The sequence below is a fragment of the Drosophila rhopaloa genome, unplaced genomic scaffold (assembly GCF_018152115.1).
Source record: "Drosophila rhopaloa isolate 14029-0021.01 unplaced genomic scaffold, ASM1815211v1 contig_2, whole genome shotgun sequence".
NCBI classification, from domain to species: domain Eukaryota; kingdom Metazoa; phylum Arthropoda; class Insecta; order Diptera; family Drosophilidae; genus Drosophila; species Drosophila rhopaloa.
In genome coordinates, this window is record NW_025335083.1 from 25656380 (window position 1) to 25767099 (window position 110720).

At 42.2% G+C, this 110720-nt stretch overlaps 4 protein-coding genes across 15 annotated transcripts; 3 read left to right on the plus strand and 1 right to left on the minus strand.

Annotated features, from left to right (window-relative positions):
* Positions 1-3871: 3871 nt before the first annotated feature.
* On the minus strand, positions 3872-5268 carry LOC108050686 (protein arginine N-methyltransferase 8). The gene is made up of 3 exons (XM_017132468.2): positions 5031-5268; positions 4736-4965; positions 3872-4586 (listed from the first exon to the last, which is right to left on the minus strand). The coding sequence occupies exons 1-3, from the start codon at positions 5256-5258 to the stop codon at positions 3950-3952; spliced, it is 1095 nt and encodes a 364-aa protein (XP_016987957.2). The 5' UTR covers positions 5259-5268; the 3' UTR covers positions 3872-3949.
* Positions 5269-9406: 4138 nt separating this feature from the next.
* Positions 9407-49325, plus strand: LOC108050694 (protein turtle). Of its 11 annotated transcripts, none has more exons than XM_017132483.2 (14): positions 9407-9494; positions 10985-11311; positions 21571-22002; positions 26300-26409; positions 26496-26504; positions 30171-30453; positions 31449-31690; positions 32041-32115; positions 33855-34125; positions 34431-35294; positions 35628-35711; positions 41334-41747; positions 45563-45677; positions 46184-49325. In XM_017132483.2, the coding sequence occupies exons 3-14, from the start codon at positions 21633-21635 to the stop codon at positions 47913-47915; spliced, it is 4569 nt and encodes a 1522-aa protein (XP_016987972.1). In that variant the 5' UTR covers positions 9407-9494; positions 10985-11311; positions 21571-21632; the 3' UTR covers positions 47916-49325. The 11 variants fall into 11 exon arrangements, 8 of the variants coding, with proteins under 8 accessions (XP_016987972.1, XP_016987975.1, XP_016987977.1 ...); XM_017132486.2 differs by lacking the exon at positions 26496-26504 and adding an exon at positions 45845-45915 and having other exon boundaries at positions 26300-26421; positions 46184-46332; XM_017132488.2 differs by lacking the exon at positions 26496-26504 and adding an exon at positions 45886-45915 and having other exon boundaries at positions 26300-26421; positions 46184-46300.
* Positions 49326-51485: 2160 nt separating this feature from the next.
* Positions 51486-59378, plus strand: LOC108043399 (protein borderless). The gene is made up of 6 exons (XM_044459705.1): positions 51486-51993; positions 56116-56623; positions 56948-57357; positions 57819-58047; positions 58329-58535; positions 58593-59378. Exons 1-6 carry the CDS (start codon positions 51775-51777, stop codon positions 59171-59173), a joined length of 2154 nt encoding a protein of 717 aa, XP_044315640.1. The 5' UTR covers positions 51486-51774; the 3' UTR covers positions 59174-59378.
* Positions 59379-65556: 6178 nt separating this feature from the next.
* On the plus strand, positions 65557-77542 carry LOC108043400 (ATP-binding cassette sub-family G member 4). Of its 2 annotated transcripts, XM_017122097.2 has the most exons (7): positions 65557-66048; positions 67814-68305; positions 73142-73456; positions 73766-75057; positions 75119-75219; positions 75569-75857; positions 75918-77542. In XM_017122097.2, the coding sequence occupies exons 2-7, from the start codon at positions 68046-68048 to the stop codon at positions 76127-76129; spliced, it is 2469 nt and encodes an 822-aa protein (XP_016977586.1). In that variant the 5' UTR covers positions 65557-66048; positions 67814-68045; the 3' UTR covers positions 76130-77542. The 2 variants fall into 2 exon arrangements, with proteins under 2 accessions (XP_016977586.1, XP_016977587.1); XM_017122098.2 differs by lacking the exons at positions 65557-66048; positions 67814-68305 and adding an exon at positions 72778-73063.
* Positions 77543-110720: the final 33178 nt, after the last annotated feature.

The following is a 110720-nucleotide window of genomic DNA, read 5'->3' on the forward strand; positions in this document are numbered from 1 at the left end:
TCCTGGGCGCTGTCGTTACTAGATGTTTTTAGCTGTTTTACGCTTTTAGGGCAATTTGGGGACAACGTGGCGTATGCGTGTCGTGTCTACGCTGCCTTTGCAGGTGTCAAGTGCCAAGTGTGTAGTTTACCGCAAAGTGCTGCCCTCTCTCGCTTCATATATGTATGCATGTTTTAGTTTTCATAACCCGGAGCGCTAAAAAAATAACAACAAAGGACATTTTCCATTCGAAAGCCACTGCGGCAGCTATAATGGCCACCGCATAACAGGCAATACACACACACACACACCCAACGACACACACATACACAGCCGAGACAGGGCCTTAAATTGTTCAATTCAAAGGCTTCTCCGGAGCATTTACGAGCGACAACAAGAACACACAACGAAAACGAATCCTGGGTTAGCACCAAAGGGAAACTCGTTAAATGCCATGGCTGCCTGCATATATTGTTTGTGGCAGCATGTAAAGATGGGCCTCCTTTCGCCGTTCGAGGCGACTTCAAAAGGGAGCGAAAGTTTTCTTTGTCATCTATTAAGGCATTTCCCTCGAATGATTTATCCATGCTTAAAGCCCGGCCACCTTTACTGGCTTCAAAGCAAGTTGTTGGAGCAGAAAACTGTATTTTTTTTTAAACCCGATTGGATGTATCCATTACTTCTGTGAAAACTGTAGTCTTGCAAGCAATGAATTACACTTGGTTAAGTAAATTAATGAAATACAAATAATTCAATTATTTCTCCTATTTATTATACAGTTTCAGAGGGTCAGAAGTTTGTAACGAAGAAAAGGAGACATTTCGGGAACTAAAAAATATATATATTTCTTGATCAGCATGTCTGTCATTTCGAACCAGTGCTTAAACTATATTTTAGAAGAAAACTTAATTAGAACATTTTCTTAAAAATATAAGTTCTATACATGCTTTAATGGAGCTCTAACATCAAGGCTGTAATCTTTACAAACATTTTCCCTCTGCCTTGTACTTTGTGTGCCCCAGCCAACAAATTAATTAGTTTTCAACACTTGAGTTAGTTTAAATGGCAACTCGTATAATTAATTTCGCACACATTGGCAAGAGAAGTGCAAAGCAAATCGAAATCAGCAGAGTGGTCGGAAGTGTTCGGTGTGCTAAGGCTGAAGTAAAAGGACCTGCTGGGCCAGGTCAGGGGTCACATTCAGAGACACATATCCAGATTTCGAACCGGAGCCATCGAGGGCCAAAGGAAGCAATTTTCCTGCCCAATGCGTGTTCACAAAGCGAAGATATTGCAGAATACACAAATGCGAGTGTGGGCATCTGGGTTGGGCATGCAGTGGTTATATTGTGGCCAGTCGACAAGGACCAGGACTCCTCCTCATCGTCCTGCTCCCTGTGCAATCACTCAAACGGCTAAGAAATCAACTGCCAAAGTCATAAATTTTGGGTTTGCAAACTGCAAATTATTTCAGCATCATCCTTCGGGAACTTCGTATCCTTTTGCTGGCAAAAGTTAAATAATGCAAGGACCGTACAACATGTGAGTTTGTGTGGGAGAGAGAGACGGCCACTTTGACTGGGGGCCAGTGAAAAATTGTGCAGAAATATTTAAACTGCAATTCCAAAGCGATTTGTTTTATGGGCCAAGCTCGAGCATTGTTTCGTTGGCACCCAGGCACCCAGCAAAGCGCTCCGGATCCGGATACGGATCTTCTTCCGGATTCCACTCCACAGCACCCGGTTGCGCGGAAAACTTAACTCGGATTTGATGTGGCCAAGCAGCTGTTAATGCTGCATGATTTATGCCCCTCCCCCGCCACCCTGCCACCCTCCTAGGCAGCTCATTATATGCCACTAAATCAGGGCTGGAAAAGCTTTGTGAGTACGTCAATGTCGCTCGGAATTTTTGGCAGAACCGAGAGAGAGAGTCCTGCGAGGAGGATGTGTGGTCAATGCACTGCCGTTTCCGGTTCCGCCGCTTTCGCTCGGCGGTCGTAAATTTCGTGCAGCCGCTTTGCATGTCCTCCAGCCTTCCAGTTTATTATTTTATCGGAGCTGAGTCTGCACTCTGCTGGAGCTGCCAATTGTCATCGCCAGCCTTCCAAGTCCGCGCTCGCATCCTGGCCTTCCTGATAGACCATTGTCTGCCTTTGTATCCTTTCAAAAATGATTTGTTTGGCTGCCTGCAACTGCAGGCTTGTTTTTTCTTGGCCAACGCGATAAATCAGGACTCGCAACAGACACACCCTCGTTTTGGTGACCTCAACCGACTGCTCTGAGCTTGCGGATTACTATGCATTAGTACGAAATTAGAACTATTATATTTATAGCGCAAATAGTTCGTACATCATTTTAGCAGCGACCAGGTAAAAGGCAAAAGGCAAAAAGGGGTGCAAAAAAAAGAGGCAAAAAGCCTAAGCTTATGCATTCGGAAAAAATAGTTTTAGAAAAATAAAAGAAACGATTTAAGTTCTTTTGGCTTTGTAAGCCAACGAATTATTGACAGTTCTTTTCAAAGTTATCTTAAGCATTAATTTTCCATGACCTTAAATATTTGATAATGCCGGATACTTAGCTTATATCTCTATCTTTTGTGAACCAAATACTTTTCTGTTTGATTTTAAATTTGCTTGCATAAGAAACACATATAAATGCTTAAATGATTTTACATTTAATGTTTGGTTTTCTCTTGGTGTATCCACAGAGCCATTAGACACGCCTAGCAGTCACTGTCTGGCGTTGGGCTGTAATAAAAACATAAAATGTTGCACATTATGCAAACAAACTCACATGCACAGTGGCCCGCACCCACACACCCTCACACACACACACACATTTCAGCTTGGGCGATGGCGCCGCATGTCTAACGGTTTCGTTCGCCATTTACAAACACACACGCACACACAAGGACGAAGGACGAGGACGAGGACGCACACAGATACGGATGGATACCTTGTGCTAAGCAAACTTTAGGCCATGCAGCCTGGGAGCAAAAGTGTGTGTGCGAAGAACATTAAATTTATTTGAAATTATTATTATGCGCATTTACCTAACATTTGCATAACCGTCAACGGTTTACAGGAGGAACTCCTCCTCTGCGGGCCAATTTGCGAGTGGAATGTGGCGAGAACTGGGGAACTGGGCCAAAGCAAAAGCCAAACAGCTTATAATTTGATTGAAAAGTCCGCGAGGAGTGATCTGATGCCATAGAATCTTTCCTGGGAAATGTAATTTCTATTTAAAGAGCATTTATCACGCCGCAGGACCTGCGCTATTTAACTGAAATATTTTGTCAACTGTTATGGCAAACAATATTATGCATTCGCTTAATGCGCTAGTTTATGGCTTCAACTGACCGGCATAAATAAACAGCGGTGAAAAAATGAAAAATGGAGAGCTGCAAAAAAATATATGAAAAATAAAAAAACATGGCGCATAAATTAAAAGCAATGCGCACTAGATTCGCCCACATCGCACACACAAAGCTGTACATACATCGGAAAATTGTTTTTAATAATTAAATGCTGCCTCTGCACTTATTTACACCATTTACCAAACTGTGTGCACTAGGTGTGCATGGAAAACAAGCTCAAGTGGCAGTGCATTATAAACTCCGGGATGCCCTCTAGGTTTTGAAATGTTATATGCATATATAATATTCGAACGAACACATATTGGTGCACTGAAAAATGCAAAGAAAATTAATGAAAACTCTTTAGGTATTTTTGATATTTTTCTAAGTCTAGAGTGAGAGTAAGTTGCTATGACCGAAGCCCATTCCCGAGTTATTCGCACATGTTTGCGACTGAATGCAAGCATAGAGATGTTTTTATGTATGCCTACACACAATAAAATTATATAAATATTGCACACTGGCAATGTGGCTCGCTTTTACTTTATTTTACTGCTCGTTCATTTTATTGTGATCCAATGATATTTTGTGTGGCATACTTGGTGGGTTCTCCTTTCTAGAGTGCGCCCAGTATAAGTGGGTTGGTCAGGACAAAGGATTGTTGGCTTGTCACCGATTTTCCGCTGCTCTGGAAATCCACATAGATGTCGAACTCCAGGTCGAAGATGCTATCCACGCTGGGTCTTATGCTAAACACGCCCTTGATTGACTCGCCTGATTTCACAGAAAGTGGAGTTTCCAGATAAAAAACCGTTTGGTTCCAATGTGTCCAGGGTGCACTGGGCGATGTACTAAAGCTGATCCTTTGCGGACTCTTGCTGAATCCCACATCGAAGTAGGCCACCAGGGCATGAACCCAGCCATTTCGGATGACCTTTAGCTCGTAAGAGGATCGAAAGTCGCTGGAATTTCGGCGCACGTTGTAAAGGTCCAGCGATTTGACCAGACACACCTTGCTCATCACCTGACCGGCGGTTACGTGCTCCACCACCGCCTTCGATTCGCATCTCCGCCGGATGGCCGACAGGTCGAAGCCATGGACATCGTGCCAGAAGCCGAGGTCCTGGTCCCGCCCCTTGATGGCCGCCAAAAAGAGCTGCGCCGAGTCCGGAAAAATGTGGCCCCCGGCGACCAACCACTTGTCCCGCGCAAAAATCAACGAGTCCAGCATATTTTCAGAAAACAGGCAATAACTGTGGCAAAATGGTCTCATGTTAAAGGTTATCCACGGAAAAATTAATCAGCGAAAAGAGGTTTTCAAATAGAATTATATATAACAAATTCAAGCATTAAATCTATATAAATATTAAACATGACCATTAGTTTTTAATGTTAAACATACCCCATCCAGTCGCACACAATGATGTCCACTTTGTGCATGTCGGCAGGCAGCTCTATGTCCTCCACCTTTCCCCGTATCACCATTATAACATCGCCATATCCATTGTCCTGCACAATCCGGTGGGCAAAGTCCGTAGTGCTGGAAGCATCCACAGCCAGGACCCTTTTGGCACCCGCTTTGGCTGCAAACAGGGAAAGGATGCCCATTCCACAACCCACGTCGAGAACAGTCTTTTTTTTGGGTTCGAGGATATCTTTGAAAAAGCTCTTTGTTTTAGAAACTCTACTCTACCCACCTTGTTTTTGAAGGACTCGTTGCAGAGTATAGCCTCGCGATACGCCTTATTTCGGGCAGGATCCTTCAGCAGCCACTCCTGTACTTCAATGCGACCATAAAGCTTGAAATATAGAGACTCCTGGTGACGGTGATCCTTGATGCGCTTCAGGGCCAAGTCAAGAGTGAGATCTGCACTGGCGTACTCCCCATCGACCTTCAATTTCTGCTTTGCTATGTCCTCGAACATTTCTGACACACAAAATATACAAAATATTCTGTACGGAAATCCCACAGGTATACAGATGTCTAAGATTTGGCCTGATTCCGGGGCTAAATGCAAAATGTCTCATTTCGCGCGGCTAGTTTTTCATAATTAATTCTTTAAATTACCGCCCGCTATCCCTCCGCACGTGCATTAACTAATTAAAAAGCTCATTAGCGTACATAAATCAGCGTTATGCAGACATAAATTTCATTATTACATCCCAGCCAGCTCCGCTGACCCACTACTCCGGCACAATGGACCACGATGAGCTGGGGTGGCAAACAATGTTTGGTGGAGAAAGGCACCGGACTAGGGATATCATTCACTCCGTCTTCGGCATCTTCGTCCTCGTCATCGCCCCAGAAAACAATGTCTTCGTCTAGTCGGGCTCGCAATTATGGCCACACTGCTTCCGGACATTCCCAATTCGATTGTGGGAATGGGACTCGGAAAGTGAAAAGTGAAAGATGCCCTTTCCTTATTTTTTTCCGCCTTCAGCGGTCCGGCAGCAGCAACAATCGCTGTATTCTTGACTTAAGCAGGGCACAACGGAGCGTGAAAACATCATAAAGATGAGAAATTATTATCTGCTTCATGTCTAGGGGAGCATTTAGCTGCTCTGTTAGCGGCCCTGAATGAAATATCACATCCTGCAGAGGAATAAAAATCAGCGTCGGTAAAAAGTACACATAAGCGAAGTAAGCAGGAAGCATCCGGAGCTCGAACAGGAAGACAAAGATATACATCCACACCCGCAAACGAACGTTAAACGCTGGCAGCGTCAAAAGACAATGTGCCCCATCATGGTCCATGGATAGGTATACAGAGAAAAAAATTGTGATAATAATTGTGAAAAGTCAAAAACCCATTGTGTATAAAACCTGGCTCTTATTTACCAGGGACCTAGCTTCATGCTCATCGAAATATGAAATACTCGGCTTGCCGAAATTGGTTTGCCTTCTTGTTTTGATATTTTTGAATTTGACTCATCAATTCTTTGAATAAAACTGATATCACCCGATTTCATTTCCAGTGTACATCTCTTTTCCGAAGCCTAAATCGGGTGAGGAATATGGAAGCTGGCAAATACAGAAAATAAGGACAGCCTCTGGTCGGCATCAAAAGTGACGAAAAATTGTAAAAATAAAATATAATGGCAACGCAGGACCGACTCGTCCTGGACTTGGGCGATAATTTTTTATTTGTATGCCTGCCGTAAGCCAAAAGAAGCATCCCGAAAAGGGGTGATGGGGTGGGTGGTGGGTTGATCACACAAACAGGAGACACACACACAGTGGCAAATACAAACACAAACACAAACACTTTGCGGCCATCGCCGTCGAGCTGCGCGTTATCCTTTGTGTAATTTCTGGTTTAATGAGGCGGCATTCGGATGGACCCGCCTCCTCCTCCGCCCCCTCCTCCCCCTCCGCCCCCTGCAAGGCCATAGGTAAGCATTTTTACACTCATACATTTTTACGACCCGAGCATTAAGTTAAAATTTGTGTTAAATATTTTATTGTTTTTATGGCCGCATGAACACCTTGCAGCGACACGAGCCGGGCAAATTATGAGATTCAAGGGGAGCCCAGCCAATGGGATGCTGGATCAGAGACAATATTTCAAGGACTTCAGTGTCCTTGGCTATCCACGGTAAGAGAAAACCCAAAAGAAAAAGGGATTGGTATAACTTTTAAAATATTATACGGTTTTACATAAGCCTAAAAGACGCCAACTATTTATTATTCCTTTAACTATACTTTTTAATCTGTTCGCTTGGACTTTTTACTATGCGCATTGTCTTTCGATGTTTAATACCCAACAACTGATAAAGCTCGCTGTCTTGAACATCATTGACCAGAATGGCTCAAAGCCATCCAAGATTGTCTTGTGTTTAATTAGTAATATAATTTTTCTACACGCAAATTTTACAGATAAGAATGGGTTTTTTTCAACTATAATTTTTAATCTGTTTGCTTGATCCTTAGACTATGCGCATGTTTAATTTGTATTTCTCAATTTTTACAGATAAGAATGGGTTGCTTATTACTTAGACAAAATTATGGAGAATCAAAGTAATAAGTCATTTTTTAAATTATTATTTTTATCCGAAATTATCTACTAAATTACTTTGTTTTTGGTGTATAAGTTTATTATTCTAGTTTATTAATTTTTCAAGGATACGTTCCGGTTACTCTCTAGAGAACCAGAACAGATTGTTTCACTAACCCGCTGGGCTCGCAAACAAATCGAGATTTCGGCAATTATGAAATGGGCAATTAGTTGACTGAGTTGTGACAGCTGCTCAGGGCTCAGGGCTCAGGTAGAATCGAGTTCGGGCCAACATATGGCAGCTCAACGCCCTCAATCCTTCAGCGAATCGCACTTGACAGCCGCAAAGCGACGACTTGTCGACGAACAAAACACTCTAGGAGGCATTCACCTGTCTGAAGTCACAAATTAGTGACTGCATTCAAGGCGCGGGCTGCCATTATTATCCATACACCTATTAACGGACCGGGTGAATTATGATTACGGGATGGCATGCATGAGTTTATGGCATGTAGGCCCCGAGTATTTGCAGATTTATTGCAGCTAAAAATCAACGCTAATATAATGCATAAATCAGAGTGCTTAAGTCAACGTATATTCGGAATATGCCAGTGCACTAGAAGGAGGTCCTGCTGAGGCCCTGCCAGCCAAGTGAAATTCAGCGAAAACGAAACATTTTGGCAAATTCGTTGGGTGGGAAAGTGGGTGTTTGAGTGGGTGGTTTGGATGTGGGGTGGCAATACAGCGAGAGAGAAGCTAGCATATTGAGGGCGTCTCTCTACTTTGCTCTCCACGAATCCCTTTTGCAGATAAGCGCAGGCGCTTTGATTTTCCACCTTCCAGTCGCGGAGTTTTCCTCTCTCGCACCGTCTGCAAAAGGGAAATATTTGGCAGTCAAACACGGGGAAACTGGGTTTTCTCGGCCACAGCAGCAGCAGATGTTGGCTAATTAAAGCATTACAACGTAGGTCAGGCTTGCGAGAACCGTGAGAACTTTATGACTGGCCAAAAGTGGCGATGCAAATGGACCATCATGATGCATTCTCTCAAATGCAGGTAGATTGTGGTTCTACCGTAGATCACAAGGCATGGTCCATCGCATTCCCAGGCATAATTAAAAAGCCATTTAAGAAGGGGGTTCGCTCGAATTATCCAATTATGTGCCCCTTGGCAGAGGTTACGGTTCTATGGCTACTCAAACACAAATGTTTTGGGTGTTTGGCACTTAACACATTTCCACATGGCTTCAGTTTTGGCTTTTTGAGCGGGCCGCGCAGGCGCTTTCCGCGTTTTCTGAGCGCCAAACGAGTTGCGTTGGGAGTTTGCTGTGAAACTGGTTTTTGGGTCACAAGCGAAGGGCCCGACAGAGCCGAGAACAGGTAAACTCGAGATAATTATTCAATGAAGCCGAGGGCTTCCCACACACAAAAAAAAAGATTGACCAATGAGCTTAGTCCTTAAACTACAAAAAAAATCAATTACTTTTGAAAAAATGTGTATTTTTGATTGTGAATTTTTTCCCATAAGTTTTTTGTTCCTTGAAAATAATTACCTTAGTGACAGTAATCTTATAGCTCTAAACAACAATATAATTTTAAAACTTCCATTTTAATTGTAATAATATTAATTTTATTTTAAATTGCCATATATTTTATATCACACATATTCAAATTAAAACATACATCAAAGGTCGCCTACAAACAAAATTACAAATTGTTTATAGTTAAAGTAAAACTATTTTTTTTTCAAATGGTAATTTTATTTTTCCCCGTAATTTGAACTATTTTTTTTGAGCTCTCCCCTGAGTTCTCGGGTTCTCTGTTGTTCGGCGGAAAGCGATGTCAAAGGGTTAGGACAGGTTCGCTGGCATTATTCCCTCGGTCCGAATCGGAATCGGAATCGGAAACCGAACCCGATTTGGCCAGCATCAGAGAAGTATAAGAGAATATGCTGCGCACATGCCCTCTCTTTCGCCCTGGAACAGCTTGTCTCTCTCACGCTCTTGCTGGTAATACTGCCTCTTTTTTCGAGTGGCAAGTGGCGCACTCCTGACGCAGATTCAGTACTCAATTGTTGTTCTACCACGGCGCACGTGAACGCGGACGCAATCCGTAAACTCCATAGGCAATCTCAAAAGTCTCATTTCAACCGCAGCGTTTAGTGGCTGTAAGTGCTGTCTCGCTCTCGCCTTTGGCTCTGTGTGTGTGTGTTTAGGAAAATTGTACAAATTATGGATACGAAATTAATGGAAAATCATGAGTGAAAAAAGAAAAACAAAAAGCGGGCGGCAATCAAGCGGAACGTCAAATCACCACCGGAAAAAGGGGTGGTGGTGGTGGGAAAACGCTCTCCCATTTCTTCGTGTGCGTGTGTTTGTGTACAAGTGGAAATTCGCTCGCGTTTTCGGCACTTTTCACGCTCCTTTGGCCAGAATCGGAAAACAGGACCACACCCGCGCGGGTGCAAAACTTGAAAATGGGGAGAAAAAAGCAGAAAAACCAAAGAAAAACAGCGCTGCAAGAAAAATTCCAGTTTCCCAAAGGATCGCAAAGAGAGGCAGCGAGTTATAAGAGTCGTTCTGTAAAGTTGAACTGGCTGGAAGTTCTCGAGGAGATGGGGTTTTTGGGGCCAGGACAGTTGCGCAAGTGAGCAGTTCCCGTTATTGGGGACTTTTGGCCAAAAAGATAACCGTTACGCATCAGCTGTTTACTTAAAAGGGCAAAAATTAAGAGGTCAATTTTAAATTAAATAAGTTCCAATAATATCTCAAAGACGCAATTTAATATAATTTATTCCAAGTATCTATCCAGAAATAAAATCTTTTTGAGAATTCTGAAATCTTTCGAAAAACAAAGAATTTGTTGTATTAAAAAAAAACCAAAAGGATATTTGATAATTCATGCGTAAGATGAAATGAAAAATCAATTATGATTTTATAGTTTTATTTAATTTTACTTAAATGCCAGCTTGGGGTTTGCAGTAAAAAATTAAAACTTTTCGACCTAAATGAGAAACTGCCAAAAAGTAAACCCCTTATTTTCCTGCTCAGCAGTTTTTCCCTGCTGCCTTGGAAAACTGGTTCTCTCTGTTTCTGTTTTTTGGCTCTGTGCAGCCGTCGCGATTTTCCAGCGAGCCGTTCGACAGACCCGTCAGTCGGAGTTTTCAAAAAACGGCAATTGGTGTGGCGGCGACGCACAGCTGAGAGCTTTAGTTTCGACCTGTGATTTTTGCCCGCACAAAGAAAAACAGCAGGAGGATGCTAATAAAGCATCAAGTGACAATTATATAATGTAGGCAGAGAAACAAAGGCGTAACCCTCATTTGATCCAACGAATATGCGTCACGTGTTTCAGAGGTGTGTGTGTGTGTGTGCTTGAGTGTACCAGTGAAATCATAAAAGCCAAAGGACCCTTTCCTTTTGTTGACCAGACGCGACAATTACCACATCAAAAAGCGAAACACCCATACAATATTCCTATTTTTATGCCGTATTGATTTTATTTGTCGTGCATAAAAGCCGCGCCTGTGTGTTTATGTTCGGTCCTCATATCGCCATTCATTTTACGCCTTATGTCTTATGTATTTTCCTTTGTTCTCCGCCTCACCCCACCATTTCCTTCAATCAAATAGAAATAACATAAAAATCCTTTGTGCAGCCCCACGTAAAAGTCAACGGTTTCAAAGTCCTCCGTCAAACGCATACGCCCAGTGTACTCGAATGCTCGCAAGTAGAAAGTGTCATAAAGTATGCGATTATCCTGTAAACAAAGTGTAAAACGCGCCCTGCAACAACAACGGCTCCAATAAACGCCGAAAAAGAAAGGCAAACAGCAAACAGCAAACAACTCCCGGATTTTACGACTTGAGCAATCAATTCCGCTGGTCACTCGGGGATTGGAGGACTCCAGGACTCTAGGACTTGCACACAGTACAGAACTATAGAATCGGATCTGGGCACGTCGTATAATGATTGCGCAAGTGAGGTGAGTCACCCATCGGGGCAAACATTGCTATTCTGAACTACTCCTCGGGGAAAAATAAAACGTAACTAAAACATAGGTACCGTACAGTATTCAACTGCAGCTGACGGGGGAAAAGCCATCACAAATTGCACACACATCGAACAAAACAATCAAATACTCCAAAGTCCGCAGGCTAGAATTTAATTAAAATTTATGAAATTTTCAATTACACTGGCAAGTGTAAATAAGTGCGAGTGCGAGCATTACGGGCCCAATTCAATTACGAAATATCTGAAAGGCCAGAAAAAACACTCTCGCCCGAAAAACAAACAACTAAACTGGGCCAGAAAACAGAAAACAAACGGCAAATGCCAGGCGGGAATTGAAGGGATCGGTTTTCGAGAGGGGATTGCAGTTCGCAGTGGAAAGGGAGCTTGATTGGTTTTGTGGCTTTGTATCCACATCTTCCTCAGACTTTCAGGCTCGAATGAGGGGACAGATGGTTAGTGCAAATCGAAATAACGAAGCAGCAAACATGTGTAACCGATGACGACAAAGACAAAGATGAAGACCAAGGGTTATTAGTGGTTTGGGGGCCAGGAAATTGCAATTCCCATAGAGGGATACGGATCCATGGCTTGCCAACTGCGTTTTGCGCTTCACTTCCTCCGCTTCTTGGCAATCATTTATTCGAATTTCCCCTCTCAACTTTTCTTTTTCTCGAAATGGTTAATATTGATAAATGAAGTCGTTGTTTGCCTTTCGCCGCTTTTCACTCCCCAGAAGAAAGGATTACTCCGCCCTACATACAAAATTCGGGCCTCTCCCCGAAATGCCAGCAATCATCTTTGGATCGATTTCCCATTACATTGCATGGGAGATATTTACATGTACGCAAAGGCCGTAAGTGGGTGCTTGCGTGACTGCCGACTAAGGTCACTCCGTAACCTATTCAAACGAGTTACGACCTCGCTTAGCGGCGATAGCGATAACGATTACTATGCTCTCTCACGAATGCAGTCAAAAACTGACGCGCATTTATTGTAAACATAAACAAGAAATTGGGGTCACAGCTTCGATGATCGAATGTCTTGGTACTCTGCTGAAGTTATTTTCTATGCCAGAAAAAGTAATTTAAAGGGTTTTAGAGGCTTCCTAAAGCCACAGTTTCCCATGAATTATCCTAATTTCATAACGAATGCTAAGGTTTTTAAAGTTCATCTAATACAAATATTGATTAATTTTATATTCCCAATAAAACATACCTTTACTTTACCACAATAAAGTAGTTTTACATAAATAATAAATAATAATTTCTTTTCAAATTCCCAATTACAATTACCCTTTTATTAACTACAATAAATTTAGTTTACTGAAATCACACAATCGTTTGCTTAAAACGAAAGTACCATTTCTTTTCGGTACCAAAGTAAGGCACCCAATTCAAATCCAAAGCAATGATGGGGGAACGGAAGCTGTGGTCAGTCAGTCAGTGAGTCTGCTTAGAGTTTTTTATAGTTCGCTGGAATTTGTTAGCTTCGGGGTCCGAGTCGGATTATCCAACAAAATGTGAGCCAACGTGAGGCCTGAGAACTTTATCAGCGACTTTTGTGTTTGGGTATACACACTCCACTCTCTCGATCGGACAACTCCAGAGTTGGCGCCCAAAAAAAACTGGCGCACATAATGAGACCGAGCGAAACTCGAGCCCAAAACATAAGTCCGAGATGAAGGCGTAGAAGTTTGGGTGGACGGGGAACTTGAGGTCTCGAGATCGGCTTACACTTGGAGTGGTACATACGGGTTATGTACATCATCGGACTTCAGGTCGTATAAGAGAGCGCTGGCCGAACTTGTTTTTCTTTTGCTGCGATAGATACACAGAATTTCCTGCAGCAGCCGTAAGGTTCCTGTATTGACGTCAGATGAAAACACAAACTGCAATTTGCAGTCGACGATCTTGGTGCAATGGCAACAACTGCAAGAGACACAGGAAGAAAAAATGGTATATCATAATTCAAGATATTTTTCAATAATATCTATTAAGCTAATAAACTTCAATGGGCGTCAGTTACTTTTGAACTTGATCATTTGTTTCTTTTAAGACAGCTTGGGAGAGAAATAAAGAACTAATCTCTATATTAAATTATACACTTACGAAAATAATAAGATGAAAAATGTAAGAGTTAAATATTAGGCTACATATTTATTTACCGTGCACGGAAACCAACTCTCAAACATTCCCACACATCACGCTCAGGGGGCGAATGGTGGTGGCACCACATGCAGGGCTTCGCCAGAAGGTGCACCACTCATCACACCTCTATGCACCACTCACCCACATCCTGGTGACGCTTTGTTCTTGGCTCTTGTTTTTGTTTTTCTGTAGGGTTTTTACACTCCATTGGCAGTGAAGCGTTAAAATTGACCCAGTTGTTGATTTATTTTTACAGCTCTTCGGGTTGGGCAGTGCGAGACGTGGCACTTCTCCTGAAATTGGATGGCCCGGCAAAAATAATTCAAATTGAAAAGGAGGAAAAAACAGAAAAAAACAGAAAAACCGAATGAAAAAACAATGCGAATTTACGTTTCCATTTAAATGCATGAAATTCGCATTTCCGAATATTCGAGCAGTCGGCATGATCTGAACTCCATCGCATCGAATCGCTTTAAGGTCTCAGGCTCCGTGCACGAATGCATTTTCAATTTGCTTGGCAAAAATGCCGGAGTCGAGATGGCTGAGAGCGACGAAGAAATAGCAAGCTTGCAGTTAAAGTTGAAAATTGTTTGCATTTTTGCGCTTGCGATAAAAAATAAGTACTGGTATATGAGAGGCCCCTTTTTCCCAGCGAAAATAAAAAAGTAAAATACTCTGGCAGAGACAACTTTGCCGTCCCTCTTTTTGTCTCGTTGTTACTTCTCTTTTAATAACTATGCGGGCTGCTTTTTGTTTTCTTACGGCCAAACTTCTGGCCCAGAAAAAGGGGGTTGTGGAATTGCCAAGCGGAAAGAAGCTGAAAGTTTAAGTGCAAAGCCGGAGAAATTAAAATATTTCCATACTGCAAATACGGGGGACTTAAAGTTTCGCATTTGAATAAAATGTAGCAAAATTTTGTGGAAGTCGCGCGGTCAGAAAATGGTTAACCAATTCGAAAGGCCCCGGAAGGCGGAACCCTAAACATTTTTCCCAGTACTGGGTGTTCATTATTTCGTAGCGAGCATTTAAGTAATTTGCCACACTTGTCGCCGGCCATTAGGTCCCATTAAAGCGCAATCAGAAATCTTGTTTCCCTTCACCCCCGCCACTCCTTGACCAGCACTCGAGTATCAATTTGAACAACGAAAAAGTTGCCAAAGTGTTGCCAATGCACGAACCCTTTTTATTAGTTTTCAGATATCGACAGGCGGCCACGAGCAGCAGGAGGGCCGCCTTTTAATAAGGACATTCGGGGCACAGCGGCAAATAGTTCAATGGACTCGTCAGAACGACCGTTTAGGTATTGGTGGGTCCTTCGCCAGCGAGTGCTCCTTTTCGTCCTTGTGTGGGGCATAAGACGCAGCTTAGCCGGGAAAATCAATATCCTGCCAAAGTCCCGAGCTCTTTTGTTGGCCTGCGCTGTCTGAAAAATGTTTGAGTTTTAAAAAATAAGTGTCCATTCACCCGCATCGCCTGCACGGTGCAAAGAAATTGAATATTTTATACAAATACCAAGGACTTATGTTACCAAAGCCAGCAAGGCAGAGACATCCAAGGACATATCATCTGGCAATTCTGAGTTAACCTAAAACATACCTGAGTGCTCTCCATTTTATTTAAATCTAAATTAAATACATAAGTTGATTTTAATCATTTTTATGGAAGACTCCATCAAGTTGTATTCTAACAAAAATAAAAAATCGACATTTGATATACTATTTTTTTATAAATACAGAAGATTGGTTAGCAATGAATTCAAAAAATTAGGTTTTCAATATGTTTTTTGTTTTATAGTTATGGTAAAATGGTTTAAAATAAATGTTCTTGGGATAGCTAAATTAAATATTTAGAATTGTTTTTTTTGGGGGCTAATAATTGTTTGTAATAAAAGAAGAAAGGTACAAGCTCTGATTTATAAACCTATTTTCTAGCTAGTGATTTTACTTAATGACTCCTATTGACTTTAGAACCCTCTTATTTCGCTCTCTGTAGGAAACAAACATCTGCATTTGGTCAGGAAAGGAGGTCCCTGGCTCTGGGGCGCCGTTGTTTACTTATTCAATTTGGCGCTGTTTGAACTGCGCTGATATGCCCATTACAAGGTGCCCTGCCTGCTTCATTCGCCATCGAGTGTACGACGTGCTCCATGGCGTATAAGTAATTACGTTTGTCGCTGCCACATCGCTCGTTGGCCCCTCCCCCCACCCCTCCGATTGCCACTTTAAAGCATGGAAATTTATTTATTGCATAATGGGAAAAGTTTTGCACTTCAGTCATGATTTGCCCCCTTGTCTCCCTGTTCATCTCCATCTTGTGCTATTCAACTCGCAGCATTTCATTTGATGCAGAGACCAAAAGACGTGCGTAAACAGGGTGGCCAGGATCCTGGAAAACTGGGATCCTGGGATCCTGCTCCTTTGGCCAAGTCGGGCGTCGAGTGCTAAACTTTTTTGCCCGAATCGCGCTTGGCTTTTTTTCTCCCCCCCAACTCGAAATCAACTTTATGCGAGGCGCAAAAGAGCCAAGCAAAGGCAGCAAAGTTTATGGTCATGTCCGCTGTTCGGGAGGTCGGAAAAGAGGAGTTTCGTGGGGTGGTCGTTCATTAGCGTTGCCATTACATTTATTTATTTTTCTTCATTCCGTTCTGTTTCGCTGTGCGCAGGATGTCTGATATACTGGCACATCAGCAAGGGGCGGGGGTTGGCAACTTCCTTTCACAGTCAGTCCGAAAAGTCTGGAGCAGAGAAGCTGACTAAAGTCCCCTTTAGTTAGTGTAAGAGCTTTAGTTTCAACAAGTTTTAAAAAAGTTAAATGAGACACACAAACTTCACGTAATAGTGAAGAGGGATTCCAGCTAGGACAGTAATCAGTGAGGAAATTCTTTTGCACGCATGTCTATTAGATCTCCTCGTCTTCAGTCAAAATGCGGTGCAAAATCTTTTTTCAAGCACTTTGCCGGACTTGTGTGAAAACAGACAGAGTGCCCCGTCAAGAAAAATGAATACAAAGCGAAGGACAGAGCAAACCAAGATGGAAAAGTTTGCTAAATTTTCACATCCGCCTCCGCTTTTCTTTTGCGCCTTTGATATTCCACTTCCATTCTCCGTCCGCCGACTGCATAAATAATAACACAAACTTTTATTATTAATTTTGCTTAATCGAAATGCCGCAATTAAGCATGAAACATAAAAGTTTTGCTCCTTTGTCCTCGTTCCCTTCTCCTTTTGGACTGACGCGCAGCTGACCCTCTTTCAAGTTTGCGGTATAATTTTGCACTTTTACTCCACCGAATATTTTCCAAGAAAAAGTTGGACGGGCGCTGCAATGGCGGCGTTTTCTTTGCCACAAAAGCAGAGCGCAAAGTTTTCTGCACTTTCAGAAATATTATTAAGAATTTAATTGCTTCAAAGCGCAAAGTTTTCTCCGCCACTAAAAAGCCACGCCCATCAAGGATAATTTCTGGAAATTGTAAAACGAATAAGCGAAAATCATTGCAGCTAAGAAATTGTCGAGTCATATGGCCAAATACAATGACCAATAAATAAGCTATGCGAGTGAAACAATCCATTACGAAATTGTTAGCCACAAAAGGCTGCTGTTGCTGTGAATGAAAATTTGTTGCGTAATGGGTGCCCCGATAAGAAAGTGAAAACTAAATGAGAAGCACAAATAAATTGTAAAAAGTATAAACGATACACAAACCAATGCTCGTCTCATTTCCTGCCCGTTTTCATCGCATCGCACACGTCTGCCGGAGTCGGGTGAAATTAAATTTCAAAGGCCCGGGACCATTAGGCGGCCCATTACTGCCCTCCTGCTTTTTTCCAGGTCCTGTCTGTCCGGTCCTGTCCTGTCCTGTCCTGTCCCGACCCGTCCCGTCCTGTTCTGACCCAGGCACCCGCCCACTTTGGGGCTGGACAGGAACCCGCAAACATCCTGTTGATGTCAGCAAATTTTATTTATTTGTGGTTCGTGTTGTATTACAGCATTTTAGAGCAATTAAAATTGTACAATGGCCGGGGCATTTTGCATGGCCCCAGCGAACAGCGGTGACTACCCAAAAACTTGGCCACAGTCTATTTGGCCGCATTTTTTAGATCATTTAGCGGCCAAAGTGCCTAATGATATATTGACTTTGCCTGCCCGCGCTGTTATGTTTCAAACTTTTATGGCTATTCTTGGTCTAATTGCCCGCGGCGGGAAGGTAAAACTCATTAGATTAAGTGATAGCATTTCTCTTTATGGCCCTATCTCGCCGGGAATTAGCTGGCTACTGAAAAGTAGACAAGGATGCTGGATGCCCGGCAAAGTGGGGAAGAAGAAAGGTCCAATAGAAGTGATTCTCCCACTCATGCAGTGGCCGTAATATCAGATCCAAATGGCCAAGGATTGTCAATGTAAAGCTGGTCGGAAATTGCAACTGGTTCCATTGTTCTGTCGCTTGGCCTAAATATTCAGACCCTCTCTGGTTTTTCTGCTTCGCTAACAAGCTTACGGACGGATGGCCTACGGGCTCATTTCCCAAATGTAAGCCAAACGGGCAGAGAATGTGGCAGGGGCTGTTCCATTTCGTAAAAGTTTCAAGGCGTACTACGCGGCGTATGAGTGATACTAAAAATTAAGAAACGGCAAAAGGAAGACTTTCTAAACACTCCTTGGTTTTGGGACTTACACAGCAAATATCCACATTAAAATGTGTAGTAGAGTTTTATGAAAAGATTTTTAGTTAGGTGAAAAAAAGGAACCTCTTAGTTTTGTGACTATTTTTTAAGACATTTTTTGTAAGAACAATTACAGTAGAAATCAAAATTGTTAGATTAGCAGTGTTTAATTGTAATCAAATCAGTTAAGATACCTTTTGTATTGGAATGTTTTTTGACAAGTTTTTTTCTCTGTTATAGTAAAAAACTCGCACATGGAATGGGATTCTCTTTGCAGTTTCCACCACACAGTGTGCAAAAGTTGTAAAATTTGTTGTTTTGCGCCAAGGGGCACACATCCAAGATACATACACAACACTCGGGCGAAAACGAAAACTCGAGGGCCTGTCGAAATGTCTTGGGGTGTGGCAGCGACAAGTCCGTGAAGAAGTCCGGAGTCCAGAGACCGGAGTCCTTCGTCGTTCGTCCGGAGTAGGCACTCGCCTTTATTGGAGTGCAATGAGCTGTAGTCCGGGTCTCGCCCTGTTCCCAAGTTGTTGCGCACAACATGCTTAATTAGTTTCTGAAACCAAAAGGGGCCCAAGGCCCGGGGGTTAGAGGTCATGCTGGCAGTCCTGGCCATGTGTGAGCCAAGTGAAAATTATTTGCGGCTTCCAGTTTCGGTTGGCCAGCGAGGGTTTTTAATTAAAAGTGCCTGTGCTACCATCCGCCATCCGCCAACCTCCATCTCCATCCATCATCAGCAATCCCCAGAACGTAATGCAAATGAGCGCCAAGTAGCCGCCGTCCATGGACGGAGAATCCGCATCGGAGATGCGGTGGCTGTGTTAACGGCGGAGTCCGGAATTCGGAATCCTGAATCCTGTGCCGTGTGTTCAGCCAACCAAAAAGCACCAGCAAACGGCGGCGGAGGCGGATGCCATAAACTGCTGCCACCGCACGGGTCGAAAATAAAATGGCCGCCGTGCGAGGAAGCAGCTTTCAGTGAGTCATGCACTTAAAGAAAATTGTAAGACCTTTCAACATGGAGAAGTATTATAGAAAATTTAAACGTTAAAATCATTTTTTCTGGGGAGTTAATATCCTTATATATTTAAAATCACTTAAAAATGTGTTATAAAAAAAAGAAAAAAATATTTTCTAATTTAGTAACAAAAATTAGGTCAGACAACAGAAGTTTTTTAAATCTAAGTTAAACATTTGTATCATCACGCTCTTGAGTTAGTGTCTTTGTATAGTTTTACAATTTATTGCTTAACTCTAGGATCCAGTGAGATTTTTAATGGTACTTTAATCATTTTTCGAGTGTATGGAAATGTGCAGCGGGCCTGATGACGAATGCTGGTCCACGGGAAAGAGCTCAAACTGGCACACACACATTTTAATGACAACGACGTGGCCGACAATTCAGTTATGGGTCTCATGGTACACCTAGCACAACTCACAAAAACAAAAGTGGGCGAGGGGCGAACCAATCAACTGATTTAGTGCATGATGGGCGATGGGCTGTCCTCATGCTCATCCACAGCGTCCTGCTCGTCCTTTTCGTCCTTTTGGTCCTGGTGTATCAGCAAATGCAATTCGTTTGCTGATTTGTCATTGTTTGGTATGCTGGCTGTCCCCACAGCTCAACTTGAGCTGATTTACAAATGAAATCATACGCCATGGCGGGCATTTCGGTAATGAAAATTCAGCCATAAGGGAAATCATTTTTCCGGCTTTTGTTCTATTTTGGTTGGGCTGGTTTGTGCCTGTGCCTGTGGCCCTGCCCGTGCATCCTTTTTGGTGAGCAGGACGAGCCAGCACCGCACACTTAATGCGATTTTTGCCGCTTGCTTGTTGCCTGAGCTTTTAGTTTTGATGTGGTTTTAAGAAGGAGGAGGAGGTGGAAAGGGAGGAGCAGGATGTGGGGCCACAGGACGAGCCCAGTAGCGTTGTGGGATTCGAGTGCGCTCTATAAATAAATTTCGTTTTAATAAACTTGTCATAATGGCGCTGGCAGCGCAAAAAGTTTTAATAACGCTCCACAAACCTTGACGTTATTAAAATTTTACATGTCATGCCAGAAAGGATTAAATTCAACGCACATGGACTCCCCGTGCGTGTGTGCTCTGTTCTCGGCTTTCACCGGATGTATTAAGTTATGCATTAAAATGGCACTAATGACGTTTATACAGCTCTGTCAGCCACGAAAAACTTTCCACACACACAAACACATCCTGAGGGAAGCTCTGCTTTGCTCGAGTTACTTAATTGCAGTGACAACATTGAATAAGGAAAAGCAAAGGCTTTTCACCATTTTCACCCTTTTCCTCCTGTCGCCCAACTGGCATCCCTCCAGGAATGAAAATCGCTACAAAAAAGCTTTGCCTGCAATTTAAAATGTCTGTGTGGGTGGCTGTGGCTTTTTGGGCGGGGGACTTTTACGGCAGCTGCTTATATTTACAATGCCATGTAATGGCAGAGAAACCGGGAAGTCGGGCCAGAGAGTTTCATTTCGTACAAATTGAGCAAATTCCGTTTAAAGCATTTCAAATAATTTAATTAAAAACACATTTCTGGCTTTGTTCTCGACTGAGAATGACAAGGTATTTCCTTGCCCCACCTTCCTTCACCTTTTCACTGCATACTTGTGGGCGTGTCATAAAATACGCTCGGATGCCATTTCAATTAACTGCAGCGGTCCCAAAAATCGGGCCCTGATCACGATCCTTAGACAAATTACCGGGCAGAAAACTATCAAGCAATGGCATGAAAATTCCCCATGTCTTTCCTCCTCTTTACTGCCTTCGACATCCAACACGAGTTTTACATTAAAACGCAAAGTTTTATTGCCAAACAGCTTGGGCGGAGGAAAAGTTTGCTCTATTTGTATAGGAGCCTTGTTCGTTTTTGGGCCTCTTTTCCTTTCCCTTTGTCGCACCCCCATCTCAATCTGCTAAGTGGTGTCCTTATCAGTGTAGCTACAACATATTAGCTGCTTAATTTCACGGACGTGTGTGTGTGTGCCCCCCAGTAGTGTGGAAATGGAAAACTTTTGTTTATTAATTTGTCAATGGTGCTAAGAACGCTGTTTGAGGTGGTCCAAGATTGTGTCTTGTCGATAAGGTTTACCTGTCTACTAAAAAACTTTTTTGTCAATATGAAAAGGTTCAAGGGGAGTCGACCTTGATTGTGGAGCAAGGTTATTTTCGGGATAGACCCGAACAATGAGTATTGCTTAGAAAGTCAGGTAATCAATGAAGGAAAAGTTTCTGGAAAGTTATTTGGGGACTTTCATCTTGGGTAATTCACACTTTATCATATCGTTCTTGGTTAAATAATAAATAAGTATCTATTTGGAGATGGGTACCACATCTACCACAATTCTCTGGCAACAATGCAATCCCTCTGACATCCTGTTTTCTTTACCCATTTTCCAGATGACGCCATTGCCGGTGAGAACGATACGTTAGGGGCGGCGTCGAACTATGGGAACAGAGGCATGGGCGTGTGCGCGGACCTTGGGTCTCATCGATGGTGTCGGGCATTGAGCACCCAGCACAACACCCAGAAATCGAAGGAGCAGCAGCAAATCCAGCCCCCAGCCAGCGAGGAGAGTCCTGCCAGGAGTCCAGGATCAGGAGCCATTGACACGACAACGACGATTCCCGCTAGTGAAACGCTGACGGCATCGCCAGCGAAGACGGCTGCTTTCACAGTGAAAACAACGAGAAGAAGACGCCGACGAAGGGCAGGCAGCTCCACCTGCCTCCCCATCTGCAGCCAAAGGTCAACGATACAGGTGCTCCACTTTCTGTTGGTCTCGTTGCTGGCTCTTCTAGCGAAAAATGCCCACGCGCACAACATTCCAGGTGAGTGCGCAAAAAGTGCTTAATTAATTTTCCGCAGCAAATCGCTCAAAAGCCTCTACTATTCGCGGCCGAATAACGTCATTTGAAAGTTTGATAATCGACTTGTTTCTTTGCTTTTTCACCCACCGAATCGGCTGAAAATATTCGTTGATTGCAGCTGAACAGTGAAAAGGGCGCATGTGTGGACTTGATTTTTATGGTGCTCGGGAAAATTTAATGGCGCACAATAAGCGGCTTACGTGCGGCCAAAGCTGATTACATTTGGCAATTAGTTGACAGTTCAGCGCAGCATCGAGCACCGACCAGTAAGCCACTGGCCAGAAAAGAGAGAGTGGTGTTTTATTTTGGGCCTTTTGCTTTTTTCATTGCCTGCTCGCGACGAGCACAAATTTTGGAAAAATGGCTTTGCAGAAAACTGACCAGAACCCTCACTTCTAAGCCCATAACTTCTGTTACAGACATCCGATTTTAAAGTGGCATGCTTCTAAACGATTGTGTTTAAATTCTCTAAAAATCTGTGTTCTTATCTTGATTTTTATTTTTGGGTCGATTTTTCATCATTTTTACAATGTAACCCCTTTGCAAATTTTCTAAAAATAGCCTTGCAGAAAACTGACCTAAAACCTGCACTTCTAAGCCCATAACTTTTGCTACAGACATCCGATTTCAAAATGCTATACTGTAAAATGATTGTGGTTTAATCTCCTAAAAATCTGTATACTCATCTTGGTTAGTAATTTTGGGTCGATTTTTGGTCACTTTTACAATGTAACCCCTTTCCAAATTTTCTAAAAATGGCCTTGCAGATAAGTGACCTAAAACCTGCACTTCTAAGCTTATAACTTTTCTTACAGACATCCGATTTCAAAATGGCATACCTTAAAATGATTGTGGTTAAGTCCCCAAAAAATCTGTGTACTCATCTTGGTTAGTAATTTTGGGTCGATTTTTGGTCACTTTTACAATGTAACCCCTTTCCAAATTTTCTAAAAATGGCCTTGCAGATAAGTGACCTAAAACCTGCACTTCTAAGCTTATAACTTTTCTTACAGACATCCGATTTCAAAATGGCATACCTTAAAATGATTGTGGTTAAGTCCCCAAAAAATCTGTGTACTCATCTTGGTTAGTAATTTTGGGTCGATTTTTGGTCACTTTTACAATGTAACCCCTTTCCAAATTTTCTAAAAATGGCCTTGCAGATAAGTGACCTAAAACCTGCACTTCTAAGCCCATAACTTTTGTTACAGACATCCGATTTCAAAATGGTATAACTTAAAATTATTGTGGTTTAATCCTCTAAAAATCTGTATTCTCATCTTGGTTTGTAATTTTGGGTCGATTTTTGATCATTTTTACAATGTAACCCCTTTCTAAATTTTCAAAAAATGGCCTTGCTGAAAAGTGACATAAAATCTCCACTTCTAAGCCCATAACTTTTGTTACAGAAATTCGATTTTAAAGTGGCATACTTCTAAATGATTGTGGTTAAATTCTCTAAATTCTTTGCGTTTTCACACGGGCTAACTGCCAATCGAAAAACCGTTGCTAACTTTGAGACTTCCATAAATTCAATGAGCTGACCTTCATTCCAATTTTCTGTCCTAGTTCTTAAAAGTTGTTCAATGTACTGTGACGTTTTTCGTTCTAAGTTCGTAGAGTGAATTAATTAAATTTAATTTAGCCGAAAATTGAAAAACCGCCTGAGATTCCTTAGCCTTGGCAGCGCCAATGGACACTTTGCAGCACGGTCGAAAGGTCAACGCCAAGTTGAAGGCTTTGGAAAGGGCGTGGCCGAATTGGGCGGTTTTGGGGGAAGGATAGAAAATGCCGAAATGAATTCTTTGAAAGCGACTTAATTTGGCTTTAATCAATGAAACAAATTTGCGATTCGCTGAATAACTCAAGCCAAAACTCGTGTCAAGTGCTTGGTGGTTGGTGAGTCATGAAGGCGGTGTGCGGGGTGAAACCGTCTGCCTTTGGCTGAAGGACATTCTAAATGGAATAATGAAACCACTTTTGCATGTTAACGCCATCAAAAGGCGCGACAGAAGCGAAACTCACGCGGGGACTTTGCCATCCTGGCTTCCTGACTTCCTGCTACCCTCACTCACTGGCCTCTTGGCACTTGGCTCTCGGCGACATGTCTGCAACATTATCAAAGGGCAATAGACGAACAAGTGTCTTGACTGGGTACACAGAGAACTTTTAATGGCTAGTTTATTAAGTAGAGAGATTGGATTAGATGAAATGCTTACCTTGCAAATACTGTCACTATTAATCAGTATGGAAAAGCCTTACATTCCACATTCCACATCGTACTTCGTATTGTGTACTACTACATTTTCGATTTGATTTATAATTTCTTCCTATTTTCTCTCAGTGTATGCTTCTCAGCATAATCACTATTCCCAGCCCCGTCGAAGTCGTTGTCGTCATTGTTTTTGTGTCGCTCCTGATGTTGTTTTCTGTATTTTTTTCGGGAGCAGTAAGCGGAGCCTGAGTAGCGATGCAAATAGTCTGCCAAAGCTGGGCCAAGTTAACATAAATTTATGCAAATGCCAAAGTCAACAAGAGAAGAGTGCATAAAGCGAGCTGGGAGAGTGAGTGAGTGAGTAGATGAGTGAGTGACTGACTGGTTGAGTGCCTAGAGTGGAGAGCGGTTAACAAAGACGTCATGTAGCTGGAGCCCAAGTCCTTGTCAAGCTTTCTTTTTCCCTCGCTTCCTTTCTCTCTGCTTTTCCTGCTTCGAAAACTGGTGGGGAATTAATGCAAAACGCATTAAGTTGATTTTTTGCCGGACAACGCCCTAATCAAGAGCGGTTTGCCCAGCCGAACAATGGCCTTCGGACATTGGTAGTTTTCCTAACCCTATTACCGACGGAGATACAGTTGGATTTGCACAGAGATACAGTGGAAGACGATGACCAGACATCGAATGTGCAGGCAGGTCAGAAGTTGTTTGTTAACAAGTTTAGGGTCATCATGCCAGGACCAGAGAATCCTATTTTGATTCGAACTCTCGGCAGCAGCTGCATCGTCATCTTCAAGTGGCATCCACCGACGTCGACCCCCCTTCCCCCTCCCCCACCATACACATGTGTGTAACAGGATATGCTCCCTTATTGGATTGCTCGCTAGTTTGCTGTTGTTGTCCTGCTGTTTCCGACAATTCATTTGCATTTCCGATGCCGCTTGCCGAGCTTTGAGCTCTGCCCCGACTGTAAACGAAATTTTCAACTTGGTTGACCATGACAACGGCTTAGAAAAGCTCCAACTGCCGGAGAAGGGTGGCAGTTTCGGGGACGTTGCATACATAATAATGCCCAGTACACTCGCACCTCGGCACAATTTGAAGCGTCCGTCAAAGCCAGCAACAAGGAGCCTAATCAGCGCCTGTCAAGTGCCCACCGCAGTCCATCCTGGCACCTGCTCCTTCGCCACAGACAGGTGACAAACGCTAATGAAATGTCACGACTCGTTGTGAAGGCAGGGACATTCGGTTGAAAGCTGGTTTTCGTCATTCAGAGAGTTCTCTCTGATTTCTCACCTTGTGTGTGCGTGTGGTCAATAACTTTTATTCAAGCGGTCAGCCACTTGCATAGAGGAAAATTAAAACAAATACTAGGTACTAACTTTCAGAAAAGTACCATAAATAAATAAATTAAATGATCAAAAGTTAGGTAAAAATTAGTCTAGCTACATTCTGTTATGGACTTTTTTAACAGCTTCAGTCATTTAAACTTCATTGTCAACTGTTACTTAATTTTTCTCAGTGTCTCATGAGTGCATTCCTCTGCATATGCTGGCAATAGTTTTAGAAGCACACACATGTACCGACTTTCAATTGGATAACTGATTTGAAAACCAAAATGGAAGCCGGGTCAGCTATTGGTCCCTTGAGAGAGGAGGGGAGGGGAGAAGAGATGGGAGGGCAAAAACATCAGTCAATGACCAGCACTTGACATGTGACCGACATAGCCATCAACAAATCCATTTAAAAGTAACCTCTGGCATGCTGGGTTTCCCATTCTTTCCGCTATCACGGACTGTCAGCGAAATGGAATGGGATGGCAGACACGGGACATTTGTCGGGCCACGTAAATCGTGCTGAATGTCACGTCTAAATAGAAAGCAATAACGAGGACGGGACTGCGGATGTGGCTACGGAATTGGCCATATTATGGGCGTATCACGTTGGGGAATCCTTGCTGAGGTGGCAATCCCCCGCCGCCGATCCTTTCACATGTGTAACAAGTAATATATCTGAATCCCGCACCCCTTTTTCTATTTGCAGAAGACGCCGTGCACATCACGGCCATTCTCGGCGAGGGCGTCATCTTCAACTGCCATGTGGAGTTCCCCAACGACCATCCCGTGCCATATGTCCTGCAGTGGGACAAGAAGGTGAGCGAAACGGTACGATATCACAGTTAACATTTCTTCTCTAAACTCTCTTTTTTACATTGTTGTTCCGATACGCAAAAACAAAGCAAGAAAAAGTAAGAAACAGTCAGTCAGAACAGACAGACCCCACGCAGTAAACAAATAATGAACTACCAGCCTGTTGAACTACCGTAATCATATTCAGTGTTTTCTCAACTTATACCTACAATACCATATAACAACTCTAATGAGCCTTGTCCCCGATCAGTTACTCAGCCTGAGTTTAATTAATTTTGAGTTTTTTTAAAGCGCTGCAGTAACCAAATTATACAAGTTGATCCGATAACCGAACTATTGCCAATGCTCGTATTGTTTGTTGATGTCCATGCGATGCAGATAAACTATAACTTATAGCTTGAGATTGATCGTACTCGTGTATGTGTTTATGTGTTTTCATATTGGTAATTTGACTTTAGTTTTCCTCAGTTCGGTTCCTGTTTGCCTTGGTTCTCATTGCCATCAACCTATATCCCCCGACCTGAAATCGGGGGACCATCCCACCCCGACCTGACCTGACCTGCCCCCAAATCACCAGCTTACACATTATTTAAGATAGGCAGGCTTTCGGCTTTTCAAGCGGCCGCTACTGATCAGTTTTATAGATCGGATTCTTTGCGCCTCCTTTAAGTTCGCCCACAAAAGACACACACACACAAAATACTTCAACACTTTGAATCGAATTATTTTTGCGGCATTTGAAAATACGAAAGATGAAATTAATCAAATTATTTGTCAATTGAAGGAACGGGCTTCACAGCACCCGGACCAAAGAGAGCGAAAGAGAAGAAAGCAGTCAAAAATTCACATTCCACCAATAAAAAAAAATGGAAAATGAAATTCCATTTGCAAATCAAATCAAATCGAAATTCGTTCGCAATCGAAGCATACACAAAAATCTAGCTTAGCTGCTCACTGCAAACCAAATGAAAACGATTTCCACTCCTGTTATTCCTCAACCATGCAAATCCCAAACAATTAGCCACAACCATTCCTAGCCGAGCAAAAATATTGAAATCAAATTAGTCACATTGCCAAGAATTTAGTTGCGAGTGTTCAAAACTCTTTCATAAAATTCTGCACCACCCAACCACTCAACCACTCCCCATAGTGGCAGTCAGAGTTTGCAGAAATATGCTAATGTTTGGCAAAGTTGAGTCGCAGATAAACAGAGCAAAGATTCGTTTGGAATTCCACAACGATAACTGCGCAAACTTTTCAACTTTGCCACTCGGACAACCGATTGATGGCAGTGGGGCATATTTTTGGCATTTTCAACTGCCACTGCACATTCCCGTAGGATAAGCAAATTTTATTCCAATCTAATAAGCAAAAGGCGCAACGAAACACCCATCACATATATAGAGCACCACCACCCAGTCACGTCTTTCTCTCCATTCATCTTTTCATTTGGCCTTTTTTGTAATTTAATCCAATTATTTTGCCAGCCCTTACTGCATGCTTAATGTGTATCAACCTATTTTACTTGCCCCCCACTTGCAAAGTTTGATGAAGCCAACTAACGTGGGCAACCTCAGCACCGACTTGAACCCAAACAGCTTACTTTCCATAATTTCGAGCACGCCTAAGCCAACACAGGCGAGCAACTTTCTTCGGGGTTTCGGCTGCAGCCTGATAGCAAAAACTAGGAAAAACCGCAAGGATAATAAAGTGGAAAATGCCAGCGAAGGCAGGATGAAAAGGACGAAGTCGTGGGCGTCAAAGTCACGACTGTCCTTCGCTAAGCGAAATGCAGTCAAAGTTGCGCGAGTATGTGTTTTGCCGGCCAGATAACGTCTCCTGTTTTTTTGTGCCAACTTAAAAGTTTTACAAGCAATTTTAATGCCAAACAAAGTTATAAGTACTGCAAAAAGTATGTTTATGTTTTGTCGCGATAAAAATACGCACACCGCATGTGGAAAAGGGACAGCGAGCAGTCGGTAAATGGCCGAATTAAAGGGATTACCATGGCTTTAGCTTTTAATTTATGCGCTCGTATTTCGCTTACTCTCGTATATCTGCCGCGTTCCCTGTAATTACGTTCATTGCTGGGCCATAAAAGCGAAGGAATTCTGGTTTTGTCAGTCGGTATTCATTAAAGGTTGTCTACTTTTGCTACCAGCTCTCCCTTTAAAGAGAAGTCCCCGAAGCACGAAAAACAGGGGGCGTGATGGTCGGGGGTTGCCTTAGTTGCCTTAGTTGCAATCTAAATTAATTGCTACTGAATAAATTAAGCGGAAAAATGTTTGCCAAGCCAACTTATGACGCTTCTGCGAGTGCGAATATTAATTTTGGCCCGAGCCAAAGGACCTCCTCTGTGTGTCCCTGAATGTCTGCCCCTTTTCCGAGCCTGTGCGCTGCCAACGCAAATTATTTCATACGTCAGGCGAGGAAATTATTAAAACGTCTATAAGTTTTAATAAGCGAAACAGACGCAGACACAGGGCCTATCTCCCAGCTCACGTCTAATTAGGGAAATAAATCGATTAGCTCGGCCTGGGACAACATGGCGTATGAGCAATTTGCTTACCAATTATTTATGTATACGCAATTATGCCGCTATCTATGCCACACACACAGCTCGGTGTTTAATGCCCTCCACTTAGACAGGGACAGGATCTGTGCTCCCCTAGTGTTAATGCCTGGCCAGGTCCTGTTGGTCATGCGAAAGAATTCAAATCGAAAATGCACTCGGTCCAATGCATATGACGGGGTCCTGTGAGTAAAACAAACAAAAGGCCAAGTTGCACATGGAAGGGATGGATAAATGGAGGGGATTTTGGGGGCGAGTGCAGGTTAACCCCAATTTTTGTTGCCTGCCTCGAAATATATTTTACATGCACATTTTTTATCTGCACAAGCTAGAATTTCAAATGTATCTCTTGGCCCTCGTTGTTTTAGTTGCTGCCACACACACACACACACAGAGACAGATGATTTATTGTTGCCAGCGTGTCCCTGGCACACTACAAAAATACTATGTGTGTGTGAGTGGGTGGGTGGGAGGATGTCTTCTCCCTTTTCCGCCCTTCCACTTTTCCTCCGGCTGTTGATGAGCATGCAAAAAGGACGATGGGGGGGGAGGGGGGAGGAGCAAGTGGTGAGCCCAGGATCTGGGGAGTTCGTGTTGACAGTGAAAATGTGTGACCATGTCTGTGTATATAGTTTGTGTATCTGCGAGAGCGCTTGTTTGTTTGCTGGCATGTTTACCATGCGGCAGCGCAATTTCTCCACGTTAACGTGATGAGTTTTTGTTTTGACTGTTTGTAGATTTTACTTTTACAGACAGAACGCAGTTATGTTACCCCGCAGCTATGTCGCAACTCAATTTATTTGCGACAGTTGTTAGTTGTTTGCGTTGTCTCAGCGGGGAAGTCGTCGGGAAAGTTTCCACAATTCCCGAAAAGCGTTAATCCCCTTTTGCACCTGCATGCCACAGCGTAGATTTAAGTGTTTAACTGTAGTGATGGCATGATCCTAGCGCATAAGCACCCTGTTCTATGTACATATTCCCTCAACTCGCGACTCATAAACCCAATCATAACCATAGGTTAAATTACCAAGTTGAAGCGTACCAGAAACCAGTCTCTCGTTTGTCGTATGTACAAATGCCATGGCACATTCCATGCTTAAAACGCATTCCAGACAGACCAAATCAAGAATCAACTCCGCTCACTGGCAGGTTAAGCCGAAGACTAATTCCCACATATATCCTCCTTCTCAAGGGCTCCGATCTGCCCATCTACATCTGGTATGAGAGCTATCCGGAGCACATTGAGGAGGGCTACAAAGGACGCGTGTCTCGCGTGTCGCAGGACTCGCCCTTCGGCTCCGCCTCGCTCAACCTGACCAACATCCGGGAAACGGACCAAGGATGGTACGAGTGCAAGGTCGTCTTCCTCAACCGGGACCCCAAGCAGCCTAAGAACGGTACATGGTTCCACCTAGACGTACATGCACCGCCGCGCTTTAGTGTTACGCCAGAGGATATTATATACGTTAATTTAGGTGAGTATTTTAAAATGGGACTCCGCGGGTAAAAAAAAAATCTCAAAATATATTTTTTAACAAACAAATTCATATCTATATTGATAACAAAACAATGTCTAGTTTAGAGAAGTTATTTATTCCAAACACTTGTAACATTTCTCTGTCCCAAGCGGTCGATTGTAGTATAGATATTTTAAAAATTTAACAAAACCACCGATAAATTATCGACACGATACCTATTTATCGAGATATTCTGTCATCGCTATCGTGACTGCAAAGCCCACCCATTTGCTCTCTAATAAATAGCAAGGCCATAAATAAGCGCATTCGGCTGGCCAACTTATTTGGGGGCTGTCATCTCACAGAATTAAGTGGAGTGCGACCCCCACACGCTTTCGACCCACTTTCGAGTGTGTCAAATGGCCGGCCATTTGTTGCAGCGCCCGAATGAGTTTGTCACCTTAAGAACTTATATTCCCAGGAGTCGTAAAAAGTGCCACCTAAACGAGTGATGGCCGCCCATTTGTCATCTTCCGATTCCAAAAGTGGTAGAGGTTCGGCGGTGGCTCACGAAAATCGATAAGCTCTTTATGCTCACAATCGTATCAAATCAAATTTCCGTAGCTTAATCAAAGTTAAAATGTGTACAAGTCCAAGTGGCGGGCGAAACAAAAGGCGGTTGCCGGAAATGCGTTGAGCGAAAATGGCGCTGCAGCGCATAAATCAGACAAACACAACGGCCGATGGAGAACAACGGGGCCAGTGAGGCGAACAGTGGGGCACTGCAACAAAGAGCCCGCTTCCATTGTCTGCCGCAAATGTTGGTGGTGTGGCAGGACGAAGGACAGTAGACAAAAGACAGCCGAGCCGGAAGGACCCGCCTCCTTGAAACCAAAAAGCGTAACAATTGCCACCACTTACCTTATTAATTCCTCGCTCTCGTTTTCTTTCCTGTAGTTGTCCTGATTCTCATTCTCATTCTCATTTTGTTCTTGCACCACATTTCCTTGCAGGTGATTCAATTATACTCAATTGCCAGGCCGATGGCACGCCCACACCGGAAATACTCTGGTACAAGGATGCCAATCCCGTCGATCCCTCGCCCACGGTGGGCATCTTCAACGACGGCACCGAGCTGCGGATCTCCACCATTCGGCACGAGGACATCGGAGAGTACACTTGCATTGCACGCAATGGTGAGGGGCAAGTCTCCCATACGGCCCGTGTTATAATCGCGGGCGGCGCTGTAATCATGGTAAAAACCTAAATACAAATCACTTAATTTTGAGATACACGGCGGGGTGTCCCAGAAATTATTTCCAACCATAGGTCAAATTTTTGATACACAGTCAAAATTTTAAAATTCTGGAGCGTTGAAGGAGTTTTCTGATGAATTTCAAACCAGCAGTCCCGAAAATCATCATCGATTTCTGGGACATCCCTGATAGAACACAAAAACCGACCGAAAAGTAGTGTTTGGGGGGGAGAGAGAGTCCTGAGAGTTAGGGTGGACACAAAAACCCCGGGGTCCATCAGGTTACTAATGCGTAGTTTCTTTACCCCCGCGTTCACACTGCCCAAATCCACTCCCCAAAAATATCGTAGGATAAGGCGGCGCCCGACAAACACACGCGCACCAAGTCCAAGTCGAATGCCGTGAATGAGAGGCTGACCATACGAGTAAGTCCCAACTGAAAATCGCTCCTTGCATTTTGCATTCGGCATCCTGGCATCCTGGCATTCCGCATACTGCATAATCTGTTCAACGCTTTCCCATTAACTAAGCCCAAAGCCGGCTACCGACGCCCATTCGCAGCAAAACCAATCGCTCTGAATGCTCCTGGCTGGAGGATTTGGAGAGCAGCCGACAACGGCTTCAGAAATCACCAGACTAAACCATGTCCAGATTCCGATTCCGGGGGCTTAAGCACCCCGAAAAACGAGGAAAAAAAACAGTAACAAGCGTGAAACTTTTTGTGCCTCCATGTGGCCTCCATCCGGCCCGTATTTACATGCCAGGAAGGCAGACCCCCTTATAAAACGGCAAAACAGAACAGAACGGAACGGAACCGAACAGAACAGAACCAGCAGAAGGAGCACAGGAGCACTCGGTACACTTGACATGGTCATTCGCCTAGTCTCAGGCAGATCCCCCTATTTACAAACTGCATACAAGCATGCTCACATGGCCCACTCACACCCACCCCGCCCACTTACTCGTTCACCGCCCATTATGGGAGACCTTCGTGCATGTGTGTGGGTGGAACATGGCCGTCGTCGTCGTCGTCTGTATAGCATACTTTTGTGCGCGCACGCTAATGCATTTGCATTTCGGTTATTTACAGTTAGCTGCAACTGCAAAAAAATGGGGGAGGGAGGTAAGCCTTCACAGTGCGAAAAAAGTAGTGCTTAAAAATGTAAAAATATTTTTTAAGGCGCCAACAAAAATCTGAAGGTACTTCTTCTTGTAACTGCCATCCCAGTTTATTATTAATACAGTCTGGTATATAAATCATAAAAACCTTTCAAGAAATTATTTAAACCAGTAAAAAACTTTTTTTTCACTGTTTCTCACAAACAGTTCTGGCTTTTTGGTCTATACAAGTATACAAGCTGGCTTAGGATTTTCCGCCCTACATGCACAATTGGTTGGCGTCTTAGAGAGCTTGAACTTTGACCTTTGGCTGGCATTTCAAGCAAGCCAAGAAAAGCATGCAGGAGCAGAGAGGGAAATGCACATACCTCGAGCTTCAATTACTGCTCAAGCTTGCAGCAATCTGCACATAAATATTTCAATAACATTTATCTGGCCACAGGCAAAGTGGACATTTATAGATGACCCAAGGGAAATCGAGGCAAACCAAAGGCAGGCAGATCAGGCCAATTCAATTTACGAGCCCATTTTAGGGCACCAGCAGTCAACCCACATCAATTTTGGCCATAACTAAAACTAATTCAAATGAAACAGTCTGCCAGCAAATTGCCCGAAAGCAAAGCGGCGGCAAATGTGCCCATTAAATAAACGAAGCCCCAGCCCCGCAGAAGGGGCAGAATGCACTCATGCAATTACCAGGACGGGAAAGGGGTCCGTAATGTTTGGCTCCTGACAGTTGACTGACAAGTTGTCAATGGCAGCGACCAGGGGGAAACGGAGCACATTTCATAGCTGTGACAGCAGAAATGTTATTTCTCAGGAGCGAGTGCACACAAAGGATATCGATGACGGCGACAGCCAAAAATTAGCTGTCAAGCTCCAGGCTCCAAAAGGGACCGGCCAGGGGCTGTTCCTTCCATGGCTCATGATTTGAATTAGTCAACAGCACAGTCAATCGTCATAAGTTTGCAGTTCGTTACTCGCTACTGAGCCACTTTTCTAAAATGTATTTTCCGCATCCCTTTCTCCACCGCCGTCGAAACAGGTGCCCCCGACCAACCAAACGAAGATCGATGGCGACAAAGCAATATTTTCCTGCGAGGCTAAGGCCATGCCCGGCAACGTCACGGTGCGTTGGTACCGCGAGGGATCCCCCGTCCGGGAAGTGGCCGCCCTGGAGACCCGCGTCACCATCCGCAAGGACGGCTCGCTCATCATCAACCCCATCAAGCCGGACGACTCGGGCCAGTACCTGTGCGAGGTGACCAACGGTATCGGAGATCCGCAGAGCGCCTCCGCCTACCTCAGCGTCGAATGTAAGTATTAACCCTTACCTGTAAGGATACCAAAAAATATACGATTATATTTGGATATCAACTATATCTTTAGTTTCAAAAGATTTAACTCTAGTTGTTAACTTTTCGATATCTGTGTCCCCATATACTTTCTCTATCGCACATATCCTAACTGTGTATGCAAAATTGGTATTGAACTACCTTATTGTAACTAAAAATCCAATCATATACCCGTTTATCCTTCTTGTAATTTAAATTATATCAACTCCGTTTGTAAAACTATTCATATGACGATCCCTATCTACCTTTTCCCACTTTCCTTGCAGATCCCGCCAAGGTCACCTTCACGCCCACGGTGCAATACCTGCCGTTCCGGCTGGCCGGTGTGGTCCAGTGCTACATCAAGTCGAGCCCCCAACTGCAGTACGTGACCTGGACGAAGGACAAGCGTCTGCTGGAGCCGTACCAAATGAAGGACATCGTGGTGATGGCCAATGGATCGCTGTTGTTCACGCGCGTGAACGAGGAGCACCAGGGTCAGTACTCCTGCACGCCGTACAATGCACAGGGAACGGCTGGAGCCTCCGGAATCATGGACGTACTCGTGCGGAAGCCGCCTGCCTTCACGGTGGAGCCGGATACGCTGTACCAGCGCAAGGTGGGCGACAGCGTGGAGATGCACTGCGATGCCATGGAGGCGGAGGGCACCGAGCGGCCCACCATCAAGTGGCAGCGGCAGGAGGGCGAACAGCTGGCCGAGTCGCAGCGCAATCGAATCAAGATCTCCGGCGGCAACATCACCATTGAGAATCTGCGGAGGGAGGACTTCGGCTACTATCAGTGTGTGGTGTCCAACGAAGTGGCCACCCTGATGGCCGTCACCCAACTGGTGATCGAGGGCACCCAGCCGCATGCCCCCTACAACATCACGGGCAAGGCCACCGAGTCCTCGATAACGCTGCAATGGCTGCCAGGATACAGCGGTGGTTCGGAGTACAAGCAGGACTACACGATCTGGTTCCGGGAGGCGGGCGTCAACGACTGGCAGACGATCTCCGTGACGCCCTCGGGCAGCACACAGGTGACCATCAATGGACTGGCCTCCGGAACCACCTACGAGTTCCAGGTGGTGGGACGCAATGTCCTGGGCGACGGGATGATGAGCAAAGTGATGACTGTGCGCACACTGGGTAAGTCCTTTCGGTCCTCTCCGCAATTCTGTCTTTCGTTCGCTTGCTCTTTACTTTTTTGGGTTCTTGCTGCAGTCGCTCCCCGGCATATCCTGCACATAGTCTCTCATGAAAAAAACCTCTGCACAAAACTGAATCTGGATTGGCTCTAACATAACGCTCTTGTTTTTCTCTCGTTTTCTTCTCTTTTCCTCACCGACCTCCATCGAAACAAAACCGCTACTCGATCTAACTTTCTCATACTAATCATGCGCGCAATCAATGCAAACTGTCAAATGCCAAACCTCGACCACGAATTTTTCCTGGGAACCACGGAAAATTCGGGTTCAATAGAAGACGCTCCGGCAGCGCCACGTAATGTCAAGGCTGCAACACAACCGCCCGACTCATTCTTTCAGCTAATGCCAGACGAAGCTGGTAAGAAAAAAAAACCCAACCGTAACTCCCTAGTATGCGTAGTTGTAAATAAGAATCGGAAGTAGAACGTCAGCCCGCAAACTAAACCGCAAACGCAGCCACCGACGTACAACGATAAAATCCATATTATTTGAACTACCAAATGATGATTTCTGCATCATTGCTATTGCGCCAGTATTCTTCGCCCTTTTATTACGTAACCTAAGACTGAGTGATATAAAGCAAATTAATCGATCTTTAAAGGGGGTCTATAATATCGATCTTTTATTGTATTCAAAAACAAAAACCAAACCAGTATAGTGCATGATTGTGTAGCTTCTGTCGTAGCCTTCTGTTTTATTTTGAAATTGAAATATTTTAAATGATAAGTGTGGAAAAATAGAACAAATCAGATAGTTAGTTCTTCCATTATCTTCAATAATGAAGAGCTAACATTAAGGACATTTAATTTTTTTTGTGAGAACTTTTTTTTTAAGATTTTTGAGGTTAGATCTAAAAGAAACCCTAAATTTTATGATGATTGGCATTTTTCTCAATTAAAAATAAAGTAGGTGGATGCATATAAGTAAGAGAAAAAACCATTCAAAAACACATGACAACCCCTTCTGGATAGTTTCTTCGCCCCATTCCCTAGTTTGCATAAGGCTTTTATGTATCCCAAACCGAAACTGTAAATATCCACATTTAATTTTCGACATTTCACCAAGTTCTTGGAAGGTCTGAGTTCTTAGCCTTCAACCCATTTTCCAGCCGACTGATGGCCCTCCTTTTACACCCTCCCCCCCTTGTGGTGAACACAGCCCAATATCCCACCCTCCCCAATGAATTCAATATTCATTTTGGCTTTTGGGGCCAGCTACAAAAAAAGCAACAATTAAATATTCAAACCAATTATACAGGGCTCCCCATTTATTGGCTGCCAAAGCACGCCCCGAATTCGCGCCATTTCCCACGGGGCATAATTTGCCACATGTGCTGGGGATTCTGGCCCTGGTCTTTTGGCCTGGATGCGAATATTACATTTCTGGCTCTCACGCACACAGCGACGACTATCTGGGATCTCGGTTCGCGTGTGTGCGTAATTAAAACAGTTTGGTCCCACATTTAATTATTTAAATTAATTGAACTGTTTTTACAACTGCTGCCGCTGCCACTGCCCCGTTGCTCTTGTTTTTTGTCCGTGTCTTGCAGGTTGTGTGCGGTCGATATGACAACGCCCACGCCGAAAAAAGCGAGCATAGGGTGGCGTAATTTAAACAACCATATTACCAAATGCCGAGGCACATTTAACAAGCACGCCCGCCACGCCCCCTTTAGATCCTACCGCCCCCTCTGCTGGGGGCGCCGTAGGTGCGGCAATTTGAATGCCTTTGTCGACGTTGCCGCGTGTTTTTCCAACCGCTTTGCGATAATAGTTAATTTTATCCTTGCTCTCTGTCTCTTTTGCTCCCCCACTCGTTGTGTAGTTTTCCCCTTGTATATATGTAAGCCCCCCCCGCCCTCCACTCTCACACACACACAAATAAATGTTTTCCCCCATTTAGCGCATTTAATTTACTTGCATTAGTCTGCGTGAATGTGTGTGTGTGTGCGTGTATCACAGTGCGTATACGTGTTGGCGCACGCGTAGGTTAAAAAATAAGGAAAAACGCTACAAAATATCAAATGGAAAAACAACAACAAGGGCGAAACAAAAAAGGCGGCAACTCTGGCGGCAAATGTGCGCCGTGTTGTGTAATGCAACCCTGGATTTCGTGTACGTGTGTACCTTTTTTTGGCGCTTGTAACGAAACACCTACCAACAACAACAACCATCCAATGCCACCGCCCATCCAACCACCCACAAAACACCATCCATCCTAAAACCACCCAACACCCAGCGCCTCATTTCATTCTCAGCAGCCCAGCAACAACAATAACAACTACAACAACAACTACAGCAACAACAACAACAGTAACTAAAACAACAGCAGCCGCTAAAGCAAACGCCTCGCAAAAAATTGTATTTCCTTTGGCTTTTATTTTTCTGCTTTTTTTTTCTTATAATATTTCCTTTTTTAAATCCTGCATAAAACATCAACGGTAAACCATTTGCCACTGCCCAACCATACACCCCCTCACCCCCTCCCCACCCCTTACCATCCACCCATCCACACGTGCGCTTGTGCATCTGTGTGTGTATGTCCGTGCCGCATTTGTTTATGTCAAGCAATTTTCATACGCCATGTAGACCCGCTGACGCTGGCATTTGCTCACACCCACCATAAAGCCACCCACCACCCACCGCCCAGCTGAGTGGGTGGTGCAAAGCGGTGCGTGCTGCTTTCCTTGCTGTTTTATCCATACGGCAGCGCTTAAAAATTAATAACAACAATGCGAGCAGCAGGCAGCGCGCTACTTCAACGTTTCAAACATTTCTGCTCTGACATTCGGTAAAATAAAGCACGTGAAGCTCAAAAGTAGGATACCCTGTAATCCGTGACGGGCTAGCTCTCAAATTATGTGTATTCTTGGCAGCCATAAAAATATTTAATCCATTTTAAACCGTTACTAGTCGAATGTTCTGGATAGTATAAAAATTTACGAATTAAAATACCCAAATATTTTAGGCATTTGGCTTTCTGATTGGCTATAAATAATCCAAGAGAATTCTTTTCTCAGTTTCAGGACAAAATTTCTTTTTATATAATTTAAGATATAAAGATTACATAAAACTAAGAGGCTTGGTTCAGACACCTTTTAATACTGATCCTAGAACCTAGTATCCACACAATAGGCATACCTACATCAGAAGAAGTGAAAACTAACCAGAGAAAATGCATGTCAAGGCTGATTATAAGCGAAAGCTCACACATGTGCACTTATGAATATTCAATGCATTTCTCTGTCATAATTACAGCACTGGTTTTGTTGCCGTGCTGGTTTTTAACTTCTTGGGGCAGCAGAATTTGCATTCGATCAAGGTAAACTAATCGAGGGCTCGATGCTCGAGTGATTAAGTTTTCCTCAGAGGAAGCGCCCTTTGACCTTTGCCAACTATGACCTCTGTAGTTAGCACAACTTTCGGTATTTGGATTGCACTTTCTTTCAATTTCCCAACACGCACCACCTCACTTTGCACACTTTATTTTAATTATTTAATCGACTTGATATGATTTGAATTTTGTGTTTTTGTGTTTACAGACCTCTTAGCCTATTTTGACATTTACTTTCACACCGACTCGCATGGCAAGCTTGTTTACTCGCCGCCCAAATTGAGAGTCAAAGGTACTCGTATCACACATCACTACATAATAAAATAGCAGAGTGTTCAGTAAAGTTTTAAATGTGTAAAGGTTGTAAAGTTGGCAAGACTTGTACTGAGGAAGTAAAAATTTAGTTATTTATGTTTATTTTATTAAAATCGCAAAAATGAATGATACAGTATAAGTTTTTACACATTAAAGCATTTGCAACTTAACTGAACAACCTATATAAGACCGGCCTTGCATTATTTTTTCGCTATTTTTTTCACTTACAAGTGGCGCTTAAGTATTGTCTCTGTCTTGTGAAACAGCTAGTAATTCCTGCAAGCCAACTGCAGATTTACTGCGGGTCACCCCGAACCCTCCCCCGGAATCCCACTGCTGCAGTCATAAATAACATTTAACCGTGCGACGAAGACTCGTGCCTTTTTATACCCCAGTCTACCCTTGACATTTTTACAGTCCGTCCGTCTGTGTCTACCCATCTCATTTAGGCCTTTTTCCCAGCCGCTTTTCCCGGGCCATTTTGCTTTTTATGTTTGTCACTTGTCTCGTTTATGTTATGTCAAATCTGCGCACATTTTTTATGCGGGCCGAGAATTAAAGGGTTGCCTGCTCATTTGTGCCCCATTCGCATAATCAACTTTTGATATATGCGACAAGTATGCGCTTTCAAATCCCACGAGGGCTCTTTAAAAGCATTTTTAATTAACATACATACATATATAATGAGCGTGGCATTTTTCGTTAGCGCCATCGTCATAATAAATGGCATGCACTTATCGCCGCATGTGGGGAATCCCCCGAAAATCCCCTCCCCCCCAATATCCTCGCATTCGCACCGTCAGCTCATCTAAACTCTAAACACACTTCAGATACACACACTCGCCAGCCATCCACACATCGCATATATCGTTTAATGCTGTTCTAAATTTCATAAGCGCCTTTGGGAGCTACGAATTGGGCGCCATTTACATGACATATTGTGTATTTCTCCAAGCAGTTTTAATTTGCATTTGCATGTGCGACAAGCTGAATCCAAAATACAGAATACATAGCCCTGAAATCCCAAGGAGACCGGCAGTTAATTGCATCGGGCACGAGTTCTCCAATCAGGAGGTCCTGACAAGCGTACCGAGAATTCAGGTTATCTATGCCTATAATTCGTTTGCATACACTCAGGAGTATCCTTCTCAGCCTTGTGTTTGCCAGTCCTGTCGTATTTTTTGTATCACTCTTTCCATTTGCGAACACGAAAGGAAGTCGGGGCCCACAAGAATTCAAATGCGAAATACAAAAATGGAAAGTTTTATGTGTGTATGCTAATTAAAATGTGTTTTTGTCAATCCCCTCACAACCAGGGCTCGTAGTCATGAATAAATGCATGGTGCAAAAAAGAAAAAGGTTGCAAAGAGTTGCAAAAAGCCAAATGGAATTTTCATAAAGCTTTTAAGCGTAGCGAAAAAACGAAATAAATAAAATCACCTAAAACAAAGAAGGGCGAAGCTTACACTGGGAAACACATATAGGTACTTATCGGAAATAACTTAATATTTGTTTTTATTTAATTTGTTGTTTAACAGCATTTTAGTTGAACCTATTGGTAAACAAATTCAAATGAAATTAAATTAAAAGAGAATGAAAGAAGGTTAATGACAAAAGGTAATAAAAGGGCAGTGGAAAATCCCTCGCGCAAATAAACAAAGCGTAAAATGAAATGCAAATAAATCAAAATAATAAAAAGATTACACTCAAAAACAAAAATGCTTTGAAATTGGAACAAAAATTACTTAAAATCTGGAGGTTAATTCTTGTATCCAATAATGTTGAATAAAACAGTGACATTCTTATATGGAATTTAATGATCTATGAAAATTTAATAATGTTGTATTGTCTCTTATTCAAATACTTGCCTCAATTGTTTTAAATGTATACATATTTGGATGTCGGATTTAACCTTTGTACGTTGTTGGCAATTGAAATTGGCTTGCGACGAGTTTAAATTGCTGACTGGAAAACAAGGCAGGACAAACAGGCCTGTAAAAAAAGGGCCCCAAAAAAAAGGGATGTTTATGCCAGAAAAAAATCTACCAAAATATCGCGTTAAATATAAAGTTATACATCATAAATATTGAACTATTAAAGACCAAGAAATTGATTAAAAGTCTAACTAAAAATGTTGAAAAGCGAGATATCAAAAGTAATTAATTAGCTGTATTAACATCGAATGACGATTTAAGTGTCAAAACAATATCTATAAAGAGTATTATGGCCATCTTTAAGATAAATAAGATTTACCGGACCCTATAGCAATTTCATGTGCATACTAACGATTCGTTTTTTCCTCCATTTCCCTTTCGCACACCCTTTAAACCAGGTCCCAAGCCCGGACCTCCCAGAAATGTCTCCGTGACGGAGGTGTCGAACGGATTCCTCATCACGTGGCAATCTCCGCTGGAGCGGGCGCACATCGTCAAGTTCTACACCATCAAGTACCGGACAGATGCGCAGTGGAAGACTTTGAACCGGGGACAAATCCGGCCGGAGGAGACGCAGTATCTGGTGAAGAACCTGGTGGGCGGAAGGACGTACTACTTCCGGGTGCTGGCCAACTCGGAGAAGTCGTACGAGTCCAGCGACGAAGTGAAGTTCCCTGTGCCGGCACGTGTCAAGCACAAGGCGATTACCGCCGGCGTCGTTGGGGGCATCCTGTTTTTTATTGTTGCGATCATTTTATCGGTTTGTGCCGTAAAAATTTGCAATAAACGTAAACGACGAAAACAGGAAAAAGGTAACACTGAGGCAAAAGCTAACACACACTTGAAATGGTTTTTGATGACAATCACAAAATGATAATGCTAATGATAATGCTAACGATATAGATGTACCGATGATCCGTGCAATACTAATATCAAATTACTCGTAACAGTAATAATCGATGACGATGTACTTGTTGTTGGCGAACCCCAAACCATTACCATGATAATTAACCCTCTCTAAAAGGCGCAAAACTTACTAACGTACTTAAGCAGCCACTAATTAATAAAAACCTATCGATGATTTGACCTTCCGACGGCAAAGGCCACCCAATTGTCGATAACTATTAACCGATTACCGATTACCATTACTTGCCGAGCTTTTTATGAGTTTTGCTTCGGCCTTGCAAGCCTTTTCAATTCAAGTTTTCCTCTTTTCCCGCCTTTGGCAATGGAAATTTTCTTCCGTTTCCCATTCAGTTTCGAAACATTGGTTTGTTCAACAACAACAGCACATTGGAATTTGCATTTAAAACCGTTTGTTTGCCCAAAGTAAAATATTTGACAAAATTTCTGAGCCGTCGAGGCGTTTGATATGAAATTCTCCATAAATTATGCCTGTCTGAGAGTATGATTTGTACGTTTTTGTTGTAGTTGTGCAAGTAAAATTGAGTTACAATTTGGCAAAAGTTGCTGCAAAATCTCTGTATATATATATTTACATACTAATTGGATTTCGGTTTGCTTTTCTTTATTTGATTATCCTTCCTTTCGGTTTCTGATTTTATACGCTCTGAGTTCTTATTTTGGGGCTTGAAAGCCCTTGTCCCCCCGCTCGTCCCCCCGCCCACCCTCGGTCCCACAATCCATTTCCGTAGACAAAAGTGACTCCCTAAGATCTTAGTTAAAAATCGGCCATGAGACCTTATAACTTTTATTTTGCATTCCATTACTTAACCTTCCGTTTGTATCATTGGGTCTAATTTTCTTAATCAACCTGGCTTCATAGTGCTTTGCAGCCTGTTTGTTTTCGAATTCAACGCATGAACATATTAATAGTTGTTGCCACTTTAGTTAAGCATTAACCGAAGATGAGAAAAGCAATCGTTTAAGCTCTATTTGTGCCTGTCCCCGTCTCCCGGGGAAACTCCTTTCGAAAGCCGTATGAAAAACCCGGCTGAAGTTGAGCGGAAATTGAAACTGCCAGGGCCAGAGGACGAGTACCAGGACATCCATTATTCGATGCCTGCTGGCTTTAATGCAATCGAACCAAACCCGGACCGAACCAAACCAACCCAAACCGAACAAAACCGACCTGAACCGTGTGCATATCGAACCTCTGTCTCTGCCTTTTGTTATGTTTTTTGCTTTAAACTGTATTTTAAGTGGATTAATTAATGTTGCGTTGTTTAAATCAATTATTTATGTATTCTTTCCGAGACCCCCCTTTCCCCACACACTTACACAACACAGAAAAAAAAAAACAAAGAGCAGGGAAATTGCGAATTTTAAAATCAATGCAGCCCATTACTGAGAATTATAATGTACATACGTATATTCTATACAGAACACATTGTTCTAAATTTTTTCCCATAATTTTTTTTTTTTTTTTTTGCTGCGGTAGGCACATTACGATAAATTAACGTAAAACCAATAATTGTATAAATGTGACAAGCTGATAGCGCTGATGATAGAAATACCTTTATCTACGAACCATTGACAAGCATGTTCTTGGCCAAATCGTCGTTGTTTCTGCCCAGGGCTGAGTTCATGACAGATAAAGGTATTTGCACCACAGAGGAGAACAACAAATACGAAAATCTATATACATGGCGAATGACCATTTATATAGCACAATACTGGGCAGACGTTTTTTGTAAACAATTCACGCACAAAGATGGTAAAATAAGGCCCACAAACAATGTCGATAGAGCGACGCTTGAGCAATCGAATCTAGAAAACCAAAACCGAATCCGAAGCATAAAATGATCGCGTCGTCAATTGATCGGTAAAATCCAGTGCACAGCTGTCCTTCGCCCTTGTCCGCCCAACTGCTGGGACTCCAAATAGGTGGCATTCTACCATCATGTGATTCTAATGAAGTCCGAGTTGGGCAGTCAAAAGGTGGAGCGACGGAGCACGAAGTAAAGTAACCCAAAATTAAAGTAAGGCATATAGTAAGACCCCACTTAAAAAACCCCAACATCGATGCAAGCAAGGGTAAGTTTTTGCAATCATTTTAAGTCGATGTCGTGTGCCACAGATCCTGAGTACTGACAACAACTAAAGGTTATTTTCAGACGAGTTCCCATCACCCCAACAACCAACCAACCAACTAACCAACACTGACATCACCACAACCAACCACTCGTCGGTGTTTCATCGATTAAGCATCCGCATTCCACTAACAATCCGCAATCCGTCGGTTATATGTTGTCAGTGCTTCTCTTCTCGGGCAGATCTATCAGATACTGCCCGCCGCAGCCGCACTTTCTCGAGTATCTCAAGCACCCCACACTCCAGACCTCACAGATTTCATAATTACCCAAAACACACAAGCACCTCCAAAAGAAAACATGAAAAAAAAGGCGAAACAAAAAACAAAATACTTCTCAACACTTTTCGTTTTTGTGAGAATCACTTGTTCTGCGGCAAAAGTTTTGCCGCTCGACTCTTTGTTTTTCCGCTTTTCCTCAGTTTGTTTTGCATCCATACCCATAATCCCCATATAATCAGACATATTTGGTTTTCGATTTGCATTAAACTTGAGTTCCGTTCTCTCTCTCTTTTCCGTTGCCACAATTCGTAACTTGACCATTCAAAAGCCATTTCACGTGTCATTGTTTTTTTCCAACCATTCGAAGCCAGATCCTAAATAAAATACTGCGAAGAGCACACGGCTGTGTATATGCACCTCGGAGTGTGTGTATATGTTGTGTATACACCAAGTTTTCGCATACAGCCGTATATATGTGGGTTCCCCGGCGGTGAATTAGTTTGTCATCGACAACGTCAACCGTCAATCGCAGCTGGCCGGAGGCAGAATTTCGATTTAGTTGGCATTGTTTAAGTCCATGTCCATGTCCACGCCCCCGTAGCCGCCGTTCAATTACCCAAACTCTCTGCAAAATTAGCCTCCTGGTTTACTAATTGGCTCCTCCTTCTTGCTCCACATGTAATTGCAACCCCAATCAACTGAAACTAACTAACAACATAGTTTAGTCGTAGTCATCTAACTGCTAACTGGTAAACGGCCACTGTTATCTGCTAACTGGCAACTGTTTAATGCTAACTGTCCTTTATTAATAGCCTAGTTACAGCTAAAATTTTAACAATCTAAGCGTATTAGCGACAACAACAAGAGTGTGTAATCAGACGATACTGGCATGCAAATGGTCATAATCAACGAGTTTCCAACGAGTACAGCGGGAAAGTGTCCTTTTAAACCAGTTCAACATAAAAAATATATGTTTTAAATGTCTCTTAATTATGGCATTCCCTACAATTTAAACGAAAAACTAAATTTAAGGACCTGTTTAAGGACCTTTCTCGCTGTGCGTAGGACCTCTGTGTTGCCCCGCCCTCGACAAACATCAACAGACATCCGTGTTATGCCAGTTTGTCCTTGATCTAAGCTGAATTTCAAAAGAGAGTAATCGCATTTATATACGTCTATATGTAGAGAGCACCGTAGTATATATGCATATGCATAAACCTATATCCGTGAACGTGTGTGTATATAGAGTGTGTGTGCTTGGTAGCTATGCGTACGGTGTACGGGTATTTTATTTACCGGATAGGACGGCTCACGCTGCACGCCAAATTAATTTTAGAAATTATACGTTTGCAGAGTTCAACATGGTAGCTTGCAGGATAACGGACGCTCGTAACATTGCCGCCAATAATCATCATTTGCACAATCGCAGTACGGGCTCAATTTCCTCTGGTCAAGTGCCTTTAAAAAAGTGAGTATTTCCTCTAGGCTGCCTCCTATCTGACTCTAAATTCACCTCCAAACTGAAAAACCCTCCAAATGTATCAATATCTGTAACGTTGTCATCTATCTGTCTACCCATTTCACTCTGATTGGCATCCGCCATGCACGTTCCACCGATCTACTATCGCTTCATAGCAATACTGAACATTACCGTGATTATGAAAGCGTTTTTATAGTTCCAGGTCCATCCTGTCATAATCAAAATCGTAAGCAAACTTTTCTCAAACTTTAACAAAGTTTTCTTTACTTTCGTTTGGCTTCAGTTAAGTTTCTCAGTTTCGTTTAGTTTGTTTGCCATTATTTCTGTATTACGGGAATTAACAGATTCTCTTAATTGAATACAGCAAATGTATTGTATTTAGTATGTCCTTTTCGTTTACTTCATTTCCTAGTTCTGTATAATGTTTGATTGAGACTTAAAAATACCTTTGGTGAATGCATATACTTATTCAAGTTTTTTTTCCCCCCGTTCAGGTACAAACAAACCCGAATATCAAGTCTAACCGCCATCCTCATTGCCATTCTCCACTGGATTTGGCCGCCCGATCGCTGCACCAACTGCCACTCCATCTACAGTTCCCCAAACCTCGAGGATGGCGATGAGGAGGGCGGGGGCGCAGGACGAAGGCGTTCCGTAAGCCGCATTCAACGAAGCCTCGACGGACGCTTTGTGTTGGATGTCGAGGGGGTGTCGAAACTGGGGTACTCCCAGCAAACCCTGGAATCGGCCAATGTGGATGTGGTGGACGGTGGTCTCTTCGAGCGGCGGAACAGCAACGTGTCCCAGAAATCCTCCAGCGATGATGGCGGATTTCTGTCGCGTCGTAACTTCATCACGGCTCGTGCTTCGTGGCGTCGTCCCTTGGTGGCCTCCTCCAGTCAGCTGAGTCTCCAGTCGGCGGCAGATTCAGCCAGGGGATTTCTGCAGGGTCTTCTGAAGATCGGGGGCAAGCAGCAGCCCGCCAATCAACAGTCGTATTTCGATGAGGCTGTGAGTGGAGCCCGCTATCAGAATGTCCTGCGACCTTACACCAGCAACAACAACTTGTATGGCCATGCGGACAGAAGCAGACCGCTGCACATAAACACCATCAGTGGCAGTCTCAGCCAGCAGCAGCAGCTCTATACACCCTCCAGGATCTCCAGGATATTCTCCAGCTCACCGCAGCAGTTGCAGCAACATCACCAGCAATTGCTACTCACCAGCGGTGGCAGTGGCGCCTATCCCACGCATTTCAGCGACCTGAGCACCGTGTATCCCCCTAATTCGGCTGAACGTTCGTCGCACAATCTGAGTAGCAGGTATAGATACTACTCCCAGGAGCTGCCTTCGTTGAGGACCATTCAAGAGGAAACCCGGCGACAGCAGCAGCAGCAGCAGAAGCAGCATCCGCTGGAAGATCACTTTGTGCCGCTCCAGCTGCCATCGCCTCCTTCCTGGAGAAGCTACTACCAGTCGCAGGCCAGCTATCGTCCCCGAACTCGCTGGTATCCCCGTCACCATTCAAGGCTCTTTGGCAACCGGCAGCAGCAACACGAGATGCTTTCCCCTTTGCCGCAACTGAATCTCAACCTGCGCAACTCCATGAATCCTGGCGGCTTAGAGGCCTCCCCCGAATCGCGATCGAGTTCGAGTGGTTTTGGTTCGAAGAACACCTCTAATCACCCGGGAAGTACGAGTGAATGGAGGCTACTGCCGCCATATAGAGCACCTCCTTCGCCGCCAAAGCATTTGGGCTACTTTGGAGGGCAACAGGCGCAGGGGCAAACGCCGCATGGCAGTTACTCGTATCCCAGGGCCACCACGCCGCCATACACGATGGCCCATTGGCTGGAGATGATCTCAAGACTGAATGCGGCCACGGACAGCAATCTGCCCAAGTCCTGTCCCGTGGATGTGGGCAGTGTGGATGGGCACTACGAATTCGATCCGGCCACGCCCACGCCCAGTGCATCCAGCATGCTGCGCGAAGATCTCAATCTGCACATAGATACGCATCCCTATCACCACCATACGCTGGGTCCTTTGAGTGGGAGTCTGCTGCACAGCCACGCCCCCTATGGAGGAGGCAGTAGGAAGCCACGATCTCTACCAGTTCACCTGCCTCGCTACGACAACGTTGAGGTCAGACTTCAAGCCATGAGGGAGGAGTTCTATGCCTACCGCAAACGCCAAGCGATGCACCAAATGGAGAGTGTTTGCTGAGCCAATGAAGCATTTAATTGAGCCACACCCACACATAAGCCCACGCCCACAAAGAGCTAGATTCATAGATAGACACACTCGTACATATACCGACAAAGTTGGACAGCAGCGGATCCGAGGCAATCAGACGCGATATGATATGGGAACAGGCCCCCCAATTCAGAGATGAACTTTAAAAGTTTGGCCCCCTGCAAACTCACACTCAGAAAAACAAAATAAGAAAAGAGAACACTTAGAAGCCAGAAACAATTAGTAGGTTTAAACGAGATGAAAGCTGTGTAAATATATTTGGGGCGAGAGGAGAGGGCCCGGAAGTTTAAGTATAATATTTAACAACTATAGCAATTATAGCAACATATTATTACAAAAATCGATAAACGTAAAATTGACATTTAAAAGCAAGTAAATGAAGCAAACATTGTTTGGCGACATATGCAAAGAACAAATTACAATTACAATTATTATTATTTACGAGTATATTAGATATTGATACTAAACATAACACAGATCGAGATATGTTAAACATTGAGCATTAAACATTAATTAACAATCCACAAGCGTAAGCCTAAATTATGTTACATTACAACTAAACTAAATTAATACGGAATATACTAGCTGTTAAGCATTTAGTTGTTAACAACTAGAGCAGAGATTAACGAAGAGGCGACGACGTGAAATAAAAGCGCTAAAAAGTAATTAAAACGACATATAGAGAAATTGTTTCATAATTAAATTATTTAACGACAAGAAACCTACAAAGCAAAATAAAAGCGAAAGCGAAATAAAAAACAAAAAAAGTTTAACGAAAATTTAATGAAATATAACTGCTGCATATATGTTTACTGTTGACCTACACACGATAATTAACTTGAACAAATATTTATTAACCCCAAACGTAAGAAACGAAACACAAACAAAAATCAAATGAAAGAAAAGTAAAACCAAAAACGAAGCTAATGGGAAACCCTATTCTTCCTGGTTTAACTCACAGCCCAAGACTACGTCGATGAAAAGCTAGGAATGTAGAGCAGAAAATAGGTCCCCAAATCCAATCCGAGATCCCAACAGTTTCCTAGACTCCCCAGAGCGATGGTATTTGGTCTTAGGTTAAAGGTTAAAGGTCAGTTGTGTAAAAGACAGCTCCCCGGATGCAGCTTAGTTGGACGAGGCGTTTCTGTTTTTTAAGTAATTGCTAACGATAAACGATAATTGATTAACGATAAACATGTCTAAAGATCAAATTGTACGGAATGATAGTTTGACACAACTTGACGCCAAAACACTGCCAGAGCGAGAGATGCGAAAAGACCTCGAGTGTGTATAACGTATGTAAATTACAGAGCATATACAAACATAATATTTTAATGATAACGATAATAACGATTACGACAACACTATTCAGGGGACGGTTGGATCGCGAAACAAATGAAGAAATCAACTACGAATCAACCGACTAATGATCTCAAGCATTTCTTTTTGCCTTCGACTACAAACAAAAACTTCGGCTGCCGCTAGCGAACCGAACTGAGCTCCCCAATTTTCCAATTTCCCGATTTCTCTATTTTCCACCCTAAATATGAGCCCATTGTCTGCCTGTCCGTCTGTCAGTTCTTCTAGCAAGCGCGGCCTTTAAGTCTCACCCAGATCTGATGGGTTTATATACCATATAGTGGGACTTACAGCCACGCGCTTGTTGCGTTCTTAGGCAACAGAGCAAATTGTATTTAGATCGAATAACTAGGATAACAGTTCAGAGAAGGAAGAGGAACTCGAGTTGTGTTGCATGTATTTTGTAAATGAGAGTATTGAGGGTATTCAAGTGAATAAGTTGGTTTTGTATTGCATAGGACACCCACACTCTGACACGCCCACACTGAGTACACACACACACATAAAGCGTTTAACTAGAACGAAATAAATTAATTAATTAACTGAGCATTAACGGAAAGCGAACGAAGTGAGAAAAGCGCAGACGAATAATTGCAAAATGACAGCATAAATTGAATTTTAATTGAGCGACGTAGCTAAGAGATGTTAGGCGCAGGACTTTAAGGCAAATAGATACATATATGATTATTTATACGAGTACATGTATGTTCGGTACGTATATATGGATATAGATACTGGATTACACGACATGTACATTAAGTAAGACGAATACATTAAAATTAAGTTAAGTAAATCTAACGCTTTAGTCTGCCACTTTGATTTTTGGACAAGGTGCGCCAGTTAACTTTTCGACTCGACTCGACTCAAATGAAATGAACAAAAATAGGAACTATCAAAGGAAAACAAAATAAGAAATATAAGAAAGAAAAATCTATATTCTTTTGCACCTCCTATCACTTCCGAAACCATTTCGACGACATTTCCCAGACACATCCTTACCGACTTTCACCTCACTTTCCCCTGCCCGCCAACACGATTTTCACTTACCACTTTCCAAACCTTTTCCCCACTGCAATTCCAATTCAGCATATATAAATCGTACAAGGATAAATCAGTTTAGAACGAAATATATTGTAATTAATACAGACACACAATTATAAAGAGAAATTAGCAAAATGAACAAAATTTTTAAACAAATAAAACTTACAAAACAAAGCAAAAAAAACAAACAAAAAAACCAAACAAAAAACGAATAAAAATACAAAACTTGAAATTGATCAAATAAAACCATAAACCTGCGTTTTCATTTTCCCGGAAGTTTGACTTAATTTATGCCCCTTTGCTTCCAGACAAATATCACTCATACGCCACAGTGGCCAACCTGAGATGACGCTGACATTGGGGCAATTAAAGTAATAAAATTCACATATATTCTGTATGAATAACTTTCGGATGTGCAGTGGATATAGACAGCTAAAAGAACCGATTGACCCCGTTTTCAATAAATGAATTCCCATTAATGGGAATCCATTGCGAAAATTGCTTGATCTATTGCTGAGTATTTGCTGGGATAGTTCAAACCATAGGCCAAATGCTATCAGCAACACTTTGGCGATCGCATAATTTTTTAAGTGGATAAACGTCTGCGAAAGCGAATTGTGGGGGAGACGTTGGCCAGACAAAGGAGACCTCATCAAAGCAGATGGCGTGGGCGTGTGTCAAATGTCAAATGCAGTCAAACGTTTGACAGACGAGAGAAAAGAGTAGATCGCAGCTCAGCAGCATATCAAAGTAATCGGCTGGGATCGGGGTTGGTCGGCTCTTCAGTGTACTACACTGCGCAAAATCGAAAAAGGTGAGATTGAAGAAATTAAACATAAATAGTCTATTCAAAGAGTCACATAAGTGTAATCCATCTTTCTCCATATAATTGAATTTCTTATATTTTTTCCAATATTCAAAGTATGTAGGTATTTCGATAATTCCAATATTGAAAGTATGTGAGTATTTTGACTAGCCCTAATTTAACTTATATTATTTTTTTTTGCTAAAAGATATTGTGATCTTTGTTTCTACATTCTTCTTTCTGTGTAGCATTTTTCCCCACAAAAGCTCGGCCTCATCTGTCACTCGTTCTGCAGTCTGATCTCGATTCGGTCTCGGTGTTCAGTAGCGCTTCTCCAGCCGCTCTGTTCAGTTCGGGACCCTCGAAATACCGCCTCAACATACCCGTCATATACCCGAACGGAACTGCGCACAAAGATATAGTAAACAGCGGATCGGGTTTCGTGCGCCTTAGAAAATCCGAATTCCTCAAGAGAGCTCCGCTTCGTTTAGGGCCAATTGACCTGATTTCAGGTTGGGTTTTAATTTGATTTTGCGCATTCTGGCAACGCGGAAACATTATGCAAGACACCGCGCGTGAGTGAGCGAGTGCAAGTGCAGATCCATCGTAAGAGTATTTTTTAAAATGCCAGCGAAACGCAGCAGAACATTCAGGCAATGCCGATCATCGGTGCTGGCTCTTCTGGCGATCTTCTTAATGAGTGTATCCTGTACGAGCGGTGCCCGCGACCACCGACGGCAGACCAACTTGGAGGCCAAAGTTGGCTCCCACGTGGTCTTCAATTGCTACATCGACTTCCCCTTCGATGCCCCCATTCCGTACTTGGTGCAGTGGAGCAAGGATGTAAGTGCCAGTCCACTTAGAGAAATATGATATGATTTGGTTATCTTTTGGATTGTTATTTTGGAACGGAAACAGTGGCCAAGAATATTATCCAACTATAAGAGTGCGAAATGATTCGAAATATGTAATGGCAAGGTTTTTCTTATCTGTTCGTGCTCACTTATTTATTTATGGCTCACGCCGACGCGCACGCAGTTCTTAAATGAAATTGTCGAAATTATTAATTTATCAGACACGTAGGTGGCCTGGACCCCGCATCCCGCACCCCGCATCCCGCATCCCGGACTTCGGCTGACTGACTGACTGACTGTGGGAGGCCAGGTTCAGTCCGGAATGCTTGGTTAGCCTTAATTACGTCTGCTGGCCGTTGCTGGTGCAGCGCAGCATGGAACGCGGCTCTCACATTCATTAAAAGGGTCGGATTTTACGACCGCACTGGGAGAATGGCGGCCAAAACCTATTTTGCACACTAATAACGGACTTATAAAACAACCAGTTTAGTGATTAAAAATATATAATTAGTGTAAATAAATTTCGAAACTATGGGGGATATGAAACATTATTGGAAACCGAAAATTTATTAATATATTAATCTGCGGCTTACTTTAAAGCTATAATTTTACTTCCTACAAATTTTAAATAACACATTTTTTTTACATTATATGAAATAATAGATTAAGAAAGAATAAGCTTTAAATATGTAGATTCCTTGGGTAATAGTTTTAATTGCCAAATCAAGTGTTATCAAGAGTGCTATTTTATTTCTATGCATGAGATATTTGCACTGTGTTTTAGTTAACCATTTTCTAAAATAACAATGTTTTTCAGATAAGAAATTTAAGAAATTAAAATTTAATCAACGAGTATCTTAATTTCATCTCTAAATCTTTAAATCACCCTTACCCCTAAGTTAAACATTGTTTTTATTATGCCATTTTCGGTTACATGGCTATATTTTTTTTGACAAGTGCAGTCTGCCGTTGCGTTGCAATAAGTGCAATAGCTGTGCCAGTGGGGGTGGCTCCCCACGCGGCGAAGGGTGGTCGAGGTGGTCGGGGTGGTCGTGTTGGTGGGTCTCCGCCCTTGGCTACTAATTAAAGCGCAACCACATGCAGTCGATCGGGGCCGCATCCTGGCTGACTGACTGCATTCCAGTCCTCCGTTCGCTTCCGCTTCGGCATTTAAATTTAATTTAACGCGCCGAGAACAGATTTCAGTATCACAAACACTTCAAATTACCAACACATCGCGGCAAAAACAAAACGCAGACGCGAAGAGTGTCAATGTGAAGTGTGACATCAAAGACAGCGGGGTAAGTGAACCAGTTGAAATCAATTTCAATTGGATTCAATCGAATTGAATGGCTGGCATTTTGTTGACAACTGTGAGTAATGCAATTTAATTCAATTGCAAATTCATTGCAATCCTCGCAGACAATCCGTTGCGACGGACAGAAAATAATCGAGTGAATTACTATTCACAGCACACGCTCGTCATCAGTGGTCATCAGTTTTGGACCTCCTTATACCCCTGACCCCTGACCCTTAGTTTTATTCACATATATGTATAGTATTCCCGTCGGTAATCGCGGGACGTACCGGTTATGTTTTTAGCTGTTTGGATGCCCGCTTAATTTACTTCTGCCACTCTGCTCTTATTTGGATTTGGTTCCGCTTTTTCTCGCTGGTCACTCCCCTTTTCCCATTGTGTTTTTATGCTTTTAATCCACTCGGTCAGCGGGTCATGATGTCATTTTGATGGATACACTTTAATAGCGCTCGAAATAGGTTTTTCTCCACTATGGAATGTCGGATAATTAAACAAATTCGTACGCGGGAATAGAGTCCACGGGAATATATGCATAATCTGCCTGATTTATGGCAATTCAGTTTCCATACATGCTATATATGTTTTAATGTCTGTCTGCAAACGTATTCTGAATTGTAGAACGACTTTCACGGCCATCGCGAGGCTGGGTTGCAAATTTTCGCGCCGCAACGACGGCAAAATTACCGGATAAATCAAGTTACGTTTGTAATTTGTTAGATAATGCTGATAAATGTGTGTGCGGCGGCAGACGACACTTGACACACAGTTGGGTGCACATAATCGTAGTTATGGGTTAGGATAGGTAGGCGGATCTTGAGTGCACCATAATCTACTCAAGGCGGTTGGCTTTGTTTTTCCCCCCATTCAAACCCATGAAACCCATAAAACGGCGATGCGATGTGGGTGACATTGATGCCAGACGGTGCATCTTGATGACTGTTTCCCGATCTCAATTAAAGCACAAACCTAATGTCAATAGATCAACTGACACCCACTGCATCCGATGTAGAAGCAGCACACAATTAAACGTATCCCATGGCACAGCTGCTTTTGCGGTCGGAGGCTATCAATAACCGGGAAAACTGAATCCCTAGCATGCGGTTTATGGGGTGTGACAGTCCTAACCCGGCAAATAAAATAACATATAGTGCACATATAGACGAAAGTCAAGTGCGCAAACAATGCGAGCATAAAAATGTGTGTGCCAGAGCAATTAGAACAGCGGCCAGCGGCCAGCGACCGCAGCCGATTCCATTGCATTTAAATAATTTAAGCCCAGCGCAGTTTTTTCCTCCTTTTTGCCATATGATGCAACGCAAACATATTCTGTTTAATATTACAGTTTTTTACGCCCTATGTATAATTACCAGGCCATTTATTAAATAAATATTGACAAATATATTCAGTATTAATTAAAACAAAAATAATTTAATACGCCACTAGGCAAAACACCACAAAGCAAAACAAAAAAAATTGAATTATTATTCAGCCATAATCCAAAGCACGGCTCATCATTTTTCATATAGGCTAAAAAAATATTGTTTTATAAAGGTTTGGCCTTTGATAGCCACAAGCAATGCAAAATATAATTTAGATTGTATTTAGAAAAAAATATATACAAACTAAATAATTAGCTCTCCTCGAATTTTTCGTTAAGAGATTAAAAATATTTCTCATACCAAAAAAAATTACAATTGCACACTGCTTTAGAAAGTTAAACCTATAAATCGTTTATAGCACCAAATCAATTTATTGCATAAAGTTTTTTATTATCATTGCATAAAGATAACAAGGCTACTTATCAAACTGGACAGTTAATGCTTTTAAAAGCTGTCACAACTAGTTAACAAATCCAAAATCATGCACTGTCAAAATATTAAATTAAATCATTGTGGCGCTATTAACCTAATTATTTAAGTCACCTATCAAACTAGACAGTGTAATCCGTTCTATAAAGACATTATAAATTCAGTTTTTGAGCTGATTAAATATTGTTATTTTATTTAAGTAGGTTTTACTAAAGATATACTAAAATCTTGTGGTAGCCTTAGACAATCTTCGGTGTTTCCTAGTACGATGGGCCTTTCGAATTAAATTCAAATCCTATTTCAGGGGCGAGTTAGCATTGAGCACTTCAAGTGCGCCGCGCCACGTGAGCCCATTTAAATTTGTCAACAAAGTAGCGGCGTGGGGCCCACACCCCCTTTCCCCTTCCCTTTCCCGGTTATTGTTATTCTTGTGGGGTTTTGGGGGCCTTTCAAAGCCGTTGGCCACCGCTGTGCCACGTCACAATCATGGTCAAGGGGAGGGGACCCAAAAAGGGGGGGGAGGTGGTACTGTTGTACGGGCTCAGCGGGAGTTTGCGAAAATTATAATGGCGCATGGGGAGAATTCGGGGGCATAAACAATCGCACACACGTCTGACATTAACTGTTACAGAGAGCAAGTGTGTGTGTGTGGGTGTGTATATGTGTGGGCGTGTTCTATATAGATTCCGCATTGCTTGTGATTTACAACTGCAATTGCAGCCGAGATGGCGGAGCCAAATCATAACCGTACATACAAAATTTCTATTTAGGTATTTCGTACTCAAGAGTTGCAATTTCCATTGTCATTTTATAGTTTAGCTGGCATTTACAACAAATATTCATTGCATGAAAGAAATATGTTTCCTTATAAAAATCTATTTTTTAAATCTATTTTATAAAGCCTATTTTAGATAGATGGTAACTGAAATAAACACTAATACATACACTTTCTAACGCTAACATTCCATATTTTGTGGACCGACAGAGCAAGAAAATATTCACCTGGTACGAACAGGAGACCTCCACCAATGAGCTCTTCAACGGCCGACTGCACCTGGTGGAAAACCATCCGGAGTTTGGAAGAGCCTCCGTCAATCTGACCGCCATCCGGGAATCCGACCAGGGCTGGTACCACTGCCAAGTAAGCTTCCCCAATCGCTCGCCCTCGGTTCGGAACAATGGGACGGCCTACCACTTGGCGGTCCAGGGTGGCTCCCTCATCCGCATCCCGCCGGTCAACCAGACCATCCAGGAGGGCCAGACCGCCTTCTTCCACTGCGTGATGAAGTATCCGGACAACTCGCAGGCCTCCTGGTACAAGGACGGTGTGCTGCTGCAGGAGGTCCAGGATCTGGTGAGGCGATCCTACATGGGTCCCGACGGCAGCCTCAGCATCGATCCCACCATGATGAGTGATCTGGGCGAGTACGAGTGCAAGGTGCGCAACAGCGAGGGCGAACTGCAGACGGCCAAGGCCTTTCTCAATATACAATGTGAGTGGAAGAATTGGGGATAGTTGGTCTACTAGATATTTAAATGATAAGCCATTGATATTCAATCTAAAACCTGGTTACTCTCCTGGTCAATCAGAAAAGAACGTTTTTTTGTATGAGTATTGATGTGGAAGGCACAATTTATTCAATCAAAAATACTTAATCTGTAATATACCATTATATAACCGTCTTAAATCTGTTTAATTTACCCCCAAATAAAATTAAATGTATTTTATTAATCTGTAATATACCATTAAATAACCATTTAAAATCTGTTTCATTTATCCCCAAATAAAATTAAATGTATTTAACTGCAATTTCCAGATAAGGCCAAGGTGATTTACGCCCCGCCGGAGGTTTACCTGCCGTATGGCCAGCCCGCCGTGCTCGATTGCCACTTCCGGGCGAATCCGCCGCTGAAGAATCTGCGCTGGGAGAAGGACGGCCTCCTGTTCGACTCGTACAACGTGCCCGGGGTATTCTACAAGATGAACGGCAGCCTGTTCTTCGCCAAGGTGGACGAGAACCACGCCGGCAGCTACACGTGCACGCCCTACAACGACCTCGGCACGGACGGACCATCGCCCGTCATCAGCGTGATTGTGCTCCGTCCGCCCATCTTCAGCGTCACGCCCAAGGCCATCTACATCCAGAAGCTGGGCGAGGCGGCCGAGCTGCCCTGCGAAGCCATCGACCGGGACGGAAACAATCGGCCCTCCATTGTCTGGAGCAGGGTGAGTCCGTATTGTCATTTTGCACTCCCTAAAAATGGCAAAAGGCCGGGGGAAAATGGTAATGGCTAACGGGGAGTGAGCGTGCAGTTTCACTTGATTGCATTTTTAATTATGCATACTGCCACTACTACCTGCTCATGCACAGAGAAAAATAAGGTCGATATCATATCATAAATAAGGTTGATACTTGCAAGTTAAAAGTATACATTTTAAATCCATTTGCTCATTTGTGAAGTTTGGTTGCTTTTAAATTGTTATACTATTTTTGTTATTTTGCTACATTGTAGTTCCATTTAAATTATATTGATAGCAAAAGCAAATAATTTTGATTTTAAATTAAATTAATATTCTATTAGTACCAGATACCATATTAAACATTGTCCATCACATTTTCCTTTCTGTGTGGCTGTGATTTTCGCTCCGGATTTTTGACTCTCGTTTCGCTCCCGACTAATTTGCAGAAAGACGGGCAGCCTTTGCCGGCGGACAGGTTCAGTCTCAGCGGCGGCAACCTGACCATCGCGGGTTTGGTGGAAGGGGATCGGGGGATGTACGAGTGCTCCGCCACCAACGAGGCGGCCACCATCACGGCGGAGGCCGAGCTCATGATTGAGAACACCGCACCGCGGGCGCCGTACAATCTCACGGCCAACAGCACGGAGACCTGCATCACCATACGCTGGCAGCCAGGTGAGAAAAAGGGTGTAATTGGGCGTGGCACTGGACAGAGGCCATATGCCACCGGTGAATGGAAAACTGAGTAGGGGGTATTTCGTTGATAGGATCAGAGAGGCACGTAACTTAAGTTTAATGGGTAAGACTAAAGGGCTTTATCACTTTATCTTATGGTTCATATCACAATTGAAAAACAGAACATTAACATTACTTGTAGGTTCTTGCAAAGGGTATTCTAGTTTAAGTTTATAAAATCAAGTTATTATTCTAAATTTATAATTTATTTCCTATCTTAGGTTACCTTCGCCCCAATCTGGAGTACACAGTGTGGTACCGACTAATGGAAGCTCCCGAGTGGCGAACTCTCCGCCTGATGGACAAAAAAGTAATGGAGGCCACTGTGCAGCACTTGCAGCCGGGAAAGGAATACGAATTCATGGTGCTAAGCCAGGACAAGCACGGCGATGGAATGTTTAGCAAACAGTTCCGCTTCGAAACGCTGCGTAAGATAGATTTTTTCATCCTTAAAAATATATAATAAATATGTGATATCTTTAAAGCATCTCCAATAAAAGCGGAAGACTTTGATGCCCAGCAGCTGCAACATGATCTGGGTCAGGTCACTGCACCTGCCGGAGGATTGGGGGCACCTTGGAACCTCACTGCCATAAGCAACCAGCAGGGCTGGCTACTGCACTGGGAGCATCCCACCCAGGGCCTGGAAGGACTCAGACTGTACGCCGTCCGCTGGTGGAAGGAGCCGGAGCACTTCCTCATCGGCCATGCGGAGACCTTCGACAACTTCTACCAGTTGCGCCACCTCAAGGAGGACACCCTGTTCAAGGTGCAGGTCATGGCCGTGGGAACCAGCACCCAGCTGTCGGTGCCCAGCCATGAACTCCTCATCGACGTTCCCTCGCAGCGGAAAGTGCGGGCCCTGATCATCGGGAGTTCCGTGGGTGTGATCTTCCTGCTCTGCGCACTGTGCGCTTTTTTATACGTGAAGCGGAGCTGCCTAAGGCATCTGTTCGCCAAGGATAGTTCCGCTGGGGAGGATGAGGACACGGCGGAGAGCGGCGACTGCGACAGCGACGAACAGGAGCGGGATCGGGACAGCATCAAGATACGCCAGTCCACCTGAGGATTGCTCCAGATCCGCTGGCAATTTGGCAGCGAACAGGTTGGCCAGTGAAATTAAGAGAGGGAGGGGAGGTTGTTCATCGCGCACCAGTCCGTGGAAATCTGACTTTTAATATACGTCTAGCTGCTATCTGTACAATAAACTCTAATATTTATAATGTAACTAACCGAATTCGAGAACAAAATAAATTAAAAATAAACTTGGATTGAGTTTTTAATTGGAGGGAATGGTGAATTATATACTTTTGCAGGAAGGTGGATTATTTGTCCATAACTTTTTTATTTTCATCTTGGCTTGCATTTTTGGGTCGATTTTTCGTCATTTTTACAATGTAACCCCTTTCCAAATTTTCTAAAAATCACCTCGCAGAAAAGTGACCTAAAAGCTGCACTTCTAAGCCCATAACTTTTGTTGCAGACATCCGATTTCAAAATGGCATACCTTAAAATGATCGTGATTAAATCCCCTAAAAATCTGTATACTCATCTTGGTTTGAAATTTTGGGTCGAGTTTTGGTCACTTTTGCAATGTAACCCCTTTCCAAATTTTCTAAAACTGGCCTTGCTGAAAAGAGACCTAAAAGCTGCACTTCTAAGCCCATAACTTTTGTTGCAGACATCCGATTTCAAAATGGCATACCTTAAAATGATCGTGATTAAATCCCCTAAAAATCGGTATACTCATCTTGGTTTAAGATTTTGGTTCGATTTTTGGTCATTTTTACAATGTTACCCCTTTCCAAATTTTCTAAAAATGGCCTTGCTGAAAAGAGACCTAAAAGCTGCACTTCTAAGCCCATAACTTTTGTTGCAGACATCCGATTTCAAAATGGCATACCTTAAAATGATCGTGATTAAATCCCCTAAAAATACTGTATACTCATCTTGGTTTGAAATTTTGGGTCGAGTTTTGGTCACTTTTACAATGTAACCCCTTTCCAAATTTTCTGAAAATGGCCTTGCTGACAAAATGACCTAAAAGCTGCACTTCTAAGCCCATAACTTTTGTTGCAGACATCCGATTTCAAAATGGCATACCTTAAAATGATCGTGATTAAATCCCCTAAAAATCTGTATACTCATCTTGGTTTGAAATTTTGGGTCGAGTTTTGGTCACTTTTACAATGTAACCCCTTTCCAAATTTTCTAAAACTGGCCTTGCTGAAAAGAGACCTAAAAGCTGCACTTCTAAGCCCATAACTTTTGTTGCAGACATCCGATTTCAAAATGGCATACCTTAAAATGATCGTGATTAAATCCCCTAAAAATCTGTATACTCATCTTGGTTTGAAATTTTGGGTCGAGTTTTGGTCACTTTTGCAATGTAACCCCTTTCCAAATTTTCTAAAACTGGCCTTGCTGAAAAGAGACCTAAAAGCTGCACTTCTAAGCCCATAACTTTTGTTGCAGACATCCGATTTCAAAATGGCATACCTTAAAATGATCGTGATTAAATCCCCTAAAAATCTGTATACTCATCTTGGTTTGAAATTTTGGGTCGAGTTTTGGTCACTTTTGCAATGTAACCCCTTTCCAAATTTTCTAAAACTGGCCTTGCTGAAAAGAGACCTAAAAGCTGCACTTCTAAGCCCATAACTTTTGTTGCAGACATCCGATTTCAAAATGGCATACCTTAAAATGTACGTGATTAAATCCCCTAAAAATCTGTATACTCATCTTGGTTTAAGATTTTGGTTCGATTTTTGGTCATTTTTACAATGTAACCCCTTTCCAAATTTTCTAAAAATGGCCTTGCTGAAAAATGACCTAAAAGCTGCACTTCTAAGCCCATAACTTTTGTTGCAGACATCCGATTTCAAAATGGCATACCTTAAAATGATCGTGATTAAATCCCCTAAAAATACTGTATACTCATCTTGGTTTGAAATTTTGGGTCGAGTTTTGGTCACTTTTACAATGTAACCCCTTTCCAAATTTTCTGAAAATGGCCTTGCTGACAAAATGACCTAAAAGCTGCACTTCTAAGCCCATAACTTTTGTTGCAGACATCCGATTTCAAAATGGCATACTTTAAAATGATCGTGATTAAATCCCCTAAAAATCGGTATACTCATCTTGGTTTAAGATTTTGGTTCGATTTTTGGTCATTTTTACAATGTTACCCCTTTCCAAATTTTCTAAAAATGGCCTTGCTGAAAAATGACCTAAAAGCTGCACTTCTAAGCCCATAACTTTTGTTGCAGACATCCGATTTCAAAATGGCATACCTTAAAATGATCGTGATTAAATCCCCTAAAAATACTGTATACTCATCTTGGTTTGAAATTTTGGGTCGAGTTTTGGTCACTTTTACAATGTAACCCCTTTCCAAATTTTCTAAAACTGGCCTTGCTGAAAAGAGACCTAAAAGCTGCACTTCTAAGCCCATAACTTTTGTTGCAGACATCCGATTTCAAAATGGCATACCTTAAAATGATCGTGATTAAATCCCCTAAAAATCTGTATACTCATCTTGGTTTGAAATTTTGGGTCGAGTTTTGGTCACTTTTGCAATGTAACCCCTTTCCAAATTTTCTAAAACTGGCCTTGCTGAAAAATGACCTAAAAGCTGCACTTCTAAGCCCATAACTTTTGTTGCAGACATCCGATTTCAAAATGGCATACCTTAAAATGATCGTGATTAAATCCCCTAAAAATCGGTATACTCATCTTGGTTTAAGATTTTGGTTCGATTTTTGGTCATTTTTACAATGTTACCCCTTTCCAAATTTTCTAAAAATGGCCTTGCTGAAAAATGACCTAAAAGCTGCACTTCTAAGCCCATAACTTTTGTTGCAGACATCCGATTTCAAAATGGCATACCTTAAAATGATCGTGATTAAATCCCCTAAAAATACTGTATACTCATCTTGGTTTGAAATTTTGGGTCGAGTTTTGGTCACTTTTACAATGTAACCCCTTTCCAAATTTTCTAAAACTGGCCATGCTGAAAAGAGACCTAAAAGCTGCACTTCTAAGCCCATAACTTTTGTTGCAGACATCCGATTTCAAAATGGCATACCTTAAAATGATCGTGATTAAATCCCCTAAAAATCTGTATACTCATCTTGGTTTGAAATTTTGGGTCGAGTTTTGGTCACTTTTGCAATGTAACCCCTTTCCAAATTTTCTAAAACTGGCCTTGCTGAAAAGAGACCTAAAAGCTGCACTTCTAAGCCCATAACTTTTGTTGCAGACATCCGATTTCAAAATGGCATACCTTAAAATGTACGTGATTAAATCCCCTAAAAATCTGTATACTCATCTTGGTTTGAAATTTTGGGTCGAGTTTTGGTCACTTTTGCAATGTAACCCCTTTCCAAATTTTCTAAAAATGGCCTTGCTGAAAAATGACCTAAAAGCTGCACTTCTAAGCCCATAACTTTTGTTGCAGACATCCGATTTTAAAGTGGCATACATTAAAATGATTGTGGCGTAATCCCCTAAAAATCTGTATACTCATCTTGATTAGTAATTTTGGGTCGATTTTTCGTCACGTTTACAATGTAACCCCTTTCCAAATTTACTAAAAATGGCCTCGCTGAAAAGTGACCTAAAAGCTGCACTTCTAAGCCCATAACTTTTGTTGCAGACATCCGATTTCAAAATGGCATACCTTAAAATGATCGTGATTAAATCCCCTAAAAATCTGTATACTCATCTTGGTTTAAGATTTTGGTTCGATTTTTGGTCATTTTTACAATGTAACCGCTTTCCAAATTTTCTAAATGGCATACCTTAAAATGATCGTGATTAAATCCCCTAAAAATCTGTATACTCATCTTGGTTTGAAATTTTGGGTCGAGTTTTGGTCACTTTTACAATGTAACCCCTTTCCAAATTTTCTAAAAATGGCCTTGCTGAAAAATGACCTAAAAGCTGCACTTCTAAGCCCATAACTTTTGTTGCAGACATCCGATTTCAAAATGGCATACCTTAAAATGATCGTGATTAAATCCCCTAAAAATCGGTATACTCATCTTGGTTTGAAATTTTGGGTCGATTTTTGGTCACTTTTACAATGTAACCCCTTTCCAAATTTTCTAAAACTGGCCTTGCTGAAAAGAGACCTAAAAGCTGCACTTCTAAGCCCATAACTTTTGTTGCAGACATCCGATTTCAAAATGGCATACTTTAAAATGATTGTGGTTTAATCCCCTAAAAATGTACTCATCTTGGGTTGTAATTTTGGGTCGATTTTTCGTCATTTTCATGATGGAAAAGTGGAAAACTGGAAATAATAATTTTAAAAGTTTTTATACAATTTTTTTCCTCTACGATTTAAAAAGCGCGCGTTATGGGCATCACTTTTAGAAATAAGCTCTTTCGTATTCATAAGATAGATATCTCTTTCTGCCTTGCAAAGCTAATTTCCGACACAGCTTTTGAATAAGCTTTTGCCGTTACGCAAAATATTTAAATATTACTCAGTCAGGGGTTTTTCGGATTGGATTCTTAATCAACCCCTGACCACTTTGACTGGAAAGTATTCCACCCACTGAAGTCCGATTCGTTAAGAGCCAATTAACAATTACGTTTTCAGACAATCCGTTACGGCTACTTGTTTTGGATACTGATCAGGGGCCAATGTTCGTTGCTATTCCAGATTCAAAGTGCTGAAAACACCTGAAAGTACTTTGAATGCACTGCGAATGCACCCAAGTTGGCTTGATTGCCAAATGTTCCTGGCAGATTCGCATTAAAGAAAAGTGCAGCTGCACCTGAAGCGAAATGAAAGGCAATCCCGCCAACTGATAACACTCAATGACACTCTAGCCTAGTAGGGCATTCCCATTGAAATCGAATTAAAATTGATTTCGATTCCGGCTATCGTTCATTGGCATTTTCAGCAAACTCTCGTTGTATTTCCTCACTGCAGAACGGTTCCACAAATTAATATTACATAGCTGTCGGTCAATGCTGGGACACAATTTAAATAATAGCTAAAAACAATCTGCGGCTGATATGAGAATAAACTATTATTAAGGTCGGTGCGATTAGACGTCCCCCGACTGCGCATTTTCCCTGAGAGTTACAAGGGGCTGGGGTTGGGAAATCAAGCAGCAAAAGGCGGCAACTCACGTTTTGGCTTTGTTTTTGTGGACATTGAGGGGGGATTACTCATGGTGGTATCAGCTTCCCTGCTCCGCTTCCCCTCATCACAATTCTTCGAAGAAATCGCAATTGTTTTTGTTTAGTTTCATTGCTTTGTTCTGCGATCGTGCGGTTCAAAGTTCGCTATCATTCAGACTGCTAATATTGTAAGCGTAGTAGAAAAAACACTGATTCTGCTCAGGGATATCCACTTATTACAGAGCGAGAAAACTAAAATAATATATTAATCGTTTGCAATTTACTAAATTAATATGTATTGGGGACAAACATAAAGCACCTAGTATATATTGAATTGACAAAAAAATAAAAGTGCAGAAATACCATAGTTGAAAAAAATCTAGGAAGGCACCATGTACTAACAATATTAATTATTTCAGCCATGTAATCGTCTTCTTGCCTTTATAGTTTGCCTGCCTTATGGCCTTATGTAATAGCAATTTTACTTCCTATAAGCAACCGAATTGCCTAAATTAATTACGATTTTCTCGTATTTTTTTTCTGTGTACCACGCTCTCTTTCTCTCTGGGGAGTTTCGCTCCATCAAATCCAAGTGCAGCTGAACCCAAATCGCACTGGATTTCCCACTGGGCCCCCCCGCTCTTTGTGTGTGTTTACAGTCAGCTGTTTTCAGAGCAGCAAAACGCCAACGCACACATTAACGCCATGCGCACTACCGCTCACACACACTTGTGTTAATTTAAGTGTATGCCAGCGTTTGAATTGAACGTTGAACAAAGAGAGCCACGACTTCCCCATTGACGAAACGCTAATAGTATCCGAGTGCTGAAAGGTATTCCATTTTTGTACCCAGCTAAGGTAAACATATTTACAAAAGTATCTAAAGATTCACCATTTCGAAAGTGTGTATCTAGGTGAAGTTTAGTAGTTCAAATTAAATATTCAGCTTAAGTATTTTATTCTTAATAATAAAGATAGCTAGAACTTAAAACTTCTCTGCTATATTTAAGAACCAATCGAAATGTTTGTTAAATAAATAAGTATCTTATAACTTTTACCATATTATTTTCTTATCATAAATTTCTAATCCAATTCAAAAAAATTTCAAATAAGACAACTAAATTCTCGTTACTGAACAACACACGCACTTAGGTACAATTATTTAGGTACTCCCCCCAGCCTTGATAGTATGTGTGGGTTGCTCTGGCTCACACAGATACAGGTTCTTGAGCGGGAGCAGAAAACGCTCTCAGCTGGCAGCTGGTAGCTAAGCAGCCGCCGCAGCAGCTCCGCAGTTTCATTTTCAGTTCTTCGTAGTTCGCGCTGCCTGAATGTTGTTGCCTCATCCGGTCGAGCGGTATTTTGGGCAGGAATCGAGTTCAATCGGAACGGATCGGATCGCGCTGAATAAAAACACGTTTAGCCCCGAAAAACGATACACTTTGGCGTATTCCCGAAACGCACATTACCATCTGGTAATTCGTTCTCTTCCGTAGAAGCGTAGAATCCCCATCGCCCTCGCCCTTGGTTCGCATTTGAATAGCTGGCGTTGTTTGTTTGTTTGCTGTTTGCTGCCTCAACCATAACAAAGAAGGCACGAGCACGGGTATCTCTGCATCAAGAAGCGCTCCGAGCGGGCCAAGTTCTTATAAAGTATATAAATGTGCGAGGGAGCGGGACTATGAACTATCTCTTCTGGCAGTGGCCAAAAAAGATACAATGCTAATAAACCAAAAACACGTTTTATGCCATTTGTGTTTTGCTCTGCTCGGAAAAAACCCTCATCCCAACCCAAATCCAAAGGTGAGCAAGAGTGAAAATTAGATTCGAGTAAATGAATTGCGTCGTTCTGAGGTTCTCTGCTTTTCCTGCAGTTAAAACAACCCACCACTCCTCCGATAAACTTCGCAGCCGGAGTTTACCTCCCCTTTAGGTAGACCCATATGTATCTTTAATGTTTTCCTGCCTTTTCATTTGGCAAGAGCGCCTGCGCTCTCTTGAGATAGACATTTTTGCAATATTCTCCGGCGGCGGTGGCTGTTGTTTTCAAAATGTTTATGCCCCGCGGTATTTGTTAATAGCTCATGACACATCTAAAACCTGTCAGGTAGAAGTCTTTCGACACTTGCCCCACACGAAATATTAAAACCAGATCAGGCCAGGGAGACCACCGCGAACTTCGGAGATTCGGGGGACATACCAACTGACCTACTTTGAATGCTGTTGTGGTAGGACCTCATCTCGGGTCATCCACCCACCCAATTGGCGGGGGAGTGCAAAATTCTGAGAACCCCAAGTTCAAAAACACCCATCGTACGACGGATTGATTCCCAGATTAGACAATCCGCAGCTGTGCGTGGCCAGTTTTGAGTGCCGGTCCCGAGATAAGAAGTCGATGGCCGACAACAGCTGGCAGCAGAATAGCCCCGGGCCATAAAACCCGTAGTGTGTGCGATTACGCGCCTTACATCTCAGTCGATTAGCGAAAGGAAACCCGCGCCCAATAGCAGGAAGCCTATCGCACCGCTCATCTAATCGCCAATCGGACTGAAAACAAATCTGTAATAAATGCTCGTGTACACTAAGAAAACTCCAAGGCCTGAAACAAAGTACTGATACAATAAGCATAGACCGCAAAATGTATCTTTAAATAAACATTTTATAGAAGAATATCTTTTAAATAATAAATGCCTAACATTTTTGTTAAATATATATAATTGCGGAAACTATTAACTATAACATAAAATGCTTTTAAAATGGTAGTGTATAAACAAGTAAATCTAATTAATGATTGTAAATATTGTGGCCTTATAGATACTTTTCATAAATATTAATAGTTTTGCCTTTGAAATAAAGTTTAGCTGCGTCTCTATATCCTGAGGTATACACACCCGTTACTCAACTTCTTATAAAAATCATTTGCAAACTTTTCTTGTTCAAAAATTTCCTCCCAGTGTAGGAGTAAGTCAGAATTCTCATCGTTAAACGGTCAAATCTTATCAGTTGGCCACCTGCAAAATTGGTTCCCAGTGCAGGCAAACCCAGCCTCACAACTTCCCATTGCAGTGGACTTTGTGGCGAGCTCTACCAACCGGAATTTCTCCAATAGGGTTTGGGGTACAGGCGCACTGACCAGCAGTTCTTCGCTGGGACAGCTGTTTATGAAGCCCATTCTCTGAGCCCTCGAGTGTCTGGCATTGAATTCAGGGTACAGCGTTTATCGGTTGTTCTCGATGGGTGTCGTCGTTCCTCAACTGGGTCTGGGTCTGTGTCTGGGTCTGGGTCTCTGGGCATTGTTCAGTAATTAGAAATTCATGCTGCTAGCTGCCATTGAGCAACCTACAAGCTGGCGCTTTTGGAGGCCTTTAGAATCAGGGGCGTAGGGTGGTACTTCCTGGGCTGTATGATGTAATATGCCCCAGTGTGTGGATTGAGTGCTTAAGAGTGCTCGAGTAAGTGTTTATGTGTGTGAGAATGCCAAATCAATAGACAAATGCCTGGCGAAGGTGTTGCCTCCGTTTAAATTATGCTTGATTTGCATCGTTTTCCCATTTCCCTTTTATTGCAGAGCTGAACTGAGAGGGGAAACCACCTACATTATTCACGTACTTCCAATGCAGATGCCAATCCTCAGTGTATTCAATTAAATAGGAGCATTCGAGAGTCACAAATATTGCAATCACAAGCCAAGCTGAAAAGCCAAGCATAAATCGATTAAGGCAAATGCTGATGCCCTATGCCAATTGCATTTGCACCAAGAACTAAACGGACTCTCAAAGAAAACCCAACAAGTTAAAGCCATGAATGAGCTGCAGGCCTCCAGTGTCCCGCTGGTGGATAAGTGCTCCTCCCACGCCGTCATTCTGCCGGCGACCAAGAGCCCCAACAAGGTGTCCGATTCGGCGGCCACCACAGCACCCAATGCCGTGTTATATACAAGCGGCACCATGTCCCTGTCTACACTCTCCACTGGAAGCAGCAACCCAAATCCCAAACAGGAGCCAGTGCCGCTGCTCAACCAGCTGAAGTTGACCAACGACCTGAAGCAGACCAGTCACGGGTGAGTCTACACAGAGAGAAAATTCTTCAATTTACTTTGCCTATATATTTTTTATTATTGATTTATATCGGAAAGAAACTTCTAAAAAGGTTGCATTGTGAAAGAAAAGGGAATCTTAATCTTTTCTCTGTTAAAAAGGTTGACTAACAACTTAAGTAGCAAGTCTAAAAATATATGAAAAATCATCAAATTATTCATCATCCATACCATTTATTTTCTGTGTAGTATGCGTTAATTGCATTAGGCGGGATTAGACTCGAGTAGAGCGGCGTTTTTGGTTACCTAGGGAACTGCCACTCCAGCGGAGGGGATTATAAGCGGGAATGAATTGAATTATGTCCCTTGACCCTGAACTGCTGTATAGTATTGCATTTGTTCCTGCGGCCACTCTGAAATTTCCGCTTGTGCAAGGACACGGGCTTTCCTGTGGGTGGAAAGGTTAACAAGTATCAGCTAACTAATCACACTGTCACAAGTTACTGTTCCACTGAGGTGACACTTCTATTTTAAGCACATCCCGCGTAAAAACATTAAAAAAATCAGAGCAGTGAAAGGGAGAGGGAGTGGGAATATGAGTAGGAGCTATTAATAAGACCGTCGAGTCAAAATTAGCACGCATCTGTAACGTTGGTATCTTTCTTCCGTTTCGAACATGCCACCTGCCACGACATTAAGGTGTGTCTGGAAAAGGAGGAGGGGGAAATAGACCTGGAAAATCGATGACTCCGTCTCACAAATCGCGTGTCGGCATGGAAATGGTACCAACCAAAATTATGCTCAGCTGTAAAAATATTTTTAAAATGTCTTGGTGAGGCAACGTACTTCCCAAGAACTGAAAAGTTTCGGTCGTAAGTTGCAATAGGATTGCGAAACTTAAGCTTTGTCATCCAGCCTTGAATTTTTTTCCTGTAGCTTCATTAAAATGCAAATGGAAAATCTATTGGTTAATGAATACGCCCACGAACAACTCAATGCAGGTCGCAATGTAATTAAAATTGTCCTGGGCAGACGGGGCCTTTCTAAGGACATTCCATGAATGCTGCACAATCCCAGCAATCAAGTTGGTGCCCCAGGACCAAGGTTTCGATGGGAAGCGAACAGGAAAGCAGCCTTAAATGCCACACTATCCTACGTGTCCTTTCGACCCAGTCCGACCCCTTTTTCCCACTGTCGCCACTGCCATAAATAATAAGCCACAAGCAAACGCACATGTCTGTGGTGGGGGAAACAAGAGAAAGAAAACATGTAACAGTGAATGAAACGCCGCCAAACGGCAAATGCCATAAAAGCCATAAGACCAAGCAAAACAATACAAGGGAGGCAGACAAAAGGGGTCCTGTGGATTTGGGTAACAACACCGAATGGAGGGTACTCTCTTCCTATAAAAACTATAAAAATAATAAAGTTATTTGTCGTTCTGTAAAGCTGTCAGCTATTGTCCAACTTAAAAAATAAATTTAATTTATCAGTAATTATGCCTTTCACCTACAAACTCCTTAGCTTAGTCGAAGGACTCCTTTACTCAGAAGAGTAGCAGGGCAGTCGAGGACCTCGCGGCGCCGCGTGCCTGGAAAAATCGAACAAGCCGCCAAGCTGTCCAAAGTCGTGCCGCAGTCAGCAGTTGGACTCCGTTCGGCTTTTTAGTCCTGCGGCAACATCGCGTCTGTGTGCGGCACTCCGTCAGTTCGGTTTTCGGCTTTAAATATTTATGTGCCTATTAGAAAAATGCTTCCACAATAGAGGGAGTGAGCTGAAAACTACCCGTGGTAGTCCACGTGGTTGCTTTTTACGTGTGATTTTACTTTTTGGCAAGTGGACAAGACGCCGCGTCGTTTAAGCCGGTCGGTTATGTAATGTGAAGTTGCCGCCAACTCAGAAACGATAAAAGGCCGAGATTCCGTCAGACTTTGTGGCACCTTCAGCAAGTTTTTCCCTGTCGATTGACAACCTTTGCATCCTTGACTTGCTGGTACGCCACAAAAGTCAGCCAGCCAACACTCCAAGCATGTTGACCTTCTCCCCCGCTTCGAGGGCATAGAAAAACAGCAGCGGTCCTGGACAGGACCTTCTCCCACGCTCGACGTGACAGGAGCAGTCCACCGCCAGCACAAACTAGCCCACCCACAACCACACCCCCTCCCACGCCCACACATCCGTTTCCATATTTGATTGGCCTTGCCGCGTTTCCTTAATCGCTTAAACAGGCCAGGAGTTGGAGCCACATGATTGTTCCCATACATAAGGTTTGCATTGAAGTGGAACGCCGCGAAAATAATTTATCAGCAACAATTAATTTATAAAATATTTATTTTATTGCTCAATTATATGCAACTTGATCAAGTAGTCATATTTATTTTCAAACTAATGGATACATTCTTGTGCAATAAAAAGCACAAACAATTATCATGGTGGCAAATTAATTTAAAACTTTTAAAAATGCGTATTAGCGCTATGCATTTCTTTAGTTTGGCTGAGATACATACATATATGTATATACATATTTTTTACTTACCACAAAATGACCTATCACTGTGTTGGAACTCATTGCCTCGCTTTTGAATAAAGCTTTCCCAAAGGCGAAGCTCCTTCGCTGTTCAAGATACCATCGTTTGGCACACTTGCCTTTATTAATACTTTTATTAATCGCAATGAACTGCCGCCTCCCCTCTTCTCCTGGCATTTGTAAACCGCTTAATTGTCGTTTAGCGGGGATGATCTAACGCCAGCTGATATTTCCGGTTGTGCCTAATCAGTGCGAACACACAACAATGTAAATGGCGGCCTAGAAACGCGGCCTCAAGGTTCAGAAATTCAGAAATGCTGAAATTCAGTAGCTAGCAGATATAAAGTTACTACAGCAGCAGCTGTTTTATGGCCGGCTATCAATCAATTAAGCAGGGCCACAATCGATGCCTTCGAACCTGGCAACCATTACCACGCATTAAGATTGATAAGCAATCAAAGAGACCCGGAAGGGATTGCGTGACTGACTCCATTTGAATCCAATTGACTGGGTAAATTTAGAAGACAGCAGACGGGAGTTGCGCAGAATTTCATTAGGCCCCCCTTCCCATCCCCCCACCCCACCTGGAAGGGTGTCCAGTACTGTTTCTTTGTGTTCCGAGTGCATTTCGCAAGACAAAGTGCTCTAAACTTCGTCGAGTCTTCGTTGAGTTGTTGCGTGGGGGAAGGGGGGTGGGGGGTTCGTTGGGTTCGTTAACATGCACTCTGGGTGCATGCGCACTTGAAATGTACTCGCTCCCGGTGCTCGTGTACCGAGATATTCGCGGGAAATGATTCGCAATACGCAAACCAATACTGATGCACAAAACACTGGGGCCACTGAGAGTCATATTTATCGTAACTGAAAGAGACCAAAGCAAAGCAAAAGGCAAAAAACAAAAAAACAAAAAGCAAAACAAAACAAAATAAATCCAAGCGGAGCAAGGCAAAAATTGTTTATTGGAGTGTGATAGTACTAGTCTCTCACTGTATCTGTATTCACTTGGCATGGCCCGCAGCCAACAGCTGACTTTCCCCCCACCTTACAACCAATTTTATTTTAATATCTTGCCATTACGTCTCGAGTTGCCGCACGAAATTATAGAAATATTGAAGCGGACTTCGGACAGTAATTGGCTACTCTATACAAGGAGAATTATCCATTAACTGCCCACAATATCCGGACTTTACAGTGCGTGCAAGCTGGGTGATAGATATTTAGATAGCAGTACTACCAATTTACATAGTTGAGAGAAAAGAAACTAATTTTAATGACTTTTCATTCAGCTTTATCTTTCAATGCAGTTACTACTTAACTAAAACTTATACTAAGGAAGCTATAAGTTTTCTTTCATCTGCCTTTGAGCCAAAAGTCAACAAGTGTTATACATTTTGACAGCCATGTGGCATTTTCAATATTCGATGTACCACTTCCCAAAGTCCAATCCCCTTCCAGCTTCACTGCTAACTATACCATTGCCATTCCTGAGTGCTGAACACACCAGTGATAAGTAGCACAGCTTGTTACGCTGACCTTTAATCCCCTTACGCTGGCACCAGATACACCTACTTATTACTTGCTCTGTGCACGTCGAGGGCTTCCCAATCAATCAATTTCGACCAACTAGCTCAACAAATTTGCACCCAAAAAGCTGTAATGTTAATTGGCATTGGCCCGCTGCAGTCGGCGGCGTCGGCGGACTTATCAATCGAAGTCGGTTGCCCGGCATGCGACCAACCACTAATGAAAACGCACTCGGTATTCGGCCCAAGGTATGGGTTCCCGCATGTGACAGACGTTTCATGAATGAAACAAAAAGCAGGGCGAACTTTAACCTTTTAGCGTGGGAGGTGGGTGGTTGGGTGGTTGGATGAATGACGGCTGTGAGACAATGGAAATCATTGAGCAGGGCTCGAAAGGGGAAATAAACGTTGCTGATTGATCCATTGACTGACGATTCTGGTCGTTTAGTGGCGGCATCATGAGTTGCTAAAAAGGGAATAAGGATTTATAATGGAGCTGACCTTGACCAGCCAAGTCAGCGCGGAAAGTGGGGGCATCCAGAACTCCAGCTTCGAAACTGCTGCATCCCAAGACCAGGTGGATGTCAATCGTAGGAGGTCCGAATATGCTGCGGCCTATGCCGAGATGCTGCAGGATGCGGAGCGCAGCAAGCAGCAGCGCTCCTTGTCCTTGGTGCAGACCAAGTTCACCAAAAACGGCTGCTGTGTCAGTGCACTGCAAAAAAGGCCCAAGTAGAAATCAAAAAACACTCTAAAGATATCCTAAATAAAAGGACAAACTAAATGAACTCCTTCTCCTCTTATTTTTAGGTCCCAGAACAACCTTTGCAACGGCGGCTTGGGCAGCAACAACCATGCCTTGGCCCCCAAGGTGGCCAACAACAGTGGCGGGAGTCCCAATGGCCAGAAGAAAGGCACCATCGCCCTGTCACATCTGCCACAACGACCGCCGGTGGACATCGAGTTCTGTGATATCTCCTACTCGGTCGCCGACGGCCACCTTCGGGGATTCAAGACCATCCTCAAGAGCGTCACGGGCAAGTTCCGGAATGGCGAGATCACAGCGATCATGGGACCCTCCGGAGCAGGAAAGAGCACGCTGATGAATATCCTGGCCGGCTACAAGTGAGTCCACCATTTAATCATTATCGGTTTTGGCTTGGTTTTGTTGTATGGCAAGTTCTGGATAAATACCAAATTAGTTTTATATTCAAGCCTTTTTAAGATCCTAATAATCAATTTCAAATCTTGGTCTGGATACCAACATTTTAAGAAAGATCCTTTGATAATACAAAGGCCATATAACTTTTGTATTTATGAATGTGAACGAAATATTAATATTGGTTTGCCACAGCACCTAAAGCCGATAAAAACAAACCGACTTTACCGATTCTTTTACCAACTTTCACTGACATATTCCTCCTTTCTTCACAGGACATCACAACTAAGTGGCTCTGTGCTGATCAACAGCAAGGAACGGAACCTGCGACGCTTCCGCAAGCTCTCCTGCTACATCATGCAGGACGATGTGCTGATTGCCAACCTGACCGTTCGCGAGGCCATGATGGTGGCCGCCAACCTCAAGCTGGGCAAGAACATGATCAGCTACGCCAAGGTGGTGGTGGTCGAGGAGATCCTCGAGACGATTGGCCTGAAGGAGTCGGTGAACACGCTGACCTGCAACCTGTCCGGTGGCCAGAGGAAACGACTTTCGATTGCCCTGGAACTGGTCAACAATCCACCCGTGATGTTCTTCGACGAACCCACCTCCGGACTGGACAGCTCAACCTGCTTCCAGCTCATCTCGCTGCTGAGATCACTGGCCCGAGGAGGACGCACCATAGTCTGCACAATTCACCAGCCGTCGGCGCGCCTCTTTGAGAAGTTCGATCATCTGTATTTGCTGGCCCAAGGACAGTGTGTCTACGAGGGCAGGGTGAAGGGTCTGGTGCCGTACCTCTCATCCCTTGGTTACGAATGTCCTTCGTATCACAATCCCGCTGACTACGTCCTGGAAGTGGCCTCTGGGGAGTACGGGGATGCGGTGCCCAAGTTGGTGGAGGCAGTGAAGAGTGGAGCTTGCAAGAAGTACTCGCACAAGGATTATGTATTAACGTTGGCCCAAAGGAGTTGCAACAACGACATCATCAAGGGCAGTGGAAGTGGGGCGGAGAATACGACAGCTACTTTGACACTGGAGGATGAGAAGCCTCCAATGGAAAACAAGCAGATGGAACGCTCAAGTGTTGAGGATCCCGCGGAGCTGAAACCACCGAAGCTGGAGACACAGCAGTCCCAGAACTCCGACTGCAGCGTGGTCAACATGCCGACGACTGGTGTGGACGACAGTTGCAGCTTCAGCTCCTCAAAAGGCACCCACAATGCAGTGGGTTCGGGTTCGGGCGGTCCCAGTGCCGTTGTGGGCTGCATGACCTCGCTGCTGGATTCCCACGAGAGCGTGGTCACGCTGCCCAGCAAGACGGGATTCCCCACCAGCGGATGGACTCAGTTCTGGATCCTGCTCAAGCGCTCCTTTCGCACCATCCTGCGGGACAAAATGCTGACCCACATGCGCCTCTTCTCCCACGTCATTGTGGGAGCCATCATTGGGATGATCTACTACGATGTGGGCAACGAGGCCAGCAAGATTATGAGCAACGCCGGTTGCATCTTCTTCGTCTCCCTGTTCACCACCTTCACGGCAATGATGCCCACCATCCTCACCTGTGAGTTGATCGATTTCGAGGTTGTGGCATCTAACATTAATCTGGAATCTTTAATTCGCAGTTCCCACTGAAATGTCGGTGTTCGTGAGGGAGCATCTTAACTACTGGTACTCCCTGAAGGCCTTTTACTTTGCCAAGACCATAGCGGACATGCCGTTTCAGGTAAAAATAATTAAATAATTTCATTAAGTTCAAAATACTCTCGAAAGCATAGTTTTTGAAAATATTTCACTAGTTGGATTTGTTCACAACAACTTTAACAGGAAGTAGTTACATTTTTGTTATTATTTTCATTAACAAATTGGCTTACTGAATTTCTACAATAGATTAGAAAACTTAAAAAACGAATTTATGCTTTTTGATGAAGAGTATAATTTTCTTAGTGACCTTTCTTCCGTGATGTTTGTTTATAATTTTAACAGAATAACCCCAATGTTATACAAATATTTGTGTTCCATAGACTTAAGCTCACCGCCTGGCACTTAAATTAATTTTCTTTATTCTCTTGCAGATCGTCTTTTCCAGTGTCTACGTTCTGGTAGTGTACTACCTCACCTCGCAGCCGATGGAATTGGAACGGGTATCCATGTTTGTACTGATCTGTGTGCTAAACTCTCTGGTGGCACAGTCGCTGGGACTGCTGATCGGGGCGGGGATGAATATCGAAACAGGCGTATTCCTCGGTCCCGTGACAACTATACCAACAATATTGTTCTCCGGATTCTTTGTGAACTTTGACACCATACCGGGCTATCTGCAGTGGGTGACGTACGTCAGTTATGTGCGCTACGGTTTCGAAGGTGAGTGTGGATATCCCTGCAATATGAAATCATAAACTCACGAAATGATATTTCCTACAGGTGCCATGGTGGCCATCTATGGAATGGATCGGGCCAAGATGCAGTGCAACCAAATGTACTGTCACTTTCGGGTGCCCAAGAAGTTCCTCGAGGAGATGTCCATGGATAACGCTCTGTTTTGGGTGGACGCCGTTGCCCTGATCGGAATCTTCTTTGCCCTGCGCATCATCGCTTATTTCGTGCTGCGATGGAAACTGCACATGATCCGCTAAGCGGACGGTTCGAGGGATTTGTTCATAGTTTAGGGTTATCACTATTATCATACGTTAGAGATCACCTGTACATAGAAAAGGCGCAAGGATGGTTGGGGGAAAATACGAAGGGCGGATGGGATCCCGGGATAGCAGGATTGTAGCTAGGCGTAGCTTTACCGCATTCTTCAACTTATCCCGTCGGGCTTTGTACGTTTATACAGACAGACATACACACTTACAGAAGCATAAGCATTGCATCGGTATCTAGGAGGGGATTCTAAATATATACCCATGGATATATATACACACCCATACAGTAGCTGTTCTGCATACCAAAACAAATGGAATTTACATAGATCTATATATAAATAGGAATACCCACATAGAGCCCCACTTACATACACACTTAAATTGAGGTATAATTCTTGTGACCAAGCAGAAAAGAGTCTGAACTTAAGTAGGTTGAAAACATAACAAATTGTAGACAAGATCCTTCAGAGCGCGATCCAAATCAATGCAGATTTCTCCCAACGTTCTTTACTCCGTCCCTTTGTTGAACTCTCAAATTGTCTTTTTGCGAGAGAAGAAACCACATTTTTCCACTTTTCGGTCACCTAATTTTAACCCAGAAGGGATCCAGCGTGCAATCGAGCGGAAGTTGAGGCGAATGTGGAAAGCGGAAACGGAAACGGAAACCATTCCCTTGTGATAGAAAGCGGTGCAGTCCGGGTTGGGAAATCCATTTCCCGGACAGGGGTGCTTGCAGTTAAGAAAAAAAAGAAGGGGACCTGGCCAACTGGTGATATAAAGCAATTACTACTATTACGAGCACGTGCGAAGGCGGTGGGATGCAATCGGATTTGTGTTAGCTACGCGTAATTGTGATTATTACATTTTAATTTAGTACATGTTTAGTTTAATTTTATACGACTACATTTATCATGCCAAAATAAATGCAATTTTTATTTAAGCCGCGCACTATTTTTTTCCTAAACCCTCTTCCCAATAATTTTTAGTTCCCTCTTTGGTATGCCAAAGTTAAATACAAAGTAAATCGAAGGAGATACGGTATTACGGGTGGTATTACGCATCGGTATTTTTGGTGGGTTTCTAAGTGATACGCTAAGCAAGTTTAACTCTGTTTGAACACAAATCGGTGGCAACATATTCAGGCTCCTTTGAGGAGCATACTGTAGCATATTGTCTATTAAGCAATCTATTGAAGACGCCCCCGAATATATCTGTTGTTTTTGGTGTATTGTATTTTTCAGTAGATCGTAGCGCATGTTACCCTGTACACTAAGGTTAAAGAATGATCATTATTGTACACAAAGCCATATTGATTAATCTGGTAGAGTATTTTTAATAAAGAACCCAAATCATCATTAAGTCCCTAAGAGAATGTGAGAATAAACTTCTGAAAATTGGAAATGGCGGAAACTCTAGTTCATTTAGCAAGAAAGAAATTTTAAAAAATCGGGTGTCATCATACGCCATCTATTGAGTAATACACTAGCGTGGACAAACACCATTATAACCTATACAAGAACCATTATGTGGTTGGGTTCCATGGTTAATATAACATGTAAGATAAGAAGGGTATAAGTAAAATGTATAATATAAGTAAATACGAGTTGTGAGGTAAGGTTCGTAAGTTTGGCAACGTTGGTAGTCGTGAGGGTCTGATTTTGGAGCTCCTCCTACGCATTTTTTCGACGGACGCCGGATGGGGGCGTATGCGGAGGATCGTGATCGGAAAAAGGAGAAAAAGTTCAGTTGGACGGAATGAAAGTACTCGGTTTTCCTCACGTGTAACAAGTGTTGGGCAAATTGATGTATTAAAGAACTTTCCACATAAAACCGATCGTGATCCACTTTGATCTTTTCATGGGGTATGGAATCCATGTATGTTTTTGGTTACCCCAACCTCCGATTTATTGAATTACAAGAGTGACTGAGAGCAGAACCTAAAGTTAAAATTAAATTGTTAAATTTAGATTATCATTAAGCTAAAACTAAGCGTGTTACGTTTTCAGTTTCCTTAAAATATCTTAAAATATTAATTTCATATAATTTTGTAATATTTTACTGAATAACAAATAGGTATTTTAGCCTGCAACTTTTATTTCTGCTGTCAGTTTTGCACTGACATTTGATGTTTGACACGCGGGGGGCAAACTCGCCAAAACCTCCCCAAACTAGGAGGGTTCAAAGAGCCAGATGGGGCGGATGCAGTGGGATTGGAATGGCAGTCGCAATGTCACCGGTCAAACGGAGTGATTTTTATTGGCTTGTTGCTTTTTCGATTCACTGATAAATTGTTAATGTCCCCACACACCGACACACACATGCAGGTCTAGCCATAGAAACACACACACACATGTGCTGGTAAAATGCAAACGTTGCAAATTTATTATTTATGTCCCGCTAAGCTTTGTGCGCATAGACGAAGGGTCGAAGGGGGGAAAGGGTTTGCAGGGGATGCAGGACTAACATCCCGCGACAATTTCAGCGCTGCAGATGCGCCAGAACAGAAAAACATAGAAAACACACAGAAAAAATAGTAAATGTGAAGTTAAAAATTACAATTTTACAGACTTACATTTAAAATTAGCAAACGATTACTTATGATAGGAAATGGCTTTTCCAAACTATTTGCTAATGAAGTAAGACATTTTCATAGCCTTTAAAAAGGTAAAATATTATACCATTTGTAACTCTTAATATTTACCCAATGAACATTTCCAATATTTATCAAGCTTTGGGAAAATTTCTTTAGTGCAGGCCCCGCAGGAAAATGATATTATTTTGGGCTAGAATGTTCGGCCCGCCGTATAAAATTGCATTTTATATGTGTGCATAGGAAATTTGTCCATTTCGGAGAGGGAAGGGCGGCGAAACCTGACCCAGCAGCAATTTCAATAAATCAAACAAATCATTTGGGTATTTGAAGGCGATGGGGAGGGGAGGGGAAGTCGGCTGAAGGACGGACGCTAAACATGTTTACTGCTATGTGCCCGGCAATTAATGCCCCGCCGCCAAATCGAGCCCAACAACGAGCAAAGTGCAGTTCGCACTTTAATTAATTAGACATTCATTTGCAGCATTCCCCGAGGCCTCTGCATGTGACTCCCTCAGTCGTTTCAGTCGTTATCCCTAGCCGTGTGTCTCTGTTTGCCGATTTGTAATGTGGCAGCGGCACTCGGTTCCCATCGGCACCGAATTTCAGGTGGCAGGAGGCAGGTTGCAGGTTGCATTATGCTTCGCAGGCGTAATAAATTAGCACAAACACGCCACTAAAATGGCACCACGCCCACCTGCTGCCCCCGAAGGCGCTGGCGAGTGACCCACTCTAAAATGCTGTCAATGCAGTTCACATGCCAATGCAATCTTCACACTGAAAAAAACTACTTCAGAAGGATGCGAATATGGTCCTTTACGATTTCGAAATTTAAGAAACGTTTAATGTGAGAAGTATATGGTTTTTAACCTTTTGATATGGCTCACTCATCAAAAATATATGGTCAATATAATTATATATTTGACAAGGAAATATAAGAGTATCCTTTTTATCTGTGCATCCTCATTCGCATCGCTCGCATCCATTCCAATTCAGCCCAGCAGGCAGAACAGCACGCCTGGGATTTGGCTTGGGATTTGCGCACAATGTGTTTAGTGGCAGCAACACCAGCTCTCTGGTTCCGGGATGCAGCACCTGGAGGAGGAGGAGGAGGAGGAGCACCTGCATCGGTGACGAGGACAACTAAATCAAATGAAATGTATGCAATGCATAGCCAAGTAACCGGGGCCAGTTGCTATTGTTGTTTGGGGACCAGGGTATTAATTGCAAATGCAACTTTAAATTCGCCCCATTGCATTGGTTTGGGTAACTGCCGCATATAATTTGTAAACATTTCAAGAAGGTTGAGTTGGCAGCTTAAAAAAATAAGAATATAAAGAATAAATGATTATAAAACAAAATAGTTATGTAAATGTAGTTCTATTATACATTCCCATTTTTATTCTTTCTGAAAAATGGGTGCTTAATACAAAATGAGAATTCAAAAAATTAATGGCAATACAACAAAATAGTTATAAATATAGTTCTATAATATTTAGCTAATTTTCGAAACTTGTAACTATTTACATACCTTTTTAATACTCGGCTTTAAAATGACTTTTCGTTTAAAAATAATGGCAGAGTAAAACTTCGACTGATATTTTACTTTATTGGAACGGTTTTTCCGAAACTTTCGTATGATCAGCATGATGGAAATGGTTGGCCATTTCTTCGCGCTGCCTTGTCCTCCGAGATGCAGTTTGCCTTCAAGTTTTCCCCGTTCCCGCCTGACTTTTCGCTGCGTTCGGAATTTATGGGTTTTATTGTGTGATTTATGCATCGTTCGCCCAATGTCCGAATGTCCGAGTGGCGGAATGGCCATTCGGCCATTTGGTCAGCGCACGCAACTTGGCAAAAGAGAAAAGCGTGGAGATTTTTACGCCGGAAATGCGCCCATCGACTGCGTGTTAAGTCTCGCACACACTCGCACACACGCACTGTCAGTCATGGTGTGAGTGTGCGGGGGGTGAAATGGCTGAGGGGGGAGGGGTGGAGAAAGTTTTTTATTGCCGTCAGTTTTTATTGCCGGCCAGTGCAAGTGAGAGAAACTGCTCGTGTTTTACTTATTTAATTTCTCAGCTCGGTTCAGCTCCCCGTGTCCATGTCCATGTCCATGTCCGTGTCCATGTCGCGGGGTGTTTGGCCAGGAGAAACGACGACCCGGCCCGGTAATTGACAGCGGAAGGAGCACGTGTGAGGTCATTGATATGGCGCTCTGGCCCGCTAATGTGTCTGCAGAACCCCCGACCGCCCGCATTATGCCCGGCACAATGGCGATGCCGGGGAGACGAGAACGTGCCATAAATCCCAATCAGAAGGTGGCAGCACTGCCATTCCAGTCAACAATCAGGCACATTACGCATACGCCCCGTTTGCAAGTCACAGATCACAATTCATCACCACGAACTGCTGAGCTCGCGAAAAGGCACTTTGCAAAATAAAGATTCGGCAAATGTTACTTTTGCACTTGCCAGCACATTTATTTAAAAATTGATTTATAAAAGGACCATCATCATAATGGTAAGGGAAAAATAAATATTTCAGAATAAATTAACATACACATAAACATTTATAATTATAATAATTTGAAAATAGGTGATATAGCAAGTTGAGATAAATAGTTAGGTGTTCAGATAAATAAATCTTACAGCTTTCTGAGTATTTCCAGTATTAGCATATGGAATAATTAGTATTCTTAGATTTTTGAGGTTGGCAATGATATTTTAATTTCATGCGTACGACTCTTTTAAATCGACCCAGGTGCATGGGAATGGCGATGAAATACAATACACTTGACCCCGCCCGCAGCCTAGTTGCTTTTTATTGCCTCCAACTTTGAGTTTAAGCCCAGAAATAAAAGAAATTTATTGCACTTTTGCAATTATTGCAAACCAAAGCAATAACCCCAGTCCCATGTGCTTGACATTGCCGCCGGGCAAGCGTTTCACGCCTCGCTAACTTGTTGGCATGCCTCTTTGCCCGAAGTTCCATTTTTACTGTGCTCGACACTTAACTTTATTAATTTTCCAACCAATGACGATTGCGGGGTGCGTATGGCGGAGCTCGTGCTTTAGTAATCCATTACCGCAGGTGCCGTAAAAATGCTTAGTTTACGATTTGCGATTAACGCGAAACAAGTGCGCCATAAAACTCACGGAGTCACAGTCCCGGAATCCGGAATCCGGACTTTCTTCCCTCTTTTGTTTAGCCCACTTCGATTCTCTGGCTGGCATCTGGCCATTATTCGATTAATTTCAATAAAACGAATCGAAATTTTAACAGCCAGACACACAGTTGACAGTCTGCAGCTTGGCGGACATAAAAATCCTTGTAGCAGCAACAAATTACAGATCCGAAAGTGACACTAAATCTCTTCGAGGTCCTTTAATTAAAACTTGCGACTCGTGAGTCAACTTTTACGAGTCTGCTCAGGTTCTGTCGCCTCCTAAGTACTTCTACCCCCCTCCCTTTTGACCAAAATTAGGCTGACAAATTATGCAAAAAGCATAAGTGCAAAAAGCGGCCCACTTAATCACTCAACTTCCACTTCCTGGACCATCTTTCTCCACAGCTCCCGTGCTCCTGCAAAGCGTCAGCCAAAAGAAATTAAAGTGAAGTATGCCCAAAAACTTTGGCTGCCTTTCAAATGGCACTCGCTGTCTCCACTCCAGTTGCTCCACCGGATGGCGGCCAAAACTAGACGACATCGTTGAATGCCCGCTTCGAAAGCACATAAATTTTAATAATTTATCCCATATTATTCCACTTAAGTCGTTTAGATTTTCATAATAAATTAATAACGACAATGTCCCATGTCCCGCCCCTGATTAATACAGTGCGAGAAAATGGACTTCAGGTTGAAGATTTGAAATGAAAGAGCATAAAACCATATGATTGGCTTGAATTCCTTTGATTCTTATAACCGAAATACATACTTATTTCCCTCAGTGCCCTCAGGGTCCATTTCTATGCCCATTTGAGTCCCATCAATTGCCAAAACACAAAGTTCCAAGATTTCGCTGGGGCGGAGCGACTATTAAAATGCCATGGCAACGGTGCAGACCAAAAAACAGAAATGATGCCGATGATGAGCGAAAGGCCTTGTCGCAGGAAATCCTGGGATTGGGGCAACCACTGGGCCGCCGGATGTGCGTCTCCCCTCCCCCCTTTCCCCTCCCCCGGCCACACTCTATGACCACGTGCGTTGGGCGAGGTTCGTGGCTTATTTATACGCTTAATTTGCGCCACAATTTTATTTACAAATTGTTGTTGGGCCGCACCCATCGTGCGGCAAGGCCAAAAGTTGTCTTGTGGTTTGGCTGTTGGCCCGACTGAGATTTGCGGCATTTCGGTTTATGAGACAGTGGCGGATATTTATTGTTGCGAGGGGGTTGTTGCCAGAATTTATTGGCCACCGCCCCAAGTGCTTCCAGTTTGGAGGTGCAACGCCTCGTTGATTAGCCTCCAGATTTCTTACTGAAGAAGGGGAAGCGGAACAAGGTCCTTCCATTAATCTTTTTTTTTCAAATTTAGTGTATCTATAGCCCAATGCATCTGTCATTGCTGTTTATCAAATTCCAGCTGTTACGACTAAAGATGAAGTCGAATTGAGGAACTAGGAAAACACACACGGCAATCACGAAACGTTTTAATATAAAAGATGTGTTGCCCACTTGAATGGGATCGTACTGGCCGTTCTCGGCTTGCATATTTACAACATTTATCAGGCTGCCTCCAGCTTTGGACTTGACTCGAGCGGTCAACTGGCTGCTTGACATGCCCCCTTGCCCCCCTCCTCCTCTCTGGTGTTTTTTTTCAGGGGGATAGAGCCGTCGAAGCTGTCATTATAGATTTTGCTATGATGGAAGGACCGAACCCCGAACCCGAACAAAAGTTGTTGATGTGCGTCTGTCTGGTTTTGTCTGTTCTGATGGCTGAGGAATACCAGTTTCCTTGTGCCAGCTGGACATGAAACCAGAGCGTTCGGATCAGGTATGTGTGCGGTTTCCACCTGGCATCTTCCCTCCCCACCCCCCCTCTCACCGCTCTGTCATGCACTAAATATTGTGGTTGCCTGTGTCTTCCCCTTTTCATTACGTGCACTCCTTGTATGTGTTCATTTTGCCTCTCTCTTAAATTTGAATGGCTGCAAGTTGCTGGCAAGTTGCTCTGTGTGTCGCTATCTCGGTATCTGTATCTTCAGCAACGCATCTGCATGCATCCGTATCTGTATCTGGCGAATGTGTGTGTGTGCCTGGTTTCAAGTACCATTGAATTGATTGATGTTTGATGCACTCAACCACAACGATATGCAGCAAACCGCAACGCTGCTGCGGCATCTTCTTGCAACCCCCCTGAAAATCCACCCCCCTGTCACTGCGCATTTGAGTTGCCTACTTTTTGGAGTGCCGCTGGCTGACAGGACCACAGATAAAAAAAACAGATCGTCTGTTCTTGATGTGTAAATAATATCAAAAGCATACGCAACTTAATTTACACTTCTTCCTCCACAAAAAGAATCCGTAAATAGGCTGAAGAGAAAAGCTCCAGGTTCGAATTTGGAAGTTATGTTTAATTATTTTTCTATTTTGCAAATCATTATATTTTAATAAATTAATACTAGTGAAAAGGTGGTTCCAAATTATATCAAATTGATGATCATGTAATCTAATTTTTGTTCTGTGTAAAGCCTTCTCTATACCTCTGTATTTTAAAGTTATTGTTAACTATTTCTGCCATATAGTTTTAAAAATCATTATATTTTTTATATTGCCAGATTAAAAAATTAATACTACTGAAGATTTGATCATGTGAATATTTTTGTTTGTGCAAAGCCTGCGAAAGCAGACTAATAAACTAAAACTCCCGAAAATAAGGTTACAAATTATCTTAGAATGATCCAATTGATCAACATATGATCCTAATATTTTGTCTGTGCAAGGCCTGCTTTCTCCGCAAATGAAAACAAAATAAATTTTGAAGTTGTTCGCCGTCGAAGATGAGCACATTCATGAGTTACACAGCGGTCCTGAAACGATATTCCGAGTGCAGTAATCTGACCGCACATAAATTCTCGCCCAGTTTCCTATACACATTCGCACATAATACTTTATATTTTGCAGAAAGGAAGAGAGAAATTGGGGATTGTCCGAGCTGTATCGAATAATAAATGTGCAAAAACGTTTTGATTTACTCCACGACTATGCTTTTTTAATCATATTTAAATAAATTAAACATTTATTATAGAAATGCAGCCATAAATAAATTGAGTAAATACAGGGAAAAGCGAGAAAAATATAAAGCTAGAGCGGCAGTAGCAACTGTGCAAGTTGTTTGCCGTGGATACGCAATGGCCCATCAGTGGCCGCTTAGCCGCAGATGCCATGAAATTGAATTGCCGGCAAACAAAAGCGCTGCACAACCACATGCGGAATGCTCTACAACTGGCCAATTTATCATTTAATATTTGAAAGTGTGGCACAATTAAAATCGAGGGCTCATATCTTTTAGCCCTCTTTCTAGGGTATTCAAAATGTATCACAAATGACCGGCATTTTATCACCTTTTTTATCTAGTTTTTGTTCAACATTTGGTTAAGCATTAAATTGATTTTTATGACTTGTTTACTCAAGGCTTAACCAAAACTGACCCAACCACCCATTTCATTTGCATAATTGCCACCAAGCTGTTGAAATTAACCGCATTTATCACAAATCGCAATGGAGCGTTGGAAAAAAAAGAATATGCCACTGTCGCTGGGCACTCAGCGATGCCACTTCCAAGTCTGCAACTTTTTGCCGCCTTTCTGCCGAGTGCAATGTGCACAACTATTTTCACATTTTGCACTTCCGCTATAAATTCAGGAATTTATGGTGCGTATCACTCGCCCGAATGTTTTACATGCGATTCTTGGCCCGCTCTGCAAGGACTCAACTTACAAGAAGGCAGACATTAAACACCCTACAAAAATAAGAACATTGCAAAAAGGAAAAACTGTTGGAACCAAAAATAATAGAGTTATTCAGTAAATAAGTATATCCTTTTGTTAAAGAAAGAATCTACACAAAATTATCCTAATCATTAATAGTTAAAATATTACAAACTATATTAGTATTGAATTCGAATATATACTTTTATTAATTAATAATAAACAATTAGAACTGTAATTCTCTGGGGAACATAACCTATGCTACTTTTTCTCAAGTTGTAATCCCTTGGAGTGTTTAAATTCCCTCAGGATTTCGGATAGGGCAGCTCAAGAGTTATGAGTCTTCCAACTGAAGCTGAAAAACTTTCACGTCTTCAAGTTTTTGGCCACAAGAAGTAGGAAAAATCCCAAGAAAGGGACTCAGAACAGGCTGACTCTCATTGGCGCGTAGTGTTGCCTGGATAAAATATGAAAGCCTGGCTGGCGTGTTGGCTCCGTTAAATGAGCTCTACGCAGCAGTTGCCTTCGAAACAGGGGAAGTCCCGCCGTATCCTAGTTGGGACAAGTTTAAGCCACAGATGGCTTGGCGACGCGTCGCTGCAGCTGACTGCTCCTCAATTCGCTGCCGCATTGCGATTCGCGCTAATTCACGTGTTTCCGCTTGCTCGAGTTCGGGTTGCACTGCCCTTCAAAGTCTGAACCCTTCTCCACTTTCTGGATCCTCCTCGCTTTTGGCCATTCCTTGTTGCCACGTTATTACACAGAAAAAAAATATATTTCTGGCATACTAAGCGAATATTCTCGAAGTCAAGAGGAACTATCAACACGAGTAAACTTATTTGATAGCAATTCTAACGTTTGAAAACCTTATTAAAATGTATATTTTCGTTTTTTTCTAAGAACTTGTTTCATTTCTGAGTTCAACAACTAAACATATAATTTATTTATGTATTTATTTCAGTATTAGCTATTATACATAAATCGCATTTACAATATAATAACTAATTTATTATCGACTGTGGCCATCGACTAATAGTTGTGATTTAACATTTGATGAGAGAGGATATTGATAAGAATTGATAATTAATAGGGGTGTTTAAATTTGATGTATAATTTTACATATCCGTAAGAAAGATAATAATAGTTTGGAGTTGGTAGCTGTTAACAATTTATATGTATTGAGTGATATTTCCAACAAATAGCATTAATTTTCTCCCTCTGTAAAGGTCCTTCCTCTTGTAGATTGTGGCTGGTCAAGGGCTCACTTGCAGCGATGCTGCGGCATTCGTTAAAAATGTAGCAGCGGTCGCGGCTTAGCGCTTAGTAACTCCCCTTCTCCTTCTGCATTTCCCGACTCTGCTCACCTGGGCAGGTGAAAAAGTTTAGTGCTGTTGCCACGGTTGTGATTTCAGCCAAGTTGCGATGAATTACCCCAACTTGCCAGCGGATTGGAGTATGCAATGCAGCAGAAGATGGAGAAGATGAAACAGGAGTCGGCCCCGAATCCCAAGTTAATTGTTCCCAACATTTCAAACACAATTACGAAAACTTTGTGGATTTGCACTGGCTCTGTCTGCAAAGGACATTTAACGAGCTGTCTCTGGATTTTGAGTAGCGTATCAATGGCTGTCCGAGTTGCAAAACTTTCCAAGCAGATCGAATTTGCCTCCGAACTCTTCGACTACAAATTCGTTGAAACCCTTTCCCTCAAAATGATAGTCCTGATATTCAATGCCTTCCACCTCATTTCTCGTTGCATCTGCTACTTCGCCTGCTTGTCTAGCATCATTATTTATCCGAAATTTGCTTACAAGGTGCTTACAATTTTTCCAAATATGCCAGCCAGAACAGACAGCAATAGCCGCACTCAAAGTGTTATTAGTTGGCTAGAAGGAAGGCAACTGGAGGGGCACTCTGACAGCCAATGCATCGATAGGAAACTCGAAAAGGGGGCAAGATGCACTGAAAACAATATTGACGGCTTGCCATGGATTGTGCTGCTAATAGGCATCAGCTTACTTTCCTTACGATTAGAAGTGATTTATCTTGTATCTTGAAAGAAAACTTAAGTTAGGTTTAAATAAAATATAATCAAATGAGAAAGGCGGACTGGTAAAATAATTTTCTTCAAAAGTTTCCTACTTGTTATCATAATATAAGTAAAAATTAAGCATATTCGTTAAAAGATTTTTTTTCACTGGACAAAGAACTACTATGCAATCATATAACATTTTATAATGTAAACAAACAAGTCAAGCTTTTCCATATTTCTAAGGCATAATATATTTTGCAGTGCACCCAAGCAAAAGCATTTGCATGGGAGCATTTGAATCATATAAAAAATGAATTGCCATTGCCTTGGTGGGTCGAGCAGTATCCATTTGATTTCATTTGCTTGCGGTTCTGGCACCTGGATGGCCATCGATTTGAGTGCCCTGCTCCACCGATCCGTTCGTCTATTTTATTCACCCGCCAAGTGGACGCCACTTTAAAGTGGCTTAAAGTCTCCGAGGTATTAGCAATCAGCTCCTGATGAATTGCCGGCGATGCGGGAAATGTCGATACAGCTGCAGCTGCGAATACAGATGCCCAATTCGATGTCGATGCAGCGATATATTGAAATTCCGGCGCGGTTGTAGCCGTCGAGTCCTGCGGTTCCAGCAGCTGAAGGATGCGCACATCCACTTGCTGGGAAAAAAGGAAAGAAAAATAAACAAAATTAACGGCGTTTGCCGCTGCTCCTTTTCCTGTGCCAGTGCGTTTTTGGTCCTGTTCGGCGCTTTTGGTCATTAGAAGTGACAGCGCCGCAAAGCCACGCACTGGGCAACCCCCTTTTCCCCCCACCCCCTACCCCCACCCCCTTTTTCCACACCCATGTCACAGTGAATGGTCAGCGGCCCGTTGTCCCCCGTCGGTCATTTGTCGTGCCTCAGTTTTTGGCCTGGGTTCAATTTTCTGGTCATGCACATGGCAGCCGCTGCAGCCCCGTCGAATTTTGTTCATTAGGCACGCACACACACTGCCACGCCCCCCGTGGGCTGACCTGACCATGGTGACTGGAATTGTTCCACAGAGAGGCGCACAGCCGGGATCCGCAATGTAATCAACGAAATCGCTCGAATCGCCAGAAATCGGCGTTTTGTCTAGGAGGCAGCAGCAACAATAGAAAAACAACGAGCAGGCAGCGGATCCGGAATCCGGGACCAGGACCCGGACCCGCATCCGTACCCGCCTGAGGCAACACGAGTGGAAAAACAAGAGAGGAGGAGACTGGAGCATAGGATCGACACGGGGAATACCCTTTAATATGTCTACCATAAGTATAACAAGTGAAAACGATGCAGTGGCTAATGTGCTACTTGTTTTTGGGTGCAGCATAATTCTATAATATTCATGTAACATATAGTATTAAAGGTGTTTAGATATTAAAAAGCAATACTACTGTTTGTTTTTTTTTTCATTTTAAAAATATTTTATTTATATAATCACAATCCTATAAAAAATGATACAAATCCATTAGGGTTATATTTTAAGTCCCAACGAAGACTCTTTACATTAAACCCTGATTTTTTTTCGGCTTTATTTTATAAACATATTACCTTCCAGAAGGGTATAAACAATCAGGGCGTTTGCTACTGTTGCCCCTGCAACTGCAACTACGGCCATTAACGGTAATTCCGGCAGCGCTTTTAATTGCGCATACAAAGAGGCAATAGCATGGAAAATGAGTTGCGGCCCAGAATTTTGAACCAGCGATTTGGCACCAGGACCCGAAATCAGCAGATTATGATGGCCGTCCAAAGGAGGAGGTCCTTTACCTTCAAGTGCTGACTTGGCACAGCAGAAAGTATTATCAAATGGTTGTTCCCCCGCAAGCCACACTATATTAATCAATACAAATAATCTGATTTTGTTTAAATTTACTGTGTTTGTTTTTCAATAAAAATCAATTGAATTATTGCTGTTTAAAAAAATGATTTGGTGATGAATTTTAAATCGTTTGAATTATGTTATATGATTTCAACGCAAATTAAAAACCAACTTATGCTGAGTACATTTGAGCTATAAAATATGTATGTTTATATTGAAAACTGAAATAGATAAATCAGCTGTGTAACTACCATTAAGTTTATCATGTTTGCAAAATATAATGCAGAATTTTAAGCAAATTAAAACAAGCAATTTAATAATTTTTTATACTAATCTTCTATATATCATGCAACAGGATGAGCCCGAATTATTCAGTCGGTTCATCAAGGCAGACACTTTCAATAAACTGCAGACTAATTCGTGCAATTACGAATTGGTGGCCTGCCAAGGGACCCAGAACTAAACAAAAGTCGCATAAAAGAAATGCGAGATGGCACGGATCGAGGGGTGTGCATGGCAATGTAATGAAAAACTCATAACCTGTGGCTTTTTGTCATGCGGTCACACGCACAGACAGACAAAATCCATGGCAGGACACGCAATCCCGCCAAGGATGTGGATAAGAAGCCAAAGCATACGGAGAACTTTTCCTTTGGCCTTTTGCCTCCGGCTTCAGTTCATGTTTCCCCGCGCCTCTACCTCCGCAACTGTTTCTGTTTCACATTTCATTGCCAACTTTGAGGTCCCCAAACGAGTTCAGGCGAAATTGAAACCCAAAACCCACCCACGATTCCACTTTGACATACTGAAAACGCAACGAAAACTTCTGTGCCGCGCTGACAACTAAATTCGATATCGATTTGATTTAGTTAAACGCTGAAACGTCTCCTCAACGGCCCGTCAATGGGAAATGGAGGACACACTTTTCCCCAAACCGCCTTGGGCAATGAAATTCCGCATGATTGTCGCCTTATGCTGTGAAAATAAACAAACAAATGGACGCTGGCCCAAAGCAAATAGAAGGACACTCAGATAAGCAACTGCGATTGAAATTGGAACAGGGATTGGACTGCGGAAACACTGGAGGGAACAAAGTGTTGGAGCGTATATGGAATATTATTATGGTAAAAGATATTTGTATTGGCTTTACTGTTTCTTTTATAATTTATTAATTTGTATAGCTTTGACTTAAATAAAGTGTATGCCTCTTTAATGCTTAGCTTAAACAGCAAAACATTACCAAAAATTAAATGACTTTCCTTCCGAAAAGCTTTAAATTAAATCAGGGACTTAAAATTGTAAAAGAAATAAAAAAAAACAAATTAAGAAATATTTTTGATTTGCTATCAACCGAAACAAATTCTTTATCTTAATACCAGATATTTTTCCAAGGGTAAGCATAAGCCTTAAATTAGGTGATTAAATACTTACTAATTATTTTGAGCTCTTTTGCAGAAGTTTCACTATCACATAAAAAGCAATTTAAGTCGCAAAAATTATTTTTTTTTTATGTGATTGGGACTTTCAAGACGTTTTCTCAGTGTAGCGTCGATAACTGACATTGGTTTCGGGGTGTTGGACTAGTAGACCATCAGCTTAGGCGCGCGAAAATGACTCGAGGGTTGAATGGAGTGGAGTGGAGTGTTGTGTGCCAAAGAGGAGCTCCTTTGATGACCCGGCCGATAGCCGCAGAGTTGAGATGGCGGGCGTGGCTGCAGAAGAGGCGTGTCTCTGACTCTGAAGCTGTCTGCCGACACACTCTGCGGGTGTGTGTGTGTTTGTGTGTGTGTGGCAGTGGTCGTATGCAAATTAGTGCAGCTCCTGCATGTGGCCACAGGCATTACCCGTTGGCTCATGTAAATTTCAAATGTGCGCCATGTTCCACACGAGACCGCTTCTTCCTGCTACTTCTTGGGCTTCTGCCTTTACTTCTGAGGCAGAATGGATTAAGTTGCTGGCCGCAAAAGATGCGGGGAGTATGGGGTCAGCTCCTGGACTAGAGAGAGATCCTTTTATCTTGCGTTTTATCTAAATTTCTTTCACATTTTCACCGACTGCATCATAAACAACGAGTGTGCGGCAACAAAGCGAACACGAGAACAGAGCCAAAAATTAACATAGAACACTGGCACACATGGGCAGTAGTACCAGTCCCACAGGACGAACATGTGGCCGCAAACGGTTTCGGCCAGAAAACAGGGGAATGCAGGAGGAGAAAGAGGGGAGGGAGAGGGGAGAAAGCCAACAGACGCCATCAAGCGAATTAAAACCAAATCACTTACAAGCGGCCAAAAGTGTTAACGTGTAAATTTCCATTTACCAAGATCGAAGCGCTCTGATAGCAGCAGACACTATAAACATGCAGAGGGCGGGGCAGGTGGCAAAAAGGGGAGGGGCCTACCCTCTGAGAGGGAGTTAAAAATAAAACTAGTGGCCAGGCCCAAAGCGCTTGGCCAAATGGAGATTTAGAGGTAGAAGCAAACGTGTTGGACACAGAAGGAAAAATGTATATAATGATAAATTTACAGATTTTCAGTTTCATTTTAAACCATCTTAAGCACATCGATTTAATGTGTTCTAAAATGTTGAAACTATATAAAATAAAATGTATAATTTGATTACTAGCGGGATTTTAATGAATCTTTTAGTTTGTTAGCATTTCGATTTAAAAGGCATTAGATAAATATTGTTATTATTTACTCAACAAAATTAACAAAATATGATATGTAAATCATATATGATATGTAAATATTTAACCTGTATATATTACAAGTTAAATTGTTATGCAGCTGCTTTTGTTTTCTGTGTACGTGTGTTTCTCAGAAGGGAAAGGTGGGGGGGGTTGGCAGGATAAGGGGGCACACATACACACATTTACATGCATAAATAAGCAAGGAGCCCAAGACTTCTTAACTCAATGAATTCTCCTGCAATTTCGTAAATTAACACTTTGGACGTGGGAGAAGGATTCGAGCTACAAAAATCACACAGGTCGTAGGCAAAAAGGGGGGTGGAATGGGTGGCATAGACATTCTCGCACTTACTTCCGAGTCATTGGAGCCATCTCGCTCCCTCTCCCTCTGTTTGTGCAGCTCGGTTGCCAAAAAGTCTACAACAGCGGAAACAATCTGTTCACTGCGCGTCGAGGCAGCAGCCATAAACAGTAAGCCACCCCCCTGGAAAACCCCCAAAACCACCCTCTGCCCTCCCTCGACAATTCCTTCCGCTCTGAATTTGCATTTGCTGTGAAATTTATATTTTTATACTAGCTTCAATGGGGCTGTACATCGGGTGCCCAAAAGGGGCTTTTTCCAAAAATGAGAAAAGTTCCCGAACAGATATATTTCAGTCACTCTTTTTTTTTATTATTTGTTAAAAGGGTGTCAATTTTACTTCAAATTACTTCGATCAACTAGAAAAAAGAGCTAGAAATATGTAGTTTTTCTTTCCAGTAAAGTTGCATTTTATAAACATACAATTAACATTTAATTTCTCTACAAAAAATGTTTAGTCTATTCAAAATGTCTATAACGAATTTGGCTAAATAAAACAATGTGTTCTTGTAAATCTTTGGGCGCCAAAAACTTAATTTAGTTTAAAAGTGCGCCATGAAAATTTGAAGTGCCAACACACAGAGGCGTTTTCTCGTTTAAAAGTGACGAATCCTGCTCATATTGGCACTTCATTGCGGCTCCAACCCCTCTCCCGCCTGCCACTCGCATCCGCAAGGACTCGCATTGAATCGCATCAATGTCCTGGCCCAACCCACCTCCCCCCCCACACCCCTTCTGCTCCCCTTCGCTCTTGTCGCCTGATATCGAAATCTGTTTTATCAGCCCGGCGTTATTGCTTTTGTTGCTGTGTGACTGCATGCATCGGGGGCATGCCACGCCCCCTCTTTCGTTCCCACTCGTACATAAATTTATTCGCGATTTTGTAATTCCCTTTTTGGTTATAAATTTCGCTACTGTTTCGGTTTCGGTTGAATGCGTTGCATGCCCCACCACCCCCGCCATCCCCTGTCACATCTCCATGTGGTTGCAATCAGTTTATCAGTTTATTTGTACTCTGGTGTGGGTGAGTGTGTCTGCGTGTGTGTTTATTTGTTATATGCAAATAGGGGCGGGCGTAAAAGAGGGTGGTAGCTGCATATACGCGGCACCTCTGTAAGGTTTGCCCAAACAGGAAGGGAAATGGAAAGCATCCCCGGCCATTGTGTGCGCTAAAAATTACGCCAGTCCAAGTCAATTCTGATTTCGGATGTAAACTGCAGGGGAGAAGTCAATGTCAATAATGGTAGGGTAAGAGAATCATAATCTTAAATTTTCCTATTCATATCAATACCTTCTTATTGTTTTAGGGAAGGCTACAGGTTTATAAAAAGAGTCTAATAATCTCCTTTTGGAACCAGAATCCCATAGGTGGACGGACGACGACGGATAAATTCAAGGACTTGAATGCCTTTGGTCCATTTTAATTTGTCATAGAATTTTAATCTATTCTTTAAGATCATTCTAATTTTGGGTGTATCTTTCTGCTCTATATTTGTATTTAAAAACTAATTAGTCAGTGGTTCCATCAATGCATTCATTTGTAAGACCCCTCAAAAGGAATTTATGTATAATCTTAACAGAAAATTTCCCAACCATGCAATTTAAGCCGCTGGCCCGAGGCCAATTTTCTGCGACAATTTATTAATATCCTCCTACTTCCGATTTTCCTCCTTTAAAGCCCTCTTTCACTTTCGCTCAACTCACTCGAGAAATCTCGACGGGCTCCAAGATATTGTGTTAATTTGCCGCAGTCATGAGCCTTTGAGGTCGCGAGTAGCAGCAACACAAATTTGTTGCCGTTTTAATTTTTCTGTCAGCTTGCGCTCGAGCGCCTTCTCCGTACCGCTTTACCACCACATGACCCCTGACCTCCTCAACTTTGCATGCCACATGCGAGGTCTTTTAATTGTTGCAGCTGGAAAACGAAGGCAGCCAGAGCTTAACAAGAACGCGTCCAGTTGAGGAGTCAGTGCATAAATTAGAAATTGGCGACCTGCACGGGCGCGCCTGAAGAGTTTTCCCCAAACCCCCTTTTCCCCCCACCAATTTTACGCTCCTTCACAACCCTTTTGGAGTGCCTCTTCGCATGTGTTGTTGCGTTTTGCCACTCGGTGGGTTTGTGTACACACAAATTACTGGCAACACAGCAACAAACACAGAAGACCCACCCCATAAAGTTTCCACCCGTTTGCATGTCCTGCACTGGGTTAACCGAAGAGTAAGCATTGTTAACAGGACTAGGCATAAATGACACACCGGGGAAAATAATTAAATGCAATTATGGATCGAATTGATGGGGAGTCATTTCTAGAGTATTTGTCTAATTTTATATTTTTATATCGTTTTATTTTCTTTTTATAATATATATTTGACAGCAATTGCATACTTTATGATTATAGTTATTATTATTACTGGTATTTATACAATACAGACAATATATATTAAAACCAAATAAGAGAAAATAATATAAATCTTTTCAATAAATTATTCTTAAAATATTTAAGCATCATTAATAGTTGATTGCAGTGTAGAGCTCAACTTTATCACCCATCTCGTTTTCTCCCTCTTTAGAGAACGGTTTACCTAGTTCGTTTAATTAATAAACACATTTTGATTAGCGTGTCAGCGCCCGCCCCCTTCCGACTAAGCTTCCTTCATTTTTTGCCCACTTTTCCGCCCCTTTCTCTATCGCTTCCCCTCTTTTGACCCATTCCAATCAGACATGACTTGACCTTCGACCTGACTTACTAACCCGATTCGCTATCCCCTATTATTTTGTTCCGTTTTGTTTGCCATCATCATTAGTCACTCTCCTTTCTTCTCCTCTTCTCACTCACTCACACTTGTGTATCCGACTCTTCTCCCAATAAGAATCCCCGTTATTTGTTTTGTTGTCAGATTAGACTCACTTGTTGATGGGCTCCCTTATTTATACATGAATGTATTTATGTACATGTACATTCCAATAGGAATCACTGTTAGTCTTCTTTTTTCTCGCAGTTGCTTTGCACTCATTCTTCTTCTTAGTTTTCGCAGGTGACAACGGGCAAAGCAACACTTTTATTATGTTTTAATTTAACAAAAGTCGTTGGAATCTATAATATATTTGTTTAAATTGAAATAAGAGGATGCCTTTAATTAAGAGTGCCAAAATGGCCAAATGCATATTGGTTGCCTTAATTGTGGCACGTAGTCCTTGTTCACACGGAAGAATTTCTAATTAGTGGCGATTGTTTCGCTCCATAAATAAGCCTCATTTTACACTCCTGATTTTGCAAAATACTTTGCCGGCCTGCGCCACATGTGCGAGCGAACTATTGTAATTGAAATTCCTGCTACATTTTTGGCTTGTAATTTGATTTTAATGTGGGTCAAATGGTTGCCAAATCCAGCCTTAATACAGAAAAACAACAAAAAAAGATAGAGGCACACATATGCACCTTAAAAAAAAGCTATTTTTATATTTGGATATTTAAAAGCTGAAGTGGTACTTTATTTATATGGTTATATGGTTTATATGGTTTGAAAAAAACGCTAAAGTCTTGTAAATAATTTTAGTTTCATTAGGCGGAAACTCTTTAAATATTCCCGAAGCAATACAGAATTTTTAAGATTTCTGATCCTTATTTTCCAGTGCCTCCCTGCGAAGGGCCGTAACATGTGCCGAACTGGCTAATGGTCCTAAAAGCCGCTTCCAGTTGATTGCAGGGGCGTAGAGGAGCAACGGGGGCTAACACTTTGTGCAATTTAGCTTTTGGCCAAAGTCATTAAGTCAGATGTTAAAGCCACTGCTTTGCCGAATCCCGTGCTGCAGCTCCTGTTTCTTTTCCTGCTCCCCGGGTCCTTCTTTTCGAGTCCTTCGAACTTCGTCCTTCTCCGGTTGGCATGTCAACTGCGCTACCCTGCTGCAGGCAGATTTACAGTCAGTTGCTTTTTCACTCCGTCCGTCAGTTATTCCGTAGAACAGTTCGTCCGTCCGTCCGTCCGTCCATCCGTCGGTCTGCCGAAAGCGGATGCATTACAAAGGACATCAAGTCGGGATATTGAGTTTTGTGTGCAACAAAGAAAAGCGCATACAAAGCCGGGCGCAAAATAAATGCTTCTTTGTTGGATTGTTTCGGTGGTGAGGGGGCGTGGCAGCAGGAGGCGGCAGAAGCGGGAAAAAATTGAATTACATGCGAGCCAGCAGCTTCTATGGCCCCCTTTCCACCGCCTTTGAATCTGTATCCGTCCGAGTCTACCGCAGGCGCAAAACTACTGTGATTGCGTGGCGAGCACTGGGAGAAATAAATGATCAATAAAAGGAAAAATTTTCGATTAAGTTAAATAAGGCCATCTAAATTGGTCGAAATTCTGGGAGCTAGGTCAAAATGTATGGCATGTTCTGTATCGCCCAAAATAAAGTTCATGAGCTTAAACGTTTTACATAAATATCATTTATTTTAGTTTTAAAAATTGATGTACATCTAAATATACCTAAAGTTAAATCATAAAAATAGATTTTTAAGCTGTTAGATTTGCGTTTGAATATTTTTTTATGAAATATTTAATATAATACATTTACATCTATACACTAATTTCTTACTTACCATTTATTTTTCGCAGTGCAGGGAGTTGGGGGCGTGGTCGCGAACTGAGGCGGATATGATGAAGCAGCGGCATAAAAATAAGTACAAAAGCAACGCAACGCCAGGCAAGCAAAAGGAAAATGCTTTCTCCTCGACTGCCGGTGTGGCTCCCACCCACTTTTCCTCCGCCTGCTGCTTTTTTGTAGCTTCATAAAAAATTTCCCAAGCGGAAATGCAATTTAATTAAAAATGTCCTGCTGCTGGCGGAGTCTCCTGCAGTCCCTACTCCTTTTTACCCTGGCCCCTTGGAACCGAGAATTCAGCCGGAGCGCCACGCTTTCGCCCCATTTTGCGTTTGTCTACGGAACAACTACTTGGACACTGAGTTGTAGGCAAACATGATGAATCTCTTCCACAGATTTCCCGCTGGACTCTCTTATTTCCCCTCGTATTTTTTTTTTCTGCTTTTCCCAGCCAACAAAATCGTTTAAGATTAACAGCTAGCGATAAACAGGCGGCCACTGAAAATGCAGCAAAATTAAATAGTCCATAGTCCAGTCGACCCTCGAGCCCAGATTTTCCCTTCTCCGGCTTTGGTTAAGTGAATTACCATACTCAATTAACGTTATGCTTATTACGCCCTAGCTTCTAATCCAATTCGACTCTGAATGCAATGGAATAGTTGGGGGAAACGGGAGGTTTCGGGGCGGAAACCAAGCCATTGGACTCCACAGAGGCTGAAAGACGGCATTCACCGAATGGGAAAGCTCAGCCAGGGGCCATTTTCCGAATGCCAAACAAAATTAGCTCACCATTTATGGCGACAGAACAATGCACGAATGAATGGCCGGCTGTGACTTAAACCTCAGCCAATCTTTGAAAATTCCTGTTTGAATGGCACTAAATCACGCAGATCGGCTGCATTTGAAAATTAATTCCTTTCTACTCCGTATGGTTTTTAAATAATTCCGTATATTTTCAATAAGCCGGAAAAGCTTTACTGATGTTTGAATATCTTGAAATTAAGTTAAATTTATTTAGTAATTCCTTGAAATCACTTTATTTAAAAACTAAAGTTTCTGCTGGTTTAAGTTATATTTTCTTAATATCCCATAAACTGTGCTAAAATCCGATATAAATAAATATGGAACAGTAACTTTTGAGGAATACCTTTTTATCTAATCCTTACTAAATCTTATGTTAAAATTTTTTTGTTGCGCGCAAAAATAGGAAGAATAGACAAGAACCGGCTTTTTCAGTTAGTTTCAGTTTTATTGACCATTATTCACCTGTGGCATTCATGTACATTTTCATGTTTACAATGAAGTTTTACACGCTCGTTGCCAACCGAATTTTGGATTTATTTTTTAGCTGAACCAGCTGCTGCCACTGGGATTTTAACAACGGGAGCAGCCACAAGTAACATTCGCCAGTGACACGCCCACAACGGCTGCTTGCGGTTCCGCCCAAAATCATGGACAAAAGTGCAGCTTTTAAGTCACTTTTCTACAAGTCCATTTTTCGAAAATTTGGAAAGGGGTTACATTGTAAAAATGATGAAAAATCGACCCAAAATTGCAAACCAAGATGAGTACACAGATTTTTAGGGAATTACACCACAATCATTTTAAGGTATGCCATTTTGAAATTAGATGTGTGTAGCAAAAGTTATAGGCTTAAAAGTGCGGGTTTTGGTCACTTTTCTGAAAATCCATTCTTTTAAAAAGCTTCAGAAGAGATACATTTATTTTTCGTTGCAGAGAACAGGTTCTCTGGGGCTAGCTGTTTGCTGTCAATTAAATTATGCCATTACTGTGGGGTCAAGTGTGGCCAGCTGCCGTCTGCCACGCCCCGTCCAGGACACGCCCCCACTGGAGGTTTATTTGTTTGCACAGTTTTCGTTGATTGTTAATCGAATTAGGCCGGTCCGACGGACGAAAGGACCTGCAGAAGGACACCCCTTGCGATCTTTACAGCGTGTGACTTTAATTAAATTTAGGCATCCACTCTGGTTACAGGATTCTTTTTACAGAGAAAAAGATTTGAGTTATATGAAACAAGAAGGATTTTAATGCACCAAACAAATGTTTAGCAAATATATTACATAATTATTAAGTGACATTTGTCAGGATGTATACTAACACCTCATATAAACAGAAGATAATAATAACGTAGCTCTTAAAGTTTTTTTTTAAATTGGGAGCAGATTTACAGATTGCAAACATTAAGTTGCAACCAAGTTTTTCTGCCAGTGCTCCATTTCCTCCATCTGTGTGAGTGTGTGTGTTTTCCTGTCCCTGCGGGTGCGATAAAAACCGTCCGCGTCGGCATATGGCGCTCATTATGCAGCTGGATCGTGTAAATGAGCCAGCCATGAGCCCGCCTGGCCACGCCCACCTACAGCTTCCGCCCCAATACCTCCCTGCCCCCTCGCCCACTCCATTTCTGTGGCAGCCGCAAGCGCACTTTCGTTAATTACGCAACAACAACAGCGGCGAAGAACAAGGGCATCGGAAAGAGGCAACTTACAAATCCTCCGCGCCATGCTCCATCAGCGGATGCGTTGCATCACTTTATTGAACTTAATTGCATGCAATAAACCCAGCGCGGAGGGTTCGAGGTGTCCGGGAGATTCTAGAGATGGCAGCGTGACTGGGGTGGTTTCAAAAAGTTTTAAAAATTTAAAGCCCAAAATTAACTATTCAACAAAATAATACCGAGAATTTTTCAGATCGAACAAAACCATAGTTGTCTTGGCCAACATACTTGCTTGTCTTAATCAATTTTTGCCCTAAGTGCATTTGAGAAGTTGATAACTATAACGCCCCCAAAAAATATTTAAAACATTTTTACTAATTCTTTTATCGATTTTTGTTCTTATGCTACGATACTTATAAAGCGGGACTATTATTATGTACGAATTATGTATAATTCAGCCTATAATAAAAATTATCTAAAAAGTGGATGATATATTGAGATTTAAAATAACAGAGCTCGAATTATATTTATGAACATATAGGTATTTTAAAGGTGAAATTGTAAGATGTAACTCACGCTTGCTTCCCTTTTCGGTGGTGTACATTCAATTACTCGGCTATTTTGGTTGCATTTCATTTGCATTCAAAGGCTTTTTACGTGACTTTTGAGCGAAATGCATCTGCCCACTGCAAATTAAATTACCACCCTGCTTTCCTCTTCTCCATTAATAGATATATGTACGTATAAATGTATACATATGGAGTTGCAATTGTAAATTAAGTGGGTGGCATGGGGCTGGCTATCATTCATCCGCCATTCATGTATGATCGCCGTTTTCGGAAGGGGAAAAGTATTGGGATGGAGACACTCATTTGTTGCGCTGCTTTATGCTCGACTTTTGTGCGTCGGCTGTGCAACGTTTCCGTTTCCGGCCTCCGTCCGGAGCTCATTGTTGTCCGTCCGGAAGAACGGGTGACCAGCACGTGCCCGTCTCGAGCGGCTTTTTGTCGTCACGGGCCATATTTTATTATCGCATTTATGATATATATTTGAATTATCGCATTAAATGCACTTTGATTCGCAGCCGTGCTGCATTATTAAAACTTTTGTGTAAAATTTAATCAACTTGGGAGTTGTGCTCTTTGCCTGCGCTTTTTGCCTGCAGCTAGTAACTAAATTATGGACTATTTTTGTTGCATTATTTAATGCAATTTTCGACTATAAATGCAATTTGCAATATTCAAGTTTTTTTTTTGTTCGCGCATTTCACAGCCTTTGTTTTTGTTTTAATTGCATTAAAAATGCGCCATCGTTGCAGAACAAAATCAACAGCAACAATCGCGATAACGATAACGCCAACGAAATCAAATCAACTCTGGCTATTTGGAAAGTACATCATTTAATGGGAGCGTGAGAAAAAACTCCAGGACGTCTGTATTGAATATTTAAGTCATTAATATTCGGTGCTATTTCATTAAGAAAGGATTGCTTTAAGGACCACAGAAAAAAATACGACATAGACATGTCCATTTTTGAATTGATCATATGCTCAGACACATTTTAAGGCTTATTAACGATTACTATTGATTTATTGGGCATGCTTTTTGGAAATGTAGAATCATTGTCATTCATGGCATCACAGATCTCAATTCCAGTTAGCTTCCAAGCCAGGCAAAAGTCATCTTTTATTACTACAGCCGCTGGCCGTGACAGAATTAATTGCCTTTCGATCTGCCGGACAATCGATTGGCAGACAAATGCAGCCAAGGGAGCGGAGTCCAACAATTAATATGAAAATTGCATCAGCACACATGGCTCAGAAGTCGGGAGCTGGATGGAGGGCCAAATATCAAAGGGAAATGAGGACAACAACATGAGGTATATACGTCCTTTATGGATATACGGCAGGCTCCAATGCAATTTCCGTAATATGGAGGCACTGGGATCACGGCTGGAGATGAGATTGAATGAGATGCAAGCGGCAGCGCATGAATTTAATTACCCGGCGCAAGGAGCCAGCGAACTGTTGCCCATCCCGCTCTTCCCCGTATATCTGTCTCTGTCTGGGTGTCCCGTTCGTGTTGTTGTCACTCCTGGCTGCAATGTTAATCAACTTCATTACCACAAATTGCTATTAGCATATGTTAGTGTGCCTTCGCAGGAGCGAACAGGAAGAGCCGTATAAACACTGGGAAATTCAACAGTCACAAGTCACAAGCACATAATTTTGAATGGCTGTTTAAGAATTGTGTTTTCTGGTTTTAAATGACTCCATCAATTAGGCTAATAAACACAGTAAAATTTTACAATACCTATAACTGGTCAAATACAGTCAGATATCATAAAAACTTTATTGATCAGAAAGAAATGGTTGGACATCAAACGAAAAATGGGAATAAATATGTTCGCCCTATTTCATTTTAATTTCTTCGGACTAAGAGAACTATTTTTTTAGGGCACGACCTGAAAGAAAAGCTTTATTACTTTAACTTTAAAAAACTAATAATAAGGATTTTTATTGTTACAATTTTTCTTGCTCCCCTTTATCATTATTTAGTTATTTTTTCTCTCACTGAATGAATTTCTGCGGACGTACTCACGCAGACACGGGGACAAATGCACTTGTCCCGGCTGTCAAGGCGGCAGCACAGCAAACAACATCAAATGATGCAATTATTACGACAGGCAGATGGAATGGGGAAGGATGCTGTTGAGGACGGTCTGAGCCAAAAGCCGTTGCAAGTCACGCGGTGGCTCATTGCCCCCAATTTTCGTCATCTTCGGACGCACAAAATCGAAATCGACCGCCGCTAATATAATTAAAAAGTCATTAAGCACAAAACAGACAACCTTGAGACGCCAGAGGGGACTTGACTTAATGCCCTAACCAAAGGAATCAATCGTGGCAACCGACAGTTTGAGATAATCGAATTAAAATTAAAGTCCGTTTTTTATGGTTGCTAATAAAATGTGGGCTTCCGCCCTTTAAATTATGTTTAGTTTGCGGGCCAGAGTGTTCGAAATTCCTTCTTCTGGCCTTGGTAGCTCGTTATATATTTTTTTCGTACGAAAGTGACGGGAATGAGGATGAGACTTTTCGTGGAGGAAACTGCAGACATCGCCTGCCATCGCCATAAATTATAAGTCATTGGCTGGACTCGTCTGAAAGCGTGGATAAGGGTGAATGCGGGCTTTGCGGATGTGGACGCGCATTAATATCCCCAACATGACTATGACTTTGAGTGAATGCCTCAAATTAAAAAGAAATTTACCATTTACCGCAGTCAGGACTTGGATTAAAGGCAGCCATGGCGTATACGTAATGTATCAAAAGTTGTGCGCGTGTTGAAGGTCCCATTGGTCCTTCGAGCAGCAACAAAATGATTACGGCCAACTAATGACGCTGTCTAAAATGATTTATCTCGTTATGGCCATAAGAGGGCGAGTTGTTCTCGGTCTGCTTCTGGTTTTGGTTCTGGTTTTGGTTCAGTGGGAGGCATCTCAGCCAAAAGTCACATAAAAAAGCGGCCATAACTCAAACGTGTTTATGATGTACACAGCCGATTTGGTGCGTACGTTAGCTGCGCAGGAATTGCGACACAAATCCCGAAAAGAACAAGCTGCAGGAAAAATAGAGGAAGCGGAATAAATCGGAGTTGGAGACCAACTACGAATGGAGTGCGGTATACAGTACAGTGCTCAACGGTTTAATGCCAATGGAGCACTATTTAATGCGAAATACGGAGAACTCTCTGCTGGCCAGGCAAACTGTGTTAGCATGCTGGCCAAATAAAGGCCAAATGCTTGCCTTATACAAAACTTAAGTTCCCTGATGGCCAAGGGTATGTCCTGATCGGTATCTGTTTTGTTACACTTTTAAGGGAAGGAACTCTGAACTCTTCTTCTGCAATCCAAAGTAATCGGTAACTGATGGGTAAAAGTCGCTCTATGGTTGTCATTATTCATAAAAAAAGAAAAGTTTATTTTTGAAACAGCATTTTAACTTTTAGACTGGTGTGTTTATTAACTGGTCTGTTTATTACCACAGGGGGAGTTTATTGTAAACCAGAAAACTCGAATTTATAATATATGGTCAGCTGAAGTACTACATTTTCTCAGTTAGTGCATCCCAGCAGTCTCTTCTTGGCGAGAGTTCCACTTCGTTCCTCAAGTCTTCCTCATATGCATGGGTATTTGTTGTGCGCAAATCGTACATATAAACGATGGCATCGTGCATAGATATAGATGCCATTTGAATGTGGATCTACAAATGGGGCCCAGACTCAAACTGAGACTCTGGTAGTGGCAGTAGCATCTGTTACTAATGGATAGTAGCAGAAAACAAATGGACAAGCGCACAGATTCGCATACACACAGAATACACACCCACATACACTTAGATGGACGTCAACAGCTCGTGCAAACATCTTTGTAGATTTTATTTCTAAATCTCATTACCAAATGGTGTCCCTTTGGTGGGAGCGGGGGATTGGGGGGTTATACGTGCGTGGGTGACTACGGGTGTGTGGGTGTGTGTGTGAAGGACTTACTTACCCACACAGACGAACGGCTATAAATGCAATAAACTGTAAGTGTGTTACGACTTTCCGCCCTGCGAATTGTTCTTGGACTTGGGACAACTTTCTGAACTAAATTTCGTTGCCTTGTGTGTGAGCACCCGGTACACCCATCAATTTGAGCAGATATCAGCTGTTGCAAATGTTTTTATAATCGCAACAAAAGCGAGACGATATAAATTGTCTCAAAGTTTCGTAAGAGCTCTGCAAGAAAATGAAAAAAGTTGAATTAATTTTTCGGCTCAAGCCGATCTTATGGTTTTCAAAAAACATTGTAGCATTTAAATAAGCAGTTTCTTGATTTTGATGGCAGATGATATTTCTCAATAATCTGAGATGACTAAGGTGTTACATTACACGATCTGACTAAGATGTGGTGAATGACCTGGCTTCCCTGAACAATTTCCTCAGCTTTCTTTTGTAATTAAAAAATTTTCACTTTAACAGAACATTAGTTTTAATTTGCCACTCTAGAAAGAACACAACATCTAGAAATAGTAGCAAAAACAAAAACAGAAACCGAAAAATTGTTTCAAAAACACACGACAAAAACTTAATCGCTCGTGTAATGACTACATTCGACTTTTGTAATTAGCAGCCCGTCGCTGGGCAGCCACTTTTCTCTATTTTCCTGCATCCACCATTTCACCCCTTTTTCCCGGGGAATAAATATTAATTTGCCAAGGCCCCCATTCCGCCCATCTGCCCCTTTTTCCCTGCCAATGCAGCACGAAATTTATGTGCAACGTACAACAAATTTTCACTTATTGACACACAGAGAAAAACAATCAACATTTAAGCAGATTTGGCTTCAATTTGCGATATAATAGCCAGAAATCAGCATGGTATTTAATAAATGTGGAATGAAAAGAATCTCAAAAGTAATAATATACAAGATAAAATAAGAGTTTTGGAGACCTTTGTTTGAACAATGTAATTAGGAATATTATTCTTAATTTAAACCAGCTTTTTTCGCTCAGTGCAGCATCTAGAGGGACGAAACGGAACAGAATGGAATGTGTCGTGGCACGGATCCGGAAGCGGGTCTAACTGTACTTTGCAGTGGGTTGTTTGTCCGGCGCTGCTGCTCCGTGACAAGAACCCGCGCGAATGCAATAAATTGTGTATTTAATTTTCAATTCGTTTTGCTTTCATTTGGCCCCCAAAGAACCCCGCTGCTCTCGAGTTCTTTTGGCCGGACGCCAGCTCTCACGGAGCGTGGCTGTAACTTCCGGACGGAGGAGTCCGCAGCCCCAGAGTCCGGGTGCTATCGTTTTTAATGGTGCACGTCCAATTTGATTACAACTGTCATCTGTTCGGGCGAGTGCGAAGCAAGGCCAGCAATTGGCCAAAAAAGGGCAAAACACAAACGGAGCCACCATCTAATGAAGTAATTTCAATTAGAGGCCGGCGAGGGGGCAGTGGGGGGTGTGGGTGTGGGCCAGGTGGCCCAAGCAACGAAAATAACAACCACTTAAGGAGTTCTCGGAAACCACCAGAAAGTCTAATATATTCTCTAATTTTTTGTACAAAAAGGTTTTATTTTTTTTGTACTGATAACCAAGTATATGTAATTATTTACAAAGGCGATTAAAATTTATAATTATTTCAAGGTTTATTAAAATATTACAAGAGTAAAATAATATCTTTTAAAATCGAGAGTATTTGGTTCATATTTAAGGGACAATAAACCACTAGAAAATCATATTAACTAATTATATGGTGTTTTCTACAAAAATAAATTAAAAATAACTGCAACTTACCTTTTTTTTAATTATAATTTACTACCTCTATAAACCGAAATATTTATTTTTGGACGCGATGTTATATATATATAGATGTCCCATGCAATCTTCGGATGGATCTGAAAGACCTTTGCGGCATGTTGCGCCATTAACTTAATTGACGAACATTAACCCAAATCAAAGGCATTCCCCTTTTCTTGGCAGCTGCGCCTTCTACTACCACGCCTCCTGACAGGTGCCTAATTATGCCAAATCTCCAGCAAAATCCAAACTCGTTAGGCACACAACTCATTCCTTGGTTTTAGTTTATGTCGCTGGCTAATTTCTGCACACCCCATCGATTGCACAGATCCAAACGCCTTCTTCTCGTTATAAGCAGTTGAATGCATTTATCAGCACTTATCTTTCTGACTTCCAGCCAAAGCCAAAGTCAGAAAAAGCAGCCACCGAAAGCCAAAAGTGAAAATTTGCTTTTATCACGCAAACAGCAGCCATTCTGAAAGCAGCAACAGTTTGAGAGTTTGTGTGGGAAATATATTTGCCAGTTTGAAAAATGAAATGCGATGGTTGAACTGGTGAGGAGATTGGAGGGGAGGGGAGGGAGGTCTGCCAACGGGGGCAAAACGACAAAACGCAGTCAACTTCATTAAAGACGGATGAGCGACAAAAGTCCAAGGATCGACTGCACAACTGAGCAAAAGAGACCTAAAAACTGAGAACTGAGAACTGAGCAGAGAAATGGAGAACAAGGAAAAGCCAGCGGTGGGCGAAAAGTTTACATGAAGGATTTAAGGAGCTTAGCGAGTCAAAGATGAACACAAAAATCTGCACATCAAAAAAATATGGAAGCTACAAAATAAAAGTTTTTAATTGTACCTTGATGATCTCTGAAGAATAATTCAATTTTAAGGCCAATTAATCCATACTCCATTTAAAAAGCTGCAACTATAAGCTGTCCTTGAAATATTGTAATTGTTTTTGATTAAAACCAAACCTGCACAATGAATTTTTTATTGCAGCAGATCATCAGATAATTATGAATATTTTCAGTAATTTATACCCTGTATGTATTTCTTATTTTCCCAATAGTTTCCCTCAGTGTCGCATTCCCAAGCTCTATTTCTCCCATTCTCCAGCTACTTTTCTCCGGCTTTCTCCGACAGCAATCGAGGTCGCTGGCTTAAAAACGTTTTCTCCGAAAGTACTTGGGAACATATTTGCTATCAGTTGGCGTCCAGTTGCTGCCTCAGAGTCCCAACCCCCCACCTTTTTTCGCGACTCCCTCTGTTTGTCTCCCTCTCTATCTGCCTGTCTGTTTGTCTGTATGTTTGTTTGTTGCCACTTTCGGCAAGTTTTTCCAGCAATTTTTCAGCCACGTCGTGTCTGGCTATAATTTTGTGCTGCCTGCGTGTACAGTGAGGCAAATAGCCATCAATATGTATCAACATCGAGATAGTTGCTAAAATCCTGGGATTGGTAAAGCTTAAGATGATACTTCTAAAGGAAAGTATCCACTTATTTAAAGAAAAACAACCAAAATTCTCATTAAAAAGTTTCTAAGGAAGTTAAAAAAAATAACAAGAATCTTGAGAATAATTAAAATCTCTTTCAATTCTCCTAGATTTATATAGTTTGAATTTTGTAATGAAGAATGAAAAATTGTATGAGCTATGCGCCTGACAATTTTAATCTAAACAATTTGCTGTTAAAGATGGTGTTATATTTTACTAATAAAACGAAAATCGATAATTTTTTTAAATTTTCTCCACGTTTCAAATGCTCTAGAGATATGAAGTTACTTAAGAAACAAGTTAAATTACCAGTGTGCCAAGTTTTTGACGTCGTCGTGCGGTCGGGCAGCGCTGCCAAGTGTTGCATCCGTTTCCTGTTGATAGTCAGTGGCGTGTAAATAGAATGTTCTCGTACTTGAATTTATTTGCCTCACATCTGCCACCCCCACGGGTCCCCCGTTTTTCCACCCCCTTCACTTTGGCTCCCACTCGATCTTTCTGTTTAACAAAGTCAAACAATTTCATGCAATTAAAACCGTTTTTCATTAAAAATGCAAATTTCAAATGCAAAACGAACTCGAGTCACGTCAAGCATCAACATTCAACCCACCCACCATCCTCGAAAGTCCTTCCCAATCCCCTCCACCCGCAAGTGCTTGTACTCATGCAAGTTGGCTGGGATCCTGGGCCTAGGTACTTAACTTGATGTCACCAAACAAAAGCACTTTGTTTCAACATGTGCCTGACACTCCCCCGGACACTCCGCCACCCCCTTTCAGCCAGCCCTCTTCGGGGTTAGAGGTTGCAATGCAGCGTGCTTAAGAGCCGCTTGTCTTGTAAACAATCATAAAAAATAATAAAATGCCATAAAGTCGAGTGTGTGTGTGGGTGGGTAGCCAAAACCCCGTCTCTAGACATGTGACGATTAAATTTAAACACGTTCCCACTCCTTTTTTCCTTTTTCACGCAGGAAAATATAGTCACGACTTAAACCTGCTTATTTTTAAGCATTATTTGGTTATTATTTTAAGGTAAATTAAACTCTGGTCTTAACTCATATTGCTTTATTTCAGCAAAACGTTCATTCTTAACATATATTATTTTATTTGCCTTGCCAAAACTACATTAGAAAAGGTTTTAAAAAAAAACTTAATAAAAATGTGTGATTTCTACATAACGCTACATTACTAATTTAATACGATTAATGAGATTACTTACTATTTATATTCAGAGTGTACTCCTCCGTTTCCTCTTTTCTGAATCTGGGGATCTTTGTCTTTCTGCTCTTTGGCTGAATCTGGAGTAAAAGGGAAGTTGCTTTGTTTTCGGCGAGTGCTTTGAATTTCTTTACTCCCCGCACTCACATGTCTCCTGCAGACGACAGTGTCATGCTTTTGGATTCTTGCATTGTTGTTCGCTAATGTCTTCCCCAACCCAAACCCCATTAACCATCACCCATCACCGAACCCCTAACCCCTCACCACTCGTCTCGAAGGACATTGTTACATTTGACAATTTTAAGCGGATTTTGCACAAAGGAAATGCTGGGAGAAGGTAGATATTTCTGGTCAACTGACAATAAAGGGTTTCAATCATTTATCAATATAAAATAATCAGGTGCTATGTGTGTATACATATTTATGTAACTATTTTCTGTTTCCCCTTTCTTATAAGTATACATTTTGTGATCGATTATAAAACAATAAAGTATTTATCATAAATATGAGTTATGTAATAAGACCAGTCAAGTTCGTAAATAAAATCCAACGGATTCTTTACTACCTGAAATAGAGAGAAGACTTTTGGGAAAAAGCTGGAAACAGACATAAATGACTGGATCAACTTGTCTGGAGATTCTGATCAAGAACATTAATATATTATACCTTTTTAAAAAGTTATCTTTCTGAGCTTTAAAACGAGGATCTTCCCTCACTCTGCATCTTTCCCCTTTACAACAATTAACTTTTTTTTTTTGGTTGCGCCAATAACACTTTTCTTAAAAGGAATCCATTGCTACTCGTTTTTCATCTGTCTAGAGTTATTTGTGTGACATTGAGTTATTTTTAAGCATTTCAGCTTGTTTGTAAAGTGGCTTATGAACTGTGTGTGCCTTGTGCCTTGTGCCTTCTCCTCTGTGCTTAAGCTGTACTTGCCATTTAGCCAGCTCACAAGGACGAGCCAAAGTTTCTGTCAAGGTAAGTCGGGTAGGTTCTGGCCAATTCTAGGTGATTCTCCCCCAGGAAAGTTCACCTGGCACACGCTTCATTGGAAAGCGTTTAGAAAAGTTTTTCAATGCGGCAACTTTAATAAACGCCTCGCCGAGGATGCGTTGTGAATTTAATTTTCAACTTGTCTGACATTCCGTAATTGAAAGCACAGACATTGACACTTGACACAAACACCCGGAGCAGTCAGTCGATGGGAAGGGTGAAGGGTGAAGAGTGGAAGGAGTGGGATTTCGGTCTGCTGCGAGCGCTGCGTATGGCGCATTACTAATACGCAGTGTGTGACAACCACAAGAGACAATTTGGCAGCTGCCAAAGGGTTGGCGGCAGAAACACAGGCTGCCACACACAGACACACGGGGGGTGGTAGCAGGGGTCGAAAGGGGCACGTAAAAGGGAAAGCTGAACGTAGCCGGCATCCGGAAAGGCTGCTGCCGTTGCAGTTAAACATTCTGCACTGTCATACACACGCAACCACTATGGAGTTAACAATCAGTTTCCTGGTCAAAACACACATTTATTAAAAGCCTCTAAAACAAATTTTTTTTAAACAGAAAACCCTTTATAACATATGAAGGGTCTTAGAATATTTATTTCTTGCTAAAGTATCTTCTATCAAAAATATGACATCTATATGATGTACCTACATATACATATATCAGATCTAAACGACTATTAGAATAATTTAGATTGTTAATATTTGATATGATTTTTTAAAAGGGGGAGCTATTTAATTTGACCCACAAATGTAGTCTTCAGACCCATAGTACAAATGCTGCGCTGAAACAAAGTCACGCACACATGGATACGAGATGGGGGCGTGACGGGATCTGGTTTTCATATCTTGTCTCTAGGGATAAACCTATATTAACGCTTCTGGCAAAAACTAAACAAAAAACAGACGGCGATAAAATATTTCTTTTACGATATCAAATAGTTTTTAGATGATATTTATTCATCAGCAAATTAAAATATATTTAATTCTTTTACTTACATAAAAATATGTATGTAGATCGAGTGGTTTAATAAAAATG

What these genes read in the sequence shown, in the direction of transcription:
- LOC108050694 (XM_017132481.2), top strand. Translation starts at nt 21,633, where the DNA reads ATGGGCGTGTGCGCGGACCTTGGGTCTCATCGATGGTGTCGGGCATTG. An exon ending in CGGGCGGCGCTGTAATCATG is followed by an intron (nt 31,691 to 32,040) that starts GTAAAAACCTAA and finishes AAAATATCGTAG; the next exon opens with GATAAGGCGGCGCCCGACAA. An exon ending in ATGAGAGGCTGACCATACGA is followed by an intron (nt 32,116 to 33,854) that starts GTAAGTCCCAAC and finishes CCGTCGAAACAG; the next exon opens with GTGCCCCCGACCAACCAAAC.
- LOC108043399 (XM_044459705.1), top strand. Translation starts at nt 51,775, where the DNA reads ATGCCAGCGAAACGCAGCAGAACATTCAGGCAATGCCGATCATCGGTG. An exon ending in TGGTGCAGTGGAGCAAGGAT is followed by an intron (nt 51,994 to 56,115) that starts GTAAGTGCCAGT and finishes GTGGACCGACAG; the next exon opens with AGCAAGAAAATATTCACCTG. An exon ending in CACCATACGCTGGCAGCCAG is followed by an intron (nt 58,048 to 58,328) that starts GTGAGAAAAAGG and finishes TTCCTATCTTAG; the next exon opens with GTTACCTTCGCCCCAATCTG.
- LOC108050686 (XM_017132468.2), bottom strand. Translation starts at nt 5,258, where the DNA reads ATGTTCGAGGACATAGCAAAGCAGAAATTGAAGGTCGATGGGGAGTAC. An exon ending in ACGAGTCCTTCAAAAACAAG is followed by an intron (nt 4,966 to 5,030) that starts GTGGGTAGAGTA and finishes CCCAAAAAAAAG; the next exon opens with ACTGTTCTCGACGTGGGTTG. An exon ending in ATTGTGTGCGACTGGATGGG is followed by an intron (nt 4,587 to 4,735) that starts GTATGTTTAACA and finishes ATTTTGCCACAG; the next exon opens with TTATTGCCTGTTTTCTGAAA.
- LOC108043400 (XM_017122097.2), top strand. Translation starts at nt 68,046, where the DNA reads ATGAATGAGCTGCAGGCCTCCAGTGTCCCGCTGGTGGATAAGTGCTCC. An exon ending in CTGAAGCAGACCAGTCACGG is followed by an intron (nt 68,306 to 73,141) that starts GTGAGTCTACAC and finishes TCTTATTTTTAG; the next exon opens with GTCCCAGAACAACCTTTGCA. An exon ending in TGTGCGCTACGGTTTCGAAG is followed by an intron (nt 75,858 to 75,917) that starts GTGAGTGTGGAT and finishes TATTTCCTACAG; the next exon opens with GTGCCATGGTGGCCATCTAT.